General features: G+C 40.5%; 2 protein-coding genes and 2 long non-coding RNA genes across 8 annotated transcripts; 2 read left to right on the forward strand and 2 right to left on the reverse strand.

Moving 5' to 3' along the window:
* The first annotated feature begins 10,431 nt into the window (after positions 1-10,431).
* On the forward strand, positions 10,432-10,915 carry LOC111948839. The gene is made up of 2 exons (XR_002874831.1): positions 10,432-10,553; positions 10,645-10,915. It is a non-coding gene; the product is annotated as an uncharacterized LOC111948839 (long non-coding RNA).
* On the reverse strand, positions 10,812-11,513 carry LOC111948842. The gene is made up of 2 exons (XR_002874834.1): positions 11,321-11,513; positions 10,812-11,245 (listed from the first exon to the last, which is right to left on the reverse strand). It is a non-coding gene; the product is annotated as an uncharacterized LOC111948842 (long non-coding RNA).
* A 6,240-nt stretch (positions 11,514-17,753) lies between these two features.
* LOC101162581 (sorcin) lies at positions 17,754-23,349 on the forward strand. Its single transcript, XM_004066551.4, has 8 exons — positions 17,754-17,928; positions 19,840-20,061; positions 20,263-20,332; positions 21,185-21,228; positions 21,317-21,464; positions 21,720-21,833; positions 21,907-21,965; positions 22,784-23,349. Exons 1-8 carry the CDS (start codon positions 17,905-17,907, stop codon positions 22,808-22,810), a joined length of 708 nt encoding a protein of 235 aa, XP_004066599.1. The 5' UTR covers positions 17,754-17,904; the 3' UTR covers positions 22,811-23,349.
* Positions 23,063-121,304, reverse strand: LOC101169590 (potassium voltage-gated channel subfamily H member 7). 5 transcript variants are annotated; one of them, XM_020710292.2, is made up of 19 exons: positions 120,483-121,303; positions 118,319-118,549; positions 83,385-83,540; positions 62,831-63,310; positions 62,310-62,330; positions 60,096-60,119; positions 59,257-59,471; positions 51,703-52,128; positions 41,795-42,026; positions 41,555-41,722; positions 40,490-40,690; positions 37,473-37,727; positions 32,471-32,676; positions 31,900-31,966; positions 28,242-28,511; positions 27,132-27,291; positions 25,697-25,850; positions 25,345-25,622; positions 23,063-23,555 (listed from the first exon to the last, which is right to left on the reverse strand). In XM_020710292.2, exons 1-18 carry the CDS (start codon positions 120,556-120,558, stop codon positions 25,380-25,382), a joined length of 3,585 nt encoding a protein of 1,194 aa, XP_020565951.1. In that variant the 5' UTR covers positions 120,559-121,303; the 3' UTR covers positions 23,063-23,555; positions 25,345-25,379. The 5 variants fall into 5 exon arrangements, with proteins under 5 accessions (XP_020565951.1, XP_020565958.1, XP_020565953.1 ...); XM_020710299.2 differs by having other exon boundaries at positions 23,063-25,622; positions 37,473-37,716; positions 40,491-40,690; positions 120,483-121,304; XM_020710294.2 differs by having other exon boundaries at positions 23,063-25,622; positions 37,473-37,725; positions 40,491-40,690; positions 120,483-121,304.
* Between the last annotated feature and the right edge of the window lie 22,875 nt (positions 121,305-144,179).

Consider the following 144,179-nt stretch of genomic DNA (forward strand, 5'->3'; position numbering starts at 1 on the left):
CTGTGAGCGTTTCAATGCAAAACTCCGCTCAGTCCTTAATAACCGTTAAAACGATCACGTCGATTTGTGTTTCCAGTCGTGTCCCGACAAAATAAAGGCTGATATTATTGCCACATATTTACGTGCAGCCAGCCGAGTCACTATGACTCAGAGGTAAATGCACTCTTGAGCATGCGCTGTTCTCTCCGTCACGCAGCTGACCGGCTTTTCCAAACCCGTTGGTGATTTTTTCAGCTGCTTTTAACTATTGCTTTTAACTTGAAAGCTTCATCATATTGTAGCGGCGATCACGTGCACGTTGGGTCTAATGGCACCAAAGGATTCTGGGATGCGGCTGGACATGCGTGTTTCGTTTTGTTGAACCATGACTGAAGTGTCTAAGACCTGAAGTGAGATCCATGCTGTTTGGCTGCTTAGAGGTGTGTTGAAAAAGAAATGACTTGTGCTTGGTGTTAGAGAATTCAAACCATTCACTGTGTCCAAAAATACGTACACGGCGGCCGCCAATAAAATCCAATAATTAGCCGCGTCACTGAATAAGCAGCACAGCTGTAAGTGCAGGAAAAAAGTAGCGGCTTGTAGTCCGGAAATTACGGTACATTAGCTTTTTGCCAACATTCCTTTTGTTATTATAGTGTTGTTTATCAGTAGGCCAGCCACCAGTCCAGGCTTTGCTAACGGGACAATCGTGCGAAGCCAATCAGAACTTTCAACTAGTTTATGCAAACTCCTTTGTCACTCATTTTCTTTCATTTACTTGATTTAAACTCTAAAGCTGAGGGAGGAATTTTTAAAGAGAAATTATATTAAAATAAGTTTTATCAAATTTCAAGCAAAAATCCATCCATAGATTTCAGAATTTAAGATGACTTCTTTTTAAAAAGCCACTCTGATGAAAAAGGTTTTTTTAACGTGTTCTTGTGGCAGGACAAAAATTCAATTTGTGAGAATTTATTTATCCAAATTGGGAATCAGAAGAAAAAAAAAAGCTGTTTGAAATGGAGGGTATTTCTGGGTTCGTACACTTTTTCAGCAATAGCTTTCCATAACTTAACTTTCACTGAATTTCCCAAACTAAAAAGAAACACATTTCAGTGACTTTTGCAGTCAGTGCTGTCATTTGTATGCCGTAGCAGACCCAGATGCTGGAACCCAGAAGAAAACTCAAACGAAGAATGAATAAAGTTTTTCTTTCTCTGGCTGGAAGAATCAGTAGTCTTTGGAGTTTATTTCCTTTCGGCTGGTGATCAGAAAAGGCAGTGGCCTTGCCGTAGTAGGAGTTCTCTTCGTGGCTGTGGCAAGAGTTGTGGCGTGGCTGGAACAGAGCGTGGCAGAAGACGAGGTAAGGCAGCGGCAGATCTTGGAGAGGATTATTTCAGGTGGACACTCGTGGAGATGCACCTGAAAGCGAGACAACAAGGCAAGGTAAGTCATGAGCAAACATAGCAGGCATGAAAAGACTAGGTGACCAGACTAAGCACCGTGAAGGGCAACGAACTGGCGATGAATAGTAGGCTGGACCTCCTTAAGAAGGCGTGAGCAGATGAGGTGAGTGTCCACAGCTGGTTCCAATCATCAGAGCAAAGGAGAGAGGGGAGGGGGAGGAGATCCTGCCAGAGGCACCATAACAGGTGCCACTAAATCAAACGAGTTACAGCCGGAGTTTGCCTTGATGTGAAGCTGCAAAGGCAGGCAGGGACCGTCAGGGGCCTCGCTCTGAACCCACAAAGGGCAAATCCAAACCTGAGTTCAGGTCCTGAAGGGCGTCAAACGCTCTTTAGAAACCTGTTTTAATCTCTTACCTTTTCAACTAAAGTAGTACTTTAAAAGTTTTGGGTAAAAACTGTGAAAAAGAGAATCAAGCTCTTAAAGGTTTTGTAGGGGGCTCTCAAAAGAGCCGTTGTGGGTAAGTCCTTGGAGGACAGAAAACATGATTCTGGAGCTGCCATGGGTCTGCTCCCTCTGCAGGAAAGTGGATCATTAAGGAGTCTCTCAGCTGGAGAGCCTCTCTGTTGGCAACAACCTGTTTTATCCCATGCAGCGGCTGGTCTTCAGTTACCACAGCCTCATCTCTGCAGGTTCCTGTGGTGCTGAGGATCTGATGAAGCTGTGCAGAACACCAGAACTTCACACTCTGCTCTGGATCCTCAGTCAGGCACCAATACAGACCCTACTGTGCAGAGAGCATCCAGAAGGCATTTCTTTACAAGTAGGCGGGCTGGGGATAGGTCGTAGTTAAAGATGCACCTCTATCGGGAAAGGAGGCACCCAGGGAATGACTGCATGGGGTTTCTCTGCAGGGGGAATTGGCTTCTTCTGTCACCAGACAAGAACTGACTAGTCTGGCTCCAGGGTGGGGCTCTGGTAACTCTTATTGCGGGGAGTAAGTGGATCTAGTAATGAAAAGGTTTTTGTTCGAATCGCCCTCAGTCTGGCCCGTCTCCCAGGACCAGTTTGAGGTGGAAAACACCACCCGGCTACCGGCTCCTGGGATCATTCGGGCACGCAAACCCCTCCACCACGATAAGGTGGCGATTCAGGGAGGGGATATTTATCAGTCACTAGCCAATCACTGACAATTACTGTGGGGAGACCGAAGTTCTCGGAGAAAACCCACAGGACTGCCAAACTTTAATTTGGTTCATTATCTATACATTTTGTTGACTGATATTAATTAATTACTTAATTTATTTATTTATCTATCCATTTACGTATTTATTTATCTATTTATTATATTATTGATTTGTGTATTTTACTATCTATTTTTAATTGTCATTATTACCATGGCCCACAGCAGTCACTGACCATATTGTTGCCTCTAATACACTTTTAAAAAAAATCTTCTTTTTTAGAATCTAGGGAAAGCCGGAGCACCCGGAGAGAACCCACTAATTTACAAATTAACACAAAAACTATTTCTGCATGTAGAGAGATTTGTGCAGAAAAAAACACTTCCAAACAACTAACCATCCACCCATCCATCCATCCATCCATCCGTCCGTCCGTCCGTCCGTCCGTCCGTCCGTCCATCCATCCATCCATCCATCCATCCATCCATCCATCCATCCATCCATCCATCCATCCATCCATCCATCCTTCTTCTTCAGCTTGTCTGTGGGACCGGGTCAGGGGGGCAGCAGTCTAAGCAAAGATACCCAATTCACTTAAAAAAAATTCTTTTTTAGAATCTAGGGAAAGCCGGAGCACCCGGAGAGAACCCACTAATATACAAATTAACACAAAAACTATTACTGCATGTAGAGAGATTTGTGCAGAAAAAAACACTTCCAAACAACTAACCATCCATCCATCCATCCATCCATCCATCCTTCTTCTTCAGCTTGTCTGTGGGACCGGGTCAGGGCGGCAGCAGTCTAAGCAAAGATGCCCAATTCACTTAAAAAAAAATTCTTTTTTAGAATCTAGGGAAAGCAGGAGCACCCGGAGAGAACCCACTAATATACAAAGAAACACAAAAACTATTTCTGCACATAGAGTGATTTGTGCAGAAAAAAAACACTTCCAGACAACTTGTCCAGACTTCCTTCCCCCCACCCACTTCCCCCAGCTCTTCTGGGGGGTGCCCTGAGACGTTCCCAGGCCAGCTTAGAGACATCGTCTCCTCAGTGTGTCCTGGGTCTTCCCCGGGGCTTCCAGCCAGTGGGACATGCCTGGAACACCTTGGTGTCCAGGATGAATCCAGACCAGATGCTCGAGCCTCCTCCACTGGCTCCTCTTGATGAGGAGGAGCGGCTGCTGTACTCTGAGCTCTCTCCCGGTGACCGAGCTCCTCCCCCTATCTCTGAGGGAGCGCCCAGCAGCCATTGTTCATTCTTCCCCCATACATACCATACTACAGTGATGTGTACTATCTTTGTTCACCCAATATTTTTTACATTTTAAATTTTCAAACAATCTATTGTAAATACCATGAATCCTTTAACTACACAAACAAGACTAAATCAATGAAAATAAACAGAATGTTTTTAATGACAGGTTTTCTAGCTGTTTTGATCATATCTCTGTACAGATTTATGTGATCAAATTAGAATGAAAAAACAGATTGTAAGCTTAAAGGAAATGTTTACCAAAAAAAAACATATTTACAGTATTTTAATATACAAATTCAATAAAGATAAATTTAAAACTTAAAATTAAACAAAATTAAAACTAAAACTGTTGAACAATGAACAATAAAGTCAACTTGTAACATCTGTATTTTTGTATTTCCAACTTTTTTTTTTTTTTTTGGAGTCCTAAAATGTTTTTAAATTTTCTTTTAAATCTTTACCAGAAGTCATTCATTAAATCATCAAAACTGACATTTCCTGAAATACATTCTCTGAGGAGCTGAGGTGATGGTTCTTCCTGCCATGAAGAGGAAGATTCTTCTGGTTCTTCCTCAACATTTGGTTCCATCTGAAAATTTTCTTTCCTTTCTGTCAGTTCAGATCCAACATTGGTGTTAGCTGCCTCTTCAAAGCCTTGTGGGTAATAATTGTTGTCTGTGCTACTAGAAGTCCAGTTTTCTGGAATCTCTTGTGAAGGTGTGCTCATCTCTTGAGAGATTGAGGGAACTGGTTTAGGTACATGAAATATTTGGTCCTGAATGAAAGGCTGAGGATTGTTGTTTTCTGTTCTCTTTTGCTGCTCGTTTTCCTCTTTGGTTTTAGTTACCCCTTCAGAAACCCGTGGGGTAGAGGTGTGGCGTCTTTTCCTACAGTAGAACTTTTTCCTGATAGGGTTTGCAGACATCCACGTCTTGAGGGGTTCAGCCTCTTCAGATAGGCTAGGTAATTGGTAATGATTGACAAGTTTGGGATTTTTGAGCCGTTTGGGTTGATAATCTGGAACGTTTAAAGAATCATCTCTGCCTCTTTTGAGTGACTTTCCAGTCTGTGCTTGAAGATTTTTCTCAAAAGCTCCAGAAGTTTGGGAGTCCAATGATACTCCTGGATTTTCATTAAAAAAGTTATCAGTATTTATTTCGAGAATGTCAAATATGTCCTCAGGGGCAGCAGGAGTTACAGACTCCAGTAATTCATCTAAATGTATGTCTGCAGAGACATTCTGTGAAACAGATTCTTGGAAGGGGTGAGCTGGGGGTTGTGGATGAGCCTGGCATAAGACTGGAGATTTTGTGGGTACCGTTGTCAAATCTGGTCCCATCTCAGAGTGTTTTCTCCTCTTTTTCTGTTCGTTGTCCTCTTTGGTTTTAGTTGCCTCTTCAGAAACCTGTGCAGTAGAGGTATCACGTCTTCTTCTATAATTTAAGTTTTGTCTGAAAGAGTCTAGAGTCAGCCATGACCCGAGGGGGTTAGGCTCTTCAAATACGCTAGGTAACTGGTAACGACTGATAGGTGCAGGATTTTGGTTAGCTTCTTGTCTGAGTCGTTTGGGTTGACAATTTTGATCATTTAAAGAATCATCTGTGCCTCTTTTGAGCGACTTTCCAGGTTCTGCTTGAACATTTTTTTCCAAAGCTCCAAAAGTTTGGGAGTTTAATGTTGGTCCTGGATTTTTGTTAAAAAGGTTGTCAGTATTTTCAACAAGGGTGTCAGGGTTGTTGTCAGGGGCAGGAGCAGTTACAGAGTCCAGGAATTCAGTAAAATCTATATCATCAAGAACTTTGAAAAAATCTTGATCCATCTCAGTTTGGTTCATCATAATCCTTTGTTTCAAAATAATAAAACAATATAATAGTATAAACCATACAATCTTGGTTTGTGCTACAATTGCAGCAGTTACATACGATGGGTTATTTGCAGAGAATTTTACTGACAAATCATTGATCATTGTGATGTCACCCACTGCATAGATGACATCACATGACATCACATGAGGTCACATGACGTCACATGAGGTCACACGACATCACATGACATGATGTCATGTAATGTCATGTGATGTCAGCCACACATTGATGTCATCCTCACAGTGATGTCATGTCTCTAAAAATTGTCTCTCAATCTTTAAAATCTTTAGCCACACCCACAGGGAAATTAATTATGTAAATATTGAGTAACATCTAACAAATCTTGATTCTTTTTGGTAAAAATATAACTTCATGTTGCTTTGGTGATTTAGGTAGGGGGAGTGATTCTAATCTGGCATTCTATAACATACTTGCTAGGAAGTCTTATCAAAGGATGAAGAGGAGGTGGCAGGACAGCAAATTGTGACGGCCGACCACTACTGCAAGATGGATAAAAGAATGAATTGCCTTTATTCTCAATGCAACAAGGACATTGCTCTTTTGTAGGCTACGTTCACACTGCAGGCTGAAACGACCTAATTCCGATTTTTTTGCCCCTACGCGACCTGTATCTGATCTTTTCATGACAGTCTGAACGACACAGATCTGATCTTTTCAAATGCGACCTCCGTCTGAACGGCCAGGCCACATGTATCTGACCCGTACGTCATTGAGACGCTACAAACTTCAGAATTCTGCGTTGAAGTAGGCGGGAACGAAAACATAAACATCAATTAACCATAAACATGGCGGACGATGCTGCTGAGACCAGTCAGTGGAAGAGAAGCGAGGTCACCGATTTTATTAATATTTGGGGTAACAGCTCTATTCAGGCCAAATTCGAGGGCAACCGGGTGGTTTTTGAAAAAGATTTCCAGCTAAATGGCCGAGCGTGGTGTTGAACCTTCCCCGCGACTTTTTTTTTCTCCCTTTCCGACCGTGGTCAGAAGCGCAGGGGACCCAAGGCGGATCCTCTTTCGGGGTTCACTTCCCCGTTCATTTTGGGGGAAGCCTTCTTTTATTATCGTTTTCCTTCCTCCCTAACACACAACATGAATGCACCCCCCCCCCCCCTGCCCCCCTCAGTCTCTACGCTGGGTACTAAGTTCAAAATAAATCACCGGCGGAATGTTAAAAATAAGTGAGCAGAATTTATGGCGAGTTCTACGGGTCTGAAACTAAATTTATCTGTTTAATGTAGTATTTTATGATGACATTGACCTTCTTTAAACTCTGTATTTTTCAGTTTTATCATCTTTTTATATTAAAATCTTTCCAGTCACAACAAAAACAAGTATTTAGAGGATATGATGCAAAAGAGAATTTAGTTGTGAATCCTGACATAGAACAAGAGTCTCATTGGATTCAACTGTCAGGATCTGGAGGTGTGGGAGCTAAAATGCAGGAAACTGGACTTGGTGGCAGAAACATAAACATTGAATAAATACACTTAAACAGAACAAAATCCATGGAGAAATGAAACTTAGGTGACCTGACAATGTAGAACTGAAAACAAGACACTTTTACTCACTGAGGACAACTACCAGAAAAGAAGAGCTGTGAATATTCTGATCGTCACAATAGATGAAATAAAGCAAAGTTCAGACAGAAAGTTAACCTCAGCCAACGCAGTCATATAGAAGATTTGGACCACGTGAATCTGTCTGTCCATCTCTCTCTCTCTGGACCAGAGAAAATTTGATTTTGAGACTTGATGAACACACTCAGACCCCTTTTAAAAAAAGAGAAACCTTGTGTATCCATATGACGTCGGTGGAGAGGGTGGTGGAGTACATGGAGCTGGTGAGGGAAGCAGCCTGGAAAACCCAGAGGCGTCCTCCACCTGCTTTACCGAGGAGCCGAGGAATGGTGTCCTTCAACCGGGTGAACTTTTCCCACAGCCCAGACGAGCCTCTGGTCCTCAAAGACATCAGCGCCACCTTCCAAGCCAGCGAGAAGGTGAAGAACCTGCTGGAATAAAATCTTCTTATAACTAACGTTTGGGTGGAGTTCTGGACAAACTAAAATGGGGTTTGGTTTCTTTTGGAGTCAGGTGGGTGTTGTTGGGAGAACAGGAAAAGCTCCCTGATCTCAGCTCTGTTCCGCCTGGCTGAACCTAAGGGAGAGATCTACATCGACGGCGTTCTGACCTCTGAGATCGGCCTCCACGACCTGCGCCAGAAGATGTCCATCATTCCTCAAGTACGCAGACGTATCCTCACATACACACTGAAGACAAAGACATCCTGACAGGAGTACCTCAGGGCTTCACACTGAGACCCTTCAGTTTACTGCTATTTTGGGCTAAATCCCGTAAAACTTCAATGCAGATGATTCTCCACTCTAATTATGGACAAAGGAACTGAACCTTGCAACAGAAACTTGCAAAGACCAGTTCCTGAACTATTTAGGCAAACCAATCTGTCCTGATGAGTCCAGAGTTTCACTGTCAGTGATGGTGGTCTATTAAGTCACTTGTTAACATGTTGTCAAAAAAGTTTGACCAAACTGGTCAAACTGGTTGTGTTTATTTACAGACTAAATGAAACATGGTGGGGGGAGTATTCTCATAAGTCTTTAAGGCATCACATTGAACTTCAGACTTTTTTGGAAATGTTGCAGTTAAATGAAACAAAGCAAACCAGTTTGACGGCTTCATTTAAGAGCTGAAGCCTTAAATGAGTAAAGACCAAACTGTTTGTTTGAGTTCCTGATGAAGATCCAGAACGTTTCACTCCTTGAAACAGCAGAATTCAGCCTTATTCAGGTCTCCTGATTTCCTGATTGATGATGAGTCACAGACAACAGAATGGCTGATGCTTTCAAAATTTCTCGCCTCTTTCATCAGAAGACGGATCAAAATTCTTCTGTGATCTTCAGATCAGTTTATAGAAAAATATCTGCTGAACGCTGCCCCCCACCCCACCCCTTCTCTCTTTCCAGGACCCTGTTCTCTTCACTGACAGTGTGATGAACAACCTGGACCCGTCCTTGATTCAGCTGGGGTCTTGTGGGGATGGTCTGGTGGAGGGGGCCACGGTGAAACATCAGGGCTCATCTCTCACTAGTCCGTCCCCCCAATTTTAACTCTCACTTTAGACACCACACACTGCATGTTGGCACCACACAGACAGCACATGACGCCCGGCCACCTCGGGGTGGCCGGGCGTCTAGTGCTGGGGGGTCGGAGGGCTGGAGGGGGTTACTCTGTGGTGACTGGGGCAAGGGGCAACCAGAAGAATGTGTTTGTGTGTGTGTGTGTGTGTGAGAGTGCATGGGTGGGGATAGGCCTGGGGGCTACCTCGCCAGGACCTGCTGGGGCTCACCCTCCCTCTTGCAGAGTGGGGAGGGAATGGGGGGGGGGGGGGGGGGGACTGGAGGAGGGGTCAAAGAACGTGTTGTATATGGTAGTGTAGTGTGAGGAGGTAGGGGTGGAGCTGTGGTTGCATCGTGATCTTTGGATTGCTTGGGTCGGGCGCCGAGGGTAGCCTTTTGAGACAAGGCTCCGGCTGGATGGTGGGGGCTCCTGGGCCGTCTGGGACCTGGCTTCGTCCTTGGCCCGCGTCTCGGTGTCCGGCACCCGGTGTCCCAATGGCTGCTGCCCGGTATGGCAGAGCGCGCCTGTCCTGTGGCCTGGGGGTCCTGACGCCGGGATCGCCTATGCCTCCCGTTGCCGGAGGGGCCTCTGTAGGGGGGCCTTCTCTGCACCTGGCTGGGTAGGTGGGCAACCCCCCTCCGCCCGGGCTGCATGGGTCCTGTCCCTGGTCTGGGGGTCTCCCCCTCTCTCCTGGTCTGGCTGGTGAGGCTGGGGAGGATCTGGTTCCCCTTATGAACACACGGTTCACTTTAGCAGCGTGCATGTAGCTCCATCCCCTCGTGCACGTGCACACTGTCACACTGCTCCCTGTCTGCTTGATCCCGCCTCCTAACCCACAGTGTATTGATGGATAGATATCCTCCACTTATTTTAGTGTCAGAATTTCACGTTTTGATGTAGCACTTGCCTTTCTGCAGATCTAGCATAAATATTTCACAGCTTAAAATCCTAACCCACTCAAATTAGCAACTCTACACTTGTATCCCCCCCCACCCCCCATCCACACACACACCTTTTCTTTCTCCCTCCCCTTTAATAAAAAGAATATGTATGCACACTCCAGTGTGCAGCCCAGTACAGAGCCGGCCTTCTTAACCAGTTTGTTAAACCTCCTCCTGTATCTGCCTGAACTACTCCCCGCCCAGCACACAACTCCTACTGAGGTCACCACAGTGTGGTAGAAAGTCCTGAGCAGCTGTCTGCACATGCCAAAAGACCTCAGTCTCCTCAGCAAATGAAGGCGACTATGGCCCTTCCTGTACAGAGGATCAGTGTTGTTAAACCAGTCCAGTTTGTTGTTGAGGTAAACACTCAGGTATTTCAATGTGTCCACAATCTCAATGTCTGAGCCCTGGATGTTCACCGGTGAGTGTGTTGGTGAGGACCTCCTAAAGTCCAGGACCAGCTCCTTTGTCTTGCTGGTGTTTAGCAGCAGTCGGTTGTTTTCACACCAGCCCACAAAGACAGAGATGAGCCCCCTGTACTCCTGCTCATTTCTAAGTTTGTTCTTTAATATTTTTCCTGCATCGTTTGGTGCTAAAATGATGCTTTTGGTTGGTTCCAAGGTGATGGACAGTGGCTCCAATCCAGGAATCAGACCGACCCTTCCTCCTGCTGCAGAACAAAGAGGGAGCTCTGTCCAAGCTGGTGCAGCAGACGGGCCGGGCGGAGGCAGCAGCCCTGCTGGAGGCCGCCAGACAGGTGAGGGGAAAACCCCACCCCCTGAAAGAAAAGCTCCACCCCTCTCCCATTTTGGGTGAACTAAAACTATGTTTTCCTGATCTTCTTGAAGGCAGCACAGAGAGCAGAGCCGTCCTGATGGGCTGCAGACTCTGAACACAGGTGAGGCGGGAACAAGGCGGAGCCTCCAAACTGAGGGATTTCACGCTCCAGAAATGGCTTTCAGTGAAATGAACTCATGATTCAAATGTTTTTAATGAAACACAAAGATGGAAAAAATTCTTGAAAGCCTAATTTATTTTTGAGGTTTTTTATAAATATTTGTATGAAGAGTTTTTGAGTCTTCAGCTGCTTCAAAAACACATAAAGTCCAAAAACTGAAATGTTCATTTAGTGCAGCAAAGTATTTACAGAAACAAACTCTTCATCCTCTCAACAACGCTCGCCTGTGAGGAAGAGGAGAACTCTTCAGCTCTCTTTCTCTCTACAAGCTTTGTGCATGGTTGTGGTGTTTGATGCCGGCTGTGGAGCAGCGTCCCAGCAGCAGGGAAGTGCTTCCATCAGAGGCTGGACCCTCTCGGGCCGGACTCCTCCGTTCTGAGGCAGCAGCGTGTCTGAGCTCACAGAGCCGTTTCAAAGATGACCAGGTGACCGTCCGCCGTCTCTGCGTGTCCGTTAGCCGGCGCGGCGGGACGTTGGCTGCTGTTGAAAGCCTGCAGGAGGAAAGGCCCGGTTTGGTTCTGTCAGAACTTTGCTGGATCCTCTGAGGTGTCTCCTGTGGAACTGACCTTTATGGCTGCTTCATGTAAAGCTGCAGCTTCCTGTTTGCCCGTCTGCTGAACCATCTTGAAGAAGAAGCCGTCTGGATCCTGCAGCAGCACCAAGGGTTCTGCAAAGGCCCGGATCCGACCGGCATCCAGAACCTGCAACAGACACCAGCATCCAACTGACTAAGAAAGCTGTTGTTCTGAGAGCCACCGTCTTTTGTTTATCTCTTATTTCTTCTTATTTGTTTGTATAAATATTTCATTTCTGCTCAAATGAACCAATAAGAGTATGAAACAAATGTTGAAACATCTTCACTGATGAACCTTTTCCTGCTTTTCTGGATCAGAGAAGCAGGAAGAAAAAACTGATGAAGATCTACATAACGACTAAACTGATGAAGATCTTTAGAATTTCAATCCAGTTTGGTGAAGAGGATGTTGATCTATTGATTGTCTTCATCAGACCTTCATCTTCACGCTGCTTTTCATCCACAGAATGGCTCAGTGGAAACACGTCTGACCACTAAAGTGAAAGTGTTAGGGTTCAAATCCCACCAAGGAATCTTGTTGAAAAACACAGCAGTTTTTTTTAGAGTGTAGATCATCTTCATGTTAAATCAGAGATGAGCTGCTGTACAGAAACAGACAAAGCAGCTCAGTGGTAATGACTTGAACTCATAGACACAAGGTTGAGGGTTCAAATCCCTTTGTTTGTCTTTGTAGTTTTCTTCAGTGTAGAACATCTTCATCTTAAATGAGAGATGAGCTGCTGATCTGACACAAGCAGAAAAGCTCAGTGGTAATGACTTAATCTCACTAGCAGATGAGTGAGGGTTCAATTCCCACCAAATGTATTTGCAACAAACCGCTAATAGTTTTTTCAGAGTCTGGAAAGTCTTCACCTCATAAGAACGACGAGCTGCTGTTCTGTTGCAGCCATGAGGGCTCGGTGGAAAAACATCAGACCATCAAAGACAAACATTGAAGGTTCAAGTCACATAGAAGCCTGTTATATGTAACCAAGAAGTTTTTCCACAAATTAGAAACATCTTCACCTCAAAAGAACGACGAGCTGCTGTCCTAGTCTAGGTAGAGTAGCACAGTGGTAGAGAATAGGTTATTAACAAGTTTGAGGGTGCAGGTTCAATTCCCACTTTGTGACAGAGGCAGTAACTTACCTCTGTCAGATAGAAGATAAATAAGTCAGTGTAGTTAGGAAAGGTCAAATAAATGGGAGAAAGCAGCAGATGCTTGAAAAGCTTGTAGGATAGAGAAGAGTAACTCAGATGGAGGAGAGGAACAGAAGGAGAAGAGGCTGGCCACAAACAACAACAACAACAAAAAGAAAGATGTGGCCAGCCTCTCAGGGGAAGGATGAGAGGGGAGAGTGCAGAAGTTTAACAGAGTAGATAAATAATTCTGTATCTCAATTTTTTGGGGGCCTAAGGAAATTTGTTAGTCTCAATAATATTAAGAAATATAAATTAATCTATTCATTAGATTAATATCTCTCACCACTCTTTCTTTCTCTGATCCTTCACTGCCTTGCTGCCATTGGAGACTGGCCACATTCCTTTGCAACCTCCTTTTTTCCCTCCTTTTTGTGGCCAATCTCCACCCACCCACCACTGACCTTCCTCCCTGACTGCTTCACCTGACTCACTCGGTCTTCACCTAACTTCCTCCTGAATTTTCTATTAATCCTATCATACTCTCTTCAATTATCTTAAGTCTCTATCTGACAGAGGTAAGTTACTGCCTCTGTCTCAAGTTGGGAATTGAACCTGCACTCTTCTGATTATTAATAACCTGCTCTCTACCACTGTACTATTCTACCTAGACTGGACGAGCAGCTCATCGTTTTAATGAGGTGAAGACGTTCCACATTGTGGAAAAACTATTAGATTATATACTAAGACACATAGCAGGATTTGAAGCCTTAACCTTTTGCTTTGATGGTCTGATGTTTTTCCACTGAGCCCTCATGTCTGCACCAGAACAGCAGCTCGTCGTTCTTATGAGGTGAAGACGTTCCAGACTCTGAAAAAACTGTTATTTTATTAAGAAAGATGTTCAGTGGGAATTGAACCCTCAGTGTTTTGCTCCAAGGATCAAGTCATTACCACTGAGCTGTTCTGTCTGCAGCAGATCAGCTGCTCGTCTCTCTTTTGAAGTGAAGATTTTCTACACTGTGAAAAAAAACTCTGATTACCAAAGTCACTACTTGGGATTTGAACCCTGAACCTTGTGGCTATGAGAACAAGTCATAACCACTGAGCTGCTTTGTCTGATTCAGTGCTACAGCTCTTCTCTGATTTAAGATGAAGATGAAAAAAGTGTTTATTTGTACAATACTTTGTGGGATTTGAACCATCTATCTTTTATTTAAAGGTCAACCATTCCAAAACAGAGCCTTCCTGTCTGAATATGGTCAGCAGATCACCGTTCTAATGAGGTGAAGCTTTGAACCCTGACACTCCTGCTTCAGGGAGGGAGATGCTTCCACTGAGCCGCTCTGTCTGCATTGCATCACAGCAGCAGCAGATCGACTCCTATTTCAAGAAAATGACAAACAAAATCTAAACAGAAACTTTCTTTAGAAGATAGAAGTCTGTGATCCATCAGTGACATCAGCAGCTGAATGGAGGAATGGTTTTCACACGGATATCATTATTTTTAGAAAAATAATCTGTAAAAATTAATGTAATTGAAATCCTCCTTTATTTCAGTTTTGAATGAGAGAAATTCCTCCTTTTTGTTTGTGTCTCATTGAAATCTGCAGTTTTGTAGAGACTTTTGAACCAAACTGGCTAAATGAGATTAAATGGATGGAGTCATGGATGGGGATGGGTATCGTTGATAATCATATGGTGCGTGATTTGAACTATAAAAAAACGCATTCATTTTTGCTAAAAATGTACTATTCCTGCGGGTCCTGTGTTCAAACTTCAAGGGCTTCTGGGGGAATTTCCTTTGTATTCATTTCCATTACAAGCTGCGTGCGTTCTTGAGTGCACGACGCGGTTATTACTGTTCTCCTTCACTCTGTAACACCAAACATGAACGTGCACCCCCAACACACTTGTGCACGCTCGCACTCACTCTCGCGCGACATGCTCTCTTTCCTCCTTCACACGCAGCGCGCTGACACACATACACATAGTCATTCTACAACACCTATATAGTTGGTTCATTAATTAGATAGTTAGTAGTTGGTTGTAACTGTTATTTGTTTATAAAGAATACTGCGTTGTAAATAGGAATTGTATTCATTTGCAACGCGGCCGCCGGGGGATGATGTTATCGGCAGCAGCGGCGGGGGGTGGGGGGTTAACCGCGACGCCGCGTCTCCTGCTTCTTCATCACCGCGGTGATCAAAAATCCCACACTGTCACAGCTCTAGTTTAACCCTTGTGCTATCTTAGATGACCTCATCCTTACATTGACGTCTTATTCCTACCTTGACAAAGGCGGATAAAGGTGAAGAGGATTTCATGTAATTCATGGACACCAGTGAGGTTCACAAATCATTGAAGAAAAAAGGTTCAGCGCTCTGTCTAGTGGGTCTAGATGACCCAACTCCCAATGTTAAAGTGCCTGGGATAGAGCAAGGGTTATATCTTGTGGGCCACAAAAAAAATGCGACTTCTCCAGGACCGCAGAACTGTTGAGGTCAGATCTTACCAATACTGCGGTCTTGAAGAATGTTGCCCTGGGGCTCGTTCAATACGGGGGCTCGGTACAAATCGCTGGTCATGGAGCTGTGAGGAACACTACTGCTGTTCTGGGATGGTTGGTTGTGGGTTTCAATCCATGCTTTCATTGACAATGTGTGGTTGAATTCCAAAAACAGAGTCTGAGTTCACTCACTGTTTAGTGCCATAAATGGGGAGGGTGAATGGCATAGTGTGGCACTATGTAGCGCCCTGAAAACAATTTGGACACCACTACTTTTTTTTTTTTTTTTTTAAACGGCGGTTGTGACGTAATCGATTCAACGAAGTTAAAATCGGATTGACATGAGCGTTTTGCCATGATTATTTATGAGTCCAGTGTCTTCTGAAGATAAAAACGTTGATGGTTTATCAAGAAAATAACATCTAATTACATTTTTTTGGTTAAAAATGTTCCGACTCAATGCATTGTGGTCTATATCTGCCGATCTAGTGAGCATTGATGCACTATGGTTTTTTGCAGAGACTTCTGGGAAATATCTAGGGCACTCGATTTTGGAAATTGTATGTTCGGACAGCATTACAAAATGGCAAACGCACTATATAGTGCACTATACAGTACAATATAGTGCGTAGTGAAGGAATTCGGACACAACCTTTGATATTTTTTTTTTACAAATTAAAAAGTACCTCAAGAAAAGCGAGTTTGTGGAGTCGATAATGTAGTTTCTGTCATCTTTTTTATTGAAGCCCCTAACAGCGGGAACATTTGTTTTATTAAAAATAACTATCCATTGATCCTATCATTGATGAATATGTTAAAGAAAGTCTTTGTGTCAATTTTAAAGCCCATATAAGCACCTTCACCTGCAAATAAAGTCCTTTTGTCACAAAAAATCTTTGACTTTAACATAAAAAGCCCTCTTGTCTTCTTTTAGTTCTTCTTCTAGTACAGGGGTTCTCAAAGTCCGCTGGAAGATTTTTTGTGGCCCTAAATAAATCCTAATTAATGGTTATTAAACCAGCTGTAGATTGCTTGGAAAAATATTGTTTTGTGGTTTCTGGCGACATCTGTAGGAAAAAAATGTAATTACACTCAGTGTCAATGGTACAATGTATTAATTTCACCACAAGAGGACAGACAACATTTTTGTATGTCACTGCCTCTGCAAAAGGCAGGATCATGACGCAGTAGAAATTGACTCAGAGCGGGATTCGGAGAGAGAACCAGAGCAGGTTCCTTTGAGGAAAAAACGTTGTGTTGGCGAGGAGAAAAGGCGCTTTCGAGCTAAGAGGACAAATGCTTACTTTGTCGTACCTCACGGGCTGGATAAAGTCCTGTGCCTAATTTGCAAGCAGGTCAAGGCAATGTTCAAAGAATTCAATATAAATCATCACTATATGCAACAAATCATCAAAACTATGACAAATTTACCAGTAAGGTGCGCAACAAAAAGCTTCAACAACTACAACAAGGCTATATGCTGCACATCAGATACTGTTTACAAAAAATGGCTAAATCCAGTGAAGCTGTGTCAGAAGTTTCATCATGGCTTTTGAAATGCAAGCCCGTAAGTGACGGGAAGTTTGTAAAAAGAATGTATGCTGAAAGTAGCTGACATTGTCCAGAGCAAAAGAATAAGTTTGAAGAATTAAGTCTGTCAAATGATACAAATACTAAATCAGTAGAAGATCTGGGCAGCAACCTCCCACCGCATCTGGGAAAACATCTGGAGGGCCTGGTTAATTGTACAAATGACACTTTGTCATTAACCCTTGTGCTATGAACATTTAATTTGGTTGTGTCCCTTTTCCACTACTCTCTGGTCTAAAGTTTGTAATTTCATTTCCGCCCACATTGACCCAGACTTCCGCCTGTACTTAGAACACGGTATGTTTGGCCTCACCCACTGTCCATCTCATAAAAAAGAACAATTATACATCATTAACCTTTTATTGTTTTTATGCAAATGGAACATTCATAAATCCAAAGTTACAAATAATACCCCTCATTTTTTCTCTCTTTACCAATGAGTTCAAACAATACATGATCACAATAAGAAAATCTGACGATAAAAAAGCCGTTAAAAGATTTGATCCGTGCGTCAGTTTCAATGTATTTGTGTAAAATGTAATAATAACTCCCTGGCTTGTTCATTCCTTGTTGCTGTTTTGCATTGTTCTGTATTGAATTGATACATTCAATAAAGTTTAAAAAAAACAACAAACTCTTGTGCTATCTTAGATGACCCCAACTTGCATTGACGTGTTATTCCTACCTTGAAAAAGGTGGATAAAGGTGAAGAGGATTTCATGTAATCCATGGACCCCAGTGAGGTTCACAAATCATTGTAGAAAAAAGGTTCAGAGCACTGTCTAGTGGGTCTAGATGACCCAACTCCCAATGTTAAAGTGCCTAGGATAGTGCAAGGGTTAAAGCTATTAAAAAAAACTTTTCTCCTGTTTATCCATCCCCCCCCCCCCATCAAAACTGGCCCCCAGCCTAATGTCGAGTTCCTAATTTGGCCCTCTGCTACAAAAACCTTGAGAACCCCAGTTCTAGTATGTAAGTCTGTGTTTTTCAGCATTGGTCATCCATTAACTATGACGTCATGTTTGAATAAAAGTCTACCTTTGAATTATTTTTTAAATAAGATTATATTCTCCATTTTTGCTGTCAAAGAAATATGCTGGATCTTATCAAATAAACTGACTAAAAGTAAATAAAATAAAAAAGCCAAGCCCGCGAGCGTCTTTATTGGCTCGTCCAGCTGTCAATCATTGACGTTTTGCACTCGGACAGCCGGACGTGACGTAGGAGGTAGTGCAGACTTATGGGAAGCGTGACGGTAGTTCTAAAGCGATAAACCAAGTTCGTTTTTACCTTCGTCAAAACTTGTAACCCTCAGGGTTTCCCGTCTTCAAACCACTATGGCTTATCCCGGATACGGAGGGGTGAGTTGAACTAGTTATTTTTTTCGATGCGTCATTATCGCTACTTTAGCTAACAAACCTGTAGCTCGTTGACACCTTTTTCTTCATTTTTTTGCTGTAAAATACTTTAACAAAAGCGACGTTTATGGTTTGATTGTAATTTTACGTGACTGTTTTCGGGATTAAATGGTTTGTGATCTACTTTGACATTTAAATTGGTTTGGATGTGTTTTTATAACCGAAATAATGACTTCCGGGATGTATGTAGTGGGAACAGTCACCTTTAGACCCCCAGAAAGCCCCTCCCTTTGCTAAAGTTTGTTGTTTTAATGTTTTTCCAGCTTTAGACGTACTAAATATTAATGTTGCACTCACTTTTTTTTTTTTTCAATCAAAGCAAAACAGACTAAACAAAAGACAAACTTCAGGTTTTTTTTGAACACTTGGAGGAAAGTACGAAGGTGTGGCTCTTATCTGAAACGGCCGCTGTCATGGCCTGAAGTTCCTGGAACTTCTCAGTTCTTTGCAGGAAATAGAATTGACCTGCAGCTTTTTTTTTTGGTAAAAATACCCCCCCCCCCCTTCCCCCACAGTATATCATGCCTTGCAGCTCTGACATTTTCCTTTCAGCCCTAAATCCAGAATAAACGTTTTTGATCGTTTTTTTCTCATTAGTGGCAATAGTTAAGGATCCACTCCAACGAAAAAATTTGAAATACTCCCAATGGATAAAGACAAGCTGAAAAATTGCACTTCTAGGCATTTCTGTACTAGAAATCATGGTGAATCAGGAGCAGAGACGGAAAAATAAAAATAAAAAAGTCCTACAATGTAAAGGCCACAAGTTCCCTGCTTTGCTCTATTCAGATTCATCCACTACAAATAGATCCATGTCTGTCTTTTGTTTTTCCTTTAAACTGTACAGCTGGATAGCTCTTATATTGCTCTCCATTTTTGTTGCACCAGTAATGTTAGGTTGGGAATATAAACTAGTGGGAGAGAGATTGTAAACAAAAGGGATGGTGGGAAATGGGGGCAGGCTTACTCTTCCTGCGCCGACAGTCCCACCCACGACTCGGGTGAATTTCTAATGACTTCCTGTTACTGCCCCATCGGGCAGTCATGGAGAACGACCAAAAAAACATGACAAATGGACACCAGGAAGATAAACAGTTTATTGAAGAAAAAAAAAATTGAAATGGTCCTGTAAAGAAAAATGAACACAATTAGTGTGCTGGTTAATACAAAGGAGCGGCCAAACATAAAATAACCACGTCGACCAGAGGAGTCAGCAGTTTCTGCTAAGGCTGCTCATCCAAAATCTAACTATCCAAAAGAACAAATAAGGCCCACTAATCAAGACTACCAAGGTCCAACCCCAAACTAAAGTGACAACACCCAGCGGTAGAAGAAGGCTGAGGACGAAGAGAAACGAACAAACCAGCACTGCGCCAACTCAGACCCTGCTCCGGCTCTTTGCCCCCTGGTTGTCCTTCTACATTTCCGGCAGTCTTACCACTGGGAGTGTAGTGTAGAGGGACCTCCCTCTCTCCAGCAAGTGGAAGCTTCAGCCTTATAAAAAAACAAAAACAAAAAAAAAAAAAACTGCCTCCTGCCTTAAATACCTGGCAGGTGCTGATCAAGCTTATTGGCCCCACCTGCCAGGTGAGCAGAATGACAGGGCGGGGCAAAGGATGGAGCACAGCAGCAAGACGTAACACTATGTCCTAGAAAACAACACGGTTTTTGCTTTTATTTTGGCTAAAAACAGTACAGTGATATTTGAAAGACTACTACAAACACCTTTACAACAGATCAAAGGATGATTGGAATGTCAAATGTGAACATGGAGCCCCACCTCATGCATAGTTGGGTCAAATTCTTACCAATACGAGCAAAAGCTGTATTTTATACCGTACCTGTTTCTTCCAGTACGGAGGCCCCATGCAGGGAGGCCCCATGCAGGGAGGCCCCATGCCGGGGGCTCCTATGCCAGGTGGACACATGCCCGGCCAAATGTTTGGACAGATGGGGGGCGCGCCACCCCAAGGAGGATATGCACCGTATGGTGGAGGCTACCCAGGAGCATACGGCGCCCCGCCTCCAGCCGCCAACGACCCCATGTGGGGTTACTTCACAGCCATAGCGGGGCAGGTATGTGCATCATCTCCTGGATTGTTTTCACTCCGACTTGACGTGCCCGGACAAGACTTTGAACTCTACCTTCAGTTCTCTGAAGTTGCACAAACTCCCAGGAAAATGACGGATTCTGATCAGAGTACAGAGTGCTGCTCCGCCATTAGAAGACAATTCTGAGGATGTTTAGTGACGCTTTGTGTGTTTTGTTCCATGCAGGATGGAGAGGTCGACGCTGAGGAGTTGCAGAAGTGTCTGACTCAGGCCGGCTTCACCGGCAGCTACAGCCGTAAGTCGACTGAAACCTGAACGCCGATGTCTCCGTTCAGTGTTGTGTCTGCAGATGTTTAGACTCGAGCTTTAAACTGTTCAAAGAGCAGATTTTACATTCAGACCGATTTCCACACTCCTGCTTCCATTAAGCTTTAGTTTAAAAGAGGGTCATAAATGACCCACCCTACCGAAACCTCTAAATAAACTAACTTCATTGAATTTCAAATCTAAAATCTATTTGGTTTGATAAAAAACTGTGCTGCTTATCAATTCAGCTAAACTTTATTCATCATATTTGTTTTGTTACACACACGCCAAGTAGTTACTTCTGGAATAATTCAACTGATAAGGCAAAAACAGTTTATTATAAATTATAAAAGTTTTACTCATAACACAACTAAACAGCGAAATGTTGTGGAAAAATGTTTAATATCATATTGTATCTGGTGTTCAAATGCTTTTTTCTTTTAAGTCACGGGTCAACAAATGACTCTTAAGACAATCTTAGTACCTTAGTGGTGTACAGGCCAAATGTAAACTTTATCTAAAACAAAGAATCACTTTTGAGGAAGATTAAGCCAGAGAGTGTAGTTGAAAATGGACGGCTTCACTGTAGTGGGTCACCTTTTACCTGCAAGACAACATGAGGGCTAAAATGTCCTACTTGACACCAGTTTTTGGTCATTTTTGTCGATCAAAAACCTTAATTTGTTTACGTTTTGGTCAAGATAATTTATTAAATACTTGGTTTGTTTGAGTTTTGGGAGAAAGCCCAAACCTAAATGTGTGTTAAACGAGTAAAAATGAAACGGGAACAAAGAACACATTAAAATCATGTCAGCTGACCCGTCTTTCTCCTCCTCCACAGCGTTTAGCCTGGAGTCCTGCAGGATCATGATCGCGATGCTCGACGTATCCTTTGCCTCCTTCGGTTCAGCCTTGTGCCTCTTCTAACCGCTCCGTCGCCATTCAAACGCCACCTTAACTGCACCGTCTCCAGAGGGACTATACGGGGAAGATGGGCTTCAACGAGTTCAAGGAGCTATTTGTAGCTCTGAACGGCTGGAAGCAGAACTTCATGATGTTTGATCAGGACCGCAGCGGAACGGTTGAGCCCCGGGAGCTGTCGCAGGCCATCAACGCCATGGGTGAGAGTCCAACTCAAACCGGTTCTGATAAATCCCAGCAAGCAGAAACAGAGAATCACTGACATATTGAAGCAGAGCCGACTTCCTCATCTCTCCAACTGAAACCAGAGCTTGTATGCTTTTAGGAAATCCAAAAAGCCACTTTAGGAGTCTGTCTTTTCTACTGTTAATTTCTGTTTTATAACTCAGCAGCTCAAAGATTCATCTGCAGATTGGGCTTTTTGTTGTGTGAAATCTTACGGTTTCCGTCTCCAGGTTTCAGGGTCAGTCCTCAGGCCTTAAATGTCATCATCCAGCGCTACAACAAAGGAGGAAGAATCTTTTTCGACGACTACGTGGCGTGCTGCGTCAAACTCAGAACGCTAACGGGTACAAACCCCGGCTCTTTCAGTTGAGCTTTTGTTGTGAAACTTTTTTTTCTGACATGGATTTCCTGTTGCAGAGAACTTCAGGCGCAGAGACACCATGCAGCAAGGAAGCGTCACCTTCCAGTACGACGATGTGAGTTTCTCCTCCTCATTTCATGAAAAATGCTATTAGTTCTGTTTTTTTGATCAGAATAATACTTTTAGCAAAGTCTAGATTTATTAAAGAGCAGAATACTGGCCAGAAAACCAGAGAACTTTCTCAATGCAGAACTTAAAAAAAGGACATCACTGCCGGTTTCCATATTTGATTTATTGGAGATTTCTTTTCTAAAATGCAAACGTAGACTTCAAGTTGGATTTTTACTATAAATAAAGGCATTTTGCGGAGACTAGGGATGAATTTACAGGGTTTCTATAATAATTGCTTTTAAAACATCATCAAATCCCTTAGCGCAAAAATATTTTAAAGATCACAGCGCCTATTACAAAAGCCAAACAAAGTAAAAAAAAAAAAAAAAAAAAGAAATACATTTCATAAAACAAGAAATCCCAGAAACCACAAAAGTAATTTCCTAAAAATGAAACAGAGAAACCAGAAAAGGTTGGGACTATGTGACGTCACTGATTTACTGAACGTTTAACATGAAGCGATGCTGGATATCATCCAAATAGTACACACCTTTACCTTTTTTAACATTTCTCTTTTTTTTTCTGGAAATTACTTTTGTTTTCCATGTTCTGGTTAGTAAGTTTTTATTTTGTTAATCATTTGTCTCACATTTTGTTTTGCTTTTTTAAAGTGTGTCCGCGACCTTTTTAATGCTTTTGTGTGGAGTGATTTGTACCTCAGGGCCACCGTACATAACGGAACAAACCAAAGCTTTTATTTTACTTACCATTTTTCCCTCTGTGATGTTGATTTTCTTCTGTCGTCTGCTCTCGTCTTCACAGTTCATCCTGTGCAGCATGGCTGTCTAAGCGTCGCCATCACAACAGGAGGTCCAGATTTCAGCAGGTGTCGGCGCTGAAGTGTAACCTCAGTTTTAATGCCTCGGCGCCGTGTGAAGGACATAATTTAACCAGGTGCACTTAGATATTTCCTTTCACACAAGGGAACAGCTTGAAATAAGGGAGTTTGTTTAAAGCCAGATGTGTTTGCAATCCCTTATTCGGCCACAAGAGGGCAGACGGGCCATTAATCGCAATGTACTGTGCCATTTTCACCTCTGCTTTTTTTTTTTTTTACTTGTATAAAAACACTTATGTGGAACCGCTTTAGTGACTTAATGTTAAATTGCTACCAAACACAGCCAAACGAGTTTGTTACACTCAGTAAACGTCTGAATCATTGTGTAATTTGTTTATTCGTCTGTACAATTGTGCATCATCCCAATCTATTTACAGTTTTCCTTTAAATAAGAGTCAACAGAAACATTCAGGTCAGCTTTTAAGTGTTGCATTGTATAAAATACAGTGGCAAACCTTTAAAAAAATGCATAAAAACAATTGTGAACAGCACTAGATTTAAAAAGTGACATTTTTTTCTTCCGGTTTTTCTTATCTCTGTGCAAAAGTTTGCGAATCCCATAAAAGTTCTGACGAGCCTTTTCTGGACACGAAGAGTTTTGGGGGTAAGACAGAGGAAGAGCCCAGCCTCCTGCTGGGGTTACAAAACTATCTCCACACATTCCTTCTTCCACAGACCCGCAGGAAAAGTCCTTTCCTGGTGAGGATCAGAAACTCAGCTAAAATGATATGAAAATCAAGAAAATGTGCGACAAGAAATCAAAACTACGCAAAGGGCAAACAGTCAGTGCAACAGCATGCAGTGTTGGCCGCCTGCGTGCTACGTTAAGAGGCGTCGTCCTAACATAGAAAAATAACCATAAATGAAAGATTATCCTTTTAGAAAAATAGGTCTAACGCCGCGTCTGATATCGATTAATTGAGTGCAGTCTCCATGCAGCTCGTGTCAGAGGATTTGATGCAAAAACTAGGAGGACTAAGTGGTTTTCAGCATGCACTTCAGTCTACGGTTACACGCGGAACGCTTCAGAAAGGCCGGAGCAGGTGAGTAAAGCTAAGGCTGTCTCAGGTTCCTGAAACCAGAGACCAATTTGCGTAACTTTACAGTAATGGTTTATTAAAGAGATTGTTCAAGGAAGCAAATGCAGTGGAAGACCTAAAACAACCAGCAGTTCCTTCCAGCTGTGAAGATTCACTAAGGTTCTTATCAAGGTCCAAGATATTTATTTTCTTTAAAAAATAATAATGAATTAATACATTTAAAAGTGGCTTGGAGGGAGGGATTCACACATTTCAAGGTGCTCCGTGACATTTATAGGGTTTGTCCTGCAGGGGGCGCCATCAATGTGTAAAAAGAATTCCATGTGAAGCTGGAGTGTCAAACGGATGACTTTAGATGATTTAATTACCCTTTAAATGTTCAAGAAGAAGAACTAGACAGTTCTGACTCATTTTACGCATATGAAGAACCATTAGCTACAAACAAATACACTTATTTGTATTTTTATTCAGTAATGCGACGGGGAACTAAGAGAATCAGAAGATTTACTGTAGCTGCTTTAGACAAAGGCTAATTGCTGATGCTGAGTTCGGTAACGCATGAAAACAGTTTTTTTTTTTGCAGATGTAAACTGTCAGGTGAAATCCTCAAAGTAGGAGGACAGATGTTTTAAGGAAAACTCTTCGCTACACGCTTTATAACGATTAGCAAACGCATTCAGTTTCAGGAGGCGGGGCATGGAGGACATTGATTGACAAGATCTACAGCCAACTAGGATGCAGAACAGGCTAGAATGAATGTTTTAATATTTAAAGAAGAAAAAAACCCTTTGTGTAGATTATTTTTGGACTATAGACATTTTTCTACAGGAATGGCCACAGCTGGAGGACCTGCAGTGCTGCTCTGATGTTTTCAGATGATCTAAATCAAACAGCTGCTGGTTGGCGCTGCGCTCGTCTTCCAGAGTGACGCCTTCACAGGTCGTTATTGCTCTCAGACGTTTCCTCACATTACTTCGTCTGGGGGGGGGGGCTTTTATTTAGTTATCGTCGCGGCAATGAGGTGGACAGTAGGCACACAAAATGTTCGGACCCGCCTGCTGCCGCCGCCGCCTCCTCCGTCGGGAGGCAAACGCAGACGTGACGGCGTGCGGAGTGAGCGTCCCACCTGAACGCCGGCGATCTGTGTGCGAGGAACATGCAGCAGATGAGAAAAGAAAGGAGGAACTAAATCATGCATATCCTTTTGGAGAACGCAAGTCGGTGCCTGGCGTTGCTGGCAGTGTTCTCATGAGCTATGTACACAGAGATGACTATATATTGACTATATCATGTATAAATACCTCCGTATAAATGGGTTTGTACAGCTAACTCAGCTTCAGGACGGCTGAGACATTATCTCAAAAGGAATGGAAGAAAGTCTACAGTTTGAATCCTTTGCATATTCAGTCTCATTCTTAGACCCTGAGTCAAGCGTGAGAGAATACCTTCAGTGATCAGAGAAGGGTTAGAGGGGCGGGGCCTACTTCCCCGGTAGTGCCGGGTCGGACAGCGGTCTGTGGAGTTCAGCCGCTCCTCCAGAGATGTTGGGGACGATGGGCAGAGATGCTTGTCGGCCCGTCGGGAGCCTTTGCTGCTGTGCAGGGTTCACGGCGTCCACGGGGCGCTTTTGCTCGCCGTGCAGACGCGTGGCGGCGTGCCTGTCTGGATGGACCTCAGCAGGCGGGAGGACTGGGGGGGTTTCTTTGGATTTCAAAGGACAACTCTGTGGAAGAAAGCCCGATTAGGGGTCATTCTGAACTCTGGTCAAAGTTGTCGAGGAGGACGTTGGTTCAGCACCTGGATGACGGTTGTCTGGAGGAACGGCGGGACAGCGGCGCTCTGGTACTCTGGATCGGATGTGACGGTACTGTAGGCGGGGGGGACGGCTGCAGTCTGCCTCTGCAGGAGCTGCAGGATGGCCTGAATGTCCGCTGTCATCTGAGACTCCAGTCTGATGACAGAGAAACAGGAAAAAAGGATAAAACAGGTCTCGTAAGCTTTAATTTAACGGGAATGTTTCAAAAAATGAGTTTTGACATTTCTGCTTAAAAACAAACACGTTTCGAGTGATCGTTTAGAGGTTTGTACTGAGGCCCTGAAGGACAAATCGCAACAAATCACCTAACGCAGAAACATACGAAAGATCACAACAACAGTCAAAATGCAAAGAACATCACAACTCGGAAATTAAAAACAAATTTCCAGAAACCAAAACGCAATTACAGAAATTTCAGAAATCAAAACATTAAAAAAAATGAAACACAATCAGAGGCCGGCATGGACTATAGGACATCGCTGATTGGATGATGACGTTTGTCCATCATTTCAACCTCATGTAGCATGAATCTTAAGTCAGTTTGATATCAATTCTTGCAGTAAAAAATGACAATATTTACTACTCTGAATGGAGTTTTTCTGGTACAGTTTTACATTTAATTAGGAATTTTTGTGTAGTATAAAGAAAAAAAAAACTTTTTGAACTAGAAAAATAAAAAATAAGGATTTGTCAAACATTACCACAAAACAACACTTCTAAAGACACCAGAAAAACTTCCATTGCTTTTTATGCGTAATTAATTCCTTAAGAACTTTATTTTCAGACCTGCTGTATTAAACTGCAACAGTTAGGAAGAAGTTTTAAAAAATACTATTATGCATTGTCAAAAATGTCTCAAAAAGACATAATAAAACATAAGACATAATAGAAACATTTTATTTTGTTTCCAACATTGTGACACATTTGGAGACATTAGGAGGTAATTCAGTGTTATTCCAAATGAAAAATATTCCCACAAAAATTGTTCTTTTATAATCTGAAATAGAAAATAAAACTAAACATTTTAAAATGTAAAAACTTCATATTATGGCAGCAGAAATGTAAACTTAAATAAGATGCTTTATCATCACTGAACACTAGGGGGAGACTTTGAACTTAGATTGTGTTCAATGCAACCATGGGAAAAGAAAAGTGAAAAAAAAACAACAATATTTATTCTATTTAGGAAGTTATGCACAGATACCGATACGTTTACAGAAGTGGGGTTAAAAAAGAGGGTCATGCTTTCTTAACTTTTATTTTGAAGGCTTAAAGAAACTTAGATTCGTTTCTCCAAGCTGTAAAAATGCTGTTTGAAGATTTCTAAATGGGAGTCGGTGTGACGTCTTTGCAGTTTCTGTTCCAAAAATAGAAAGGGAGTCAGCAGCAGAAACGGCTCCTCTTCATCCCCCTCACCTGTTCAGGTGCTGCTGCAGCAGGTCCAGCCGATGCTCCACCTCTCCGTAGGTTAGGTCCGAGTCGCTGTCGTCCTCGGTGGCGCGCAGCCCCGTGCACTGGGGGGAGTCCTCGGCGCCCCCCTTATGATGCGGACGCCCCCAGCCCTCCTTGCGGAGCTCTGCAGGGGGACATGTGGGGGTCATCACACTTCTTAACTCCTGGTTGAGCCGCTCACTACACCCTCAGCAGAAAACATCAGAGATGAAAGGAGGAAGTTCTGTGGATTTAAGGTGGAAGTGGTCATGCTGGGGCCTGAACGCACATAAGTGTGCTTTTCAGGAACTTTAATACACTTTTGTTCACCCTTTAAGTAAATAAGGTTAAAAGGTGCAGTTTAATATCTAATGTTTTTAGATGGTTTAGATGTGACAAAAAATCTTCTGAATTTTTATTTTCTAGTTCAGCAACTTAAGATGCTAAAGAATTGGTTTGATTATACTTCTGCTGATGCAGAAGTCTGTTATGAGTGAAAGCAAGTGAACAACAGGAAATGATGCAAATCAACGTAACACAAAAACATGTAATGAATTATTTTGAGCTTGTCAGGTCAGTTTTCTTTGAAATATCCAAAAATAAAAGGCTTAAAAAATGTCGATGGGTTTCTAACCCTGATTAAACTCCATAAGGTTGTTTTTTTTTAATCCATCAGAGCTTTAAAATGATTCAATCTATTGCCTGTCAAAATAAAAGCATATCATTTTACCTAAAAATTAATTTTTGTTAGATAAAAGGCTTTTTATTTAAATTTTTCACGAGAGTCAATGTGTGTGGGTGAGACAAATCAAAACAGGTGAAATGGGCGGGGCTAAAAGGAAAAGCAGGACTTTTTTCTAATTTTTTTTTTTTTTTAAGAGAATATAAAATTAAATTATTTTCTTCAGATTTTGTTAAAATGTTTGAGTCTTCAGTCAAAGAACATCCTGTTTTTTATTTTTTAAATTCAAATTCAACAGAACGCCTCCAAGTGTTTTCCATAAAATAAATAGTAAAGATATGCAAAAAAATGTAAACATTTACAAATTTGTCAAAAAGTAACCAGGGGAAAGAAAGGAATCCAACTTTTCTCACCCTTGTAGTTTTGACTTTGTGCTGCCGCTGGAGCCTCGGCGGTGCTGCTCAGCCCAACTACCAGGCTGTGGTCCCGGACCACCGGGTAGCCCAGAACACCAGAACACAAGGGCCTCTGTTCCTCTTCCTCCTCCCTGCCCTCCTCCTCTTCCTCGTCCTCCTCATCTTCCCCCTCCTCTGCGGACTCCCTGTTCTCAGGTGATGAGGAGGCGTACGCATGCCGCCTCTGCTTTGCGCCGCAGAAGGTGGCCACGGGCTCCTTGTGGGATCCTGCGGGGAGAAACGGTTATCAGCGGGGAGAACAGAGGCTTCTGTGCTGGAGCCTCCTCTGGGGCGGCAGATCCTCCTCATTATCCCTGACAGCAGACCGTCTGTGTTTAGCCTCGGGCCTGAAGTGAGGACAAACAACGTTAACAGCAGCTGAGGCGGGAAATAAATCCCCCCCAATGTTCCACACAACTTCACAGTCCTGCATGGCTGACAGCGGCTGGACTGAAACCCTCCACGTTACATTGACAAGTGGCGACACTGTATTTGGATGGCCCGTAACCATGGCGACCGATCAGCGCTGCCTGAATTGAAGCAGAGAATGCAGCTGCGTGGAGGTCAGACCGTCGGGATGAAAACTCCTTCACTTCTAATAAAAGCTCCAAAAGCTCCAAAGACTGTTTTGGGTGTTCGGAACATGTTCTTGTGGGATTTACCTGATAACATACAGCTCAAAATTACATTTCTGAGTATTTCTTTACTCAAATTGTTTATCATTTGTTTTGACAAAACATCCTGTTTTAAAAAGATCATATTAGTGACGTAGAAACCCACTGGGCGGGCTACAAGCTTCCTGCTCCACTCCAATCTAAAACTTGGAAAGGGGGCGAGGTTTCTCCGCTCCACCAGTTCCTCCCACAATGCAGAGGTAAATTTCTAATGAACTACTGCTGCGCTGCAGAAACTATATCCTAGAAAACCACTATTTTTTTTAGATTTTGGCTAAAAACCGCATAATCATAATGAAAAGACCACTGGAAACGCTTTGAAAATAGATCAAAAGCTGATTGGAGTGGGACCTTAAATGAGATTCAACAACTTTCTCATCTATGACAAATATTTCTCCTCAGTCACTCTTCAAGATTGATTGTTTGGTGTTCCTTTATAACTATTTTAGAACAGAATATCAAAATGATACTTTTTTATAAAGTGCTTTGCATTATAATTCTGCAGAAAACTACATAGATAAGTCCCAAACATACTTCAGTACTTCAATATAAATATTGGATGTTTTACTTAAAAAAAATTAAAGTGTTTTAGCCTGATCCTTGAATCTGAGGTAACGGCAGAATGATCTGGCTGTTATGCTACTTATATATGTTTGCAGACAGTTGTTATTTTTTTTATTTACACCATCAATCCAGAATTTTCTTCTTACTGTAGCAGTGATCAAAATCCCTTTGAAACACATCGTCTGTGTCTATAAAAATGATATTAAGACAGCGACATCAGCTGGACAAAATGTAAAGATTCAATATGGCTTCTACACGTCTTCAAAGGTAAAGAGACCGTTTTTTGTTTTTCTGATTCTAGGAAACTAAAATAAAACCAAACTGAAAATTTTAAAATGATGACGTATGTTCTCATTGCTTCCATGGTTTAAGGAGCCGGTATTAATCCTGTTTGAAGAAGTACATGTGGAAGTTTGGCCAGCTGACTCAACCAACAGTGGAAACGTGCATGACTCACAACCAAAGCTCAGATGAGTCACCTAGAATGCACCTTTACAGCTGATCGTAATTTAATACTCCTGTACTGACTTTAAGACAATGAACCTCAATAGTTCAAGTGTCTGAACCATAAACTGACATCTACATGTTCTGGTGGAGCATCATGTCTCAGGAGACAAAACAAAAGAAAAGTCCAAATAGAATTCATATTTAAACACACAAAGTTATTCATCTGCAATGAATTTGAAAATGTAGAGGACTACACGGTTTCTCAAACACCAAGACAAACAAAGAGGTGAGAACATGTCACCTTCTCCTCATTACTCATGCATTTAATAAATGACAAACGGAGCCGAACCGCCTTAACCTCCCCCCTGATGAAGGCCATGGAGAGGATCATCCTCAGCCACTATCCAGGTGAGCTCAGCACTGGATCCGCTGCAGTTTGCATATCGACCAGGAATCGGGCCCCGTCTCACCTCGAGTCCCCTGGGAGCCCTGTGAGAGTCATGTTTTTTTTGTTTCTCCAGTGCTTTCAACACCATCCAGCCATCACTGCTGAGGAGGAAGCTGGAGGTTGCAGGCGTGGACCAACATCTCTGCTTGGACCAACAGCTACCTCACAGACAGACCACAGTTTGTGAGGCTGTGTGTCTGATGTGGTGGTCTGCAGCGCGGGGGCACCTCATGGCACTGTGCTCTCCCCACTCCTGTTCACCCTGTAAACTGTCACCTGCAGAGGTTCTTCTCTTGTGGGCTGTGTATCGGGGGGGGGGGGGGGGGGTCGAGCAGGAGTACAGGGGGCTCATCTCTGACTTTGTGTGCTGGTGTGAAAAAAAAACAACTTCAGCCATCAGGCTGTACAACAACATGTTAAAAAAATGTCTGCATGTTTTACCATACAGACATTAAAAGATACACTGGAAATGACCCTAAGGACTCTGAGCGGCCAAGAACAAAGCCTGAAGTGGATCGGCCATCTTGACTGGAGTTTACTCCACCCAACTCCAAATTTAGGCAAATGAAAAAACAAGACAAGTCTGTACGTAACTTTTATAAAAGGTAGGAATGCGGAGTTAATCAAAAAGATTTTCTTAATGTAATTTTTTTACACCTAGGAGTGCTTGAAGGCGCCATGGCCTAGTTATTGTATTTAGTCATTAAAAGGAGGGCTAAGAGGGTCAGGGTTAGCTAGGTTCAACTCAAATGATGCAGGAATTAATTACTGAAAGTTAATGAAGCTAAAGGTGAATCTAGAAGCTGTTCAATTCTGAGATACTCATCAGATACTTGATCAGATTGCCTCCCCTACATTAAGCCCTCCAAGTATAGAGTTATGGAAAAATAGTGTCTTCAAATCTGCATGTTACCACCACTAGATGACGTCATCAACAGTCGCCGGTCATCTACATTGGAGCGTAGCTGGCAGTGCTCAGATAATGCACAACATTGGTTATATAAAAGTCACGCTAAAACAAAAAGTCATTACTTCTGTGCTTCAGAGCGCACCCATGTGAAGAAATTATTTTCAACATCCCCCTCCTGGTGGAGAGATAGCCAGCCCTAAGCCACGATGGCTACCCTTTAATAAAACAAGTTAGGACACCACTACAGCTTCAAATGCCCCAACAATTGGAGCAATAGGGAGAAGCCAGAGGGGTAGGGGAATAATGCAAACTCGGTCTTTGTATGGACAACAGTTTTTTTTTACATTTTGGTTAAATAATGAGATGTTATTTAATAGAAAACACGTTTTTTTATATGTATGATTTTATCACAATGCTGTTGTTTTGTACAAAGTACAAGAGGATAAACTTGAAACCACAGAGGGGTCCAATGGTCTGTATCTTGGACGGTCAACAGTGTCTTGATCCTTTTATTTTGAAAATGAGGGTGCAGAACATGAATCAGCATGTCGGTGAAGGATGAGTGTGTCTGACCTGAGGAGGATTTCCTTTTGTATGAAACTCTTCGTCGACACTTGATGTCAGCCGTGTTTGGTTGTGCCTGAAAAACACACGATTTATATTAAACAATTGGTTCCTCGTACGTGTTCTGAATTTTAAATCTGCTTCCTACCGACACGCGGAGACAGATCTTTTTCTAAAATTATCCACAGAAGAACACTTATGGCTCTTTTTTTTATAGATATATCAAAAGTATTTATGGGTTTACATCATTTTTTCCCTCACGAAACTATAATTAGTTGATCTGTGACATTATTCCCACCATTTCTACCTTTGCAGCTTAAACACCTTTTTCTGACAGATCAAAACATCTTTCCCCATTTTTAAATCTGTGGATGTTATGGTCTGTAAGAGTTCATCAAAGAAGCCTTGAGAGGAAATAATCAGGAAGAGGTTTGGCAGACAAACTAAGCTAATTCAGCTTAATGGTCTCTTTCAGAGCAGAGAAAGAATTAGTGAAGCTGATTGGACATAAAAGCACTTAGTCCACTTTAGAGCCTCTTTGATCGGAGAAAGAGGGAGTGGTCCCCCTCCAGTTAATTACCTTACTGTTCTCGTCTCGCAGATCAAAGGTCAGCTCCAGGTTGTTGAAGAAATGGTCGGCAAACTCCGGATACATGTCCAGCACCTCCAGAATTTCCTCCCTCTGAATCGTGTGCAGGTCGCAGTAGCTCAGGGCGCGCACGTCCGCACAAGATTTCCCCGGTTTAGGGTAGATGTGGATCATCTCGCCGAAGATATCATTCTTACCTGGGGAAGGAGATCATGGGTGGGTTTAAAAATAAGAAAATCATTCCATTTATAAAGCTCTAGCTTAAAACTGAGGTTGTCTTAAGTTGCTACACAAGAAAACAGACTAGATTAACTACTCTACAATTGGTTTAATCCAATTCACGTCTAGTATTCTATAAAATAAAACAATTCAGCCCAGATCCATCAAGGAAGATTGTTATAATTGTCTAGACAGTGTCACCTTGTTTAGCGTAGGAGCTACGTTCTAAAAATAACCTGATAGTGGAAATCCTGAAAGTAGTCAGCTTTATTATTTTTTATTACAATTATTCTAGATGTTATAGGGCTGCACTTTTCTCAGACAGGCCTGAACATTTTTCCACTTTTTCTCTTGCTAAAATTCTCAAAGTTCAAACCTTCATAGAAAATAAGTCCAGTATTATAGAATGAAACCAACTTTCAATTGAAGGTTTTTTGTAAATTAGAAAATCAAACTAAATCCTGTACAGGAACTTGAGATTGATTGACAATTATCTACAGCCAATCAGGACGCAGAACACAATGCATTATTAAAAAAACAAACAAAAAGCACGTCTGACTGCACCAAAATAAATCCAAGAAATGTGAAATTGCCAGAGGGGTGAAACTTGATATAGCGAATGATAAAGTGATCAACGCATTACATCCAAAGGGTGTGGAGTGACCCCCATACTGAACTAAAAATAAGCGTCCAGCAGTACCAGACTTATTAGGAGCCGTGGCAGGTTGGGGTCATAGAGGACAGGACAGAAGACAAACAAGGTAGACCTATGACTGCAGCAGTGATTGAAGGAGAAGCAGGTGGAAAAAGACAAAATCCTTGGAATATCTGTCTTAGGACAGAAAAACTACGTTTTTGTTGCAGCAGTAACAAACCAGGACATAAATGAGCACTTAATAACCAATCATTTGTGAAACGCCAAAGAGATGCTAGTAACCGCGGCAACAAGAGAACCCAAAAACCAATGGAACATTTGAGACACAAGGATACTGTATTTTTTGGCAATCATGTACATCATAAATGTAGGGCACATTGAGTGAAATAAGAGTCATATTTACAACACTTTGTGTTACCAAGTATGAAAAGTGCTACATAAAGATTGTTTTGATTTAATATAATGTATGTAACTTACACTACCCAGACCAAAATAACTTTTTTTTCCAGAAAACTATGTTGTTAATTCAAGTGCCCCTTTTTATCTGGACTAAGCTAATTTTGCCTGACAGATGATTCAAACTTTATGCACTAAAACTCTCAACTTTGTTCGATAAGAATCTAAAATATTTCTTCAGAAATGTTTGAGAAAATTTTAGTGCCATGTCAGCATCTGGAACAAAGTTCAAGGGAGGAGATGAACTAAAAACATTGGAACGTCTATAAGAAGATAAGAGACAATGAATAACAACCCAGAAACATAAACTTAAAAAAAAGAAGAAGAAAAGATGAGGAAGGTAAGGAAGGCGAGAAAATAGTTTAGTCCTACAAATGAACTTTCTTCCACATGCAGTGTATATGGATTCTGGAGTCCATTTAATTCAGCTTAAAGCATTTTAGTTACTGTGGAAACTCTGCAGTTCAACAAAACCCAGGAAGTGTAAAAAAGTGAAAAGCAAGGCTGCTTCTGCCAAAGCACTAAGCTGCAAATCCGAGGAATAAAACAAAGAGGCGGTTTTAGCGGCCGATAAGATGAGCCCAACTTGATCCAAGCGCCAGAGGACAGCTCTGAGAGCATCAGTTAACAGCTGGTGTTTCAATGCATCTACACCAGCATCTCAAGTGACCACTTGTGATCAGATGTCGCCTCCTCTGCCGCCTGCATCAGTCAAGTCAGCTGTGGGCAAACAAACAGAGCATCAGGATGCCTGTTCATGTTTCTGTAAAATCCTGAATTACACTCGGATCTGCCGGATGCTGATACTCAGACATGAACACGACTAATCTGCCCAGGCTGAGCTCTTCTGTCGGACGAGTACCAGATGTTATCTGAGAAAAGGAGGAACTGATTTGTCATGTTCCTCAACTCGTTTTCACATCTTTTCAGGTGAAAATTGTAAGAACAAGTTTTAAGCGTACGCGTAAAATGGCAGAAAAAAAAAAAAAAGAGCAACACTTTCTACTGGATTGCTTTCACACTGCACTTTAGAAAGCAAAGTAAACCTTCCAAAAATATGCATTTCCAACAAGTGCTCCTTTGGGGGAAGCATTGTATGAAACGACACCAGATCGATTTTAAAATCGGATGAAGCCTAAAAAGTTTTTTTACATTTTTAAATGAACATCAACGTAGTCACAAAGCTGCTAATTAGACATTTGTAAAAAAAGTTAAGTCATTTGAGTTATATTCATAATAAAAAATTTACGTCTAAATGAAATGTTTGAAGACATTATTGTCTCTAAAGATTGTGTTTAAACTCAGACGTTAAAAACAGCAGGTCTGAAGCTATGTGACTTAATTTTCACAATATATACTGTTTTTTAATCCTGGTGCAATTAGAAGTTGTTGTTTTTTTGTTTTGTTTTTTACTTAGGACATATATCACTACATGTCATTTTTGGCCTCTTTTCCATCACATTTCCACCCATCGTCATTGTTATTCTCTCCCATGTGCGTCTTAAATAAATTACTTGTTGAAACGAGTGAGTGTTTCGGATTTATGTGACGTATCCTAACCCTAACCCTATTTTAACTGTTTTCAATAAGGAATACATTAAGAACAAGAGCTGATGAATAGAAAAAAGCTGATTTAAATATTTCATTGTCTTGCTGTATTGGTAGGCTATGACATCACCAAATTCCGTCACGGTTAATCAATGTTTTGGGGATTAAACTGCAAGTTTGTTTTATATTCTATAGTTAGACCATTTTACGCTTCTGTGTCAGCTTAAAAAGAAAACAGACTGGTGGTTCTTGGTATTTCATGTTTAAATAAGTTACAATCCGAAAGTCTGGTGCTACTTTTAGACCGGGCTCCTAATGAAAGGTCCATGTAAATGTGCGTATGTGTGAGTTTTGGGCTTCCATGTTCAAAACTGTCGCGTTCATGCGCCACTACACGAGTTTTTAGGTTATCTGGTCAGTACTTAGCATCACAGCTTTTTCATTTCTGGAAAATCAATTAATAAAAACTATCTTCCCTTTTTTTTATATATATAGCTTGGCAGGATATGACATCACAGAACCCTGGGCCTTCTGAAAATGTCCAGAAATCAACAAGACTAGTGAGTTATTTTTTAATAATTGTTATCAAAAGACTTTTTGTTAGGAATTTCTTTGGTCTATTTCTAAAAATATATGACATTTTTAGGGTCACCCGTTTGTGCAACAAACCCCAAGTGGTTACTTAGTGCACTGCATATAGTTTTTCTTCTTTTTTTTTAAATCTCTGGGTTATTTAAGTTTGAAAAGCTCAGTCAGACACATTTATAACATGCGATATAAATTCATCAAATAAGAAAAGGATCACAACAAGCAAGGATAAACATTTAACAACTTTACAAACTGCTGAAGCGTGATTTAAGTTACAAAAGGTTTATGAAAAATGCAGTTTTTTTAATGGAGCATCCCAGTTCTGTTTGGGCTAGTTTTATACAGCAATTCTTTGTTTTGGGCATATTCTTTTTTTATTTTTTATTAATTCATCATACAGAATGAAGATGAAAACAAGCATTTCATGTCGTCTGTTCCATCTTAACTTTACCTAATCAAATAAAAAAAGCTATAATAACTGGTCAGCACAGATCTGATACTTTTATGACTCGAGACTCTGGTTGTCATGAATAATCTAATCTTTGTCTAATTTAAAGCTAATTTCCCATCTTAAAGCAGTTCTTAATGTGTGAAATAGTAAAAGGGCACTGAGTGAAAGGACTGGAATAAACCGCAGCAGCTCTTGGAGAGAATTTGCAGACTTGCAGAAAGTGTGTAACTTCAGCATCCACAGTTGTTCTTCATGGTGACCCTGTTGTGTCACAAGCTTTCACTGCATCTAATGGACTACATAGAAATGGTGGGAAAAAGGAAACGGCTTGGCAGAAAACACCTGCCAGCAGAGGGGATGAGACATTTCTGAACCATGTCATGAGCAGAAATTGAGGATCCGCTTTCGTCTGTTCAGTCTCTGTTCTTTTCTCTCAGCTTTTCTTTTTTTAATTTAATGGAAACAGAACTTGTTACTTTGGTGTCCTCCTACTCCTTTCTGTCCCTTTTTTCATGTTAAGAGAGTTGGTGCACAATAGGGATCTCTGCTCGCCATCCATAATACATCACGGCACACCAGAGCCTCCTGCTTTTAGCTGGCCCACCTGCTTTTATGCTAAAGGGGGCGAGTTCCAGCAAAGGAGCAGGAGTATCATCCTCTGTGGTTTTCTTGTTGAATTATTATCAAAGACGCTCGTCAACGAGGCTAATGAGGAGATCTTAGGATAAGGAGGCTCGTGATGGATGCTTCGTCAGTTTGCACATGCTGTTTGTGGCCGCAGCAGCGCTGCAGTCTGACCTAACCTGACAGTTTGTGGACAAACAAGGAGGTGAAAACTGTTGGGGAGGAGGTTTCCTAAAAGGTCTCAGGTCTTTAATTGACCTGCCCAAAGATGGGCAAAAATGTGATCATTTTTTCTAATATTCTTTACCATAGTAATATTTTTTATGACATCTGTTTGGAATAATTTTGAAAAAAAACCTGGAAAAGGAAATCCATTATTGGGAAGTTGTTTAGTTTCTGCTTTGCAGCGATGGTGCTGAACCCAAAGGACAACCCTTGAGGTGTAAACTCACCCAGGATGGCCATGACGATGTCATCTTTGAGGATTTCAATGGACCCGCGGGACACAAAGTAGAGAGCCGTCAGCACATCTCCACAGTGGACCAGAGTATCTCCAGGAGGAGCGTGGGTGGTCTTGAACCTCATGGCAAGCGCCCGCAGACAGCCCTTGGTGGCTCCACGAAACGCCTTGCAACCCTGGAGGAGGCTCTTGTTGAGATGGAGGCAAATATCCGCCTGCAGGCACTCTGGGAAACCCTTCAGCACCTGGGAGCGAGGTACAGATTAGGACAGTGAGAGACCTCAAGAAAAATGTGATTTATTTTTATTTTTATACATTTGTATCAAATCTAGAGCATTTTAGAGAAATTTTGTGTTCATTCCGTTTTTCAAAACAGAATAATCTAGGGCCCAGACAGAGCTGCAGAATTTCACACACAGATCAGGTTTGACATTCTGTGAGCCTCTTTGCAGCTACACAGGTTAAACTTAAAGAATGCTGGAAAATGATTAACCAAACCAGAAGAACAACACACTGGTTATGACTGGTTATTACGTTAAAAAAGTCTCAAGTTAAAGTTGGTCCAGAGAGTATTCCTGTCTGAGAAACTGATGACAGCTCATCTGGGTTTTTTTATTAGCTTTAGCTTTTTCCTTTCAGCAGCAGCAGCTTTTCTTTTTCTTTTTAGTTCAGAAACATAAAAAAACCTGTATCACTGCAAAAAATCTACCCATCATCATTTATATTGGCCAAAATTTCAGTCAAATTAACTTCAAATGTATGATATAAAACAAAAATATCAGAAATGTGGCAAATGTGGGTTAAAATAAGGAAAAAAAGACAACAAATAAAGATTTTGGCAGATTAATTTGCCTATAGGTAAAACTGGGATTTAAGATTTGCTTTTCAAAAAGCAAATTATTCAGTTTTAGCAAAATAAAGATGAAAGGAAAATAACTTAAAAAATACACTTGCAGTGAAGACATGAAAATCCCTAAAAAGAGTAACTAGCAGATCAAGAAAAAATGTTTAACTCAAACTAGGTAAGAAGCTCTAGAAAATCTAAGGGGGAAAAAAAACGAAAAATGTCTAGAAAAAGATCATAAAAAAAATATCTACAGGTCTATTTTTTTTGTTCAGTGAAAACTAAAGCAAAAAGGATTTAAAGGCAATCATTTCTCAAAATAAGAGATCAAAGAAAAAAGCTGCAGAAATGGTTTTAACATCAACCTTTTTTGAGAGGTTTTTCAAAAACCAAATTTACTACAATTTTTGTTGTGCAAAAATGCAGACAGCCAAAAAATCCTGCACAGCTTGAACAGACTGTGGCAAAAGGAGCACATTTTCAGGCTCTGGAAGGAAAAGAGCTTGGAGGACACGTCAGTGACATTTGGAAACAAGAAGACACTTTTCGTATCTTCGTCATCTTCACACATCAAATGACTGGAGCCGTGCAAAAAAGAAACGGCTTCTCAGGCTCCGACAAAGCCGTCTTTGTTGCTTGTAACAAAACGTTATCAGATTTGAAAGAGAGAGAGAAAAAAAGGGAAAGTCTGAAGAACATTTGGCAGGAGCAGGTGCCGCTGTCGAGCTCGCCCGCCAAGCCTCCCACGGTGGGAGAGCGAGCTGGCAGGGCCCCGCCAGGCTCTGCCCACTCCTACGGGCGTGACTCACTCTGTCTGTGGTGCCGCAGGAATTTCACAGGCAGCTGTTTGAATACACAGATTTCATGCAAACAGCCCTGGAGGCAGGCCGCATGCAAGTGTGCCAGTGAGAGACGATTACCCGGACCTGCGGGGAAACACGGAGGGCCGGGCGTCTCCGGCTAAAGCATGCACCCTGGAGTCCATTCATGAAGTGGCTTCACAGTTGTGCTCAAAAGTTTACTAACTCTGGCTGCTTTTTGGAACTACTTGAAAGCAAGAAAAAGACTGTTGAAGAAGACAAAATCTAGAAAATTGACCTGTTGTCCACACAGACATCCTCGATGATGTTGGGATCACCAACTAAAATCGTTCCAGTTTTTAAATTATAACCACTGTCGCTGGTTTTAGGAACGAAAGATAGAAACAACACACAGATAATTCTCCCACTGGAGGGGGAGAAGGGTAATTACAGGAAGTGCTGCTAACATCACAACATTTCACGTTTCTTAAATTTCAAGAACTTGGATGCAGCTGCTCTGCACAAACGATGAAGATGGACAAACGTTTGGAAAGCAGGTGAGGCTTCAGCGGAGCGAATGAGCAAAAATACACTTCTCCGCAAATTCTTGTGAAGCTGCAGCACCAAAAAGTTTTGATAGAGAAGTTTTCAATCACAGTTTTCAAGACTTGAGTTCTACAGACTAACACCAAATCCACCAAATTTCTAATTTACAAAGCTGTAACTGTTTTTGATTTGAAGTGGTTTCTAATGCTTTTACTAGGTACCTCATAGTTTGAGAAAAGTCTAAATATTCTTCAATGATTAGCAAGTGAGTGTTAATGTGTGACAATTGTTTATAATTCCAGAATGCAAACTTATGAGCAAACCTGTATTTACACTTTAATAAAAAATAAATAAAAAAACAGCAAACAAATTAATAAATACTGGAATGACCTGAAACATGCATCCTCACAAAAAAAAAAAAAAATTAAAAGTTTCACATTTTGCATTTGATGATGTTTGTACTTGGAATGAAAAAACAACAACCATGCTAAAAGCATTCCACTATGGTGGTCTACCACAGCAGGACATTCAGAAACACAGCAGCTCAATTGGGACATGTACCTCCTGCTCTTACCAGATTGGTGGAGTCATTCCGTTTGCCATGAGGCCGACATGAAAGAGACAAACTTTGATAAGTTCCAAGAGCAGTTTCACGAAAAGCCCACTTACCCAACGCATTTACAAGAACTATGGCTTTCCCTTGGTGGCTACAACTACCACACAGCAGTGATAACGGATGGCTGGAACTCAACAGAAACCCAACAGAAATAAAAGGAAACTAACTTCAAAAGCCTCATGGGCAAAAACGGTGGTTTCGTACCATGTTCATGTCGATGCCGTTGGTGTACGTCCAGGCGTGCTGGAAATACTCCTCCAGTCTCTGTCTCAGTGGGTTGGGGATCTGGTGGAAGCGGATGAACTCTTTGACCCGAAGCATTTGAAGGTGATACCTGGCGGTGCCCGAGTACAACCTCTGGATGATGGCGGACACGTTCCCGAAGATGCTGGCATACATCAGAGCTGGTGAGAAGTACCATAAGATAGCAGTTAATAGAGTTTATTAAAACTTTGGGAGTTTTTGGAGCCACATCCAGTTTAATTTATAGTGTAGAATATCAAATTTATCAAATTAAAACCATATTTTAAGTTTTTAGTGTCCATATTATAGTTTGTACTTCTTATTTTTATTATAAGACTGAATTCTGACTTGTATCACGACTCCTCCCTCCCAATCTGTGCTCACCTGTAGTCTCAGCCTCTTGGAGACAGTGACAGTGAGGAGGAAGGAGTTTTTTTGAAATCGCAAATTGAAAATTCTGAATAAAACAGAGTTTTGATAAAGAATTTAAAGAGTATTTATTGCTGATTGGAGTTTGAACTCGCCCTCCTACCACAAAGGCTATTGTGGGCGCAACTAGTCTGGATGCCAAGTGACTTATGATATGCGTCTTTGGTTGAACTCACACTTACAAGTTAAACTATAACTACATTAGAAAGAAAAAAGCAAAAAAAGTTGTTGATGTGAACTCTGTTGCATCTGTGGTCTTGTACCCAACTGTCCTGCTGACAATCATGAGGCACCTTCACGGTTTTACGTTCTTTCTCAGCCTTTTGTTATTTGTATCTGAGGTAAGCTGCACTGAACACAGAATTATATACTTGTATTTCCAGCACTGTGCGTTTGTTGTATTATTTTAGTGCTCTATCCTGACTTTGCAATTCCATTTTCATTATGTTTGTACAACATTTTCTTACTTTATCTTTATGATCTAATTGTTCATATTTCACAAATATGCTTTTAGACTTCATCTATTCTCAAATATTACAGAGCTTTCTGCGATTCAAGGATGAAAAACCTGAGGGTGCAATAACTCAGTGACTCACAGCCAATGAGCATGACACAGATGGAAAAGATCTTCTCTGAGTTGGTATTGGGGGAGACGTTCCCAAAGCCCACGCTGGTCAAACTGCTGAAGGTGAAGTACAGCGCTGTCACGTACTTGTCCTTGATGGAGGGGCCTGAGTTGGGGTCACTGTAGTTGTACTTTTTTCCTGTTGGAAATCAAATAGAACTAAGCGTCTGTTCTAAAGGTGGAATTTCATGGAATTCCTGTCTGGAAGTACCTATGGAGACCCCCAGGTTGTCCAGCCAGCCGATCTTATGCTCCAGGTATGGCTTCTCCACATTACCGATTGCATACCAGATGCAGGCCAACCAGTGTGCGATGAGGGCGAAGATGCACATGAGCAGCATGAGGACGGCAGCCCCGTATTCTGAATACCGGTCCAGCTTACGGGCGACTCGAACCAGCCGAAGCAAACGGGCCGTCTTCAGCAAACCAATCAGAGTGGTCGTCTAAGAACAAGGAAAGGAAAAAAAGACTTGACTCTGAGTTTGTTTTTCCTAAAGGGCTGTTCTAAGGAGAAAAACCACTATGACAAAACAAGCGCAAACATTATTTTTAGGTCTCGGTTTGAGAAAGGCAAACATTAAAGATGCTTACGATCATTTTAAAATGTAAGTACAGATAAATTATTCAGGTTTAAACATATCAAGAAAGGTTTCACAAATTCTCTTGTTTAAAAGAAGGTGTGCCACTTGACTTAGGAGTTCAGTGACTTGTCCCAAAAGAAAATTTGAGGTGTGGTTAAAGAACCATGAAGGAAACAACCACCAACAGAGAGAGACTGCTCATTATCCACAAAAACCAATGTATTTTCTTTTCTTTTTACACTTTTTTGGGCCCAACCAACAAATGCATGTCGCTACGAATACGTCCTCCCCAGAAATTAGAGGTTCCTTACAAATGGAAAAATCGCTACAGGTCCTTCATAAATGCATTTTCCTTTTAAATTCATGTTTTTTTGCAAATTCATGTTCCGTACAACTGCACGTTCCTTACATATGCATGCCATTTAAAAAAAATCATGTCCCGTATACTGGTCCATGTGAACTGCATGTTCTCTGCATGCACATGGTATTTAGAAATGGATGTTCTTTACAAATAAAGATCCTAAAAAGGTAAAAAAAAAATGTTTTCCCAGAGAGATTTGATACAAAGAAACAAATCAAACATTTTCTGCAGTTAAGTTTACTTTACAACCATCCTGACAAAATTGTTTAATTGAAAAGGTTTTCTACGATGCGTTAAAAGGCACAGAAGAGAAACACACTGTTAAAACATTGCCTCATTGTACAATAATTCATGAACAACTAAAATAGCTTAAAAAGTTTGGATTCAAGGGCATCCTTTTTTTTTTTAAGTTTAGTTTTCTGTTTTGGCTATGTGATTGACAATGCAGCATAGAACAGGAGAAGATGCTAAGAGAGATAATACAGAAAATGTATAAAAAGATCAAAAGATTTGAGACGCCAATCAGTGGCGTTAAAAATGAAAGATGAATCAGTGCCAGGATAGGACCCACTTTTAAAGAAAAATCAATAAAAACCCTTAGGCAATACATTTTAAAGCAACTGCTCCAAATCTGAAGATGAAGAGAAATGTTTGTATGTGTTTTTGTCTTCTTTTTTTTATCGTCTATTGATTTCAAATGAAGGTCATGCGCTCAGACAGAGCAGTCAAACATCCTCCTCACGCCGAGCAGAAGATGAGGACGGCTCCACGCTCAAAGCAGCTGGCATGAAAACAAACGCACGAGGACGAGCTGGGTTTACTCCAGTGACTCATCTGCTGATAAAGCATTTCTCTGCAGTGGCGACGGAAGATTTAGCTTCAACATCCACGGCTCCATCAAAGCCGGGGAGCCGGGCATTAAGCAGAAAACCGAGATTTAACACAGACACGCACGCAGAAAGCTGACGGGATTAGAGCGACATGCTGAAATGTGCAGACGACACCTTCTCCTCTGGTAGAATCAAAGCCCGTTAATCCTCCTCTTCTCAGTGTCTTCACTTTAAGGCTCAAACTGAAGAGGATATTTGTTTGTCCACTAATCTGTTTATTATTTTTGAATCAGTCAAACTCATTTTAAAGCACCTGTTACACGGCCATGACACATGTCCCAACCTGTTTCAAGAAATACAAACACCTCATCCTGCGACGAACAAGACGGATGTTGCCTCTGAAAGAAGTACCACTAAACGCACTTTTTAGCAACACAACAATGACGTTTAAGTGATCCAAACACAGTAATATATATATTTTTTCAATCACTTAATGCCTCCTGCTTTGAATAATTGCATTTCGGGTTGGTTTATGTGCTTTATCCAATTTGCTTTCAGTAAAAGTCATAAGTAATGTCTTACACTATTTTCATTCCAGCAATTACTCATCCCTTTAATAATAAGTTAGTCTCAGTCATACCTGGACATGACCCAAACATCGTCATGGAAACCAGCGAAGCCACATCCAACCCACTCAAATCCTCTTTTGATCTATTTATAAGGTATTCTGCCTTTTTTATTTTTTTTGGTAAAAAACAACAACTTTTTTCTGCAGTTGAGAAATTCTCCTGAGTTGACTGTTGGCATAAAGTAACCCTATCCCCCTCTTGTTGCCGAGAGCTCTCTGTTTACACCGTCTCCTGCTAGCTTACAGCCCCTAGCACCTCCAACCTAACATTACTCCTGCAACAAAAATGGCGAGCAATAGAGATATTCAGCCTTACAGCTCAGAGCCAGATGCCAGCTCAGACGAGGAAAACAAAGATGTTCATGGATCTATTTTTATTTTCTGTCACTTATCTGATCTTGTTCAAATGGCTTTTTTTTCATCTTGCCCATAAAGAAATACTCAAATATACCGTTTTAAGCTCAACTTTCTTTATATCTGTCCTCCATCTTCAGAAAAATAGCTCTTTAAGGAAGCATTCAACCAGAGATGTGTTTTTGAAAGCAGGACAGCAACTGAAGCACCTGTGAAGGGTAATGATTCACAGCTCTATTAAAGAGCCCCCCCCCAATAACTGTAATCATTCAGCTCCATCAGACAGCTCAATGAAGACAGACTCGACCGTACGGAGGCAGATGAGCTCTGAATTATCCAGCGAACATCATCTGTGAGCGTGCAGCGCCGGAGGTGTAGCACAGCTGACTCAGTGACCTGCACAAATGACGCCGGGCTGATTTAAAAACTCAGCTTCCAGTGTCTCAGGTTTGAGCAGACGTCGTGATAACATTTGTGGAAAATGCCCCTCGGGTCATTTAGTTCCTGCTGCACAGCAAATCGGAGACTCAACTAAAATTTAAGATTGGCTTTCTATTATGAACAAAACGGATTTTTGAAGTGTTCGGCACCTTGATGACCAAACTTACTCCAGTATTGCTTCAGTTTTGGCTAAAAAGGTGCTTTTTAGCATAAGGGCGCACATCATAATCTGCACTCTTCTCTTTCAGTTTTTGATGTGCTAAGATTTGAAAAAATATATATAATTTATGACTATATCTTTTCATTTGTAATTACTGCCGAAAGGCTCTTTGTTTAGTGGAGCATTTTAAATTATGACTGTGCAGGACAAATAAACCTGTATTTGTTTTCACACTGCACTTTTGAGAGGGGACCAAAATATTCCCACAAGGGAACAGCTACTTAACAAAAGCACAAGGCAAAAAGTACTATCACTGTATCTTCACTGTATAAGCCGCACGAAAAAGCCTAAACTTTTTCCAAAATGAACATTGCATTTTATAATTTGGAGCGTTTTATTTATGGAATAATTCTGGTTGTGACATATGGAGTCACATTAACGTTTGTTTTAGCTATATAAGCCTGTTTGTTATGTGTTGCAAACAAGGTTGGGTGTAACAGGTGTCGTGCATACACTAACGTGTCTAATGTGTAGCCTGTCAAACGCAGTCTCAGAGTCTGACTGACCGACAGGCTCTTTTCTGGCTTAATGCACCTTATATATGACATAGGTTTAAAAATACACCATTGACGGAGTCCCCTATAATCTAGTGTGCGCTATAGTACAAAAAAATGCAGTAGTTTGCATTTAAACCAGGCTACATATTAAGTGCCTGCACCTCCTCACCAATTCAAATCTGCCAAATAGACATTTATTAACATTTTTATTATACACCTCATTACAGAGGCGATATGCTTTGGTAAAAATGTTTAATATCTTCCCATCACGAAATTCTAAAAGCAAAAAACAAAACAAAAAAAACAGTACTGTTACTTCTTATTAAGGTTTTGCCAAAGGAAACATCTTAAAAACTTCAAAAAAGTTGCAGAAACCACAAAACTACAATGATATTTGAAAAAGTAGAGCTGTGTTCTACACAAAGATGCTTTTAGTTTTTAGTTACAACTTGACAAAACTAATAAAAGCACTAAAACATGACAAAATAAATAAAGTATTTAATAAAGAAGATTAAAAAATGATCAGATCTTTGTGCAGCTCTTTGCCTCATAAAAACAGAAATGAGAAAAAAAACAAACTGCATGACTGTCTCCATCCAAGCATCCTTCACCAGTTAATCCTCCTTTTCAGACGTTTTACATAATAAAATTAGGTGCTTTTTAAACTATTTGCCTGTTCACATCAGCTCATTTACCAGCTCCCTCCTCATGGTGGCGCTGGACTCACAACTGAAGCAGAAGTTAGAGAGTTAATATGGGAAAAGTTGCGAGTCACAACATCAGAGGGTTAGATCTCAGCCAGCATAAAGGTTCCTGTTTGGAGATGCTCTGGCTGCTTTTACAGCTAATTTGCAGTTTCAAAACGGGAAAAGCCGCCCGCGCACGTCCCAAACCGGGCCGACAGCTCGACTTTTTCATCCCGTCTGTGAGGAGAACAAACGGAATATGCATACCTGTATTAGGGCCGGTGTAAAGAGTTGTTTGGGGACATAGAGACACGGATGTGAGCGGGATCTGGATAAGTAAGCAACAGCTTGGCAGCTACAACCAACACGCATTTTTAGACCTTTTATCAACAATCACTGCAGGTCAAGCTGCAGAATGTTGTCTGAACTTCAAATGCACTCAAACGTTTGGGATCATTCGCATTCTCATATCTGCTTTTGTATGAACTTTAAGAATCCTTCTGCATGACCAAAACGATAACATTAACACATTTCTGATTTGGAGGATTCACCCAAGGCTTCATTTAAGACCCGCTTAAGAAAATAAAAGTTTAAACTTTAGGTTTTGTCGAGTTTTCTTGGTCAAAACCTTCCATTTGCAAATCTCCTCAGTCTGAACACTACACACTTGGCAGCATGCAAATCCTGCCATCTGTTCATGACATGAAGTTGATATGAAAATCAGGGAGGGGTGCAAATGGATCCTGTAGGTAAATTAAGGACTGCACACTTTCTTTTCGCTAGCCAGCTTTCAACACCGAGGTCTCGCATTGACTGTGGATAGACGCTCTCGGGGGATTCAACTGCTGCCAACGTTCTAATGAAAGCAGAAAAAAGGAGAAAAAAAAAAGTAACATATTGTGGGATTTGGTCTCCAGGCAACAAAGAGCAACGAGATGACGTCTAAAAATAGTCCAAGCGGCTGCACAAAAAACACTCCAAAATAACTCCCCGCTTGGTGAAACGGTGGTATTTCCAGTTTCTGCCGATGATGAGGAGCTAAAAATACATCTTCCTAGCAAGCTTTGGACTCGAACATTAAAGGGAGACACATTCTGTCTCTGCACTACTCATGTGGCAACATGAGGACGAGCAACATCATGCCATCGTGTTGGCCAGCTGTCTGCTCTTTTTACTCCTGCTGCCAGTCAGCGCAGCCCCCCACCCCCTCTGAGGAGCACAGACCTCAAACAACCACTAACCTGCAGGCTGACATCAGGTGCTCACGCTTAACACACGCATACAACTGGAAGGAGGTCTGTTTGTTTAAACTCATTTCTGCACAGGTTCACCGTTGGAATCTCACACCAATTTTTTTTTTTTGATTTAACAAAGAAAAGCAAGATAACCTGTGCATTGTTGGCATTGTTTGAGTATTCTTGGTAAAAGCGCAAAACGGCTAATAATGGGAGGCGGCTGTGGTGCTGAGGTACAGCGTTTAACATCTGATCAGAAGATCGCACGTCCTGCACAAAGGTCAAAGTGTCATTGGGCAAGACTTTAAACCCCACATTGTTCTTGGTGGTTAGAGTCGCCAACACAGCATGAATGTGTGAGTGAACGGGACAGTGACTTTACAGCGACTGGGACCGAAATCAAGGTAGAAATCCGCCATATGAAAAGGCACCATTTACCATTTCCCATCACTGCAGCTGTCATATTGGAGGTGCAGTGATCCCTCCTTTATCGCAGGGTTTCCGTTCTAAAAATAACCCATGATAGATGAAGTTTGCAAAGTAGAATTCTAACTGTTTTAAGGCAGTAAAACTCCTTACTACATATTTTCTCAGACACACTTGAACATTTTCACACTTTTCTCTTGTTTAAACTCTCCAAGTTCAAATTTTCATAGGAAAATAAGTCCAGGATTATAGAATAAAACGAAAAACCTGATGGCGATGGAAGAGTTATGTAGATTTGGCTAGTTTGGCATGTATTTTGTGCACAAAACACAGCACAGAAGAGGCCGAATGACAATGGTCTATAGCCAATCAGGATGCAGAACACAATGCACAGTAAAAACAAAAAAACATCCAAAACTGCACAAAACAAATCCTTAAATCAGCGAGCCTCCAAGAGGTGACACAGCATTTTAGCAAGGGAACACAGTTCTGGCGTAGCTGATAATGGTATCGTGACAAAGAGCACCAGAAAATTTAAACCAAAGCAATCGCACGTTGTAATGATTCAAATAGGAAAAGTGTTTCTTTTTTTTTTTCTAACCAAAAGAAATCTTTAAAGTTTGCTTTAATAAATCAATAAGGCAAACATAAATGAGGACAAAAAACACAACTGTGACATCACTGCAAAAAGCTTTCTGATTTTGACGTCAACAATAAGGTAAGGATTAGCTCTGGTAAGGGAAAAGCCAAGCCGTCGTTTCTGAGTCATCACTGTTGAAGAGGGACACAATAACACAACTCTCGGCTTTACAGTGAGTTATATTGCCTGGTGAAATACACAGAGTAATTTTGCCGTCTTCCCTGCTGGGATGTGCGTACTGTAATTACGCTCTCCAAGCTGCACTCTGAGTATTAGATCACTTGCTCAGCAATCCACTGCAGACATTCACCAACAAAACAAAATCTTCCAAGCAGAGGTGCTGGGAGGGCTGAGACTAACGGATTCGCTTTGCTTGCGGGCCCTCTGTCTGGTACTGATAGAAAAAAAAAAGCGGGGTGAGAAAGCAGATGTGACAGCTCAACGGTGTGAGTGCACATCGTGGTGGTGGTGGTGGTGGTGGTGGTGGGGGGGGTTGTGTCAGAGGTGGCTGCAACAGGGATAAGGAAGAGATCTGCACAAAGATGGATGCCCACCTTTCTTATGCAAAAGTAGAATAAATAGACTTTGATGGAGGTCTAAGACTTTCATTTATGTCAGCTCAGAGAATAATTAGCAAATATGGTTCATTGGACACACGTTTTTTTATTTGTCGACAACAAAAATGCAACGTAGTTTAATTGATTTCATTTTTATTTTTATAAAGACTGTTCAGAAGACCCCCTTAGAGCCCCTCATTAACTTTGTCAAATTAGGTTAAATTTATGAGCTAGAGCCTCGTAGTGGTAACGATGTATACTACAACTAACTTAAATTAATCTCTTTACGACGCACTCTGATCATCTTTTGATCTATTGTTAAACAAGTTCCCAGTGGTCTTTTAATTATGATTATCCCATTTTTAGCCAAACTTAAAAAAAAGGCTGGTTCTAGCTTACAGCTTGTGACACCACTAACCTAATAATGTACATGGATCTATTTTTCTCAACAAGTTGGTGCATCAGAATGCAGCACAACAATGCAGCACAATTTCTAGGTGTTGGCAATCTTTTTATATCCTAGGCCATCTTTGTGTAAAGCAGCAATTCTTATTTTCAGGTCTTCTGAGAGTTGTTTGCCATGAGGTGCCATGTTGAACTTCCAGTGACCCGGTTGAGAGTGTAAGAGCTTTAATACCAAATTCAACACACCTGCTGTCTATTGACACCTGAGACCATATAGCATCAATGAGTCAAATGGCACTGGATAAGGAAAATGACTAACTGTCCTAGATGTAGACGTTTTCACTTGGGGGTGTATTGGCTGATGTCTTGCTATTAATGCCTGTATTATGATTTATTGTTGTCCCATTAAAAGATATAAATATCTACAGACATGTGAAGGATGTACTCACTTTTGTGTGACAAAGTACCTTATGAGTAGAAAGTATGGTTCATTAAAAAAAGGAGCAGAACAGATAAAACAAAACAAAAAACAGATAAACTATTAAATGCATTGACAATGGTCTACAGCCAATCAATCTCCTCTGTGCCGTACAGAATGTGTGCAGCAAAATCATAACTCTTAAATCCCAGGCAGATCTTTGTTTTCATTCTATTATACTGGACTAGGAAAGGTGGAACTTTAAGAGTTTAAACAACAGAGAAAATGTCTGAGAAAATTGTAAAGCGTCTAGTGAGGCCTTCAAAACATCTGTAATACTCCTTTGCAGATTTCAGTTGTTGCGGGTTGTGTTAAGAACATAACCGCTGTGATAAATGAGGGAACAATGTAATGAGTTTAATGTTTAAGGGGTATTTGTAAATGCCCCAACAAGGTTACAAATCAATTGGTGGGTAAAACTCTTTCTGGCTGTCCTCTCATCTAATTCGACCATCAAAAAGTTAAAGGATCTATGACTTATACCATAGTATCACATAGCAGATGGCAGGAACTGCTTTGTGCAAACCTTTTTTAGGCTCATTTGATTCTAGCAACTTGATGGTAACCACATTAGCACCGAAATCCCCAAGAGACGGTGTTTTTCCAATGTAACATTTCATTCGCCTAGGTGACCATAGCAACTTGTTTGGCTTGTGACAAACCCTGTAGTGCCAAAGGTTGCTGAATGAAAGCCCAAAGGGAGTTTGCTATAAAATTCACCATTCAGCTTTGTTGAACTGACTGTCCACTGTGTCCAACTTCGGAAACCTGCTGAAAAACTAAAGGATGACCACAGGCATCACCTATTACAACTCTACTTCCCAGGTAATTTCACAGCAGTTCACGCCTCCGATCATGTCGCCAAAACATTTCCCGTTGGCTGCATACCAATGATCTGAACAACTCATTATGGTGAGTCAGGGTTGTGGATTGCTCAAGTCAAAATCCCAACGTCTGATAAGCGTGAAACGCACCACCAGATGTTAAAACGGATCAGGGTGATTGATTCTCATGTTTAAGACCTGGATAGAATAACTTAATTGTTTCAGCCACTTAGTTCAACACTTTCACAAAATATGTTGAAGGCATTTATCTGTTATAGGAGTGATGACACTTAAAGTTGCATAATCCGTCACATTTTATGCAGAGGTATACGATTCTCCCCAACTCTGATGAAAATGGTGTATTTGATGTTTAGAACACGTTCTTGTGGCCTTTTTCTGATGATGGAAAATGTATAAAGAAAATTAAGCATCAAATTACATTTCTGTGTATTTTTCCATCCAAATTGTTGAATGAAATAAAATGTAATTGAACCTGGAGCAGATGAACAAAATGCAGTTTGTTCGGCGGGCCACAAGCTCCCTGCTCTGCTTCATTCTTATGCATCCGCTTTGAAACAACTAGATCCATGCACTTTTTTTTCTCTCGTCCGAGTTGGATATACAGCTGGGTAGCTCAAATACTTCTGTTTTTTGTTGCAGCAGTGATGTTAGGTTGGGGTTGTAAGGGTTTGTAAGCTAGCGGGAGAGAGTTTGAACAGATGGATGATGGGAAGTGTGGGTTTACTACCAATAGGCCTGCCCCACAACTAGGAGGCAAATTTCAAATGAACTTCTGCTGCTCTGCAGAAACTATGGCTTAGAAAATGGCACAGGTTGTTATTAACATCTAGCCTACAAACAGCATAACCACAATTAAAAGACCACTGCGAACACTTTTTAAATAGATCAAAAGGACAATAAAAGGAGAAAAGGCTGTATGCTAAAATCGTACTCACCTCATCCGATCCTGAGCCAAATATCAGCAGATCAAACGGGATGGCTGCCACCATGTCTATGAGGAACCAGCCTTTGAAGTAGTGGATAGCAATCTTGGCCGGGTGGCTGACCACCTCCTCGTTGGCGTTGACGTAAGTGGTCCTGAAGTTTATTAGGATGTCCACAATGAACATGATGTCCACCATCAGGTCCACCACGTTGAGGGGAGAGCAGGAGTAGCCGCACTCCCGCCTTATCCGCTCCTCAATGTCGTTAAGGAGGAAGGCCGCAGAGTAGGGGGTGAAAATGGCAGTGTAGATGACCAGAAGCAGGATGAGCCAGTCCCATACTGCTTTGAAGGGGCTGTAATGGAGGATGGTCCATTTGTCTATACGTGGTGTCTGCAGTTTGTATTCCGGCAGCACATCCGCACCGAGAGAAAGAACCTGGGAGAGACCAGAGATAACTTAAAACAATATATTAGACATTAGCTGGGAGGTGTTTGCTGAAAATTCAGCACAGGCTAACTTCAAACGGACCACTTCAAAGATGTCTTAGTGAAAGGATTGAAGGTATTTAGGAACAAAGGGACTTTGAACTTGAGGTGTCAAATGTCTTCAGAGCAGTCAGGCTGCACAAAGCATCAGGAGTATCTGGACTTCTCTGACATCAACCTTTTTTAATGATAAATTTCCTATCAGATAAGCTTATAATACTAAATCTCTTAGTATACAAATTAAAAACAAGCTTTTAGAATGACAAACAGCAAAAAAATTAGCTATACGTCCTTTGAAATTTGATTAATATAAACCTGAATCAATGGACAGCTTTAGTGTAAAGTCAAATTTATACCAAGGAAACACGGGAGCTGAAACTGTACCAGTTGATTTGGTTTGGCTACGGCAACAGCAACACGTTAAAAACTCTCACGTTCGCGTGTAGCATTTTTAAGACCATTTTCAGGCTCTATGTACAAAATGCGTGGCCACTGAACACACGCTCCAAGTTAAACCAGGTGGAACTTCAACCAATCAGTGACTCTGGTTTGGTAGTGATGTGTGGATGGCGTCTCTTTTCATTCATTTTAAAATTAACTGTAGAAGGGAAATTAATCATTGTGGTTTGTGTCTGGACGTCTGCATGACCTCAAGTCATTCATATATCGTAGTAGAGCTGTGAAAGAAAACGCCTGGACCAAAATTCACGCCATTTGTACCGCCTCTTCCAACTGTAGATGCCGGACATGCGCTAGGAAACACTAGCAGAAGAAACAGAAGAAGAATCCCGTTCCTGCTCGTCTAGTGTGAACACCATACGCAGAAAGTGCATGCAAGAATGTGTGTTTGTTCATTCTTAAAAGCGCGTCACATGCCAGGTGTGAAAGTAGCTGTATGAATATATATATATATATATATATATATATATATATATATATATATATACATACATATATATATATATATATACATACATATATATATATATATATATATATATATATATAAATATAATCAATGTCATTGGCATAAATATTCCACAAAAGCTAAATTCTACAACAGATACAGCTACAGCAAACATATCTGTGCTGCCCTGTAGTGTGTGACAGTATGATCACATAATGAAAATTGAAGAAAAACAAAACGGGAAAAGAAAACTGATTGGCAAAATTGAGAGCTGGAACTAAGTAATCAGAATAAGCAAAAAAGCAACAAATAATGTGGCAAACTATTTAAGGCCCATCTTTCTTTTTATAAATCTTTTGACTTGATTACACTACATTTCAACTTTATTTATAGATGTTTCAACACCTCAAAGTCCTTTACATTAAAACAAATAACCATCACATAGGCACATCAAACTACAACAGAAACGGTCTACAAAATCGACCAAAAAAATACATTTACCAGGAGTCAACAGATACATAAACAGGTAAATAACCTGCTTTAAAGCTAAGCTAAAAATACGAGGTTTAAGCTTTCTCTTAAAACCCCTCACAGTAGATGAAGCCCTCATGTCCTTATGTGGTTTCAGTAACTGTTTTAACATCAGTATTATTTCAATGGCATTAAAGTGTTCCAGAGCACTAACCGACTTGATGGTAATTATACTGCAGGTGCAGAGAGATGATAAATCTATCCATTCAGAGTTTAGACGATGAATTTTTAGAGCTTCTTATGGAAATCCCAAAAAGGAAAGCAAACAGACATGTTGGGTAAAGTTGAGACTGAAAGCACCGGGAGACGGTTTCTATGTATGGGGGGAGGATTCGTTTGGGGATCATCATGTTTGCTTGTCCCTTATCTCTCAGCTCTGATCGCCGTCATAATCCCTATGAGGCCTGAGAAAATGAGCGATGCTATTTAATGGAAACAGGGTTTGTCCTTTTCAGAGAAAGCAACGTAACAAGGTCTTCATGAAATGTGTTAATGACTAAAATACTGCAGAAACAATTCAAAGATCCTACATTTTTCCCTTTGCTGATCTGTGTTTGTGAGCAGCACAAACATGTTTTATCTGCACTCAAAACAGCTGGACTTTCCCTCTCAACTCAACTGGTCATGTGATGAGCAGGGTCAACACCATTACCCCCTTCATATCGAGCAACCTTTAAAAACCCATCAGGAACAAAAAGATGGAAGCATTATTTATTAACACTAAGACGCCTATTTTCCCTAATTCCTAAGGCCCTTTAAATAAATATGCTTAGATGTGGGTTTTATAAAAGTAAAAGTAAGCTTAAAAAAAAAAATCAGACTAAGTATATTACATTAATTATTTGGTGTAAAGCTATGCACCAGGCGTTTAAAACATGCACTCAAGAAAAGGCTAAACACATGTTTAAGAATGTAATAAATGCTGTGCTTGAATGCTCGTAAAGCTCATGGTGTTCACACTGGATGAGCAGGGAGGAGCTTATTCTTCTTTGTCGTTTTCTGACATTCACTGGAACATGACAGTTGGAAGAGGCTTGGAGCGAAATGTTGAATCTCATAAATCTTGTTCCAGGCTTTTTCTTTTACAGCTGTATTCTGATACGTGAAAGACTTGCTGTCGTATAATTCCGACCAGGCACAAAGTGCAATTAGTAATTTTTCCTCCACGATCAATTTTCAAATGGTTGGTACTTCTGTGAATGAAAAGCATCCATACATTACTACCAGATCTGAGTCCCCGATTGGTCAAAGTTCAACTGATTTAACTTGCACTGCATGTTTTGTACGCAAACCCCACAAACGTTAGTAAAAACTAGTTACACGTGAAGGCGCTAATTTTTAACGCAGAACCCTGAAACGCACATTTACACAAACCTTTGTTAGGGAGAGATTCGCTTGAATCTGCTTTGCCAAGGGCAGTGTGAAGGTAGCTTCAGAGATTCAGATTCAGAGACTTGACGAAAACATAGATGGGTGGATGCAGATTTTTATGATCTTAAAGGGAGCATTTGATCCATCAGCTGCTCTTAGAAACAGCATAAAATACAGATAAAACATCAAGGTCATAACAGGTTTGGGAAAGATCGCAAAAACAATTGACTATAAAAACCAAATCAAAACCTTCAAATCTCCAACAATTCACAGTTTAAACTTAAAAACTCCAGGTACCTCAATGGTAAATTGTCAATAAGATCAGAGTCGTGGTCAAACTGGAACAATCTCCCTTTGGCGTGCGTATCTTTAATGGAGGGGAAAAAAATTAAAGATGGAAACTAATTTATATTTCAGAACTCCGGATCTCATGTGCAGATACTTTATCCCTCACCCTGCTTGGAAGCCTGGGAGGAGTCGGTTGGTTGGCAGACTGAACGTCCTAGATCAGCTTGTTGTTGCCAATCTGTTTGTAAATAAAAGATTGCATTTTAATAATTTATCTTATCCACTGTATCCGTGTGTAAATCAGCTCTCATTGGATAATTGAAAGCTTTTGTGGATTGATTTTTTCTTCAGTCAGCATGGGCTCTGTAAATTGTTTTACAGCATTAGGCGGGCTTTTTTTTATACGTCTGCGTGAATTTAAATTTTGATCGAAAATTGTATCGGGAGAGAAGCTTTCTTTGCTGTCCGACTCCTCAGATCAGTCCTCCATCTGCTCCGGACAACTTTAAAGAAGCTGAGAAGGAAAACAGCATGTCTGTTCAGAGGCTCGACTGCAGCTTCTGATGAACCCTTGAGTTCAGATTTCGTTTCAAGACATCTGCTGTCATTTTGTGTTCTTCACAGCCGAGGATGGGGGGGGGGGGGGGGTTCCCCCAATCCCTCCAAGGCTTGTTTTTGTCTTTGCTGCTATTGGGATATTAATGCAGTCAATGATAAAAAAAACAGTCCATGTGTTTATTTCCATAACCTCAGTCACCCCCATGACATCCACTTGACAGGAAGTATATCTGCTAGGACAGATGCCAAATTATCAAACTATGTTCACATCGCCGTCGGTAACGTGTGTTTGAGTGGTCACATCCCATAGTCTCTAAACAGGCTTCTGTGCTCAAAACTCCCGCATTGACGCCTAGCTACGCAGATTTTTAGGACCATGTTCAAGCTCTACGTATAAATCGCGGAGCAATCGAACACGCGTCGAAAGTTAAACCAGGTTGAACTTTGACCAATCAGGGTTTCGGTTTGGGTAGTGACGAATGGATCGCATCAATCGTTTTATCATTGATCATGGACAATAAAATGATTAATTGCGTTTTATGCCTGTCTGGATCCACATGACGCCAAGTTTATATAATGGAAAAGACCTGTGGAAGTAAAAACCTGGAGCAAGGTGGTGGACATGCGCTAGTAAACGGTAGAAAAAGGGAAAAAAAAGCCCCACCCTGTTATTCTAGCGTGAACACCATGGTCTCTACATGCATTCAAGAACCCGAGTCAAATACCCGGTGTGTATGTAGCTTCATAAGGTAAATAACTAAATGTTACATTTTTCCACTAAATACTATTTTCTGTTTTTTGTTTTGTATATTTTGGTTGAAATGTGATCAAATGAAATGTAATAAATATAATAATTTCAGCAAATTGCTGTTTTTTTGCTTCCTAAAGTTCAAAGTTATCTGACTTACAATAGAAATAGCTTGAGGTCATTTTTTGTTTTTTCCTGACAACAAATATCTGCCAAAAGGAACATAAAAGTCGCAAACCACTATTGCTCCACTACCGTGTCTCACTATGGGCATGTCCTTGGATGGATTTAATCAGAGGCTATTATTCTTTCACATTTAAAGATTTTTGCCAAGCTTTCGAGTGATAAATCAACCAAAGTGATCATCATTGCTTTAATAGCTACTATAAAAGAATGCAAGAATTGGTCAGGATTCAATAAAAATGTTCAAGTTTCATGATGAGGAAAAAAAACCCAGTAACCTTGATAATTGAACCCCACTATGGCCCCAGATGAAATGGATTTACTTGCCAACAGGTTCTCTGGCCTGTCATTCACACTGAAAGACGTTTCTGCTGCCAAGCTAAACTGACCGACTCTGTTCTGGGAGGGTCAGTGTGATACGCTCCGCTCCATCTTAGCCTCAGGCTGCCGTTGAAGCCTTCAGCTGAAGTTGAGTGCAGACTGAGGTCAATTTCTTTGTCCTCTATCCATTTCACTGTGAATGAACTAAACTGAGACCTAATCTGGGGGCTCTGACCCACCTTTGGGGATACAGTGCCCGTCTCAGCTCTGACCTCTATCCACGACTGTAACTTTAGAAATCTGGCCAGAGCTCTGGATGCTGTCTGGCAGCTGTAAGAGTATCCCTGTTTATCCAGTGCAAGGGATGGAAAAGTCTACCGTTCTTACACTTTAGACCCTGCGAGGCGCAATTAATCGCCCTGAGGCTCTCAGAGGACAGATGGGCGCTTTGGATGCAATCTGCTGACCTAATCGACTCCTCAATCTGCTCAATTCTGATTTTTGATGGTGAAATATTATAGATTCAAGTTCCTTAATATTTATTTCCAGTGTTTCTTAAACACAGAGTGACATTAATATATGGATATTTTGAGCTAAAGGTCTTTATAAAACCAATTGGATTTATAATTAGACACTGAAAGCAAGGAAACATTGAGAGAAAAAAATCATTAAGTTCCCTCAAGAGTCATTTGACGCTCATTTACTGGCCAGCAATAAGCTAACAGGTCGTGTCTGTTTACATGATTGATTAAAATCATATTATTTAAACCTGAACAGTGCTGTAAGCCTCTGGGGATGGCGTGCTTTTAGTATGAAAGGTTCCAGATGCTGCAATGCCACTAAGCAAAGCAGCAAAATGAAGTGAGGAAGTGGGCAATGGGGTCATTAATCATTAAAGAAAGACACTGAAAGAGGAGAAGAAAAGCTCCTCCTGATAAAGTGTGTCTGGCGTTAAAGGGTGAGTTTCCAGAGGAAAAAACAGCTTTAGGTGATGAGACATGGATCTGTGAACAACAGCAGAAACCATCAGCCTGGAAACAGCAGGAACAGTTTATCCCTCCAAACTCAAGAGATACACAGTGACACAGGAAGTAAGAAGGTTTCAATAATCTGCTTTCTTCAGGGTGGACACATCGTCTTCCTTTTTCTCATAAAGGGGTGAAAGCGGCTGTGGGGAGAGGTAAAACGATCTACCTTTGATCGGAAGGTTCGGTTCCTGCTCTATCTGCCTGCGTGTCAAAGTCTTATTGGGCAAGGCACTGAAGTGCATATTGCTCTGGCCAACTCCTTCCAGGCCAACCCAGCACCCCTCTTCCCCTTCCTATTGCTGAGAGCTCTCTGTTTACACTCTTTCCTGCTAGCTTACAGCCCCTCACAACCCAAAGCGAACATTACTGGTGCAACAAAAATGGTGAGCAATATTAAAGCAATCCAGTTAATTTTGAGAATCTAGGATAATTTTTATTGGAGGTGACCAAAGAAAGATCTAACTTCTTTCTGAGACTTATATTCAGTGCAAAAACAGGCCTCTCAGAAATAAGTCAAAAGTTTTTACCCCCTTGGTAGATTTTCGTTAAATAGGCAAAAATTGGGGTGAAAAAAAATTGTCATGCAACGATAAATAAAATCTAGTCACAGACACATTTTCTGAAACTGAGATTAGTTTGCTTTTAAAAAACTTTCTTGATAAGATTTTTCTTGTAATACCAGACAGAATAGATATTTTTTTCTTAAAATAATGGTCTTTCTATGTAAGATTTAGTTTTTGCATTGTTGTTTTCATGTTTCATTTTATTTTTTACATGTGAGAGTTGGAGACTCAACCCCTCCCACATGTTGGACATATGTACAATAGGGAAGTCCATTCCTTAGATAATCAAGATTTTTATTTGTACAAAACTTAAACTAATAACATTTCAATTAACTTCAATGGGATACTATCAATTTTTTTTTGTTAACATTCAGTTTAAGTTTAGACTGCTCTTTGAGGAATGACACAGAGGGGTTTGTTTTTCATTATGTGGTCACAGAATCTGTGTTTTCCTGGACTTTTATCTAGAAGAAGTTTTGTTGCTCATCCCTGTAGCTACACAGTTCTGGAAGATACTATAAAGAGAAAACAATTTGCTGTGAACAACATAATTCTTGTGATAACATGACGCATATCTCACCTGCGTGACTTTGTCTGTGACGTTGTGCGTCCTGTCTTTGACTTTCGGTGCAATGATGGTCTTCTCTGACGAAGGAGGGGACGGGCACTTCTTTTCGTTGTTGACCTCAGAGAAGTTGAGGGTGATCAGTGGGATTTTGTTGATGGTGCTGTACTTGTTGAGGTTGGAGTCGGACGTGGAACCGAGCAGGCTGGACTTGATGTGGCTGAGCGGCCCTGAGAAAGAGAGCGACAGAGCGAGAACGGCGCCCGTGAGCAACCTTGGCCTTCAGCTGCCTGAACACGGTGACCATGGAGCGATAATAACTTCTGGAGTGAACCACAGCACTGATGACACAAACTACATCATCTGAGTGAACAGACTGGAAGTTTCTCCTCACAGAAGAAACTGTCAGGTGTATGGTCAAAGAATGCAGCAGAGTCGGTCATCATCTCTGAGTCTGATGAAGATTAGACATCACTGGTGTGCCGAATTTATAAAACACTCCTCACAGTTGAATACAAACTGCTTTGGAGATTCGAGTTCCCTGAACTGTAGTGAAAGCATTCAACGCTGCAACAATACGTGACAGTGACACACCCACGGTGACATGTGGTCCTATGAGAGTGATAAAAAGTGAAGGAGAATTGCTGATTCAGTTGAGGGAAGCAGCGCAGGAAGGCTGCGCTGTTTTTTTCCTGCCTTTTTCTCCAGGAACAGGCGCAGTGATTGAGAGTCAAGGACAGAAAAACGGACAGCTGAGGATGAGCGATTGCATGCGTAGCTTCAATACATGCCACAGTCAGGAAACATCACAGCAGTCATAAAGAATAACTTAAAGGAAAAAGCTGAAGCCATACCCCCAGCCATCCAGGAACGCGATACTAGCAAACCAGAGGAGAGAAGAAACAGGAAGTAAAGGGGAAAGCGGGATTATGGAAGGTTGGCAGGACTGTGCATTCATGGGTTTAAACAAAAATCAACATTATGGCATCAACAGTTGATTTACAGCAGCAGCTAATAGGAAATTATTGCAGAATTGAAAAGGACATTCAGTGATGTAAGATTCCAGAGCTAGCGACCCAGTCAGGCTAGAATCCTGTCATTCACTATAAATAAAAGTATGAAAATAAAGAGAGAATGTAGGTTTGCAATGAAGGTTTTTGTCAAAATGCACCTTCTTAAAGTTTAAAAATACATAAATGCAACCTCAGATTAGAAACACCATAGGACACTTGGTGTTTTCTAATACATTTAATTAAGAATGCGACTATTCTGCTTCATTTCTTTTTTTTACTAACTATTAACATTGTGCCTGGTAACTTAAGTACATATTTACACAAATTCCTTTCATGAATGTCACACCGATTGACAGTTTCTTACAGACCAGAACCCAACAAGAGCCACATAGTCTCACTTTATTGTTTAGAAAATTAACAATATTAATATTTTTGTGGCCATCACACATATTTATTTTATAAATGTAGCTTTTAAATATTACATTAATTGAATTACAACAGTGTCTGTATGATTTTAGTTTAAACCGTTTTCCTTTCTTTTACTTTTGATAGCAGCACACACAAGTTCCTTTCAAAATAAAACCCACCCTGCGTCAAACAAGATCTTCCTGCTGCTGCAGCAGATCTATTTGAATTTAAAAAATGCCAGACAGTCAAACATGATATTTTTCCTTCTTTAACTTTTAAATTATTTAAACAACACGGAAGTAGAATCCAATCATTCAAAGGAAACTCAAAACATTTAGGATAAACTGTTTTTTTGTCGTATTCTTTAAGATGTGAGGCACAAAACACACAACACTGTCATTTTTAATAGTTTTAAACAGCATTTGCTCAAAACTAACCACTCTAGTGTTAGTAAAAGACACTAGACTTTTGGAGGTTTATATTTGATTGATTACAATAAAAACACAAAGTTTTTATTGACAGAATTTCTATGACAGTTAATTAAATTTTTTAAGATCACTTTGCTCAGTTGTTTGACATGTTAAAAAAACCCAACTTAAATCTGAAAAATGGTGGGAATCAAATTCTTTCTTCTCACATGACTGAATGTCCATCCATGCAGCAGCAACACTGCGAATGTTAAGCTGCGTAACGTCAAAGAAGAAAAGTGCTGGTCACAAAAACCGGTTACATAGAGAAAGTCAGGTTTCAGTTGATGGTTTTAAGTCGCATGACATGAGCGCCATTCTGGAGGACAAAACAAGTCCCAAATGGGGGTTTAACCAACTGTTTATCCTAATGAATCATACAGATATATTTAGGAACCATGCAATCAGAGACAATAATGATTTACAGTCCATTGCAATACATCTTATTTTCAGCGACTTTTTATTGAGGCTTCACAGACGATTTGTTTATGTCGCAGTTTGAGATTTTAGGACATAAAACTTTAAACCTAAACATTGTCCTCTTGGACAAAATTGGCTTTTGGCAATCCATAAGTGTTTGATGCCAGCATCAAGCCCTCCTGTTTCATGCATTTAGATAAATTGCTTTAAAAAAAAAAATCTTGATTATTTAATCTGATGGCGCAGAAACGATCAAGAATTTTTGAAAAAGCAATGTGATCTCGACTTTTGTAAGTTGCCAGTACAACTCCAGGTGGCGCTCCACTTGAAACATAATATATCATGTGAAAGCTATGAAGTTTTATTTAGAATTGCGGCCCCAGGAGTTGCACGAAAGCAGAGTTTGAAGCCGTCATGGGAAACATTGATTTCCTGCAATGACGTCAGCAGCAGTGAGAGAAAGTGTGGCTGCATGCAGGCGCGTGCACAGCTCAGCGTCTTCTTAGCAGATTCTTCCCACAGCGGCTGGCGCGGGCCGTGGCCGCTCATGCACACCGAGATCCAGCCCCCCAGAGCTGTGACGATCATTTGGGTATTTGCCCTAAAACCTTACAATCAGCCGCCAAAGCCGTTGCTTCTAACATGAACCTTGTGTGGGTAAAACTCATGCAACAAGCAGGGTTTGTGTATTCTACGTTTCATCTATTAGGCTTGGGGAAAAGCCACAAACTTCAAAATGCAGCAAGCTGCCATTGGTTACCTTTGATATTGCGACCATTGTCTGGGATGGCAGCCACCCGGCAGAAGAGAAGAAAAGAAAAGAGGATGTAGGTAAGAGAAAAACTCTGGCTTTCTTTGATAAATTGGTGCTGGCATCGGAGTCGCCACCACTTCACTATGAACAATTCATTACAGAGAAGGAGACGTATGACCATGTCAGCATCTCAGAGCTATCTGAATGGAAATGAGAGTTTAGGGGTGGGGCAAAGCCGACTGGGAAGAATACTTCTACCCTCAGCCTAACGAGACAGAAATGCTAATGAGGGATTTAGGACTCCAGGGAAGATCCATTACACAGAGTCCACAGTCGGACTAGTTTAAAAATAACCTATAGCATTAAAAAAAGTCCTTTCCAAAGAAAACTACTAACTGTTAATGAGCAAATGTTCACACGGAGGATTAGTGTACAGGCATGACAATAATATCCTGGTCGGAGTTTAACTGGTAAAGTTAGAGAAAATATCTAACCAGAGTTACCTAAACCAGTGAGGGAACTCCTACCTTCACTGGCGTGTCTGTCCCTGAACACCGCCTTGGATTTGGACCCGAACCCTTCAATGTCATGTGCGGAGGAGGCTCTACGAATGCTGCACATGCTTTCTCTAGAGGCGGTCGGGGTGAGGCCTGGGATTGAAGGAGCCCTTATAAGTGTGGCCTCCTGGCTCTTATGATGGGTCTCGGCGGTGGGCCTGTCCGGGTACAACCGATCCCAGGCTCCTTTGGGCGAAGAGTGATCTAGAGGTCCGGACACAGGCGTGGAGCAGTGGCTGGGGCCGATGAGCGCGCGCGTGTCGTTGCCGTAGGTGGGGCTGCAGCTCTCACGGGTGGCGGGCAGTTGGTAGTCGTTGGTGGCCGCAGAGCCGTCGCTGTGGTGCGGTGAATCCACCATGACTGCGTCGGGGTCCTCCTGAGGTAAGGACTGTTTGCTGATTCCCAGGAGAGGTAAGGCCGAGAAGCGAAAGCGGAAGAATTTCTTTTTTCCTGAAAAAGAAAAGAATATTTATCGTCATTGTTCACAACCAACATCCCAAACACAAGTAGAGTGTTAATTATTTTTCATAATAATCAGCCTGTGAGCCACATCCCACCCAGAAGTAACTACTAACTCCCAGAGAACAATCACCCATTGCCCTAACGCTAATGTAAGTTTTAATGCCCTTTTTTTTTTTTACTTGTCCTGTCCTACAGCTGGGCAAACAGATGAGAGCTGAAGGCCTCTTGTGTTGGACATATTTTACTTTAACAACAGGGGTTATGAATTTTCTGACAAACCACAGGTGTGTCTGAATAAACCCCTTTTGTAATCAAGGTAAAACTTTATTCATTTGAATCGTATTTGAAGATTTTTTGTGTTGGACCGGACGGAAAAGGAAAGGTGGTAAGAAGAGAGAGGGATGTTAGAGAGACGGGGTAGAAGGGGGATTATAGGGGGGGGGGGTAAAACCATGAAGCAGCATAAAGCAACCAGTTGCTGGATGTTTATCAATACGGTCAGGTTCAGATGTAATACAAATCTAGAAGGGGCGGGGCCTGTCCACACAGACACTCAAATGTTATAAACACACCTGATGGCTGCAAAAATGTCCACATGTCAACATGTACACAATACAGAAAATGTTCACACACGCATACCTATGCCTTCAGACCAACTAGCGTGAAATATTTCATTCAATCACGCAAAGTGTTTGTGCAAAGGTGAGCTAACTGTGCTCAGGTGAGTGTTTATGTTCTTCTAAAATGGATGGCGGAATGTGAAAAGAAGGAGGGCGAGTTCCCAGCCTTCCCCACACCAAGACCCCCGCCGCAGCAGCCACAACCCCCCCCCCAACGCCACTCGGCAGTAGGCAGAGAACAACCGCCCCCCGGGTGACCACATCCGCCACCCAGGCCAGGGCCAGCAGGACTGCCCCTAGGCCCCCAGAGCCAGAGAGCAGGGAGGCACGGAGAGACAGAAAGCGCAGCCCCGGCCCAACCAGGAGAGCAGCCCCCCCACCGCGCCAGGAGGGCCCAGCGCCGGGCCCCACCCGAGAAGAGTGCCTGCAGCCCAAGGCAAGCGCCTCATCACCACCCAGGAGTTCTTTTTTTTTTTGCTCCGCGCTCCAGGCAGCCACCCACTCGGCCCACGGTGGGTCCAGGAAGGAGTAAGGCAGGGGCCAGCCGTCCCCGCCCAGGAGGAGGGCACACAGGAGAAGAGGGGGTCCACAAGAGATGTTGTAAACATGGCCCGACCAGGCTCACCCACAGTTGGAAATTTGGCGAGGCTCAGCACTCAGGGGCAAGGACCAGAACCCACACCACAGGGACACGGACACCCCCGGCTCAGGTGTGATGCGATCCCCGGCTCTTGGCCTTGCCAGAGAGCTCAGGGATCCCTCTCCCTGCATGGAGAGAGCACTGCCGGCCCAGAAAACCAGCACCCAGGGGACGCGGCCATCGTTGCCAAGGGCCCAGTTCCTCCTACCAGGGAAGGGGTAGGGGACAGATGGTCCAAGGTCCCACCTTCCTTGCAAAATGCGTGTGTGTTTGTGAGGGTATGTGTGTGCATGTGTGTGTGTTTATGTTGGAATGTATATTTGGAGGAGTAAAGGGTGTGTGTACTAAGGGGTGCAGTTAAAATTGAGGGGACATCTCCTGATTACTCACAGTGATGTCCCAGCACCCTCCCAACCAAGGGGCCCTAAATGTCTAAGGTACGGTTAAAATTGGCGGGTAAGACGCTAAGAGGACATCTGCTACTTGCTAGCAGTGATGTCCAAGCACCCCCCCCCTACCAAGAGTCTTACATGTCTAAGGTGCAAATAAAACCGAAAGATGGGGGGCCCATTCCATACGACAACCATGGGAGGGGGACCACTCCCAAGTAGCTCCTCCCCCCAAGGTGCATCGCAAGCTAAACCCCCTACCCCCTCACCCTAATATGAGATTATATGAGGAAGTGGGTAAATCGGGGACAGCCGATGGACTGTCCCCCGGTGGTCAAACAGCCGTCCCCCAGCCCCCCCCAGCATAGGGCCCAGGTCCCCCCAGCCCAGGGGTCCCATCCCCCGAGGCGCTGATACCCCAGCAGGCCCCACACCACCCACCCCACACAGAGAGAGAGGAGCCAGAAAGCGCTGCCAAAAAACTGTCGATTTTATGCAAGCATCATTTCAATCTAACTAAGGGGAGCCGGTTTAGCTCGTGCTGGTTTGCGGCGCCTTCCGTCCGTGAAACCAGGATTCGAATCCGGGCTGCTTCCTGTTCCCTTCTCTACTTCTGTGCCGGTCCGAAGCCCGGTTGCTTCGAGAAGGTTGCGTCAGGAAGGGCATCCGCGTAAAACATTGCTAAGTTTACTATGCGACTTGTTCACTGTGGCGACCCCTGATGGGTAAAGCCGAAAGAGGAAGAAGAATTTCAATCTAAGATCTGCATCTGCATCCCCAAACAAAACCTTTCAGAAAACAAATAAGTGAGCCTTTAAATAACAACAAAAAGGTTTAGTTGTTACCATGTTTCAAGAGCACTTCTTAGCCTGTTTTTGACCCCGACTTATACTATTTTAAAATCTGGTACAACCTAACTGTGTCAATGAATTTCTTTTCAGCCGAGCGTCACCAAATTGCATCCTCTGTATGAGGCACATAAAAGAAAATGTAAAAGTAAAGCCCCACTCAGATTATCAAGAAAAAGATGTATTAAATGAGTCAAACAACCCCAACTCTATGTCATATTAATGTGTAGTCAAAAGTACACTTAAAGTCACACTCCGATCCTATTTTGATTTATTTTAAAAGCGTTCCAAATAATCTTTCAATTATTATAGTAATTTTTAGACAAAACTTAAAAAAAGCTGTCATCTTTTAGGACATAGTTTCTGCAGAGCAGCAGGAGGTTTTGGGAAATTTGCCTCGGAATTCCCCTCCCTGTTGCTGAGAGCTCCCCGTTTATACGCTTTTCTCCAAGCTTCACAACCCCTCATAACCCCAACCTAACATTACTGGTGCAACAAAAATGGCGAGTGATATCAGCGTTATCCAGCCATACATTTTTGATCCAGATTCCAACTCAGATGAGGAAAACAAAGACGTACATGGATCTATTTGTCTACAAGTGGATGCATCAGAATGCAGTGCATTTTCTACATCACGAATACAATCTTTTTTCCCATAATTCACAACTATTTGAATAAATAAATACTCAGAAATGTAATTTTGAGCTCAATTTTGTTTACATATGCCCTCTATCATCAGAAAAATGTCCCAACATCATGTTAAAAACAGCATTATCTTTGTAGTGGGTACACAAAGCCTTCATCTAAAGTGAAACTGCACCCTACCTCGACTTTAGGTAAAAATAAGTTTTCCTGGGAACACAGAGCCTCAGAGGATATTTAAATGCGGCCCAAAACGGTTTACAGCTTTCTTGATTAAAACTCAGAACGACCTGACTGCATAAAACTGAGCCAATGCTGATTTTTAATGAGACAGAGATATCCAATCACCTTTGTTGACCTTCAGCCTTCTTTATATACCACATAGTGACAAAACGTTCTCAAAAACTTTAGCATCACTTTTAATATCTATCAAATGTGCTGATGGCAGTAGAAAGTCTGCCAATAAAGTGATCCTAACGGGGGAAAAAAAAATCTGTCAGATCAAAACAAATGTCTTTGGAGCCTTAGGCACCATTTCACTTTCCTTCAATTATTCCTACAGGATGACTTCTACTAAAATATAATGATGGGGGCGGCGGCGCATGGAGGATCCTCAGACAGGGTTGAGTTTTTTTATTTTAATGAGTGACACTCAAGGAGAAAGACGTCTAACAGAGATAGACTGTAATTCTAAGGGAAATTACACGACATTACATTAAATATTTTTATAAAATCTTTGCAATAAATAAGCCAAAAAAAACATTGTATAATGTCTGTAAATCCTTGCCTAAAGGGTTTATCACACGTACCACCACTAGCCTTAAGAGTTGGTCATTATTAAGTGAATTAGCGTCAAATTTAACAACTTTTCAGGCATAAAACACTCCTCAGCTAAAACGCTCTTTTTTCAAACAGAGAGGACACACAGAGGCAAACTACTTTCACCCTCTACAATTATAACTGAACTGTGTCGATAACAGTATCTGCAAAAGCTGGATTTGTTCAGACGCAGTAGGTGGTAAATTTGAAAATTTCAAATTTGACGCCCAGCGGGGTCCCATCCCTGATCGTTACTGAGGCGACTTAAAGAGAAAAAAAAAGAAACTTGTCTTAATATTAAGGCCTGCTAACTGCTGATGAAATTGAAACTAATTAACATATTTATTGTTAATTTTACAAACTACATGGAAGCAAGAAGAGATCAGTTCTTTTATCTTCTTTTGTCATTAGGTTGTTTCCTCCTTTTTGTATATTTTTTCTTCAATTTAGCCTGAAGTGGGTGTGGTCTGTCACCAGTCTTGCCACGCCCACAACAAACACCTAAAAGTAACTATTGGTCAGAGTTGAGACGGCTGAAGTTATTTAATCTAGAGTTAACTGAAAAATAGATATATTTGAACTCAAGAAAGGAAGTTCAATGTACTTTTATATATACTTTATATTTAAAGTCAAGCAAAATTGTGTTAATTTGCAATCGCAGGCAAATTTCAGTGTGCTCTTGTACTTCTGAGAGTAAAGAATTTACAGATTTGATGTCAAAAAAGTCAAATATGCCTTCAATTGTAAGATAAGAAGATGAAATAAATTTGTGGCAGTGACACACGGGTTTTGTATAATGAAGTTTCTGTGGTAAAAGCTATTTTTGCTGCAGTTTTAATTTTTTGTTGGCTTATATTCAAACAATAATGCAGTGTTTTTCAACCAGTGTGCCGTGGGAGATGGTCATGTGTGCCATGGGAAGTTACCCATTTTCAATGATCTAAAATCATTTCCCATCTCCAGGAAATCAGCTCTTTGTTCATCCAAACAGGCCGTAATAAAACACTGAGTAGTTTGGAATATGAAAGATCATAAAATACGTTTTCCGTTGTGTTTATTTGATTCTATTAAAGACACTTTGATAAGAATGACGGGACCATGATTTAGATGCAGCTTCGGCTCTGTTTTCGGAAAAGTCCTGCCCCTTTAACTGTCTCCACCAATCATTCTTGGAGGCTTAATCACACGTCATTAGTCGGACCAATCAGAATGTGGTTAGAATATTCACTTCCTTGTTCCGATTCTGCTCATAAAGTCTCTCAGTTCCAACAAAAATAACAACTAAAGCTCGTCTTTAGCGGTGTAGCTTTCCACAGAATCCGGTGTCAGACCGTGGAACAAGTGAACAAAACAATGAAGCTCAGAGAAGCGAGTCTGTCTTATCGGCGGCAGTTTTTGCACTACATCTCCCATGATGCATCGGGTTAAAGTGACAGCGTCTCAGCATAAAAAGACTCTTCCCTGTTAAACGTCTTGAAACCACAATGAACACACATCAAACAGTTGTTAAATTTTCTTGATGATATCAGAGGTCAACAGTTTAGTTCTCCTTCAAGGTTTGTGTTTATCAACAGCCAAAACTCCCAGAGTTTGGTCCAAGTCATTTTTCTAACTGAAACACTTTTCTAATAACGAGTGGATTATTTTATATGTTGAATTTAAGAATAAGTAATAACAACATTTAAAAACAGGATTAACGTGAAGTGGCCAAAAGACACAATTCAACTAAATTGAAAAAATTTAATCATCTAAAAAGAAATAAAACATTTTTGTTAAAGTTTTCAAAGACTTCATCTTTGATTAAGACAAGAGAAAAACTAATAAAACTTCAACATGTTCACTTTTTGAAACAGAAAGCATACAGAAAGCATAAATATGTTCATTTTTTTGTGTAAATTTTGTCAAATATATTGTGATACTATAATTGTTGAAAAAAATTACAGTTGCCTTTGCACTAACAAAGAAAACAAAAAAACAAAACAAAAAAAAAAAAATCACAATTTAGAAAGAATATATATATATTTTTTTTGTGAAGTTACATAAGATTGCTACGGAGCCCGTGTCCTGACATTAAGATATAAAAATATATCTTGTTCCCACAGATTAATATCTTGTTCCCACAGATTATTATCTCGTTCGCACGAAATACTATTCCGTTCCCACAAGATACTATTGCGTTCCCTCAAAATACTATTCCGTTCCCTCGAAATGATTAAGTCGTGCGAACGCAATAATTATGTCGTTCGAACGCAATAATTAATCCATTCGTACGCAATAATTATTCACGTCATAAGTCATTCACGCGGATATGCTCTCTGTACGCCGGCAAAAGCCGCTTTCAGCGGTAACTTACGTGTCTCTGTGACCCGTATTCGTTCAAAAAAGGAACATGAAAAACAAAAATGATCACTTTATTACTATCTCAATGAATATAAGAAAAATATCAAAAGATTTATGATAACTAGGCTGCTTTGTCATACGATAGCTCCTGCTAGGCTGCTACTACTAGCGCCGCCGCAGAGCTCTTTGATGTATGCCGGCATTTGGGCAACTGGCTGGTCGGTTGACAGACAGACAGCTGATATTGTAGTTTAGGGTCAAATAGGAATAATAATGTTCAGGACTTGTCCTTTATTAACTTTAGCAGTCGGTTGCTTTACATTCGAAGGCTATTAGGCTACATGGTAACTGACTAGCCGATCATATCCTGTTATTAATTTACGTCATAGATTTACAGCAGATACCTTCACATTTCTGTCTGTGTGTGTCTCATCACATTGCATTGAAGACACGGAGGATGTTTAGAGAACAGATTTATTTATTTTAAAAAGCACAGAAGCAATAACAGATCGACCATTCTTGCTTTTATTTTTACCCCTATTGAATGCTCACAGAGACACGGAAGTAGCGGCAGGAAGCGGCTTTTGCAGCAAGATGACTGGAGGGCATACCACAGATCATCATGTGAATGAACGTGAATACGATGGATGCTTCTGTGCTTTTTAAAATAAATAAATCTGTTCTCTAAGCATCCTCCGTGTCTTCAATGCAATGTGATGAGACACACACAGACAGAAATGTGAAGGTATCTGCTGTAAATCTATGACGTAAATTAATAACAGGATATGATCGGCTAGTCAGTTACCATGTAGCCTAATAGCCTTCGAATGTAAAGCAACCGACTGCTAAAGTTAATAAAGGACAAGTCCTGAACATTATTATTCCTATTCGACCCTAAACTACAATATCAGCTGTCTGTCTGTCAACCGACCAGCCAGTTGCCCAAATGCCGGCATACATCAAAGAGCTCTGCGCTAGTAGTAGCAGCCTAGCAGGAGCTGTCGTATGACAAAGCAGCCTGGTTATCATAAATCTTTTGATATTTTTCTTATATTCATTGAGATGTAATAAAGTGATCATTTTTGTTTTTCATGTTCCTTTTTTGAACGAATATGGGTCACAGAGACACGTAAGTTACCGCTGAAAGCGGCTTTTGCCGGCGTACAGAGAGCATATCCGCGTGAATGACTTATGACGTGAATAATTATTGCGTTCGAACGGATTAATTATTGCGTTCGAACGACATAATTATTGCGTTCGCACGACTTAATCATTTCGAGGGAACGGAATAGTATTTTGACGGAACGCAATAGTATCTTGTGGGAACGGAATAGTATTTTGTGCGAACGAGATAATAATCTGTGGGAACAAGATATATTTTTATATCTTAATGTCAGGACACGGGCTCCGTAGATTGCATGTTAACTGAAGGGAAAAACAACTACCAGGGTAAAATGTCAAGATTTTAGTTGAAGATTGTTACAGAAAACAAACTTAACTTTTATTACAACTTTTAGAAAAAAACATTGAGGAGAGACTGTACATCAATACAGACTATAGAGTTTCACCTTTTTAAATTTTTGGATGCTGGTGTGCTGCGGGATTTTTTTAAAGATAAAGTGTGCCTTGGCTCAAAAAAGATTAAAAAACACTGCAATAATGCACAAGAGGCCATGTCCTGTTTCCTATATGGCACTGAACCTGCACATGCAAATAATGCCGATTTGGACCGTTTAAAGACCAACTCCAAGGGAAAAAATCACATTTTATGAGCTTTTAACATGATGGCGGACATATATAAATAAAGTTAAACTGAAAATTGCATTAATTATGCCCGAGAATATGACATTTTTTTGGTTAATAACAACAATCATGATTACAAGACCGCTGATAAAGCTTTACGTATAGATCCAAAGAAGATTGGGGTGGGACTTGAAATCGTTTCATTATTGTAGATAATTTATCAACTTATATAAATGTTTTTTTAATAAAAATGTGTAAAGACTCCTTTAACTTTCAAACTCTTACTGCTTTTATGCATTTCTTATCATTTTATGCCTTCGGTGCTTGTTTTTGGAAAACGTACACCTTGCCCAAGGAGAACAGTTGAAACCAGCCAACACAGGCACATTTGCAGAAATGTTCATTAAAGTGCATTGTCCCTCTTTACATAAATATTGAAATAAAAAAAATTCAAGAGACGAGCAAATTGTACGTTAGTCTTGTCTTTTTTCCATTGGTCAATTAAAACATGAGAATTCTGTTAAATTACAATAAAACACGATAAACAAAGATTAAGAAGTGCCTTGTTTGTTAAAGCTGTTATATTACTTTTACAGACCTTTATTTTCTGCAGTGCTGGCTTCGGTTTAATCATGAAGAATAATATGAGAATTTAAATTAGTGGCTGTTAACTCAGGCCCATCATTTCCTGCTGAATAAATCAACAAGAGACAGAGTCTGGGAACAGCAGCGTTATTAGTTTTCCTTGAGAGCTGGTGAGTAATAGTTGGACTGGGAGCACAGGTAAACACTCCTAAATGTAAACTGCTGCTGGACGAAGCACATCAACTACCAAAGTGCTTTAATCTTCATTTAGCATCAGCAAAAAAAAAAAAAAAAAAAGCTTTGCTCCTTCTACAAAATGAAGATTTATACTCCTTCCCTCCAACCTGATTCATGTTCACATTACAGAAGGACGCTGCGGTCCCAAACAGGGGAAAGGAGAGCCCGATTATTATTCAATGCAAATATTGGTGGTAGCATAGCAACAAGGGCCACTGTGTGTCCACGACGACCGTGGCTGCTGAAGAGTTTCTGCAGGGGGATACAGAAAAAAAGAAAATCCTGAAGGGTGGAAGACAGACGTAAAACCCAAAGAGAGACCAGTTCAGGACTGAAACTAGGCGAGCATGAAACAGGAAATAAAATAAAAGTGACGGCTCCATTCACATTTCTGCGCACACACCGCAGACGTGGGCCTCCTGAATCATGAGCTAATTAACAGATGTGTGATGTAGGGAGGACGATTATCCTCCAGGCACCTTCATTAAAGCCAGAGCCCAGAGTTTGTGAATTCGTTCATTATTTTGCTCCGGTGTCGTTTTTCAACTGTCGGCGGGATTAAGCGGGGAAACGGTGTGAAGCTGCAGTTTTTACCAAAGAAAGATGTGCCTCCTCTGCAACCGTGCTTTTATTTCCCCCAATGGTCCAGCGCACAATGCTGTTTAAAGTCAAAATACAAACTTCCGTATACTTTAATAAAATTAAAAAAAGGCTCTCTGTCAAAATGTCAGTCTGTTTTTGTTTTTTTCTACAGATGAGATGAGGGGGACACAGCTGCAGACAAGCTGGCGTCCAGACATCCTCAGCTGGAAGAGGAAAATCCACAACTTTAGTCGGAAGCAGAAGTTGCTCAATTACACTAGAAGACTTATCCAGCTCGCCGCAGCTTTAGCTCCAGCGTTCACGTTCCTACTGTAGCCTTTGAACCCTTAATGTGATCAACATGGATCAACTCACGGAGAAAAGCGCACCATGCAACACTTTATAATAGTAATGTGTTCTCGAGCTCCAGAGTTACTGTGAATGCAGTTAATAAAGTCTAACCGACTTTTCTCTGACTCTCGTCTTGCGTATAGCTCCATGCGCCATATATATCCAGTGGTGGACAAACTTGTTGGTACACCTTGGTTAAAGAAAGAAAGCCCACAATACTAACTGAAAAGACTTGAAACGTTCAAAAGTAACAATAAATTAAAATTGATTGAAAATTAATCAAAATCAGCCATTACTTTGAGTTGTTGATTAGCAGAATTATTTAAAAAAGACCAACTAATGAAATAGGGCTGGACAAAAATGATGGTACCCATAACTTAATATTTTGTTGCACAACCTTTTGAGGCAATCACTGTAATGAAACGGTTTCTGTGTTTGTCAATGAGCCTTCTGCACCTGTCCACAGTTATTTTGGCCCACTCCTCATGAGCAAACTGCTCCCGTTGTCTCAGGTTTGACGGTTGTCTTCTCCAAATGGATGTTTCAGCTCGTTCCACAGATGTTCAATGGGATTCAGATCTGGGCTCATTGAAGGCCACTTCAGAATAGTCCAACGCTTTTCTCTTAGCCATTCTTGGGGGTTTTTGGCTGTGTGTTTGGAATCTTTGTCCTGTTGGAAGACCCATGACCTGCGACAGAGACCAAGCTTTCTGACACTATGCAGCACATTTCTATCCAGAATGCCTTGATAATCTTGAGATTTCATTTTACCTTGCACAACTTCAAGACACCCTGTGGCAGATGCAGCAAAGCATCCCCAAAACAGAACTGAGCCTCCTCCATGTTTCACAGTAGGGACAGTGTTCTTTTCGTTGTATGCTTCATTTTTGCGTCTACCAACATAGAGCTGATGTGTCTAACCAAAAAGCTCCAGTTTTGTCTCATCTGTCCAAAGGACATTTTCCCAGAAGCTTTGTGGCTTGTCGACATGCATTTTAGCAAATTCCAGTCTGGCTTTTTTATGATTTCCTTTCAACAGTGGTGTCCTCCTTGGTCGTCTCCCATGAAGTCCACTCTGGCTCAAACAACGACGAATAGTGCGATCTGACACTGATGTACCTTGATCTAGAAGTTCACCTTTAATGTCTTTGGAGGTTGTTCTGGGCTCTTTGGATGCAGTTCCAACTATCCGTCTCCTCAATTTGTCATCAATTTTCCTCTTCCGGCTGCGTCCAGGGAGGTTGGCTACTGTCCCGTGGGTCTTAAACTTCTGAATTATATGTGCCACTGTCATCACAGGAACTTCAAGCTGCTTAGAGATGGTTTTATAGCCTTTACCTTTACGATGTTTGTCTATAATTTTGTTTCTAATGTCCTGGGACAATTCAATCCTTCGCTTTCTGTTGTCCATGTTCAGTGTGGTCCACACCTTTTCACCAAACAGCAACGTGACTATTTGTCTCCCTTTAAATAAGCAGACTGACTGATTATGGGTCTGAAAATAGCTGTGATGTCAATTAAAGGACATACCTGAGTTCATCATGACCCACTGGGCAATTAGTTCTCAGTCTTTTATGGAGGTCCCATCATTTTTGCCCAGCCCTATTTCATTAGTTTGTATTTTTAAATAATTCTGTCAATCAAAAACTCAAAAGTAATGGCCGATTCAAATTTCAATACATTTTAATTTATTGTTGCTTTTGAACGTTTCAAGTCATTTCAGTGAGCATTGTGGACTTTCTTTAACTGAGGGGTTACAACAATTTTGTCCACCACTCTATATATATGGCGCCAAAAAGTCGGTTAGACTATCTATCTATCTTATATATATATATATATATATATATATATATATATATGCGGCTGGGTAGCTCAGTTGGTAAGGTACAGGACTGTCACGCAGGAAACCTTGGTTCGATTCCCAGGGGCGGAATGAACAATATAATGGCAATGGTAAATGGGGGCAATTACCATAACAATGGAAATGGGGCAATTACCATAACAATGGCGAGCAATTAACATCACCCAGTGAGGGTCCTTGGGCAAGACCATTTACGCTACAGCCTACCTCACAAACATGAGAGACAATGAACCACATGTCATGCCGGCTCAGACGTCGCCCGGCCAAACAAGGTCTGCGTCAGGTGCTGGGGGACCAGAGCACTCTGATGGAAAGTGGGCTACTGGAACAAGACGGAAATGGACTAGATGCGAGAACAAGGTTCTGTTAGAATGCTACTACTCAAGTAATCCCAACCAGCGTGGTTACATGCAGAGAATGTGGAATGAATGGATGCTTCAAAACCCACAATCAAGGCTAACTGCCAAACAACTGGTAGCCCAATGCTCTAACATCCACAAACGGCAACTCCTATCACAACTTGAGATTGAAGCGATACAATACAATGGCAATACCCCGGGAGAGCCAGAACAACAGGTCAGAGAGGAGGCTATACTACACTCCCACCCTGAGATTGGGTACACAGCCCCAACAACCACAGTTACGCTGAGCGAGGCAGCAACTGACCTGAAAGACAAGATCATGTCTAGAATGAACACTTGGCAACCCCGACACCAGCTACAACGGTTAAGTGATGTACCGCCTGAAAGTCTACTGGAAACTGTGAATGAAGCATTGAGGGCAATTCCTACCACAACCATCACAGAAACCAATGAACTGGTTTACACTTCAGCAGCAGTGATCCTTGAGATGCTTGGCTATAAGAGTAACCATGGGAGAAAACAATACCCACCATGGAAGCAACGGTTAGAGGCCAAAATCAAGGCAACTCGGAAGGATGTGAGTAAGCTGACAGAGGCTCAAAGAGGTACAATGAGAAAGCAAGTACCTAAGAGATACAGCCAGATGCCCATACCTGAAGCACTGGAAACTGCCAAACAAAGGCTCCTAGCATTGAGCAGCCGCCTAAAGAGGTACACAAGAGACAATGAAGCCAGACGGATAAACAGGCTGTTCGCAACTCAACCTGCGAAAGTGTACGCTCAGTGGCAGGGTCAAAACAGCCGAGCAGACCCACCAAGGCTAGAAACTGAACAGTACTGGAAAAGTATATGGGAGAAAGAGACAGCACATAACAGCAATGCCCAGTGGCTGGTCTCTCTGAGAGAAGAACATAGCAACCTCCCTGAACAGAATCCAGTAACCATCACAGTGGCAGACATCCAAGAAAGAGTCTCAGGTATGACGAACTGGACAGCACCGGGCCCTGACATGATACATGCCTACTGGCTAAAGAAGCTCACTGCACTCCACGAGCGCCTGGCAGCACAAATAAACCAGCTGCTAAGAGATGGAACTCACCCCGAATGGCTAACAGAAGGGCGAACGATCCTGATCCAGAAGGATCCATCAAAGGGTGCAGTCCCATCAAACTACCGGCCAATAACCTGTCTCTCCACAACATGGAAGCTCATGTCAGGCATCATTGCAACCAAGATAAATAGGCACATGGATCAATTCATGAGTGACACACAGAAGGGCATTGGTAGAGACTCCAGAGGAGCCAAACACCAACTCCTGGTTGACAGAACAGTCGCTCAAGACTGCAAGTCACGACACACCAACCTGTGCACAGCCTGGATTGATTACAAGAAAGCCTATGACTCAATGCCACACACATGGATCACTGAATGCTTGGAGCTGTACAACATCAACAGGACTCTAAGAGCCTTCATAGGAAACTCAATGAAGCTGTGGAAAACCACCCTTGAAGCCAATGGGAAGCCACTTGCACAAGTGTCCATCAAATGTGGGATATACCAAGGTGATGCTCTGTCCCCACTGCTGTTCTGCATAGGTCTGAACCCCCTCAGCCAAATAATCAACAAGACTGGCTATGGATACCGACTCAGAAATGGGGCAAACATCAGTCACCTCCTCTACATGGATGACATCAAGCTATATGCTAAGAGCGAACGTGACATTGACTCCCTGATCCACACCACCAGGATCTACAGTACTGACATTGGGATGTCATTCGGGCTCGAGAAATGCAGTCGGATGGTGACAAAGAGAGGCAAGGTAGTCCACACAGAAGGGGTCTCACTCCCAGAAGGAACAATAGCAGACATTGAGGACAGTTACAAGTACCTCGGAATTCCACAGGCAAATGGCAACCTGGAGCAGGCAACAAGGAAAGCTGCAACAGCTAAATACCTCCAACGGGTAAGGCAAGTCCTGAGAAGCCAGCTCAATGGCAAAAATAAGACCCGGGCAATAAACAGCTACGCACTGCCAGTTATCAGATACCCTGCAGGAATAATAAGATGGCCAAAGGAAGAGGTACAGACCACGGATGTTAAGACACGAAAGCTCCTCACCATGCATGGAGGGTTCCATCCCAAATCCAGCACCCTGAGACTGTATGCTAGCCGCAAGGAAGGAGGCCGAGGACTAGTGAGCGTAGAAGCCACTATCCAGGATGAAACATCCAAGATGCATAAGTACATCAAGCTCAAGGCCCCAAATGACAGTGTGCTCAGTGAATGTCTCAGGCAATGGAGAGCAGAGGATACAGTGCTGGAGGACAGATCCTCATGGGAGGACAAACCCCTGCATGGGATGTACCACCGGACCATAACGGAAGTGGCTGATATCAAGAAATCCTACCAATGGCTAGAAAGGGCTGGCCTACAGGACAGCACTGAGGCACTCATCCTTGCAGCTCAGGAACAAGCCCTGAGCACCAGAGCAATAGAGGCTCAGATCTACCACACCAGACAAGACCCAAGGTGTAGGCTGTGCAAAGAGGCGCCTGAAACAATCCAGCACATAACTGCAGGGTGTAAGATGCTGGCAGGTAAAGCATACATGGAGCGCCACAATCAAGTGGCTGGAATAATATACAGGAACATGTGTGCAGAATATGAACTGGAAACCCCAAGGTCAAAATGGGAAACACCTCCGAAGGTTGTAGAGAATGGGAGGGCAAAGATCCTGTGGGACTTCCAGATCCAGACTGATAGGATGGTAATGGCGAACCAACCAGACATTGTAGTGGTGGATAAAGAACAGAGGAAAGCCGTTGTGGTGGATGTGGCAGTGCCAAGCGATGGGAACATCAGGAAGAAGGAACATGAGAAACTGGAGAAATACCAGGGACTCAGAGAAGAACTGGAGAAAGCCTGGAAAGTGAAGGTGACAGTGGTGCCTGTGGTAATTGGAGCACTCGGGGCAGTAACCCCCAAGCTGGAGGAGTGGCTGCAACAGATACCTGGAAAGATCTCAGACATCTCAATCCAGAAAAGCGCAGTGCTAGGAACAGCTAAGATACTGCGCAGAACCCTCAAGCTCCCAGGCCTCTGGTAGAGGACCCGAGCTTGAGTGAGAAACCACCCACGAAAGGGTGATAGGGGCAAGTTTTTTTATATATATATATATATATATATATATATATATATATATATATATGACAAAAGTTCAAAAACAGACCATTTGTTGATGCTACGCCTTATAATCTGTTGCGCACTATAGTTTGGAAAATACGGTCTTCAAATGATCAATAATGGAACAAGCAAAGTTTGGTTTTACCAGTTTGAGTTGGTTCTGCGAAAAAAACAACAAAACACAGTTCTGTCTTCTTTAAAGGACCTTTCGTTTTTTTTTTTTTTTATCGTGCTAGTAATAACTCAAAAACAGAAACAGCTGAACTGCTTCCTCTGCTCTCTGCTTTGATAGAGCAGAGAACACCAGAGGTGGATTATCTCTTCGCTGGCGTCACATGAAGCCGTTACTAAGAATAACCACAAGTTTCAGTGAACTGAAGCACATCTGCAGCCGTTTGCTCATCTGCGGTGCCCTGATAAAATATATGGCATCTTTCATAATTAGCGCCTTCTGTCCATCTGCGAGGATCATGGTGCAGTACTCTCAAGAATCACTGGAGGGAGGCTCGGGGAAAAGGCAGAAACGTTCACCGGCTGTGCTTAAACCATGTCATGACAGAAGTTGGCCGTAGGCTGAGGAAGACGTAAAGACTACATTGGGACCTAGCCTTTTAAACATATGAAGACACAGATTCACTGGAATCGTGATGAACACTTGAACGCACTTGAACTTGAACGCAGGGGAATGCTGGTGCTCGGTTATCTTCCTTAAAATAGAAAAATAGGAGCTTTTGTCCTTGACCAACTCAGAGTTTAGACTTTCCTTCGTCAGATCGTACACACAAACAGTTCCTTGTACAGTATATTCGACACCCACCACTGGTCTTCACAACACATCCCATGAGACAGTGCTGTTGATAGAGCTCTCATCCAATTACAGGCATCTAAAGGTGACCTCTTGTCCTCCATGCCTCTGCTCTATATGTCACAGACGGCAAATGGAGAGAGCTGGTGTCTCCAGAGAGGGAGGGGGGCACCAAGATTGTGTTCAAGTGCACCTCTGAGGAACGACATTGTGCACTTTCCCACTGTCAGGCTCTATTCTGGTAGTTCATCAGGCAGTCCTGGCAGGCATTAAGCTATAATTGGGTCAGACCTTTACAATAAGACCAGAAAACACAACGGTGTCTGCTGGTGTTAGCATGCTTGCAGAGCAGGATGTTCCTGCAGCTGCAGTCACAAGTTCAGACACACGTGAGGACCGCAGGACGCTCAGGGTTGAGCAAAACTCAGATGGACAGAGCTTCAATAAAAAACTAAGGCGGGTGTAGATGAAGATCCACCACCAGAAGCTGCTTCGAAATACACCTGTTCACACCCTTAACCCTTGTGCTATCCTAGGCACTTTACCATTGGGAGTGGGGTCATCTAGACCCACTAGACAGTGCGCTGAACCTTTTTTCTTCAATGATTTATGATCTTCACTGGTGTCCATTGGATTACATGAAATCTTTCCACCTTTCTCCGCCTTTGTCATGGTAGGAATAACACGTCAATTTCAGGGCGGGGTCATCTAAGATAACACAAAGGTTAAACAGTGACACTGCAACCTCTCTACCACAACCAAGGCCAAAGAGCGAAGGACACCCGAGACAAGATGGTAGACCTGAACAAGACTGGGGGGAACCAAGGCAAGCGGTTTAGTGAGAAAAGATCAACTGTTATTAGAAAATGGGAAAAATACTAAATCACAGACAATCTCCCTTCACCTGGAGCTCCTCAAGATTTCACCTGGTGGAAAAAATGATCTTGAGAACGATGAAGGGAACAGCACAGAACTACACAGAGGAACTGGTCAATGACTCGAGAGCTGGAATCACAGCATCAAAGGGTACTAAAGTAACAACCACGGCATCATGGATAAAGATCCTGCAGTGCTACAAAGGTCCCCCTGTTTAAACCAGCACATGTTCACGCCCGTCTAAAACTCTCGAGAGAGTTAATCAAGTCTGACCGACTGACTCTTGTCTCGCTTACTGTGGCTTATATTTTGGTGCACCTTCTACATAACTTCAAAAATAGGCCGTTGGTTTGACGTTCCGCCCTATAGGGCATAAAATACGGTAGACGAGAATTGGACTGATTTCCATAAAAAAAAAAAAAAAAAAAAAAAAGTTCCTTTGCCTGTGTAAAAAGTCACTCAGTGATTAACCTGCGAAATGATTCAAGTCAAGCCAGCCCTAAGAAGTAAGTACATTGCTTTGAACTACACAGGCTGTTGATCAGAACCACAGAATTTTACTCCTGTAGAGTTTTACATGCAATTTAAAGAGCTGTTTTGGGTTAGACAAACAATAAAATGAGGTGGTTCAGATTCCTGCCGCCGTCTTTCCTAATTGCCTAATGGTGTTATGATTGTTTTCTCGGTTTGCGGATGACTTTGTGCCAGCAGGTGTGTCTGAAAGAAAATGTGGCATATTCATGGGTTTGTAGATAGTAAAACACACACTCACACACACACAAAGTGACTGCAGCAGGTAAGAACAAGTCTATAATGAGACAAACTGAAATTAGCTGCTTTTTTGACGTGATTCTAGTCTGGCAAAATTCAAGAAAAATACTTTTACCCTGAAATAAAAAAAACAAACTTAAGATACATTTTCGATAAATACATAGTAACATAGGAAGCATAGTTTTTTTCAGAAGATAAAAGCAGCTTTTGTGCACATTTTTACATAGAATCCATAAGACCTGCATTCCCATTCAAAAACTGACTAAGACTTTGGTTAAAGTTTCAACTTTGGGAATTTATGTTTCATTTCATGAACCACAAGAAAGGGAAAAAAAAGATTCAGTAATCAGAAAAGGGCCTAATTAGCAGAGATAATTGGTCATCTGGGCTTTTCAAACATTTTTCTTATATTTCTACAGTTTGTAACTCAACTAAGCAAAGATAGTTAAAACCAAAAGTGGATTCGTGTAAACTTTTGCAGAAAATGTTGGCACATTTCTACGCCTTTGAACTTCTTTTTTTCTTTTCACTCAAAAGCTGCAAAGTTAAAAAAAAAGTTCCAAGGGATATTTCTCAACTCTATACCCTGATGTTTACTATAATTAATACTATCTTTGAAGAAATGAAAAAATATTCTTTTAGTCCAGCAGCTATAATTGCCATTAACCCTTTCAAGACGCACTCAGGTGAAAATTGTGCTTTTGGTGTTTTAATGTATTCTTGTGATTTAAGACATGTACTCTATATTACCAAAGGTATTTGCTCACCTTCCTTGATCACATATGAACTGAAGTGCATCCCATTCCTAACCCATAGAGTGTAACCCTTGTGCTATTCTGGGCACTTTAACGTTGGGAGTTGGGTCATGTAGACCCACTAGACAGTGCGCTGAACCTTTTTTCTTCAATGATTCACCTTTTGCTACTATTACAGCATCAACTCTTCTGGGAAGGCTGTCCACATGGTTGAGGTTGAGGTCACACTAATGTTGGTGGAGAAGGCCTGGCTCTCAGTCTCCGCTCTAATTCATCCCAAAGGTGTTTGTATCGGGTTCAGGACAGGACTCTATCCAGGCCAGTCAAGTTCATCCCCACCAGACTCTGTCATCCATGTCTTTATAGACTGGTGGACAGTCATGTTGGAATAGGAAGGGGTCGGCTCCAAACATGGAATTGTCCAAAATGTTTTGGTATCCTGAAGCATTCAGAGTTCCTTTCACTGGAACTTAGGGGCCAAGCCATAGTCCTGAAGAACAACCCCACACTATAATACCTCCACCACCAAATTTCACACTCAGCAAAATGCAGTACGAAATGTAAAGTTCTCCTAGCAAACCTCCAATCTCAGACTCGTCCATCAGATTGCCGGATGGAAAAGCGGGATTCATCACTACAGAGAAGACGTCTCCACTGCTCTAGAGTCCAGTGGCGCCGTGCTTTACACCACTGCATTTGTGTTTGCATTGAACTTGGTTAAATGTGACTTTGATGCATCTGCTCGGCCATGGAAACCCATTCTATGAAGCTTTCTACGTTCTGTACTTGGGCAAATCTGAAGGTCACATGAAGTTTTGAGCTCTGAAACAATTGAGTGCAGAAAGTCAGCGACCTCTTTGCACTCTGCGCTTTAGCATCCCCTGACCCCTCTCCATTAGTTTACATGGCCTACCACTTCACGGCTGAGTTGCTGTCGTTCCTTAACTCTTCCATTTGGTTCTGACAGAGTTGACAGTTGACTGTGGAATATTTAGGAGCAAGGAAATTTCATGACTGGATTTGTTTCACATTTTGCATCCTATGGCAGTTTCCACACTGGATTCACTGAGCTCCTGAGAGAAGCCCACTCTTTCACAATTGCTTGAAAAAAACAGTCTGGATGCCTGAATGCTTGATTTTATACAGCTGTGGCCAGGCCAAGTGATTAGGATACCTGTTTCTGCTCTCCCTTTTTGTTTCACTGGTAATTGGGATTGGGAGGGTCTGTAAACTAGTGGCGAGCATGTTCCGCGCCAATGTCTCGCCCCCGACCCATAGGTAAACTTTTAATAAACTACTGTTGCTCTCAGAAACTATGTCCAAGAAAATGACAGTTTTTTATTTCTTTTCGCCCAAAAAAAATCAGCACAATACGGCGTTAAAAGGGTTAAATACGGGAGACAAAAGCAATATTTGCATGGCCATGCTTTCCAGAAACAAGCATTAGCTACTTGCATTATCATTTTTATCTGTGGTCGTTTATAAAATATACATTAAGCAAAAACCAATGCATCCCTCACACCAATAAATCTTGATCAGGCATGATTGATTGTCCATTAGAGCCTATTGTTTTCCTACTAGCGTTTCGTGGTGGATCCTGACTGCTGTATGTCATTCACTGAAAAGCATCTCTGAGGAACAGAAATGACTCACGCTGGTCAGCTTTGGAGGGCGAGGCGTGGTTGAGTTTCTCCAGAGAGTCGCTGCTGCCCTCCTCCAGGATGTAGTCAAAGTTTAGGATGAACATCATGACCACCCCCTCCTCATTCTTCACAGGGATGATGTGAGTATTGCACAGAAAGTTTGAACCTGTCAAAGGGAAGACAGCCAGTTAGAAATGTTTGCTTTTTCCATTTGGAGAGCTTCTAATATAAGCCACATCAGCCCAGGTCCTCCTTAATATTCACATTCCTGTGATTTCAGATACAGAATTACCAACAACACCTGAATTTAGAGCAGGTAGGCCAATAATAATGGTTTAAAGAGCAACTGAAGGATTTCTTGGTGCAGAAAGTGGAAGTCTGGGTGAAAGAATCAAAGGGTCCACAGAGCCAAAAGCCTCTGAAGCTTAAAGATCCCACATCTAAAGTCATTGTTGTACATTCGACCAGTGGTCCCCAATCTATTTAGTCCACGGATCCGGATTTAATATAAGAAAATATTTTCATGGAATTGCCTGTACATGGCTGAAAGCCTCCAGCTTTCCATGTCTGTTGAGGGTAAAGTTTATGTTCATCCTCTGTGAAAAATATCTGCACCTGCTGTAAAATTTGTTTGTACACTAGATTTCATGTAGGAAACATTAAAATGTTATATAGATTATTCTTTAACCCATAACTGTCGAAGGGGAAGTTAAAAATCACGCCAACTTTAGCCCCGTCTGACTTTTAAGGTTTGACGGATAAATCAGAGGAAAAAAAAAAGGCAGAAAGCATATTTATTATGGTGTGTGGGAACAACTATCCCAATAAATCCATAGTTGGTGTAAAGACTTCTTGTTTTTGTGTGTTAAATTAAGATTTCTTTTATTTTAAAGTTGAAGGCGCGTCTGTTTCCTTTCTGGATTTTTTTTTTTTAAAACAAACTTTCCAATTATGTTTGTTTTTTGTTAACTCTACTTGCTTGGGGGTTTCAATTTAGTGGATAGCGCAGCCGCTTTAAGAAAGTAGTGGGTGTATTTCTGACACGTGACAGAGCGAGAATAGGCTTTATAGTAATGCACATTCAAGAAACTATTTCCAATAAAAAGGCTGTGTAAATGTGCAGAAATGCGGGTTTTATGCTTCCCCACTCAACTTTTCCACTATTACGCGTCGCTACGCAGGTTTTTAAGTCCATTTTCGGGCTTAAGAGCTGCACCTCCTGGATACCAAATCATCAATAAATATGACCCCAACCATGCTCTGGGAGGAACTGGTGATCCATATAAGCAAAATTTCAACTCGTTCTTCTTGGTTCAAGTCATTGGTAAGTCAATGAAGCACAATGTGACAATGTTTGCAGTAGGACAACATGACACCAAAACACGCCTCATAAAGTAAAGGTTAAAGCCCAAATAAAAATCACAACAGACTTATCAAATGCCAATAAGACAAAAAATTGTTGAAAAGTTTGAAAATCCAACATAAAAGTGCAATTAATGTATAATTTTTAACTTAAGGAAACAATACTAAATTGTAATAAGGCCCCAAAGGACCAAACGACTGCTGCCGGGCCATAAAGCATTGACTTAACCAGATCTGGGGTTGCAATTATTCATAGTGGTAATTAGTTCCTGGTAGAGTTTGTAGTTGAACTAAAAGGTTTTGGGTTGACTATTGCATCTGCTTTGCCTGATTAAAAAAAGGAGCCTTCAGATGTGGCGGAGCTGCCGTTACAGGAAAATGTGTGTGAAGTTTAAAATAATAAACATGGATATCTCTGGAAGATTCTTCCTCTCATATTAGACTAAGTCCTGCTGTCACCACGCTGCTATTTATAGCTCACCCAGCAGGCTGGCAGCCAACAGCGCTTCTTTTCTGGGGGGGGGGGGGGGGGGGGGGGGGGGGGGGGTCATACTGCTGCACAAACACGGCACTCAGTGACAGTGACAATAGTGCTATGTAAGCATCCAAAAACAGCCACATGTGCAGGTCCAATTAATAAGGCGGAGGGTTTCATATTCTGCTGGACCAGGCCGCTCGCTGCTGCTAACAGTACATCAGTGTCATCATAAGTGGATCGAGCCATTATTTCCAGTGGAAGGTGGGCGGGACGTAGGTCCTGTTATAGCTCTTCTAATTTTAATGACAACAGGAGGAAAAGAAACTCAAAAGTTGAGTTTTCTGCTCGGATTGATTTTCGAGAACATTCTGGAGTTTTGCGAGAAGAATAAAACTTAACAGCATTCTGGGATAAAAATGAAAGATGACAGAATAAAATGAATTCAACAGCAACAGGAGTTTGAAAATGATAGCTTTTAGACAATCTGTTGTGTGTGATCTTTGTTTTGTTTTTTTTGGGTTTTGAATCCTTTTGTCACTGCTTAAAAAAAGCGGCCAAAAAAAACCCCAAGAAGTTGCAGCACTGTTAATCCTCAATTCATTTGCAAATCGAAATGAAAACGTGCGTTTCCATGGAAACGTGAGACTTTTAGAAGAAGCAAATCAGTGACATCTTTCACAAGGGAGCAAGAATCTTAAAAATCAGAAAGCAGTTTTTAAGTATTAACTCCTAAATTACCCGTTTTAATCAAAAACAAGCAAGTGTCACAACTCCACACCTCAAGAAGGTCTACTCTGTCCATGAAGGGTGCGAGGACCCTTAAACCATAATTCACTGTCTGCCCTGCTGCCAAATCTCATGGTTTTCCAAGCCCACACATTTGCATCGACATGCTGATCCACAGATGCAAATCAGATCCGCCCCAAGGTTGTTTTTACACTCAAATACTCTCAGAAGACGGAGCATAGCAAAAACAGAGAGAAGATGGTTTTGTTGTGTTTTATTTTACACTTCTTTGGTTAAAACCCAGGACCACAACTTTTACAAAGTGGGTAAAGGTTTTACTACAATTGAAGGTCTCAAGACGTTGTACAAACAAAACATAAAGTCAAGTGTAAAACGTTTAAAAGTCAAAGTCACCTTCTATGTAACCCACTTGAATGTGTGCATTCAGTTGTCCATAGACATGCATATACTGGACTAGCAAATTAAGCGCAAGTCGGGTTCACTGCCTGGTTAATGAATCTGCTGGTATATTTAAAAAATAAACTCTAAACGGTCGAATTGGAGCGCATTCATCTAAAAAAAACAAATTTACCTTCCCCTGTTGTGATAAATAAACCTATAAAATCCCAGAGACTTTAAATCTTAATAGCTTGCTTAAAGTCTAAAGTTGGACTTTTTTAACAACTTTGACAATTCTGCAACCAGCCCCCAGCGGTATTATGAGGAACTACAACATATTGGTACTTCCTGGTTTGCTTCAATTTTAATAAATGAGATGCAGTCAATCCTAAGAAACCACTTGGTAGTTCAATCCTCCATTGGAACTCTGCTTTAATTCTTTGATTTGAGCTTCCAGTTTCAGGGCAAAGACTCTACTGCTAGACAACAGAGCTGGTCAAAAGCAGTCACTCATCATCCTTTACTTTCTAATGAACCCAACTGACATCCTGGGATGTTCCGATCTTTCAGCTATGACAGCTGAACCCAGACTCATCCATCAGATCTCCGGATAAAGAAGCATAATTCGTCATTCCAGAGGACGTGTCTCCAATGCTCTACAGTCTAGTGGCAGCCAGCTTACATCACACCATCTCCTGTCAGCTAAGAACAGGACACTGAGGCTACCATTCATACAGGCTAACTAAAACTGGACCATAGAAGATTGACAAAGCGTTGGGTATTTCTGTCTATTTCTGCTGTGAAATCCAGATGGTTGGGTTAGAGTTTGGCATCAACAACTTGAAAGGATAGATCCATCTTGACTTGTATCAACGGTTCAGGCTGGTGGCGGTGGTGTAATGGTGTGGGGGACACTTTAGGCCCCTTAAGATCAACTGAGCATGGTTACAACACCACAGCCTACCTGAGTATTGTTGCTGACCATGTCCATTAGAGCTGTAACGGTGTGGAATTTTTGATCACCACGCTGATGAACCAGCAGGGGGGGCAGTTTCACAGTTAACCCCCCAACACAAAATCCCCCGGGAGGCCACGTTGCAAATGACTATAATTACAATGCAGTATTCTTTGATAACAAATAACTGTAACAACTAACTACTATCTATCTAATGAACTCACTATATAGGTGTTGCAGAATGACTATGTGTGTCAGCGCTGCGTGTGTAGGAGGAAGGAGGGCACACGTGTGTTGGGGGTCCGTGTTGATTCTAGCAGTGGACCGCCCTCGAGCTGCACATGAGTTTCACCCTGAGCTCTCTGGTACATACATCTTCTCAGAATATTATATATTGCCCAGTAATAAATGAGACTCCAGACACTGTCACCTCTCTGGTAGCCATGAAGTCTTACACCCATGAAGAATGCGGGGCAGGAGGCTCCGCCTTTATTTAAACAGACTTGTAACTTTGCGCTGCACAAAGTAGTTCCCAAACAAAACATGTAGTGATATTCATTGAAATCTAACTGCGCGTTCATGTTTGGTGTTACAGAGTGAAGGAGAACAGTAATAAACCTCCCCAACACAAAATCATCTGGTGGGCGGCCGTGTCGCGCACTCAAAAACTCACGCAGCTTGTAATGGAATTGAATACAATGGAAATTGATGATTAGAACGCATTTGTCGGTTTTCCTCGTGAGATGGAAACTTCTGTTGTAGAATGAGGATGTGCTTCTGAAACCGCGCGTGTGTATAAGAGGGAGCGTGCTGCGTGCAGCGTAGAGGTAGTGAAAGCCGCGCACAGCGCAAGAGGGTGTGAGAGGCGCGGCGCAGGGAGTGAAGGAGAACAGAAAAAGGTTTCCCCCAGAAACCCTTGAAGTCCGAACACAGGACTAGCAGAAAAAGTAAATTATCAGCAAAGATGAATGTGTTTAATGTGTTTATTATAGTTCCAATCATGCACCATATGCAGAACGGTGATGCGGTTATCGTCACACCCCTTATGTCCATTCCTTTATGACCACAGTTTACCCATCTTTTGATGGCTACTTCAGCTGGATAAGGCGCCATGTCATAAAGCTGGAATCATCTCAGACTGGTTTCTTCAACATGACAATGACTTCACTGTTCACAAATAGCCTCCACAGTAATCAGATCTCAATCCAATAGAGCATCTTTGGGATGTGGTGAAACGGGAGATTGGTATCATGGATGTTCAGCCGAGAAATTGGCAGCAACTGCGTGATGCTATCATATCTATATGGATCAAACTAACTGAGGAATGTTTCCAGTACCTTATTGAATTGATGCCACCAAGAACTAAGGCAGTTCTGAAGGGAAAAGGGGTCCGACTTGGTACTAGCAAGGTGGACCTAATAAAAAGTTGGTGGAAGTCCGTTTCCCTCAAGTAACTGCATTGCTGCACATTCAGCATACAAGTGTTGTTCGTAAACAAATTAAGGCTATTAGCTAAAGCTGGACTCCTTTGTACACTGGATGTGAAACCATGAACTAAGTTGAGTTTTATCACCTGGTTGGGTATGAATGAAAGTTCTAGTTACCGTACCTTTTTTATTACAGTTTTTATTTGAGCTAATTCAGATCCAAAAGAGGCAAAGTCTTGCTCGTCCCAGTATCGCTTATCACACACCTGTGCTGCCACAGCAATGATAAAAATAAACCAGGCAGGAAAACAGCAGTGAAAAGTAGTTCATGAATGAAAAATGTCTATTTTACTCACAAAGAGCCTAAAACAGACAGAGTGCAGTTTCCAGACAAATTAACATGTACATTTTTATAGAATACAAATGAACATTTTATCGTTTTGACCAGTTTAAATTTAAATACCAAACGTGAACACATTTAAAACTTGTTCTACTGAGAGATTAATTGGTCTATTAATTGGTCTATTACAACTTGCGATATGTTCTATTCCTTCGGCATGTTTCTTTTACTTGTTAGAGTAAATCTTTCTGACAGATGACTTGTTTGTTCTTCAATGTCAGTACTCAGGTGAATGGCTGGTGTGCAACAACTAGAAATTTAAGTTTTAATTTAAATACCTAAAAAAAAAAAAGGATATGAGGGTGGTAGTAAGAATTTTAAAGCCAAGTCTCGAGGGCTGACACACCCTGCTGGTTTTTCAGCTATTCCTGCCCTCAATAAAAAAATTAAAGCAGAAAACACAGGACAATCACACACAATTGGCACCCCTCCCTCACCAGGGGCCTCATTTATAAAACTTTGCGTAGGATTTGCGTCAGTAGTGGAGTACGGATGAAACATAGGACGTGCGTACGCACAGAAATATTCGGATTTATTAAACCGTGCGCACGCACATCCTACGCATCTTTCCCTTTATAAATCACAACCGATTCTAAATGCAGCGCAGCTTTTTGCGGCTACATGACACGCCCATAGTTGCCCATAAATAGTCCGTGAAACGCCCACAAATTAATATTCATGGCTTGCTAAATCATGGCAAACACAGAGAGGAAATCAAAAAAACGTAACTTCACTCAATGTGAAGTAGAAGTTATCGTTGGCGAGGTGGAAAAGAGGAGAAAAGTGTTGTTTGTGTTTCCCTATTAAGTCCCCCTTATCGGCGTCCTCCTCCGCCTCAGTCACCTGACTGAGACGGAGGGGCCCCCGACGCGCCAGGGTCAGGGTGACACAGGTAAGAGAAATAATTAAAATGAATGCAGTCAAGTCACATGTATGCAGGCTACACAATTACAGATTATTAATATAGAACAATTTTATTTTAGCTGCTGGGTGTTCCAGCGGGGCCAGTGGTTACGATGCTGCAGCTGAGCAGCCGTCTGGACCCAGCGTCTCCACGGCACGCGGCTCTTAACCCTCCAGCAGTGGACGTGTCCTCACCGATGCAGTCCTTGAAATGCAGAGGGAAGTCAGTAGTTCAATCAGAGAGGTGGCCAAGGAGTTGGGCGAAATCAAGATCGCCCTGACTGAAATAAACTGCACGATGAGGGAATACTTAAATAAATAATATTTTCCACACCTCTTTTTCTTTATAAGCGACGCATCACTTCTAAACGCTGGTGCACAGCAGCAGCAAATGGCTCAAATGCGTGGGGATGGGGTTCAGGGTCGGGGCCAACACAGCAATCAGCGCCAGGGGGTAGAGGCACGTTTTTAAGCTGTGCCACATTGTGTAGCACAGCACATGCCAGCACGATTTGGCACACACTGTCACTTTCACGTGTTTCTTCCATCTGCCGACGGTGTCGCCGTTTCTCATTTCACCCGTTTTTGTGCGTACGCCTGGGTCAGAGCTTGCGTGGAGGACCGCACATTTTCCCGTCAAGTTTGCTTTTTATAAATCTCAACTATTGCGTAGAGAGTGGCGTACGCCTTCTTTTGTGCGTACGCAACGTTTATAAATGAGGCCCCAGATTCCTCCCTCCACCCACCCAGTTCCCCCCAATATAAAAGCCATCTTACAACAACATTTGTGCTCCATTTACACTGACCAAAAAAATGCAAAAGTTCTGTGCAGGAAGACCACCGGACGAGTCGTAAGTGAACACATCAAGCAGATCTGAGCTGCTGCTGCTGATGCAAATTTCCTCCTGCCTGTCTGCATATCCTGCCTTAGAGAAGTCAATGTCAAACGCGTGCATGGAGACACTCGGCAAACAGAAGTACATTTCCATTCCACAGCCCCACACTGGCATAGAAACAGACAGCCGTCCACACAAACACTAATGAGGCCCGTGCATCCAGACACGGACTCACAAACACAGCCACTCACACACAGGGTGCCAGCAGCATTAATTAGCACAATGTTCTCTGTCCGGCTAAATCTAATAAGCACGCGGTAGAGCTGGTTTACATGCTGCAATGTAATGAGAGAACACACCTTTGAAAGGCATTAAAACAACTTTAGTCAGAGCATCTATGCCCTGAATCCTTATCAGCGGAACAGTCCAGCATTCTAATGGGGTATGGCACAACCAACGCCAACTGCTTTGATAAAAAAGTTCTCAGGGTAAAAAGTTGTCAAAGAGAAAAGGCATGACTCTGCAGTCTGCAAACATGCAGTCATGGACAGATGATCGTGAGCAGAACCAGTATGTTCTCGTCTGCTCCTCAGGGGATGCTGGACGCAGGAAAGGGCCGACTTACATCGGAGGGATAGAAAACTTTTGCAAAACACGACAGTGGATGTCAATCATCCCCACAAACAAGATTCGGGAGCCAAACAGGTGGAAATCCTATAAATAACAACCCGATAAGCCCTCTGTGCAGCCTGTGCATTTCTGTAGCGGAGTCAAGGTCAAGCCTTAAGCTCCAGAGGAAACTTCGAGCTTATTGATTAAAGCATTTTCCGCACGACTTCCTTTCCTTGCTGATGGAGGGCAGCCTACCTGGATTACCAGGCTACCTGGTCAACACAGATGGTTGGGCCGGATGACGGCGCAGTGTGGTACTGAGTGCACACGCAGAAAATGCCAGAACGCAATATGACGGCGGCTCTTGGATGTTCTCACACATGCAAGCCTCTCTCTGTGTCATCAACTCAGATCCAGAGGAGAGACTGCAGGGAAATCACGAGATCCACAAACAGAAACAATTTGAAGACCCACTCCAACGAAAATGGAGTGTTTTTAACATCCTCTTGTAGTATTTTTCTGATGATAGAGGGTATATGTATGAGAAAATTAAGATTAAATCTGCATTTTTGAGTATTTCTTTATTCAAATGGTTGTGAATCAGGAGCAGACAAAAAAATGCTGTTCTAGTGCTCCCTGCTTTGCTCCATTCTGATGCATCCACTTGTGTACGACTGTGTCGGTAGGTCTTCGTTTTCCTTAACCGAGCCGACTGTGCCATTTTTGTTGCGCAGGTAGGTTAGGTTGGGGATGTGAGGGACTGTAAACTGGGGCGGGAGAAAGTGTCCAAAGTCTGGCCTGTGGGGCAAAGGCGGCCGGCAGGGTCATAAAATCAATAATACGTTGCCCCCACCACTTTCTAAGAACTGAGCGTAAGATTTCTTAATTGTGGTTGGCTAAATTATGTTACAAGCCGTTGCCTATGGCAACAACCTCTGGCTACTTGACCTTCAGAGCTTTATGGGCCGAATAAGAGGAACAGATTTGTTTCTGTGATCAAAACCTCTTCTGGATAAGAATATTACTTAAGTTATTATCCTTTTCACATTATTTACATTTAGAAGTTTACAGTGAGAATTTAATAATGATTAGTAGCATTTCATATGAACCCAGATTTAATATTGACAGAATTTTTCTTTATTCTATTTCTGGTCTTCAAAATGTCAAATTCAAAGTCAAAATGACAAATGTATTTAAAGGCATTTCTTTTCAATGTAAGGAAATGAAAACTAATGAACTAAAATGGTTATGAAATAATTCATTTGCATTTGATGTTATTGTAAAGCTTTAAAGAATGCAGGTCAATTGGTTGGCCCTCACATTTTCACCTCACAAAATCTGGCTCTCTAACACTTCGTGTAAACAGACGGATCTTGGGAAGTGGGGGCAGGTTCACTCCACACCAACGTTCTCATGAACTACCGCCGCTGTGCAGAAGCCTGAAGCTTTAAGAAATAGATCAAAAGATGATCAGAGTGGGACACTTTTAAACCGATCAGGGCACAGTGTCATAATTTCAGTTATTTCATATCATTTCAAAAATAATGTCATTATAATATCCTTTTTTGTTTTCAATTTTATGCTAAATATACATGTGGAACTCTTTAAAATTCTGAATTCTGATGGTAAAAACTAACAAAAACATCAATCTATGCACTTTGAAGAAAATTAATAATTTCTTTAATAGTTCTGCTTATTTATTTTTTGTTTATTTGTTACTTTTTCGTGAAGAATACCAAAATGCATTACCATTCAATACACAGCATACATCCACACATCTACATGACTGGAAAGGAGCAGTGAAAAGACTGAAAGTCTTATTTTATGTCTGACCTTCCATCATATCCTAAAGGAAAACAAAATGAAAAAGGACACGATCCTAGATGGCATTTACCACCTGCCACCACACACAACACTTACATCACATCACACAGTCCTCAACTTTCTTTTTTTTCAAAGATTTTCTCAAATAAAATAAAAGTTTGCTTGAACAATTTTCTCTAAAGGCCTATCTGTAGGGAATTCTAAACTTTTACCTCGACAAAAGAAAAACATGTGTGCTTTACAATCAAGTGTTCAAACCAGCTTTAAATATAAACACAAGTTAAGCAATGTCTAAAGTATATAATGGAAATCTCTGAGATAAATGAGCATAAACCTGACATTTCATTCCAGCCAGTGGCTTGAAAGACAGATCCGTTGAAACCAAGGTTGCGGTTAAACCCCAGATCATTATAACTTCCAATCTGCTGACCAAAATAATGTTTAAGACTATTTCACATGAGTGAAGTTGCATAAATGCAGCCAAAATGGTACACAGCTTGAATATGTATCACACATATTAGATTTTCAGGTAAAAAGAAAATTATAAAGCCAAAAACAATTGATAATGTTGGGTGAATTTTATTAAACAGGAAAATTCCTTTTTTTGTTTAGTTCATTTGGACAAAAGAAAAAACGGCTGCTAGATTACAAAGAAACTCAACTGTGACCATAGTTTTGCTTCATCCTTGATCCTCACAACAGTCCGGCTCTGACACGTGACTATCGGACCTCCTCCCCGCCACCTTTAGCTCCTTCAGCCACAGCCTCCTTTCATCCTAAGGTTATTTTAATTACATTCTCTCACGGTCTGGCACATTCACCTTTCAGCTCCAGGAATCACTCCTCTGTGGTGCATAGGTGATCCCTCTCAGTTTCTTCACAGCCTCAGTTCATTCACACGGAATCAATGATTAAGCATTGAGGTGTTTCATTTCCATGAATCCATTATGACAATATTCGTTCTGTCTGACTTGAAAAGTTGCTCGAAAATAGAAAAATCTAGATCAGCGTTACATATATCTTCAACGCTGGTAAAGAGTAATTGACGGAGCGGAAAAAAGTACCCACATTTATTTTTCTCTGATCTCTACAGGAATTCCAGTCAAAATAAACTCACAAGAGACTAAAGTGGAATGTTTTGGGGTTAAAAGGCATCTCTGCTCATAATATCCAGCAAAACCCTAATTAAATCTGAGATAAAGAACCACTACTACAGGGGTTCCAACCCTCAGGTCGCGCAGAAATACATAAATAACGGACATTTTTTCTGTTTTATTCGCGATCTGATTCCCGTTTTAATTTGGAAAACTGACTCACTCGTGATGCTTGCTAAGATGCTCCTCTCGGTCACGTGACCTATGTACTTCCACGACCTTCTTAGAGAGGCTGTTCCGGCCAGAAACACTTAATATACTATCGCTGAATTGAAACTTACGAGTTGGCAAAGCCGGAAATAAATAAAAAACAACACAAAAGGCTTTGGAAAGGTTTTTTTTGTAAAAGAGCCAGAGAGATGACAGAAGAACCTTCAACTTTAAAGAAAATAACTGCTGCATTTAACTAAAAAACAAAGAAAAGAAAAAAAAAGTTCTAAAGTAAATGTGGATTCATAGCAACAGTTATCACAGCACACCAAACCCGGTTCTCTAATATAACAAAGATGCTGGAATAAAAACTTTTAACACAATGAACTCATGTTTATTATTATCAGGGCCACCATTATAAAAAAAAAAAAAACAGACTAAAGTCAAACCTTTGAGAATAAACTTGTATAATTATGAGAAAATTATTTTCAATCTTTAACAATAACGTTATAATTTCATAAATTATAAATAATTTACAAGATTAACTTCACGTTTGCTTAAAGCAGAAAAAATAGAAACAAAACAAAAAATATTTTGCTTCAGTAGAACAGTTATTTTGACATTAGTTTCACTAATAAGGAAATTCTAAGTCTCCTAGTAAACATTGCCTTTAGTAGGAATAGGGTCACTGAAAAGAATTTGCAGGAAACTCCAAAGAATAAAACAATTTGGGAGAAATTGTCTGTCTTGGAGGAAGAAATGGTTGGAGTTGCAGGAATACCACTGGTTACAGCAACAAACAATTCTTGTGGTTTCCTAAAACAAAACCGAAAATGGTGATGAAGGTTCTTGACCCATAATGGATTGGTTTCCGGCGGGCGTGCCGTTGAAGTCCAAATGCATTATGGCATATATATTCAGATGATACACCAAGGCCTTGTGGCATCATCATAAATGGCTGCATAGATGGATTTCATCCGCACGTAATGTAGATGGAGGATTAGACAACCAACGTTTAAAAGAGAAGTTTAAAAAGTTTAAAACCAAGTTTTAAAAGAGACATAAGGATACTTCAGAAATTTCCAAAAGTAAAACTAATTTAGGCAGGCTCTTTGGCACATAAATACACCACAACGTTAGGATAAATATTCAATGGATAAAGTTTCTTTAAAAAAAAAAAACATGATTAATTAAACTATGACTAATCCTTTTGCAGCATACGCAGGTTAGGCTGGTGAGCCTGGTTCCTGCAGGGGGCCTGGGGAGGCCTCCTTGCCCAGGAAGAGGAGCGTCCGCTCTGGGTCTGGAGGTGGAGCTAGCAGTGTTGGCTGCTGCTTCCAGGCTGTAGCCCAGGCTTCCTTCCCAGGGAAGAGGAGCGTTTTTTCGGCGTGAGCTTCTGCCTCTGGTTCCAGCATGCCTGCTTACAGCAAACCAGGAAGCTGGAGACTGGGACGCTGGAACCAGGCATCGTGGAACAGCCTGGAACCAGACAGCTGTAAGCAGGCACACTGGAACCAGGCGACGTGGAAAAGCCTGGATCCATGCAAATGGCGTATACTTATATAGCGCCTTTCTTCCTACAAGGACAAAGCGCTTTACAGTCACGGACCCATTCACCCAGTCACACACACATTCACACACTGGTGGTCGCTCCGCTGCCAAACACAGGCGCCCGCCTACCACCAGAGGCAAGGTGGGGTTCAGTGTCTTGCCCAAGGACGCTTCGACTCATGGGCGTGCAAGGCGGGAATCGAACCTGCAACCTTACGATCATGGGACGACAGCCCTACCGCTGCACCACGGCCGCCCCAAGCGGAGACTGGGATGCTGGAACCAGGCAGCGTGGAACAGCCTGGGTTCCATGTTGCTATAAGCAACAATGGATAAAGTTTCTTTAAAAAAGAACATGATTAATTAAACTATGACTAATCCTTTTGCTCCAAATAATAAATTAAGCTTGAATGACGTCTCAGTGTGAAGGTGCATGCACACCAGTTGCATTGACTCACATTTTCAGTTAAAAAGTCTAGGCTGACACATGCACACCAGAATTTCGGGGTGCTGCGTCTGGAACGCAGGTAATCGAGCTTAGCTAGTCAAATTTTTAGGCCGGGTCGCAGGCTCCACGTACAAATCAGGCGTTCATTGATCGTGTGCTGAAAGTTCAACCGGTTGAACATTTTCAGAATGAATAGAGGGAACGCGGCAATGTGACAAATTAGGGACTCATATTTGATAGTGACGTGTATATACCGTCCTTTTCAAAAACATGGCAGTGTCAACCGTTAACATAATCACGAAGGAAGAGAAGAATCCCCCTCCCTGCCACTACCCGAGTGTCCGGCGCTGGTCCGGTGTGAACACCACCTTCCTGTTTAGCCGTGTATATAACTGAAGGGTCCTTATCAACCCCTCTTTTCATTTTTTTAAAATCTTTTCTTTCTTTTAAAATAAATTTTATAATGATTATGTATGTTTTTAATCTTTGCACTGTTATGTATTGTGATTTTAATGCATTTTCCTGTTTCGTGAAGGACTTTGAATTACTTTCTGTGCTATACAGATAAACTTGTCTTGCCTTAATGAACGCTCCTGAAACGGCGTATAGCCCAGTCTTAAACGCACCACTTGTGTATGTAACTTGAGTTTTCTCACCAGACCCGGAGTTAGAGGACATTCTTGAATAAATTATCTTTAACTTTTCCTTCAATGAGTTCTCACAAATCAAGAACTTTGGTTTATTGAATCTTCATATCCAAATATCTTCATATCTTCCATCACTAAAATATTTACAGACAGTTTCAAACTGTCTATTTCCACTACATTTTACCTATTACTAAATTAATGGAATAGATTGTCCCTCAAAAGGTTAAGGGGCTTGTAAGCTAAATTAGATTCCAACTTCTGCCTGATAAAGGCTGGTCCATGAAACTAATGACCGACATTAAACAGGTCTGTAACTCAAAAAAACAATTTACAATATTTAAGAATTTGGTTCATTTTCCTAAACAGACCCAAACTCAAACGGGTCCAAATTCTCTTTTTTTGACCTTTAATCTTAAGTCCCGCTCCAATCATCTTTTAATCTATTATAAAAGCCTTCCCAGTGGTCTTTTATCATTCAGCTGTTTTTAGCCAAAGTCAAAAAACCTGTGTCGCTTTCAAGGACAGTTTCAGCAGAGCAGCAGTAAATGATTTGAAATAGTGGAAATTTGAAGTTGTGGAGCAGGGAGCTGGTGTCCAGCCCAGCGTATTTTCTACTTCACAAAAAAGCTATTTTTCAAACAGCATTTCTGGTCTAATCCTGATTCACAACAATTTGAATAAAGAAATACTAAGAAATTAAATTTAATGTTCTCCATCATGAGAAAATACAATAAGAACATAGTAAAAACACCAAAAACAATTCTCACCGAAGTAGGTCTTTAAAGGTTTAAATATATTTCAGAAAGATTAAAGCTCAACTTTTTCCTCCACAACCCTACATTTTAAGATACAAACTCTACACGGTTACTTTTTAAAATTTTAATAGAGCTAAAGTGAAGCTCTACACAGGTTTGTTTTTGGTTGAGCTGCAAGGATGAGTGAAGCTAAAGTTCCTCTATGGACCATGTGACACCTGACAGTTGCCTCTGCAGAGAACACAGGGGTTAAAATGGTGCTCAATAACAGCCGGTGCTTCGCAGCCCGGCCTCATAGACAAAGGACGGGGTGGGAGTGTGTGCGGTTAGGTTGGAGTAAGTCTCCACAAACGAGTGACACTAATGCGAGCCATGCCTCCTGCAGCAGAGAGCCGTTTGTCGGTGAAGAAACCGCTCCGGGCGTTAAACTGACATCTCCTTCGATGTGCGCTGCGCTCCTCCGTTTAAAAACAGTCAGCAGGGAGCTTCCTCTGCTTGCTGCGGCTAATTGTCATCAAATCAACTTATTCGGGTCGCTCCCTGACCCTGTGTCAGCATGTGTCACAGTCAATCAGAGCTGTGCTGGAAGTGTCTCCGCTGTAACTTCAGCTGACAGAGGGTGAGAAAAGCAACATTAGCTTATGATGAGGATGCCTTGTAGCCTTCTAGAGGCGTGCAGAGCCAAAATGCTCATCTACAATGACTAACAGGCCACCGACGCTGCTGGGGAACCTGGTAACTCTCATCTCTCAGCAGTAGAAGTCAAACAGCAAAAAGAAAACGTCAAATAGTAGTTAATTTTTATACAACCATAATGCTAAAGTGTTTGTAAATCTGTCTGTACATAATAATTTTTTTCACTGCTGGGGGGGGGGGGGGCTGTGTACTAGCGGGAGAGCATGTAAACTGAAGGATGTTTGGAAGCAGGGGTGGACTTACTGCATGCCAAAAACCCCACTCACAACTCAGAGAAAAATTCCTAATGAACTACTGTCGCTCTGCAGAAACTATGTCCTACAAAACGACTTATTTTTTTTTTTTAATTGTCTAAAAAAAACAGTCTAATCACAAAAGATTACTGGGAACGCTTTTACAAATGAATAAAAAGACGATCAGAGTGGGACTTTAAAGAAAATCTCATCTTCCCTAGGATGTTGTTGGCCCTGCTATAACAGCTTCTTGTTACAGGTTCAGGATGCCATCAAGTTTTCAGACGAATTCATCCCCTAGGTCTTCTGTGAAGCTACGTTCACAGCGCCCTCAGAAAGTGCGTTTAAGTGGCCACTTTCAATGAAAGTCTATGTAAATGCGCATTTCGGCAAACCCTTGAATTCAAGTGCGGCTTTGCAAGATTTTATGACCTTTAGATGTGTGGCCATTGAAAGCGTGCTGGCAGCTAAACCAGGTCAGATTTTGACCAATCAGGGAGTCAAACTTGGTAGTGACTCAGAGCGTAGCTGGTTTATCTGGTAAATATAGACAAAGCAATGAGCCTGATGATGTCTGTGTTTGTTTTTCAAATAAAGATAAACCAATACATCACTCTTGACATGATGGTAATCCATGTCCTTCAACGCAAGGATGCTAACAATGTACTGAACCGTTTTGTGCCCAAATCGTGCTTTAACATTTCGCATCAAGCCTCTTCCAAGTGTAAGTGGCAGAGATGGGCTAGTTAACAGTAGAAGAAGAAGAAGTCCCTCCTTGCTTGTCCAGTGTGAACACCATGGGCTATATGCACGTTCTTGAATGCGCGTCAAACGCCAGGTGTGTAGGTAGCTTTAGCTCCTCCCCACCAAACTCCAACCATGTGGACCCTCTGTGTCCACTAGAGAGCAACCATGCTGAAACAGGAAGCGGTTCTCTAGAGTCCAGTGCTAATGCAAGGTTGGATGAATCTGCTCAGCCGTGGAAAGCTATTCCACAAAGCTTTCTTGGTGCGCTATTAAAAGCCCACAGTGGGAACTAAAACAACACATTCTCTACTGTAGCTTGTTGAATTGTAGTCTTAGCCTGAATTTGCCATTTCTCTTGAGCTAAGCAGTCAAAGGAGCTTCAATGCTGGATATGACTCGTCAAACTGTCCAAAAAAACCATTGTTTTTGCCAAACAATGCTGACAACTCATCCTTTGTTGAGTTTCTCTTTTCACTGATCTGAATAAACATTTCTCATGCGAACTGAAGCACACACAGTCTTGCTTTTGTTTAAAAAGCAAAATAACTATTGATTCATTCCTATCTTGACTTAAAAGATCTGCAGGGATTCATAAAGTTGTGGATCAATTTTAGTTGTTTTTTCTTGTTTTTAAAGGTAGTAAAACACTGTTTTCAGTGTGGTAATAAAAGTAACAAGTTTTACTTTAGGTTAACAACAGAAACTTTTTTTTTTGTGTTCGAAAAATAAGTAGATTTTAAATGGAACTGAATCGTATACATCCAAGAAGAATATTTAGGTAACAATATTCATTCCATTTGGGACTTTTGCAGCTTCTTTGAGCTTCATCTGTCCTTCCAATTAAAACTGCAGGATAAATATTATATTTACTCAAAAACAGTAATAAAAATACCTTAAAGCATGCAGTTGATGGCATTGCAACTATGCTTTTCTTTTTTCTATTTAAACAATACACAGTTCAAGTATTTTTTTAAGTCCATGGATTAAGTGTTTGGTTTGGGGTATTGTGCCCTGAAATAAATAAATCCTCCAAAAACCATTTTCATTGAGATCTCATGATCATCTATCAAAGTAAATGAACCTTATTAGTAGCAGATCCACTTATTCTCTTCAGCTCTTGAAAAGCTGTTTTGGTGTCTTATCTTTGCACAGCTTTTATCTTGTAAATTATGACAAAGCAAAAAGGTTGTGTTATTTGTTTATTTGTGGATGAACACTTTACAAATTAGTAAAGGTCATGTCAGAAGTGTGTTTGCATATATGTAAATATGTGGAAAGCTGTGGCTGAACTACCTGAGGGGATGTACCAGATGTAATTCAGTACAGTAGATCCAGTAACCACAAGTAAGTTTGAATTTGAATAAAACATGAAAATATGACAAAAGAGAAACTAAAACAGGCTAAACAGCGGATTCTGTTGTTTAATAGGATGTAACAGGGTTTGGAGTTTATAATTGTATGTATGCACGTTTATACTGAAGCACTCAAATATAAAAAAGACAAAATGTGAAACTACAGTGTTCTGATGCCTGATTTCATTCCTTTCAAGAATAAACAGAAGTTTTTTACGTTTTATAAAGATCCAACTTCTCAGCAGTAGATATGCCAAGGATAACTGGAAAACAATCAGGGAGGCATAATCTTGAAAGACCAAATTTAACTCCACTTAACAGAAAACGTATGGATGGTTATCTTGGAATAGCAAAGCAGAAAGAGTCAAAATATTTGAATCTGTTGTACAGGTGTCTTAACTTTCTAATAAAACAGGCCAGAAAGAGAAAGAAAAACTCATTTTCCCCTAAACTGGTACAGTTGGGTATTGGGGATGTTTGGGTATTGTACATTTTTATGAATTTTGTCAAAGCTGTTATGGTTTTTTGTTAATATTTTTTTGTTTTTTGTCAAGGTCTATATAGTCTGTTAACATTTTTACAAATGTCAACATTTTTATGGTTATTGTTAACATTTTGTAGGTTTAAATTAAGGTCGTTTTGGTTTTGTTGACATCTTTGTTAATTTTGTCAATGTTAGTATAGTTTTTGTTAAGGTCTTTACGGGTTTGGTAATGGTTTTATGATTTTTGTCAACATTTTAAAGATTGTTGTTGGTGTGTCTTCAGTCCAAGGATCAGCAGATCGCCAACGCCTTTCATTGAGTAGCAGATTCGAAGTCATCAAGTGAATGGAAGACATTTACCGAAAGGAAAAAAATGAATGGCTTCCTTTTCAGGTTCACTGCTATTCACTGAGTGGAGCTGTAATGGTTGTGTGAAGTCTCATGACAGATATGGGTGAATGACTGGAGGGCAAGGACACCGATAGTGGGAGCATTGAGCCTTTTATCTCCTCGCTATCAACTGAATGAATGGTTTCTCCCTGTATGGAGCCGCTTCTGTACAGTAGACAAGGGGGTGGGGGTGTGAGTTCCTCAATGAAAGAAGACGGTGATGGGGAGACGAGGGGGATGGGGATTGGCGAGGTGGCAGGGCTGGTGCGTGCTGGGGGAGGGGACTGTCGGCCTGTTCACAATCCATTTGGTATAATAGCTTCACGTTCAAGCAGGAGGTGTGAGCTTAATCCTCAGATTCGATCACGGCATGTCCTAAATTTACTCACTTCTGCGACCAGACGGCGGTTTTAGAGACGTGATTGCTTTAAGACAGGGAGAAACATTGAGCCTGAGGGTGGAAAGGTGTCAACATGAAAAAAAAAATCTATGTAGATGTTACTAAGTGGCTCAGTGCTGGTATGAGAGCACGGATGTACACCGCAGCTTTTACAGTCTGAATGTAGTCAAATCGGTTTGAATCCATTTCTTTATGAAATCTCAGTAATCTCTTTTTGCTTTATTGTTTTATTTAAACCAATAAATTCCAATAAAATAAAGCAAAGTATCAACAGAAGTTAATATCGTTTCAAAGATGTTGGAAGTTGGGTTAAAATGCAGTTAAATTACAACAACATGCACATGCACATGAACTTTTTTCCGAGTTGTCGGGCTGTGAAGAATAGTGTTGACATTTTTCTACTGTTAATGGATGACCTAGCCGATGCGGATGTGGGGGGGGGGGGGGTGGGGGGGTCATTCAAGAAATAGAATATTGATCTGAATAACCTAATTTCATGTTTAATTCTGGGATTCAGGTTTATTTTCTGAAAATAAGATGATGAAATTAAAAGCAAATGGTCCATTTGTCATCCAGGTCACAGCTTAACATTATCGCCAACAAACAGCCAATTCTTCAGAACATGAGGTGAGCCTGTGATTGGACCTGAAACTTCCTGGTAATTGGGGCAGGCCCAATGCCAAGACTGTCTACAGAATCAAGACAATACTATAAATTTGGGCTGAATTGTTACGCTTTTAAGAGAAGCCAATTGTTTAACCCTTGTGCTATCCTAGGCACTTTAACATTGGGAGTTGGGTCATCTAGACCCACTAGACAGTGCGCTGAACCTTTTTTCTTCAATGATTTGTGATCTTCACTGGTGTCCATGGATTACATGAAATCTTTCCACCTTTATCCACCTTTGTCATGGTAGGAATAACACGTCAATGCAAGGGTGGGGTCATCTAAGATAGCACAAGGGTTAATTAAAATGTACCAATTAAGAGGAGAGGGATGTTCTCTGTGCTGCCCAGTATAAGAGTCTCTAAAGAGGCAAGGGTAGTGTAAAATTCATGATTGTATTAGGTGTAATGAATCCTAAACACACATTTTCAGAGACATTTTTCTAAATAGAATAAAACTTTGGTTAAACTATTTTAAGATATAAAAACAGTAATGCTAAATATAAGAAGTCTGTAATGTTCACTTCAACTGTGTGACACAAATTAATAAAAAGATCCAGGAAAGAATGTTGTGGGATTTTTACAGTATTTAGGTGTAGAATGGTGAGGAAAAAAATACTTCGGTTCGACAACCAGCAAGGATTCAGTGTTAAAGAGTTAAACAGTCAGACTGGAACATCTCCACCATGACCAAGACAAAAGAGCAGTCGAAGGACACCAGGGACTAGATTGTAGACCTGAACAAGACAGATAAACCAGTCTACAATAACATAGCAGCTTGGGGAGAAGACATCACCTGTTGGGAGCAATTATTAGAAACTGGAAGAAATCACCGACAATCTTTCTCCACCTGGAGCATCACGCAAGATCTCAGCTGGTGGGGTGAACTTCTGTTATTGATAGAATATTTATATTCTGCACCAATATACAAATGCAATATGTAAAAATCATAGAATGTGATTTCCTGGATTATCTTTATATCCATTGTCTTACACAGATAAAGTGAAAATGTCATCTTTTCGAGTGGTACTACTTGCAGAATCAGTGACTGACAAATACAAAAAGTCTAAAATAGAAGAAAAAAATATATTAGACTCAAACAATGAATACTGGTTAACTAGTCCAATCTCATATCTGCAGAGCTCCCGGGTTCTTCAGTTATGAAGTCAGAGCAGATCAGCATCACCGCTCCCTTTCATCCCTAGCAGACCGCCTTTCACAGACACTGCTCCTGATGGCAGGTTCGGGATTAGATTCTGGACTCGGCTGGTTCTGTCCTCCAGCAGACATGCCAGGCAGTGATCCACCAGAGCTCCTGTAACTGTTGCCAGGACAACACTATGCAGGACCGAGGAAGAAGCTCTGCGACAGTCGAGTAGAAGAAAAAAAAAAAAGGTTAATATCTTCTCTTTTACATTGCTGGTCTGTAATTTGTGTGATTTAAAATGCTCAGTCTTACATTTCCAATCTACTTATCTTGAAAAGCATCTGTAATTGTGGAAATCTTCCACTTTGCTGCAGTAAAAGTGAAGCCATTGAAGAAATAAATACGATTCACAGAAGGAGAAAATCGAAGCCTCCTCCTACAATATAAATCTCTTCATGTCACTGGAGATGAAGAGTGGACCTCGTTAGTTACCCCGCCTTCGCTGTGGCTCGTGGGAACGGATGAGACTCCATTAGACAGCAACAGCACTCTGTGAGCAGGTCCTCTCTTTGTTGTTACACTTGGACGGGCATTATTTTTAGGATATCCAGCGTGATCATTTTACATATCTGCAGACAGGAAAAGGGAGCACCTGCACAGAAGAACTGCTGTTGGATCCAGAATCAGGGTCACAGATGACTGAAGCGGCACTTGGAGAACTCCAAAAACCAGAAGGCTTCTCCTACTCAGGAATCCCTCATTTACTCACTGTAACCACACACCAGAGCAGATGAGGGTTTTTGCCTGAAGCTCGCTAATGTGTCCAGTTTCCCCTCATTACCACCACCACCCCCACCACCTCTGCTTTTCTTTTTCATTCCCTCTCTTATCCATTGTGCTCGTAATTGTAAGCAGAAATCAAAATAATAGGAACAAAGACCGTAAAATTGTGGAAACTGGGAGACGATCCAGCTCCGACTGAAGAGTTCAGCACAAGTTATGATGTAAGACATTGTTTGTCTTACAACAAACATAACAGGGATGTCCCGATCAGAATTTTTTGGCCCCGATTTGGTTCAAAGTCATTTGATTTTGAACATCCGCCTATACCGAGACCTGATCCGATACGGTTTGTAAAACAATTAAAAAAAAAATGAAGAAAATGTAGAAACAGTATGCAGGTTATTATCCATTTAACCCTAAACAGAGCACTTCTGTGAAGTAGCTTCAACAATCAAGTATAATTAGTGCAACTATCAACTAGAATACTTGTTAATTATAAACTAGTAGAAATAGGTGATAATTCGTCATAAGAAAGTTTAGAAATAGTGTTAGTTCCTTTAGATAAATCCTTCAAATAGGATAGTTACATAGTTACACAAAGAAATCTTTAAAAGTAGTGATTTTCTCCTAAAATCTTTGTTACAGTACGACTTTATTCATGTAAGAATTAGTCATTAATAGTTAGTCATGTAAGAACGTTTGGTGATTGTAGATTTAATATCTTCAAATCTATTGAACATTAATGATTATATGGGATTCATTAAAACAATGACTTTCTTTAGAAATCGTTGCTGTAGCATGACTATGGTGAGTTTTCAAGACTCGATTACATGTTATTTTTGAGAAAATATAGATTTCGGTAACTTTTTTTTCAATCCCCTTTGCCTGGGCCCTGCACTCTGCAGTTCTCTGTCGGCTGCAGGAGGGTGCTATTCTCAATAAAAAGAAACAAAAATCCAAATCATTTTTTAAAATTTCTTTGTAGGTCTACGTTTGCATTAAGAAAAATAGCAAGAGACATTTGCTGTCAGTTTACAATGTTTATTAAAAGAGTTTTTGAGCCTAGAAATTCAAATCTGTGAATATCTCGCTAACCTTACAGAACTGTTTTTTTGAGCTCTAGCTCAGACCGGCAGTAAAATGTCGTGATCCGTTCATGACATGCAGACTTCTACTAAGGCATTTATTTGAAATATTGAGGTTGAAATATACAGCACTGATCAAAAAAAGTAATTAAAAAAATATGTATATATATTTTTTAACTATCCATTACTGATCACAACATTTGATACCCATCAAGCCTAAAATACATGATCGAGCCCCATTTCAGATTACGTGATCAGATTGGAACGTCCCTAACACACAACACTGTACATTAGAAGTAAACTATGATATCCGATTAACTAACTTTAAAACTTGAAAGTTTATCCTAAAGTGGGGGCACTAAAAGCAAAGCAAAAGGGTTTTATAAGAAAAAAGGAAAAACAAATAAATGCAGTCAGGGGGGTGGTCCTACTCACAGGCTGTCAGTCCTCTGTGCTATAACATGGTTTTTCTTCAAGCCTAACTCCTCCCTGTTTGGCACACAGTGTACCAAACGATCTGGATCCAAGTGCAAATGTTGCAGTTTCCTCCCTATCCATTAGGTGGCAGAATGCACTTTTCATTGGGCTAAAATCCAACTAACATTGACTGCAGTGTGCAGACAGAGGCATGCCTCAATGTTGGCGGGGTTAGACGTGTTGCCCTGTGCCCACTGTATGAGATTCTTTTTCGTCACCGCTACTGCCGTATTTTATACGTGTCCACGTGCCATAAAGCCACCAACTGGATCCAGGAGTGTATCCTGAGATGGCTAAATTAAGGCTCGCCATGTAATTTCTTTTTAAATTCAGGAAAAGATTAGTTATTTTGATTTTAAAGGATGTGTACACTCCTGCTTTAAGAGTTTTTTTGACACGTGTATCGATTGACTGTTATGTCAGCCCCATCTCCATTTAAGGGAGACTCATGTTTCAGAGGTGTGTTCAACAAATGACAGTAGGAGAACTGGGTGACGTCTACACTCAGTCCAGTTCTCTTATACAGTCAATATGTTCAACAGACAGATCGATGCAGAGAGGAGTGATGTGAAAATTGGTGTTTGTTTTGTCTCTGAACTTACAGAATTGACTTGTATTTGTTGGGGTGAATAAAATCAGGATGTCTTTAGTCATTTTTGTCTCTGTCATGAGGTTATTTTTCCCAAAAGGCCCTGCAAATTAGACGAAGGCATCCTTAAATGACTTAGGTCCACCAGTAGCTAATTTTCATATCGAGGAGTTGGTAACACAAGAGTATTTAACATCTTCTACTATGATCTGTCTCAACTTTAGCAGTTTAATTTACAATGTGCATATGACAGAGTCGTTTTGAGCCATCAACAAAGGGGACAAGGTGTTAATTAACTGATAAGTTCAGCAATAACAGCACAATTGTACCATGCCAAAGTCCACAGTGCCATCCAAGGGACCGACTCTGCAAGCCAGCCTAAGGGAGAATCCATTAAGAATGCCAGGGCACTACTAAACGGAGCAGTCATAGAAGCCAAACAATTTCCTGCCCAATGTCCAGATGGAAAAACTGCCGTAAACAAAAAGTGGCGGAAACATAACTAATGGATTAACCTCAGAATAGATCTTTAGCTGGAGAAAACCAGAGAACACACCCGTTTGTCAAAAAGTCAAAATTCCTTGGAGCGCTTCTGAAGTTTAATGCGATCAATGACTTCAAAGCCAGCAGAACTATTGGTTAAATAATATTTTCAAACAGGATATCTGCATCCCTGGGAGAAAAATGTTACTACATTACTGTCAGTGCGCTCTGTACATTATGGAGTATCTTGTTTCAAAAACCACAGAGATGAATTAACTCCACTGAGTGTTTTTTACGATCAGTTTAAACAGAGTAAACGTCTCTGATATAAAAACAGTTTCTGATGGAACACAAAGTGCTTGGATTGTGGTGTATATGTACCGTCATGTTGATGTTTGGCATCATCATTCTACTGGTAATAATTTCAGGCGTCACGTGGGGTGATCGCACTCCATAAAATACAAGCCGTTGCCTTTTTTGGGTTGAAAAACTTTTTACAGCTGTACGCCGTTTTTAAATTCGCTTCATTAAACCTTCAATACCAAATTTTTAAGATTACTTTTTTTTAATCCATTTTGTTGTACCATTTCAACCACAGTTCACTTCACCCACATGAATTAATAGTCTAAAACAATGGGAGGGGCTAAGTCAGCATTTTGTGTATGCATGGGCCCACCTACCTGCCAATCAAAGAAACAGTGATATAACTAATATTTAATAATAAAAAAAAAATCATTGTTTTGTGTGCCAAAGGTAATATATTGTCATATTCAAGGATATTGTTTAAAGGCTGTATAAAAGGCTTAAGAATAGAATGGTATAGGCCCTTTAATTGTGGCACACCGTTAATTTTGAGAGCTGAAGCTCTCTAAAGCTACAGACAACCATGCATGTGACGCGCTTTCAAGAACATGCATTCTTCACCGTGCATTTAGCCCATGGTGTTCACACTGGACAAGATGGGAGGGGCTTCATTTTCTTTTTCTACATGTCCGCCACCAACATTTGTGAGAGACTGAGCGAAATGTTGAAGTGGAGCAAATCTTGTGAATCTTGCTCCAGGATTTTTCTTTTTCGACTTATGAAAGATTTGGTTAGACGTTCATATGTCACTACCAAATCCAAGTCCCTGATTGGTCAAAGTTCCACCTGATTTAAATCGTAATGCCTTTTGAGCGGATGCATGTTTTGTACATAGACCTTCAAAATGGTTTTTAAAATGTGCGTAGCTGTGCGTGAGCAGGAGGGTTTTAAAGCGGCAGCCCTAAACGCGGTTGTACATCAGTCTACATCGACTTTTCATTGGAAGTGGTCGCTTGAACGCACGTTGGCGAGTGCGGTGTGAACATGGTGTAAGAAAACATGTCCAGGTTTAAGCAGGGCTTTAACCTCACAGAACACCCACAATGCATTTTTTCCACCTGGGGACCTCTCCATTATCCATTTCATGATTGGCTGAACAAAGCTGACTATAAATGTTTATGTATATATTAGGTTGGTATTTTAAAAAGGGACACCTGCATAAAAGCTCACTTATAAAAATATGAAATGTTTCTTGCAATCCCAAATTTTTTGGAGTTAGACTAGTACTCCATGTTTTACATCTAACGTCCTTCCAGTTTTATTAATAAGCCCCCCCCCCCGTCCAGCCACTGCAGTCGCTCCACCCTGCAAACAGCAGAAGACAGACATAACTGTTGATCCAGGTAACCAGCTGCAAGGCAGAGAATGCTGGCGTACCTCTGGAGAACCAGGGCCGGGCCGCCCTGATCTATTCTGCCCCCTCTACTCAGTCTTATACATTATTCACAGGCAGTGCACTTCGCGGAGAACATTTGGGAAACCTGCACACACTCACAGTCAATGCCGCGGCCTTGCATCTGCCCTTCAACAACAGTGTACCAACGATCAACACAAGAACTGCATCCATAGGCCGAATGCCTCCGCCACGGATGAATAAAACATCCCCAAAACAGACCAGATTCAGGTCGACATCAAAACTTAATCAGGTCTTAGCTGAGCTCCTGAAATCTTAATTTCTTTTGGAGAAATTCTCAAACAATCCCTAGCAGCTCCAAGGAGGGAGCAAACTCCTTGAAAAACCAAATAAATGGTATGATCTCTTTTTGGCGTCATGTTTGTGATGAACTTCTGAAATAAGGTCAAACTATATTTAAACAAGACTTACTTCCAACTCTAGAGAGTACTGTACTGCTGTAAGGGGCGGGCTTCGGTGAGGCTCAGACTGCGTCGATTCCCAAACACTAAAACTGACTGAAAGGCAGATTCACTGACCCAAGCAGTGGAAAAAAAGGACAGAAAAGATGAGTCACATCAGGGTTAACAAATGTCAGCGCATGACGACAACAAAACCTACTTCTACATGTTTGCACAACACTTTTATAGTTAGAAGACATCTGTTTGTAGTATATTCCTTATTAGCTTTGATTTAGTCAATTACCAGGTAGTAACAAAAGTGCTGCAACAATTACATTTATGGTCAATAAAAGGAGAATTTTATTCATCTGTGCGTCTATAAATTATTTTATGGTATGATCTTTTTATGTTCACCAGTTGTAGTAGTAGTAGTAGTAAAATACGGAGGCAGAACAAAAAGACTGGAGCGGAACTCAATTTTTTATTTAGTGTCCCTGCCAGTTTTCTTTGTTGCACACTCATCTGCCACATGTCCCTTTAGACGTTTTTAAAGTGCCGAGCTAACTGCTTGTTTGTACAACACATTTTTTAACTCGGATCATCAGTTTTAACAGCTGGAGGCTTTTTAGTCAAATGGTCATTCTGGCATTAAAATGCCGTTTGTAACATATTAGTATCAATTCTAGGAAGTACCATCTGTATTCAAAGGCAGACATGAACAAAAATGAAGGTCAACTGTTAAAAAAAAGAGGACATTTTAGGTAATTAAAAAAGCAAAGAAGCTTTGCTCCTGAATTTTCTGTCTTTACGTCTTTTTTTAAAATAATTTTGCCATATTTCTTTAATGTTTAGAAGGCAGACAAAATGCTACAAATACAAATCTAAAATAGGAAGTTCTTAAGAACAACCTTTTTTAGGCCACAGACCAATTTAGCGTCAGACAATATTTTATAGACAAGTCTGTATGTGGCTGAAGAAGGCATTTTTTAAGCTTCTTATCCAATTATTTTAAGCTTTCAATTTACAGATAATCAAATATATAAGCTGGAAGCCACAAATAAAGCAAATCAGAGCTAAACTTGCTAAAAGCACAGCAGTGTTGGGAAAAACGTGCCATACACTCACTCACAAAGCACGTCTACTAATATATTCATCGATAATACCACCACATTTACAATACAGTGTAGAAGTTTGGCGAAATACTTATAAAACAAATCTACAGTGTTTGTATATCTTCCAAAAAAGCCATTTAAATAGTTCATGGTGTGGAGTGACTATTTTTAAAGATGGGTTTATTGAAATTATTGGAACTAGTGAAACTTGAAAAAGCTCTCATCATGTGTAAAGCCAGAAATAAATTACTTCCAGTAAACATACAACAAATGTTCAAGGAAAGAGACAAGGGGTGACAATTGAAGAAATCAGCTGAACTTCAGAAATGTGCTTCTCAATTTGTGGTGTGGATTTATGGAATGGACTGGATGAAGGGTTTAAACAAAGCAAACGCTTACATTTATTCAAGAAACCTGCAAGATGGAACCTTATGAGGCCAAAAATGATCGATAAAAACACAACACGTCACTTCTGCATAGGTGCTATGCAGAATGTAATATGAACGTATAACATGTACAAAACTGTCAATAGAAATGCGCAGCTGTTGTAATAAAGGGGTGGGATCATACAAGATTTCTCTTCAACCCACTCCTTTTCCAGCACACTGTCTTGATTTATCTGCCTATTTAAAATATTGTGTTTATTTTCATTTGTGTTTGAAATAAAGAAAATTGAATCGAATATTTTATTGAAAGCTGATGTTATTCGTGCGAATTTACTTGTGGCTAAGCACAAAAACTGGTGGAAATCCATGTAATACATGTAGCCAAGATGCACATTTCTACCTTCCATGGAAGCATCTAAGGTGCGTAATCCTTTCTCCAGGTCTGTGCGGCCAAGAAAAAAGCTCAGCACTCGTCGTATATATTTTGAAAAGTTGCATGGAAATAGCGTTTTTGAATCTTTTCCAAATAAAACTTTAGTCAGAATCAAAATTTAAACAAAACAAATAATGTAAGTTACCGTACTTATGTTTTAATTTGTGGACTGGACCCAAGTGACCTGGCATGGAGGTTGGGGACCACTGCTTTAGAGGTCTCCAACTCTGTTGGCTTGTAAGATATAGAGCTTGCACAGGAAATAAATATGTTTTTGTTGGCAAATATAATTTTTTTCTTTCCATTAGCTCAAACAGGAAGATATTTCTTTTGTTTTTAATGAATTTGGTCAAAGGTCACTCATTCCGCTGACGTTCTTGGAAAGTTTTAGTGAGATGATAACTCCTCGCGTGACATAACCTCATGTTTCTGTAGGGATGACGTTTTCTTTTTTTTTTAAATGCCCATCAAAATCCTGAACTCAAACTTTGCAATTCATTTCCGATGAGGGGGAAAAAGAAAAAAAGCCCTCTAATCCCAGTGAGAATCTGAGTCACAACTAAAACTTTAATCTATTTATAGTGCGACATTCGCAGCATCAGTTGCCATTTGCAAGTAAGAGCTTTTACCACATGCTCAACTTATGGATTTGTGGAAATGCTGAGAAGCCCGGAGAGACTGATCCTCAGTATAGAAAGCAGAGAAAACAATGGATTTACTTTTGTGAGCAGACAAGTACAGACAGGGCAGCTCGGGGTGTTACTTTACCTTTTGAAGCCGTTTTGAGTTATTTTTTCAGGCTTTTATCCATCTAATATTTAATGCCTGAATTATAGTTACAGAGTAAAGAGTGTAAGCACAGATACCCAATCTGGAACAACATCATTTGGCTCACAAGTAACATGCAGTGAAGTGTCTCCAATAAGTCTCTCTGCAAAACTCAGGAAATTCAAAAGAATATACCCAAAGTAGATCATCTGTGGCCTTTTATTTTTAGATTTCTAATCAGTCCTTTTATTTTTACGTTTCTCTCCTGTTTCTCTCTCTATTTATGTATATTCATGTCCATGTATGCGATTTAGTCAGTGGCAGAGCAAGAACATTTCATATGGGGAGGGAGTGGGGCAGAAGACTAGAAGAGTGTCTGATGAGAACAGCAAAGTGGAAGGCCATTGTGAATGAAAGAACCAGAAATAAATATTTAGATTATTAATACAAAAACAACAATTATTTAAGCCTAGGTGATATTACTGTAAAGCAGTACCAACAAAAAGAAATGCGTGGAGTAGGCTTGCATACACAGTACAGGGGCGTAGCAGATAATTTGAGGGGCTCGTGATTTTATTTAAACATGTTGCTTTTATTGTTGTTGTAATAGTTAAAGAAGCTTGTATTGATGATTTCTTAATCTTTGTTAATGATGACACTAATTTTGACTGCAAAGTTGGGAGGGGGGGTATGGGTGGGGAAGATTTTTTTCTAAGCGGGGCAGCTGCCCCCTTGCCCCCCTTGATAGCCCCGCCCCTGTATTTTGTCAAGGCTGTACAGCATTTTATCCAAAGTGTTTTTGCAAATAGCATTTCCACATACACAGAACTATTGTAATCAGACTCAAACTGTATAAACATGATTTTTTTTTATAATAACACGGTTTATAGGATATTACCTTTGTTTTAAAAGTCTCAATAATTCACATACACAAAAAACATTAGCACAATATCAATATATTAACCCTATATTAACCCTAAATTCTTTTGACTCCTCTTTAACCGCGTATGCATTTAATTCTAGTGGATTCTAAAGCGGAGAAAAGCAGTTTTATGCTTACATCCAACACTTTACAGTAGTGAAGTGTTTGCACACTCAATGTAAGTCAGTTGACTTTGTCGCAAAGAAAAGCGCTTTTCACCGTCGCGCAACACTTTACTTTGTGTTGCATTTCAGTGCAAAGCCGATATAAAAAGAGCGTGCATTATTTAGTTAGGAGTCGCAACTTACATCTCTGGTGTGAAAAGTGTTAAAAGTTATAGGGATGAGTCAATATGAACATTTCTGGAGGTAGATCCTGTAATGAAAATGTTGCTTTGACCACGTGTGATCAGAGTGAACGCATCATTCTCCTACATATCAGCGGTGTGGAAACATATGAAATCATAATTTGCCTTTTTTTTTTATCAATCGTTTCTCTCTCAACAACAGAAGAAGAGCATAACCCGAAAAGCTCCTGAAGTGGTTGATGTTTAAAATGAATTTAAACTGCAATATTTCTAATTCTTTTCAGGCCTCAAGATTTCTGAGTGGAAAGATCAACAAGAATCTAACAAACAGTGAGGTTGGACAGGGAGCTTGGAATCAGGCTTAGGTGGTGGCAGTCTGTCATATTACGAGACAGCACATCCATCATGCATCATGTCAGAGGCCAGCCTATTACAGGCAGGACCTGAGATACACAGGAAAACTGCCTTTTTTCTGGGTCTAGTTTATATCCAGTTCTTGGACTTTCTATCGCTAAACTCCTCCAGGCCCTTCAACAGTTAACAGGCTACAAGTCTTTTCTGAGCTGCAGTGAAGATCCACTTCATGGAGGTTACATAAAACAGGAAAGGGATTATCAGGCACATAGAAGAGCGCTGAAACACAAACTTGTACTTGTCCATCTGGAAAAGTGCTCTACTGATAACGTTTGTCCAAAGATGAGCCCAGATGTTCACTGTTGTCCAATGCAACTCGGAGCAAATTGAAGGGAGCCAATGAGATGAAGCCTACATCCTCTATGACCCATCCTAAAATGTAGAGGAACAACCATAAACCAACAGCTGTCCACCAGTGGAATGAGAACAAACGTCATAGCTCCAAGAAACGTGCTTATGTTCAGAAAAACATGTTGGATGATGCAGCGCTGAAGTGGTTGGAAGCAACTCATTTTGCCCAGAAAAGGGGATAAAATTAAACCTTTTTTATTGATGACAGGAGAGGTCCTCCTCATGGTTTGACTTATTACAGCATGTTGGGCATTGGAAGATTTTTTTTTTTTGAAAGATTCAGACATGAATGTTAAGTTGTTGTTTTGTTTTGGGTTTTTCTGTTCAGAAAATGTTGTGTAAACTGTTTTGCATTAAACTCGTACTGGATCAACAGCCCCCCCCCCAAAAAAAATAAAAATCAGAACAACTGTGTTACAATCAGTTGTATAGGTGTGTGGTAAATAGGTGGAAAAGAATTAGACTACCATCAGATGAAAATGGTGTTTTTAAGATGTTTTTATGGCACTTTTCTGATGATATAAAGAAATTTAAGCTCAAAATTACATTTCTGAGTATTACTTTATTCAATTTATTGTGAATCAGTAGCAGACAAAAAAAGTCTGTTTGGATATGGGCTTATTTGTGATGTAGAAACTATGCTGAGCGGGCTACAAGCTCCCTGTTCCGCTCCATTCTGAGTGATTCACTTGTAGACGACTAGATCCATGTGTCTTCTTTTTACTTTTGGGTTGGGGAAGTGGGGGCGGGGTTGCTTCTTGCCCTCAACTCAACAGTTGAATTTCTAATAAACTCCTGCCGCTTTTCAAAAACTATGTCAGAGAAACGGACAATTTTACCTCATTTTAAAAAGGCATACTCACAATTAAAATACCACTGGGAACGTTTTTAAAATAGAACAAAAGAGGATTGGAGTTGGACTTTAAAAATTTCCCATCTATCGATGTTCAATAACAAATTATTTGAGAATAAAATTCTTCAGATTTCTATCTTCTGCTCAGATGTTTTTGAGTGTTTTAACAGGAATGTCCAGGCTGAGCACAGCACTTTAGGTGCCTGTTATAGAGCAGAGACTGCAGGAACAGCGTGCACGCTGAAACAGGTGCGCGACCTTCCCTGGGGAGGCTTTGAATCAGGTGAGAGGACAGCAGAGAGGTCATGACAGGCTCAGGAAGCAGAAGAGCAAAAGGCAGGCCTCCTCCCTGCTGCAGGCTCAGACAAAGCGTTTTCTTTTTTAGCCGGCGTCCCCTGAAGACGAGCCAGGGAGCAAAGTCGGCAGCCATTGATTTCTATCGTCCGATGCGATGGTCTCAGGGATCAATGCAACATGGAGGTATTTGTGTCCTCATTACTGCTGTTTGCTCAGCGGATCGATTCAGACTCGACTGTTTTGGCTCAGAACAAACTGACCAGGAAGGCAGTGGGATCGCTCTCAATGCCTTCATTTAAACATAATTCTTAGAATTACACTTTTCAATAAATGCGATTTTAACAGCAGGGAGGGCAAATATTTCGAAGATTTAATCCGATAATGATGTGACTATTATTGACTTTTCGATCTAGTCTTTAATCTAGATTTTATTTATATTTAATAAGTTTATAGTAAGTTGGAGCCGGATGTCTCACTACTTCCTTTACAGATTCATTTATTCAGTCTAAGTTCTTGTTCTCATTGTGAACCACAGCACTGGTTCCTGTTGTCTGTAATGCTTGCAGGAGAGAACACAACCCTCACACATATTGGCTCTCCCCGTCTCCTTTGTTGCAGCTACGACAGCTTGCTGTGAAGAAGAAAAAAAAGGCTAAAGCATCATGGGAAAATATAACCATGAGCCCTTTTACATCAAGACTGTCAACATTTGGTTTGATTAGCGAGGAAATCTGAGACACTTCGCAACATCCCTTGTTTAGACTACAGTCAAGAAATATCATGCAGTTGCACCAAATGCTCTTTTGGGGGCAGTGTTGTACAAATCAGGCAGAAAGCTCCAGGTCCTAAAGCTGCGTTGACACCAAACACGATTCATCAGTTTTAATGTTAAGTGAAGTACAAACGCAATCGGAGGTCCTGCGGTGTGATTTAATCGTCTGGAAGCAGCATGTAATGCAGCGAAAAATTCTGACGTGTGGCAAAAAATGTGGCCGCGCAAATTTAAATATCTGAACTTTGGCGAAGAATTTGCATTGCATGAACCAATCAGGGACTCAGAGCGTGTTGATGATCAGCAGGTGGAGTCCAAAACAAACCTGGAGAATTGATTGCTTTCTGATCGTTTCCCTCCTGAAACTTTTTATATTTTTTCATTTACATCAAAATTCTTGTTTTTATTTTTTTTCTCTTCTAGGACTAATGCAGGACGACAAGTCGTCAAACTGGGTCACAGAGACGCAAGTACGGCTGAAAGCGCCCGTCGTTCAAACGCAGCTCCTGAGGTAGATGGTGAAGCTCGCAGTACTGTGAGAATTTCTGATTGATCTCATGAACCCAAATATGGAGACGTGCATTTTAAATATTCAGATTTACAGTCAATGCTTCCATGTAGAGATTAGGTTGAAAACTTTGGACAGAAACTACTCCCACAGGAGCGTCGGGCTCATCAACACAAGCGTCCAGCAGCGAATTTGTCATTTGCTGCGCGTCTAAAGGCGGAGAAGGCAAATCCGCCATGCAAATTGTGTGAACGGTCTTCTGCATCTGAATAAAGTAGCCTAATGCTAGATGTTATTGAGTTTATTCTTCATTTTTATTTAAGCAGAAAGTGACACAAGTTGAACTGTATTTTTGTAAAATGAAAATGACTCCCACGAAAAAAAGAGAGCTTCATTCAACAATATGCAAGACTTTTAGGAATCCAGAGAAAACCGCAGGTTTTCTGCAACATAACAGCCAACCAAGTAACGCAGATGATAAAAAGAGACGACAACATAAGAGCAAGGCAGCTGGAAGGAGGTGACAGATGCAGCAAGTGAGCACAAAATGAAGCATTTATTCACCTTATGAACCCACAGCTGTAAACACCTTCAAAAAGACGCCATCTTTTTATTTTGACACGACTGAATTTTCCCTGTTTCTTCAATAATTTTAGGCTAAAAAGGAAAAAACTAAATTTGACTTCCTTTTAAGTGTAAGTTTAGCAACATATGAATAATCTGCCCATATAAACGCTACAAATATTTAATATAAAATGTAGGTCTGTAATGTTTGCATTACAATGCTTTTTAGACAGAAACTACTTTATTTTATGCACAAAAGAAAAAAAAGAAGGCTCTTCTTGCTGTAATTTTCCCCCAAAACCTTTGGATTTCAACCAACAACCGCTGTAATGACAAACTTTAAAATGAAAAGATTTGGGAAATTCACAGAAATATGTACTTTTTTTCAAGCTGAAAACAGAATAACCAAACATTGCGAGTGTTTCAAGCACTTTCAGGTGCTGCTGGTGTTGTTGGAGCTACAGCATCCCGACATATTTTCCAGAGCTAGAGGTCACAAGCCATCGGCTCAGCTGACGCGCCTGGTATCAACTTTCACTACAGAGCCTTTACATTTGAAAAACCGTCAGCAGCACCATAGGGGGATTATCTGCAGAATGTGGGGATAAGGGTTGGCGTCCACCCTGACAGCCTCACAGTGTTGACTCGTGAGAATCAGGAGGAGATGCAGCGTCTGTGCTGAACGTCATGCAGGAAGACACACAGGAGGAGAGATGAACTTGTGGTTTTCAGAACTACATCCTCCCGGTGGGGTTTCAAGCTAATGAAGATCTTTCATCCTTTGATGGCAACACTGGACTTCCACAGAAAGAGTCTCAACTCCTGAACCCTCGTCTAGAAATCTCATTTACAACAATTATTTGTAATCGTCCCTATTGCAGCCGTTCAAGCAGCAAAAGTGACAAAAGCTAGTGTCAGAGCAGCCACCATTAAAACACTCACCGTCCTTGCGGTGGTAGGTGATCTCCACCTTGCGCTCCTCGGAGCCCAGGAGCGCCTGGGCCACCTGGGCCACGGCGTGCCGGCTGGTGCTCTGGCCGTGCAGGAAGTCGCAGGTGCACGGCTTCTGCATGACGTCCGGCCTGGAGAAGCCCGTCATCTCGCAGAAGCCGTCGTTGCAGTAGATGATGGCACAGTTCTGCACGCGGGCATTAGCGATGATGAACTTCTTATCTGTAGGTGAAGGAATAGAAAAGCCTCAATTACCCTCAAAATTCAGAAAAGAGAGCACACTGTATTTGATTGTGTTTTTTTGTGTGCCTTTTATTCTTAAACACTTGAACTTTCAAAATAAAACACTAATGTAATTTTACTTCTAAGGTAAAACCGCACCTTAATCTCATTTCTTGTCTCTGTTGGTTAAATTGTTTAGTTTTGTCATTTCAAAATAAAATGTTTTTTTTTCTAGCTTTGAATTTACCAGACACAACTAGTTTTGTTTAATTTGTAAGGAGTTTGGAAAGGTAAATGAAGTTCATGGGTCGCTGTCAGACTGTAGAATGCTATGGACGTCGCTCAACTCTTTCCTGCTCCCAGTTAGAAATTCAGATCTCAACTGTGATTAGTCCAAATTCTGGCGTCGGTTTTATTGCAACTCTGCTTGTTTTCAGTTGTCGTGGGAACCTGTGCTGCAATAAACTGATGGTAAAACCTGAACAACTTTAGTGGTTTCTCTTTAGTCAAAAACTGCGATAGGAAAAACACTTAGAAAGGTGTTGGGGAAAAAATAATAAAGATGTGTTGAAAAAGTTGGATAAAAAAAAGAAAAAAAAAATCACAACAGATCTCTCAAAAAACACCAAACAGACTCACGTAACATCTAAATGAGACCATTAAAAATGCCACAAAATTTGTTTTAACAACTGTAAAGACAAAAATCTTGTAAACCATACATGTAGTTTGTTGCAACTCTTTGACAGAATTTGACCCATTTTTAAAAAGTTTGATAATTTTCAGTGTAATTCCAAGAAATGTATTTCTATTACTGTCATTTTCCCACCATGGTGTGTCTCTGAATAACAGCAACTCATCAATGATATGCAATGAAATTGATTTGGGCAGAAGAGTCAACTCCCATAAGATTACTTACACATAGAATCACAACAGGAGGCAAACATTAGCAGGATACAACAGCTCCAGCTCTAGCAAAAGAACTAGTGCTGCCATCTAGCATTTTGGTAGAGTCACTGCAGAACAATTCTAAAATGTGACAAATGTGTGCAAATTAGTCTCGACTGGGGCTCAACAGTCGCACAGTGGTTAGCACTCTTGCCTTACAGCTGGAATACGGAGGTTCAGAGCCCGGCTGGGATCTGTGTGCAGTTTACTTGTTCTCGTGCATGCATAGGTTTATTCCTCCCACAGTCCAAATACATGCTTCATAGGTTAATTGGTGACTAGGTGTGTGTGTGAGTGCATGTGTGTGTGATTGTTTGGCCCTGCAACAGACTGGCGACCTGTCCAGGACATACCCCGTCTTCGCCCAGGGGCAGGCTCCGCAACCCCAAAAGGGATACAGCAGGTTGAGGAAATGGATGATTGGATTATTGAAAGAGGCAGAATCAGGTTTTGCACGTTTCCCAATTTCTTCAAGCAAGGATTTAGCTTTTTGCAGATTTTTTCCCAAACATGTGTCTCTCCAAAGTAAAAAGATTCTGTAAATCTGATAATTACAGCCTTTCATGACTATGTGTCCTCATATTAGATGCGCGACTTAAGAGACTACCGACTCCAAATGTGGACAATTCTTTACAGATGCAGATGTTCTGCCATAGATTTAAGATTAGAAAGAAGGGAAAAAGGTTCAAGATGGAAAAAAAAAAAACCTGAAAGTTTCTGCTAGATGAAAGTCTTAAAGTGAGACATGTGTCAGAAGTGGTCCAGATTCTAGAGGTGTCTAAAATCCATGCTTCTGAACGCATGTGAGACTTTAAAAAAGCAGAGTTTTAGGTGCGCAGATCTTTTCAAAAAAAAAAAAAAAAAAAAGGAAGATGAGAATTATGAAAGCAGGTTGGAAAAACAATGGATTTCCATTTGATTGACAGAATCTGTCATGCTGTAGAGAGAGTGATGAACAGTAAAGACACACCAGGGGAAAGCTACTCACTTTGTCCCTCGAATTTCCGAATAATGACTCCTAAGAAGGTGTTTTGCGGCGCCACATGACCCCTCCGGACGGGCATGGTTCCCCTCCAAAGATGATGCTCTCTGGCTGTCCGAATACGAGCGAGCTGGTCCCCTTACGCAGCGCTGAAACCGGATCCAGAGGGGCTCCCCCCTTTGTCAGCACTCTGTCATCCTCCTCTTCTCTTTTGTGGTTGGTGTCCGCGGATCGCTCCACTTCAGCTGCCCGGCTGCGCGCCCCGCAGAGGTTTCCCCGCGCCGCCCGCAGACGCGCAGCTCGACAGAAACGCAGAGACGTTCAGGCGCAGATTCAGCAACATTTCACCGTTTGCCCGCGGCGCGTGAGAGGCTGGTGCGCGCGGGGGCCTGCTGCTGCTGCTGCTGCTGCTGTGACGGGGACACGGACGGAGTAAGCGCCGCGCGCGTAGGGGCGCAGCTCCGAGTCCGTGGAGGGAGAACCCACATGGAGGCTCAGACAAAGAGAGAGAGAGAGAGACGAGGCAAAGCTGGCGAGTAACGGATTACTGTAACGCGTTACAGCAGCTGTAACTAACAAATGATGAAAAGGCAGAATCGGTTTTTACCGGAACTTTACCAGAAAAACTTCACGAAAAATCGCATTTTTAAAGAGGAAACTTCTTAATTCCAAATAAAATTAAAAAAACAACGCGGCATAAAAAAAACAACCCAATCGCTTCTGACAAAAACTGACATTTGTCGCGCCGCAGCTTCACTCCTCGTTCACCTGAGACTGTTGTCTCGCGAGTGCTGACGTCAGACAACAGGTGCACCTCATTAGGGGAAACCCTGAACCGTTCTACGGGGTTTCCGCAGCAAGGCCCAAGCAGCCCCGTGGGGCGCTGTCCATGGTGCTGAAACAAACGCGCCTCGTCACAGCTGCGGTGACACATCAGGAGGGCGGGTTCTGGGGGTTTTAAGCGACCTGCCCCCTTTAAGACCGAGTTTATACAGAGATCTTCTATTTTTTTTCTGATTTTGCTTAGTAATCAATTTCAACATAAATTTACATATGAAAATAAATAAAAAGTAAACATTGTTAAACGACAGGAGCTTGAAAACCCAATTTAGAGGATAGAAAACGTATTTTCATATAAATGGTTTATTATTTATCCAATTTCAGCATTTCTCACACAATTTTGAGATTCTTAAAGGGTGAAGACTTTTTAATAACGGTTGCATAAATACCTAGAATCAAAATTTATTGAAGAAATGTATACTTCAAATTTAAATGAATGTAAAATGTCTAAAGTGTATTTCCATAAAAATATGACTGATCATCATCTGAGTGTCTCCATATGAACGGCTGGTTAAGTTTAAGCAATAGAAATGTTAGCATGGTTTAAATAAATGCTGAGAAAACTGCATAACGCATTTTGATTTAAGCTGCAACATTCAGCACTAAAGATCAGCAGCACGTTCTTGTGATGGAGGACACTAAAATGCTGCATTTCAAATTCTAAAGGTTACAGTTTCCTTCTCTACGTTAGCAATCCTGACTCAGAAAGTCGGTCCTGGGGCTCAACAATGAAGAGAATTGTGACTTACTTCTGCAAAATGTGCAAAGTAGAGGTTTTTGTTTTGTTTTGTAAAACACAAATCAGATGGGACCGAAACAAAACTGTGACCCAAAAATCGAGTCTTGAACAAGACCCTTGCATTCCAAATTTATACATTTACCATGACCGCATGTCAAACAAGGCGCTGTGCTGTGAAATCTCAAAACAATAAAAACAACAGTTAAAAAGTAGAAACAATAGAAAAGTTCAATAGTAAAATATAAAATAAGTACAATAGTAAAACAAGAACTATACTAAAAAGCAAGAGCATTTCTTCTGCTTCAAGAAGAGAAGATGTAGTGGCCGAAACACAGAGACCAGGAGAAGAGAAACATCAGACGAACTGTATTTCAAGGGACATTTCATACAAAAATGGGTGATGCTGGAACTTCTGGTGATAAATTAGGTTCCATTGACGCAGTGACTGAATGAAGTTTGGAGATTCTGTTTGAATTTTAAGCTTCTTTAAAGAGCTTTGTTTATCACTATGAATTCTAAAACAGAATAAAAAAGTGTCCTCAGTTAAAATCAGAAACAAATAAACTTACTACGGATTTTTGTGTCATATTTTCTTTCTGACTAACAGACAGTCACTTTGGGCAGGTGATGCCAGTTGAGGTTTCTTCATCTTTAATACATACAATTCTGTAAAGGGCATGCTTTGTTGGGGGATAAAAGTTTGCTTATAATCATCCATTTTTTCATGTTTATGGAATTTCATTTTTACTTCAATTTGTGTTCAAATAAATTACAAGTTTGTTGTTGCAGGAGAGTACGTAAACATTCCTAAAAATACGGCAAGCAAAGACGCAAAACTCCTGGACAAAAGCAAAATTCAAAAGTTGGATGAGGTTTTTTTGAATGCAAACTTTTAGCCTACAAACCTTTTATAAGCTTTATATTTTAACTGAAAGAAAAGTTTTGTTAGGAAAGTGAAGCACCTCTGCCAGGGATAAGCTAAAAAGCTGAATTTCTCCGAGCACTGAGCGAAACACCCCCAAAAAAAGACTTTTTCAGTTTTTAAAAGAGATTGTTTACAACAGGAAAATCTCTCAGTTTGAGTTCTTATAATATAGATGGAAAAATCTTTTTAATTCAGTTAAAAATTAAAAATAACGACAGAGAAAAAAGTGTACTTTGCAAAAACGAAGTTCTCAAAATTCCTGTGGAGATTTTCTGCTCCGTGCTTGGAAGTAGACAGCTTACTTGTAAATGTGAGTTTCTACAAAACTCATCAAGTACTGAAAAGGAAAAAGAAGCAAATTTTAGGACAAAAGTGTCTTAAAAAATAAAATAAAATAAAAAATGTCTCTCAGACTTTTTATCACCAAGCATTTATGTGAAAACAGGCAATCTAACTTTTTTAGTTAAAGGGGCACCAGTAGTAAACTGTCAGCTTTAATTTAAGTATTTTATAAGGGGGATTTTATAGAAGAGCAGCTAATAGATCAGCTGGTAGATGTTGAGTGAAAGGTGTCAGGAGTGTTGAAGGGATTCTGTGTGTTTTATAATTATGGTCCGCAGCAGTTACTGACTGCAAGGACCATATAGTTTTGGCAGTTGGAAAGATTTCTGCCCCTTTCAGTGAAAATGTGACCCCCGCCACATTTATTTTTTAATTGTGTGGAAAGTGCTAAACTTTATTATAAATAAAGATTGAATTTGAATTTAAACGCATAAAAAGTTGGTTGCACCTCTATCTGACTTAAACTACTATAATAAAAGACAACCTGAAATCCTGCCTAACAACAGCAAGGACTCTGAACTGGACGCTGATCTTTACAATTTATTTACTCGAGTCCTCCATTTGATCCAGTTTCATTTGGCCACCGTCACGCCTCTAGAGGCGTGTGCTGGAGGATAAACATCCCGGGTTTATGAAACATCTGTCTTGTCCTCCATCTGCTCCAGAGAAAAGGCTTCGGCTGTGCAAAGACATGGACGGGCAGATTTAGCAAATTGAGCTTTTACAACCTCTTGTTTGAAGAGCGGATTCCCCAAAGAGCCCCATTTCTGGCTTCCTCACACTTTCCCCAGCTCCAGTCTCAGGGTTCTCATCAGTGAACGCACAACACCAACCCCCCCCCCCCCCCTTTCATTCATCCCACTCCCTCCTTCATTCTATGCAGCATGGCGAGCTCCACTCACCCACTCACAGCACTGGAACAGTAAAGGGTAGCTCTACCCTTGAGTCATGTTCACAGTAAAGGGAGTGACAGCGCAAATTAATCGGTTCCAGCGGCGCTCGCCCAATGGACAACTGCTGGTGACATCCCACTTTTTTCCAGTTCTGGTCTTCATTATTTGGTGACAGCTCGCAAATAAGAGGAGAACTGCTGAGAAAATTGAAGAAACGTGAGCATTTACAATTTAAAGACCCACTCCAATCATCTTTTGTTCTATTGTAAAAGCGTTCCTAGTGGTCTTTTAGTTATGATTATGCTGTTTTTAGGCAAAATCAAAAAGCGGGTCACTTCTTGGGACCTAGTTTCTGCAGAGCGGCAGTATTTCATTGGAAATTCCCTTCTGATTTGTGCTTCCTTTCATCCATCTGTTTTCACATGCTCTCCAACTAGCTTACAGCCCCTCACCCACCCCCCCATTCTATTGTGGGGGGGGTGCATTGGGGGTCTCATTGGAGCTATCTAGCCGTGTGGTTTAGAGTCACATTCAAGCTCAGACGAGAAAAACAAAGTCAAACTTGTGGATTCATCAGAATGGAGCGGAGCGTAGTATCTACAAAGCTTATTCCAACAGTATTTTTTCGTCTGCTCCTGATGCACCACAATTTGAATAAAGAGATACTCAGGGATGCAATTTTAAGCCTTATTTTCTTCATTAAATGTCCTCCACCATGAGAAAAATGCTTCAAAAACGTGTTGAAAACACCAAGAAAACAAGTTTCATCGGAGTGGGTCTTTAAAGAGACTCCAATGGAGAAGTAAAAAGACATTTTGAAACCATCTTGGAGACAGATCTTTTCCTCCAAACACCCATTCTACCCAGACCTCCACTCTCTGCTTTATTGTTTCATTACTTACTTCACTGAGGTTATAGGGACCAGGGGAAAGAGACGCATTGTTGCTTTGGAGCTGCAACATTAGAGCTACATCAAGAGGAACCTAAAGTTTAGCGATGGTGTAAATATGATATTTATTTGAGTAACTTCTGTTTAAATCATCATCATCTGCTGCTTGCATAATAAAAAATGTTGTTTTTTGAGTTACCTGTAATATTCAAAAATCCCAAATGCACGCACTTTTGCAAGTTTACTGCACATCATCTAGGTAGAGACAAGAAATGCTCATTCAAGTTAGTTTCATTCTTGCTCTCAAAGCAGAATTTTTTTTTTTTATGAGCACTGATGTTATAAATATTTGTGTTTACCGTCTGTGTAACCGTTTTTTTTTTTTTTTTGATGAGAAGTCGATTTATGAAACCCAGAGTGAGAAGGAAATTATGTTTTTCTCCCGAGATGCTGATAAAATGCGATATTAATAATTAAGTGGAAATGAAACAATGCAGCGAGGCTGGAGAGCTTAGCTGTAGTTCAGGAGTGCAGTTTGTACTTTTATTTCAGCAAATTTCCTGTTCTGACGTATCAGGAGATTCTTTCACTCAGGGGATAGTTATGCCCTTTTGCTGCCGTCTACGGAGATCTGAAATTTTGTTAAGCTACAGTCAATATTTGGAGCGGACAAGATATGATGAACGCGCTAATCACATTTCTAGTGCTAAAGAAATGAAGCAGGAGTCAAATATTAACACAGAGAGAGATTTCCAGTATTAGAGGAACAATTGTAAATGCGATGGCAATTATTGTGAAGTCATACAGTTTGAGGGGGCTCTTCTCACAATGAGCTTTTTCTCCCTATGGCGTCATTCATGCAGAGCTGTTACTGTGACCACGCCCACCTGTAGAAATACTGTCACTTCTTTTCAATAAAACTTTATTGTTTCAATATTTTTCGCTTCAGCCTTCATGAACGATCGATTTGAATTAATAGGAAAAAAAGCAACGTTTGCCACAGTGAAATGAAAATGCTGTAATAATTCCTGTGTTTTAAAACGGTTGCAGCAGATGATCTAAATAGGACTGTTCTTCTCATATAATTGGATCTTGAAAAAGGAACAATCAAATCACCAGAGCTGACCTGATGAGTTTAATATTGAAGACAATACCCACTGTTTAATACTTTATTTACCCAAAACAACATGTGCACACTCATTTCTGTTATCTTACATGGAATAAACTTCCTCAGAGGACAAGGCTTATTAGTAACAAATATAATTTCTAAATGATTTTAAAACTAAGTTTCATGGACTACTCATAATAACTAACGATGTGCTGTTATGAAATGTATGTGTTGTTGAAATGCTGGTCTGTGTTTTTGGTATGATGGTAGAAAAATGAATTTGTTTTTAACCTATTTTAACATGTGAAGCCTTTAAGGTAAATACAATGAATTAGTTTGTGAATTTTGTGAAATCATTTTAGGTTTTTTGGGAAATTTGTCAAATCTATGTATTTTAATGGTGACGGACCCCAGGAAGACTGTAGCGACCACTCTGTGGAAATTAATGGGGTTCAAAATAAATTAATGAATGTTCATGTGTTTCATGTTGCAGCAGGCGAAATTTGTGATGTTATGTTTCCATATGGGGATCTTTAGTACCAGGGCTTGCCGGTTTGGTCTGGGGTTGTTGCTGCAGTGCTCGCCCTTGCTGGGGCGGGTGGAGTGGACGCTGTTGCTCTCCGGTGTGGGTGGGAGCTATGGCGATGTTCTGTGGCTGGGCTCCTGGTAACAAGAGATTCACAATATAAAGAAGAAATGTTTTTGTATTTCTTTGTGTTCCAGTTCGCATTATAGGCAGTGATGGCACAGTTCTTATGGAGAACATTTTGAATTGGCACTTTATGTCACAAACGTTGCTGGTCTATAGCTAACTTTCTTTAAGTTAGCGTCAACTCAACGTGGCTCAATCAGATGTGAACAAATTCAAGCGTTTCTACCATGACTTAGATTTGAAGCGCAACCTCATTGGGAGTTTCAACCAAACTAAGTTGAGGCGAACACGATTTTTGAACACCAACAACAGCAGAAGGTGTTTCCCATAAAACACGAGGGCTATGTCCAAATTGCCTCCCTACTCAATAACGGCTAAAAAAAAAGTAAAGCAAAAAAAAAAACATGATGTGGAACTATCTAGTGACCTGGATTTTGAAATGCAATTCAGACACCATCATTACTTTTTTTTCTTGCCGAAGTAAAAACCTAATAAATATGAACATTTTACAACTACCATCTATGAATCAACTGAGTTCTTATGAAAAATTGGATGGTGTATAAAAACTAAACACTTTTTTCCCCCACATGAAAAATCATTCAAATGCAATGCATTGTGGTCTATTATTTGCCAATCTAGTTAGCATTGATGCACGCTGCTTTTGTTGCAAAGACTTCTGGGAAATTTCTAGGGTAGATTCGGACTACAAAAACGTTACTCTTATCTGAGCGTTTTTTCAGACAAACAAAAGAGCAAAGAATTCGCAAATCGAGTCTGCCGGAAGACAGGATGCTGGGGGCGGGACTTGAGAATAAGAGGTAGAACTCAACAGCTGATGATGAATGTTCAACTATAGAAGTTTCCCAGATTTTAACGTTCCTCCATAAATGATTTTTAATGGCCTTTGACGGCAGAACTCGTGTTCTGCTGTATGCGACACAGGATTTAAAGGTCAAGCCAAGCAGTGAGTTTATTCTCAGACAGAGGCGTGTGATGCACAGCGATGCACAACCACAAATAAGGAAACAGACCGGTGTCATCCAAAAAAAATGTGTAGAAAATGTGAATAAAAACGAAGCAACACAGTTACCATGGCGACAAAATGAGGGGATGACAGCACTTCTGATGTGAACTGAAAACTTGCCAGAATGATTACAGCGGTAATGATGTCTAATGACGCTGTCGTCAAGCTTCACAGTGACTTATCTTGTCACAGATAATGGCCGTCATAATGACAGGGCTAAAAGAGTAGCATCAATGCGGGTGTAATCAAGTTGGCCCCATCCGTTTGTTCCTGTCAGAGAAGCATTCCTGTCTTTGGCCCGTGTATCTGCTGGAAAGAAGAAGTCCCCCTCCTCTATCTGCTGCTCTGTGTGCTCCATTCCTTTTTAGATTCATCCGTTCCCGTCCGCGGAGCAATTTAGAGCGGGCATTCAGGCCTCGGCCCTTAATTCCTGGATCACTCTGGAATGACTCAATCTGTCTTGCGTCGTCTTCTTGGGTTTTTCTTTGTCGGACCTTAATTTCAGGAAAATCTGAAGGTTGTCACAAAAGTCTGTTTCTCTTCTACCATTGACTTTTTCCCCAGTTGGCGGCCTCATCTGCTGAGTGCTGCAGCTCTGTGGGCCATGGGAAAAGCACACCGATGATGAGGAGCTGGTGTGACATTGATAACCCTCAAGACACCGCCAGATACCGCTGGCGGCCCTCCATAAAAGAAAAAAAAAACCCAGCTTTGTTTTCCGTCAGCGCCACCATCGCAGTTAAACGGCTGGGACTGCACAGCTCATCACCACACAGAGGTGTCATCCCACATTTACGACCCCCCCACATGTCCCCGTCTCAGAGGTCGTGCACTCCAGGCGCCGCCGTGGAAACTCTCAGCCTCACACTGGTGTTGGATCTGCTCCTCGACAGAGCCGATTTGAGTTTTAGCCACTTGGAATGAGTCCACAAAAGAAGTCACTTTCCCTGTTGATGCAGTTCTGAAGACAGAACCTGATCTAGAACCACAGAGCAGAACCTGAGAAGACGCCCAACACGACTCAGACATCAAGACTGCACTTATATCCTTACTAGTTCAGATCATTTTAGGAAACACAGGAAAAACATGAAAATAGAACAGAACCTTTTTTTTTTCATTTAATAAAAAGCTATTTTTTAAGGGAAACTCTTCTTAACTATGAAACTGATTGAATCCTTCATCATGCAGGTGTTCTAAGAGAAATGTAAACATCTAAAATTTTTGGGGTTGAAGGAATTTACCATCAGTTTTTACTTGTATAACACAGTTAATTTAGTTATTTAGCTAAAAGTCAGCATGAAAATGAGGATTCTGATATGATAATGCACAGTTATTACACTGTAAAAAGTTTCATCGAAATGTGTCATTTAGATGTTGAAGAAATCTCTGTATGCAAGGAGAAAAAGATTAAAACCAAAGCTTTTTACATTCACATAGTTTTCTATTATTTATCTGGAACAAAAGGGGTACATAAGGCTGACAGAATCGGTTTCATCGAACAGCCTTGAAGTCAGTAGCGGCTAAAAAAAACTTTTTTTTGTTTCAACGGACTAAATATTTTACTAAGCAAGTCGTCAGGGGTTACGGTCCCCATGAAATGATCCAACTGCTTGACGGTTTCTCCCTGTGGTCAAAACAAGAAACTCCTGAGAAACGTCAATCTAACCAATTTGGCAGAGACTACATTTACTTTACTTAAGTAAATCCCAGTTTGTTTGATATTTTGGAGTCACAGGTTGGAAATGATCAACTCTAATATGTTAAACACCGCCTGCTTGCTTTAAGGTTTTCATTCAAAGCATGACATTCTTTAATTAGGTTTGTGTAGTTGTTTGTAATATGATGACAAGAGGATAAAGAAGTTTGCATATGGTGTAATTATTTTAAAAAAAGTAAGTGTGTGGCAGCAAAAAGCGGTAAAACCGAGCTGTACAGGGTCCCTGCTGAACAGATCAGTATAAAGGGACTGTGGTCTTAGGTTTATATTTTTCATTAGCATGTTATTTTGAACTTTTTGTGTTCTTTTTAGATCTTATAGCCTAGCTCAACTTAACTTAACTAAACCTAGATTTGGATTCATGCAAACCTGAGAGAAAAAAATGCGTGTAATAATTAATGTTTTAAATGGAACGTTCCCAGCGCGTGATGGTGTTCTCTCTGAAATAAAAGCGTTCTGGTTGAAATCCTGAAAAGAACTTTGTGCCAATTTAAATATTTTATTCAAAAATCTATTAAAAAATTAGAATTGACATCGGTTTTTTTAAACTGTTGAGATATTTATGCAAAAAGGGGTTTAAAAAAAATTGAGTGTTACACTTCTTAAAAATATTTATGAAAAATAATTAATTAACAGTGAAAAAAAAATGTCAAAACACTCAAATTTTACCTAGATTTTTGAAAATGATCTTGGGAAATATAGTCATATTTTTGTTTATAATTTAGACACAAACAATTTAAAATCACTTGTTGTAATAAAAAGGTAAAATTAAATTAATTACATTTTAATTAAAAATATATATTTGAATAATTCCTATAAAAAATTAAACTACTTGAAAGTGTTCATAGGAAATGTAAGCAAAATTAGTTTACAGCCAAAATAAAATAAAAAAAAAGATTTAAAATATATTTTAAGAGTAATGTATACTTTTAATCACAAAAGAGTTCCAACTGTTCCTCACAAACAAAAACTCCAACCTGCCGTTTAGAAGAAAAGCATAATCAAACCACAAACCAGTGACAGTAAACTTACTGGATTCAGTTTTGTAGCGACTGAGTCTTACCAGTTCATTTCTGAACCTGTGGGGACCAATTCTCACTATGGAAACATGTCAGCCTGATAAAAATAAAAAAATAAACAAGCCTGTTTTTCCCTAAATAAGATGCCTAAAATAGAAAACACCTTAAAGATTTTCCAACATGAAGATAAAAAGTTCCTATTTCCACCAGAAACTGATTTTTTTTTTACCATTTGGTAAAAGCTTGAATCTTTTCTGACAGTAATTGAGTAAAATCTTCAGTCTCAGCTTTTTTCCGCCTTTTTGTGTGATTAAGATGACAGTTTTTTCCCAGAAATCATGAAAGCAGGAGAAGCTGAGGCTATAAATAGATTGAAAGAACTTAGTAAAAGGGAAGAATCAGAGCCTAAAACACATAAAGGCCGACACAAAAAGACATTCCACACATTAATAAACGAAAGCCTGTGCCAGTTCTTTCAGTTCTTTAGACATGCAGGTGTGGAGCTAAATGAAGCCGTTGGCCGCCTGCATTCATTTCCTAAGTAACTAAATTAATAGCGTTGCCGCTGCATATTGTTACCATATTACCGCTATTAGGCAGAGCAGCTGGATGCAGCCCAGCCTCAGAATCACAAACTGTCCTTCTGGCAGCAATGATGAGTTGGCATTTGAATATTAAGAAGGATATAAAGTAAGTGAAAATCTCCCTGACTTGGCAGCTGAACTACTTTGGGCCGCATTCAGATTTAATTATAGCCTGATTTCAGCAGAGCCGAACCAAAATAGAGTCATAAATATGAAGCAGTCACGTGGGGAAGCTGCACGAGGAGCCAAAAGAGGAAATCAGGGAGACGCTTCAATGGAACCTGCAAATACAAACGGAGAGCTGCGGCGAAAGGAAAAAAACCTAATAGGAAATTAAGTGAGAATGAAAAAGCATCTACAGGAGCTAAAATGCTGGGCTTCCATTTTTTCCTGACAAACAGAACATCTTTTTAAACATTTTTCCATAGAATATCCATCAATTTTTGGTCCTTTTTCTTTCAAAGTGGGTTCTACAGCTTAAAAAAAAACATGGGTTAAACTAAACCAAATCTGCAGTTCCAACACCAGTTCACTGGAGGGGGGTGCTTGTTTTCTCATGCTGGCGGACAAAAAGCACTAAGAAGCAAATGGGCGTGTCTAACAAGGTTCAATTACATGAATAAAATCCTCCTCCTTAGACCTGTAGCTGTTCTACAAACTTTTTCAGGATTCTATGGAGTGATTTTTGTGCCATTATTCCAAGCGCAACACTCACTGCTTTGAGTGAAAACCTGAAAAATGTTGTGTTCTCAAAAAGTTATTTTGTGCTGGAAACAGAAAAATGCACTTGAAACATAAAAATATGTGCAAGCAAAACAATTTTCATGCGATTTCCATCACTTGAAATCACCACAAAAGCCAACCAATCACAGACACGGACAGGAAGGCTGATGCTGATTGTGTGAAATTCTTCCAATCAGCTCGTAGACTGGATCAGGTTGGTGCTCGATTGGAAAAATTTATGACCAAATCGAGCTTACATTGAGTTTTTATGAGCATTTTTTCCAGTGCAAACAGCAAAACATTTTTTAAGTTTTATGCTCAGAACGCTTAGTGTTGTTCATGTAATAATGGCACCAAAAAAAAACACTCCTGCTGTTGAGATTTCCACAGCAACCCTTTTAAAACATTTTTAATGATAGATTTTGTTTTTGGAAGCTAGCATAAAGAGAAGGAGGAGGTATCGTTCTTCCAAAAGTTAAAGATATTTAAACAAATACATGCTAAATTACAATTACGTTTGCTTTTTATAACTAAAATGTGTGTAACCTAAAGTTCTGCTGCAATTTCCTCCAAATCCTCTCATCTTATATTACCAACTTGTACTTACTTTCAAGTAAAAAACAGGTAGCGGAGATGTAAAAGTAACATCTGGCTACATCTGTCACAATTGCTTTTGAAGCCAAACTGTCTAAATATAAAGCTGTGTTCACACCGTGTCCGAGCGGCCACTTCGAATAAAATGTTAATGTAAACACGTGTCAAAGCGCGTTTCGGGCTTCAGCGTTAAAATTTCTCATGCTGTACACAAGTTTTAGGACCGTTTTATGTACAATACACGTGACCATTGGACATGCGTAGTCAGTTGTATCATGTCAAACTTTGACCAATCAGGGACTCAGATTTGACAGTGACGTGTGGATTTGGTTTATCTGGACGCGTTGGTAATCTCGCAATTACAAGGATGCTAAAAATGAACCGCCCAAATCATGAGATTTTTACCGTTTTGACATTTTGTACCAAACCTCTCTCAACTGTAGATGGCAGACATTTGATAGTAAACAGTAGAAAAAGAAGAAGAGGGAAGAGGAAGCCCCTCCCTGCTTGTCCAATGAGAAGACTATTGGTTAAACATACATTTAGTACCTTGAAAGTGTGTCAAACATATGTAGCTTATGACTTTAAACTGTTACCAGGCACTGACTTGACTGTATGACAAACCTAAAGTGGTCACTTGCTGAACTGCACCCGACAACCATTCATTTCCGTTTTTGAATGAGCTTCAACCCGGAAGTCCAGCGCCCTGCCTCTAGAATCTAACCTCAGTTTGCTACATAAACAATGTTCGACATTCATGTCCGCTGCCTCCACTCCACCTCTCAACTCCAAATCAAAGTTGCATCATTTCCTCCCATAAATCAGTGTGTCAACATTGTTATGCAACGTTTCCTGCTGCTTTGGGAGTACCTGAAAATTATTTACAGTTTGAAATTAAGACGCTGTCGCTGCTCAAACATGCGATCAGAACAGCAGTGAGACTCACTGTAATTAATGTTGACAGAGCACACAGGAGCCCAGGTATTTTTAGGTTTTGTTTACCTGTCTTGTTTTATCCATCCACGGTTTAATTTCTGTGCTGTTCTACTTTTGTCAGACTGAAACAGTCACACGTGAAGCAGACCGTTTAACTTCCCAGATCCACCTTCTGTTTTTACCCAAGATTTCTCAAGAAAACCTTTAAGTAGAGAAAAATACATTGTTTTGTTGCACTAACTTTTCTTTTCTTACGTATTTTATAGCTGCTAGCATGTTCTGTGTTGTTTTGAATCGTGTGTGGATGGAAGTTTTAAGCTGCCTATTTGTGTAGCAGATACATTTTGATTAGAAGCAAAAAAAACAACAACTGTGTCCTGTATGGATATTTTGCCACAATATTTATGTAGAGGATAAAAGTAAGAACAAAACAAAAAAAAGGTCTACTGGAAGGAAGGGGACTTTAAAATAACTGATTTTTAAACATTCTTCTTCTGTTTTTACATTTAAAACCGTTTAAAATCACAGTTATTTACATGTAAGACTCAGCTGTGAGAAACTTTGTCTTAGTATTCCTAAATCCGACCCACTTGTGTTATCATCTGCTAAATTTAATGGCAGTAAAGTGACTAAACTATTGTCTCTAAAATGGCATTTTTTATGCGTTTATAATAGTGAATCAAACAACATTTTTTAAAGCAGAAATGCTTATCACTGTGCTGAGAGTTTATTCTAAGACCAAAAGGAGGTTACTGATTTATTTTTTTCACCATTTTTTTTTTATTTGACCACTACTTGTGTACTTAACACTGTTGACTTGTACTCTACTGTTATTAACTTTTTTTAAAATAAAAAAAATATTGGCTTAGGACACAATAGATAATTACATTTATTTTTTTAAGGCAAAACAGAACAAAAAACTGGGCTTAATAATTTCAAACAGGAAAGAAGACCCCCCCCCCATCAACCACCCCTGCAGGTTCTGATTGGCTGTACACACCTGATCCAGGTGATTCACTGTGGGGGAAAAAACGATTCCTGTGGCGATGGACAGGCGGGGAAAAAGGAGAAAAGCAGGATGACTGCATACGCTGGGGGGGGGGGGGTCATTAACAATCTGGTAGCAACAGTGGGAAACTGGGAACAGGTGTGATTCTGGACAGGAGATAAATCTAAAAACCCAAAGATCGGCACTTTACAAAATAAAACAAAGAGATGGATTACTTGGATCTGGAAGGAAAAACCTGAAGGAAAGGACTTGCTCCCTCTTCACGAGCAAACTCAAACACTCACTAACACAAACTGAGTAATAATTATAAAAATAAATATGTCCAACGGTTGGATGTGAAAAAACCCCACAGAATCCTGGGACACTATGTACAACATTTAAAAATTCATTCGGAACAAGTTTTTTCTAATTAATCTTTTGTATTTATACACAAACCTTGTTCAGACAAACCCATTTTGGTCTTCAAAGGTTTAAGAAATTAAAATTTAGACATCAGAGATTTAAGAGCTTAACAGCTTCAAGACCCACTCCAGTCAAAATCTTGATCCATTTTCAAAGTGACCTCAGTGTTATTTCTTTAATGAATATACAGCTTTTAGCCTAAATCAAATAACTTGTGTCGATTTCAGGGACATAGTTTCGAGCGGCAGTAGTTCTTTAAAAAAAATACCCGTGAGTTGGTGGCTCAGATCAAGCCCGCCCACACTCCCTGTCGCCTGTTTGACACATTCTTTCTGCTCCTTCATTCAGATTTAGAGGGTTCCAGCCTCCATTTTCAGTTTTGAGCAAGAGACCAGCTCAGACGGGGAAAACAAAGACGTTTTTCCTGCAGGTGGATCCATCAGAAAAGAGCACAGCCTGTCTGTTTTCTGTATCACAAATACAAACTTTTGTTTTGATCATGTTGGCCCCACAGCTCTGTTCTTTGCTTGTTTAGGAAAACTATGAAATAGATGGAATTCACCCAAAAAATGAAGTCCTTTTCGTCTGATGCACCAAGTTAGAGTTGGTCACTTTTCCTCAGATTTGAAGAAGTTTTGGCTTCAAATTTTAAAATTTTGATGTATTTTTTTCTCGTCTCATCTCCACTGACTGCAGTTTTTTTATGAATGCATTGAATTTCGTTCATGAACTTGAAGAGGAGCCTTGTAAGTTTCTCCTGCAGTGACACCCCCTCCCACTCCCTACCCTTATTTGGCGGTTCTCCAGCCGATGTGAGCGCTCACACCTTCCCCGCCGTCCATCTCCGGTCTGTCTCTTGCCTGCTCTTATTCTCTGCCAGCTCCAGCCGGTCTGAGGGATCAAGAGCCAGGGTTGCCGTGGCAACTTGTCCTACCCCTATCACTGGATAGATCACCCTTATATTGTTGTTCACCTCACCTCTGCACAGGAAGCCTGATTCTTCATCCAACCCCCTTCAAATGAGATTTTTTTTAAGTTTCCTTTTTAAAGAGGTTTAAGTTTTTTAGCACAACTGTTTTCTTTTCATCCCTCCAGTATCAGCATCCTTCATTCAGATTTGAAGGGTTGCAGCCTCCATCTTCTGGCATTAAGAGGATGTGACGGTGGAGGGGAGACAACTCCATTATTCCATAAATTGCACAGGCGAGCGTGAAGTGTTAGCCGATAAAATGATGGCAACCTCAAACTGCAGAGGTGGGACGAAACGGCTGAGAGTTTTTTTTGGTCTTATTGGATTTTAATTAAAAAAAAGTGATGATTTTGATTCTGATTGAAAATTAAAACCACTGCAGTGTTTTCAAAGTTTAATAGTAATTTTTTTTTAAACCCTTTGGCGCTGGCAACAGCAAAATATCACACACTCTGAACTTCTTGACCATTTACGCAATTGATGATTTCCAGCTGATTCTGACGCAGAGAAAAGTTACGTTAATTGCGGAAGCAGCCAAAAAGATAGGGTCACTCAAAGAGCATCAACACTATAGTTTATAATATATATATATAATAGTATCAGATATCAAGCCTATTATGACAAAGTAATACTGGTTTGTTTTGAGGCGAAAACTGCCCTCTAGTGGCAAAATAATAAAACCCGGAAGTCAAAAAGGAAAAAAAATAAATGTTAACGTTTCTGTGCAGTGTACTGCTGCTTCCTTAGCCTCTGTTTGATCATGATGTATTGCGTATAAGTTTATGGGGGAGTTGTTTTAAACAGTAAAAGACTATTTTCTCCCCACATGATAGCAAAACTAACAACTTTTATCAACGACTATATTTTTTTATGTTGCAGTTTTACAAAGCAGAAATGATGTCCGTTGAGAATGTTCTGAAGACGGTTGACCTCCATTAGCACGTTCTAGCATGTGTGTTTAGCATGTGGTGTTCACAATGGACAAGCAGGGAGGGGCTTCTTCTTTCTATACTTTTTGCAATGTCGCCAACTGCAGTTGGACAAGGCTTTGTGCGAAAATGTCGTAAATCTGGCTCCAGGCTTTTTCGTATACAGCTCTATCCTGATATATAAAAGATGGGAGGGAAAAAAAAATCACAAATTCACTTCTGTGAATTATGTCTCTACCAAATCCAGGTCTCTGACTGGTCAATGTTCAACTTGTTTAATTTTGCACATTTTGTATATAGAACCCCAAAGCGGCCATAGAAAGTTGCATAGCCACGCATAAACACAGGAGTTTTACATGTGGAAGCAGGAAACGCATGTATATGTGCGTTTTCATAGACTTTTCATTGGATGTGGTCACTTTAACGTGTGTTGCCGAGGGCGATGTGAACGTAGCTTTAGCCGAGGGAAGGGAAGCTCCTCTCTTTGGTCACTGGTCATTACCAAAAAGAATTGGAAAATAGGTGGAACAAACCGACCTGGCTGTAGAGCTAAGCCGTGGATGCGCTGATCCTCTGTCAATCAAAAAAATGCTTTATACTTTTTTACATTTACATTTTTATTTTTTTCCTAAGAATCAGTCTCATATCAAATTCATCCTTTCGGGAGTCAAAAGAACTTTTTTTTTCCCAGTAAAAAGCCTCTTGTAGACGTTTGATGAACTGCTTTTTGATGACTTGCTTTACTTAATCCAATCGGAGAAGGGTTGCTTCTTGGTGTATACATAAGCAAAATCATCTCCAAAGGCTGGAAAAATGGCAAGATGGTTTTCAAAAGGTTAAAAAACTTTCTGAAGCCTTGTGGGATTCAGAAAAGTTGGTGATCGATTTTAAAATCCTACATAAAAACTTTTTTTTTTTTCTCTAGACACAAATCCAAAGAAAATCAAAAGATTTCCAGCAAAAACTTTTTTTGGTCAAAAAGTTGTTTGATGAACTACAAACATCAATTATTTGTTTTCTTATAACTTTAAAATTAAAGTCACAGGGTTGCCTGTTGGTCTAAAATCATGCAAACAAAAGCATTTTTAAAGGACTGGGGGGAAAAAAACATGCAAACTGGTTTTCCAAAGGTTAGACATATCCTGAGGGTTTGAGGGCGTGGTGAGGATGGACGTCTGTTTTTGGAAGAAAAAAAAACAGAAAAATGTTAAAACTAAAGTTAGTTTCAGAAAAATCAGTGATTGATTTAAAAATCCTAAATCACAAAGATTTTTTTTTTTTAAGACACAAGTTGTAAGAAAATCCAAAACTTCATAGCAATGTTGATTTGTAACTACAATAAATTACTAAATCACATTTTGAATGCATTAAATGTGGGATAAAAGTCTGTTCCACATGAACACTTTAGCCTTAAGTGCTGTCAGGAAAAGTCTGATCTTAAGGCGTCGCATACGGACAGAAAAGCAAGGACCTAATTTAATCCCAGCAGCATTAAGAGTAAGAGTGAAAATGATCTTGAACTTGATCTGAATCAGAGCAGCGGCTGCTGTCCACGTTCTGTATGTGGCTCCTGTGAAACTGGAGCCTGTGCTGCTCTAACGCTCCTATTGGGGTCAAAGAGAAACTATAGAAGTGTGCCATAAACTTGGACAATGACTGTACAGAACCAGCAGGATTTGGTTTCCTTACATGCATCTGACCCCATTAGAACTGGCACGTGTTCTGATGTATGGGTGTGTGTGTGTGTGTGTGTGTGTGTTACAGTCCTTTGTGAGCTTTATGCAAGTGTCTAGTGGGCTGTCACTGCTAAATCACTGAAATAATCCAATTAGGATTAACAAATTCAAAATTTGACTCAATACAACAGGATTTAATTAACTGTATTAGTCATAATTCAAATTTAAACTTTATTTATAAAGCCCCATTAAAATAGAAATATTGCAAAGTTATTTATAGGCCTAAAACAAATCAGAAATGATGAAAAAAACAAAATGGAACATATAATTAATAGAAATAGAAAATGTAAATAGAAGCAGAAGTGAATACCTGGCTAAATGCTGATGTATTAAGGATTTGTCCATGAACAGAGTTAGTCCTCGTGTGCAGGAAGACACTGGAGTTCAAATTTAATCTAAAAAGTGTAAAATGCATAAAAGCAAAAGCAAATGTAAATAATTTAAGAAATTATTAGGTACCCATAATGTAAAAGGTAAAAATATGTAGTGACTAAATCAACATTCATTCATATTTTTCAGTCATTTTTCCCTTTTGGGGTCACGGGGCTGCTGGAGCCTATCCCAGTGAAGGAAGAGGACACCCTGGACAGGTCGCCGGTCTGTCGCAGGGCCACAATCACGCACCCAGACGTGGCCGGTGGGAGGAAGCCGGAGTCCCCGGAGAAAACCCACGCATGCCCGGGGAGACCATGCAGACTCCACACAGAAAGGTCCCCCATTGATGTTCTGGTTCAGGTCCCCCAGCCGGGACTTGAACCAAAGTAAACATGTTTAAAAAAAATAGGTATGAAGAAAACAAATTATTTAAATATCAAACAAATATGTTACTAATTTTCAAATTAAAAGTCTGGGTTACTAAGGTCAATTTTGAGCCTTCCTTTAAAAACATGAACAGCGAGGCTCTGTTCATTCTATGAAACCTTTTTGTTTTACTGTAAATAAAAAAATAACAAATTTTTTCTCTAAGTAAGATTCTGCCCAAATATTTAAAGGAAATTGCTTAAAAAGATTTAAATTACGGGTCTAAAGTGTATTTTTTTATGTTAAGTCCACAAAGTGCACACTATTTTTATGCACTTTGAATTTGAAATATTGTTTTTTAAACAACTTTTTTCCTCTTTATTTGTTTACAAGCTGAACTTCTACAAATGTCGTAAACGATCAAGGTATCGGATCAGATTGTTCAAAACATTCATAAATGAAATCATTTGATGCTCTTCAATGTTCACAGATGTTATGATAGAAAGTTTTAGGTCCATATCGCCCCCTGTTGGCGACAGTGAATAAACTCCTTTATGCACTCATGATTTAAAAATAAAGTCAATAAAAGGTTGTTTTGCTCATCCTATATATGTATATTATTGAAGTTCAAGATACAAGTAAACATTTTTTGTTGTTCATATCAGAGGCAAAACCTGTAAATACTATAAAGGACAAAGAAAGACGAGTAATATTGCTTTTTCTGGCTTTTACATTTACTTTACAGATTTTTTAATTTGGACATAAAGCAGGCAGTTAGCATTTTCATAACATAAACTGTCAAATGTATAATTAGATGCACTAAGCCCCAAAAATGTCAAACTTAAAATAGAACAATTTTAATAATACTTGGAAAAAATATGCAACAAATCCAAAGTCCCACAGGAAACACTGAAGTAAATTCAGACACTTTATATCAGGGCTGCACAATATGAAGAAAACTCTCAATGTGGGATATTGGTGATCAATATTGCGATGACAATATAGCTTGCAATACATAAATAGCAAAACAACCAACATCATAATTTTCTATTCACTGCAACAGTTTCATTTAAAGAGGAGTCAACATAACTTATAATATTCTCCAAATGACCCTCGTCTACATAGAAGGTGAGCATCAAACATAAAAGGCTTCTGATTGGTCAATGATGTAAAGGAGTCCATCCGATTGGTCTAACGAATAAAGGCATTTATTTGATTTGTTAAAAATGTCAAGCATTATGGTTACCATTTATTGCAATTCTCACCAACTTTTGCGATATGCGTGTTGCACACCTTGATATCACGAAAACGCTAAGTTTGCGATTTATTGTGCAGGCCCATTTTAAATCTTTTACAGCAAACCTCCGCTCTGATTAGGATAAATTTGGCTGAGTGCAGCCGCGCTGAAACACAAACACAGGAGTCACGACTTTCACATGGAGAGGTAAACCCAATCACAGGTGTTGGGTGATCACAGGTGCAGGGTCGACCTTGTTGAATTAGAGCCGGCGTTGGTTGGGGCCGCCTGCCAGCGGAGCAGATTATCACCTGGTGTCATCGAGAGCAGCGGCACAAAGGAGGCCTGTAAGGGAATATCCCCGGGTGCGATTCCCTTTCTTCATTAAGCCCGGGTCACATGCATGTCTGAACGACCCGAGCCGTCGCCAGTTTCAGACGCCATTTTGTCATGTCTGGACTAAACCTGGGAGGCTGAGCAGTGGATGTGCCGGGCATCAGATACCAGCGTGAGACCACCAACACCAGCTAAATGTGGGACCTCGCCGCCGCCGCCGAGATCTCAGTTACGTCCCAACAGACTGGGTTCATTTTTGAGCTTCAATGCCAAACTTGACATCTTCTATCTAGACTTTTCTAGTAATAAAGAATCAAAAAGTTATGGTTGTGGTTGAGCCTCTTGTTTATATTGTTTTATATTGAAATGAAAATCCAAAAAATGTCTGCAGATTCTCAGAAACTGACATGAAAAACTACCAAAAAACTACCAGCTACAAAGCTAAAGCTAGCAAAGCAAAAAAGGGTCGTCATGGTTGAGGACGCATCCCAACAGAAACCTGGGCTTCTATACTTTGAGTACAGATGGAGAAAAAACTGCAAAAATGATTCACATATTACACACAATACAACACAAATGTTTCTGGCTCCAATTACTTTTAAAGAAGCTTCCAACCCGGAAGTCAAAGGTCGCATCTTAGTGACAACAGGTTTTAAAATTTAGCCAAATTATATAAAAATAAAAATATAAACCACATTGGAAGCTCCACCCACTACATTCTGCTGCAACACACTTTTTCTTTGTCGTTTATTACATACAATGTTATGTGTAAATAGATCAATGGAAAGGTTATTACAATTATAATCAAAACTTGAGTTTGTATTTGTTTCTGAGTTCAAATTTAATGCCAATTTAAACAGCAAACATGCTAGTTATTTAAATTTAAATGAAACGACTCAAAAAGGTTTTATTTGTTCTATGAAATATGAATCAAATGTAATTATTAACTTGTAATTCAAGCTGCAGAGGCTCACCTGCCTGTGACTCACCTGCTTCCCGCTCAGGTAAAATGGGAGGAGTCATCTTTCAACTCTGTTTTCCTCCACCAACTCCTCTTTTACCTTATTGTTTTTAGGAGTGGGGATTGTCTTTATCCCATTGAAACTTTTTTTTTTAAACACACATATAAAACTTGAAACAATTTTTACCATTTGCTACTTTGAACAACCTCCCTATTTTTTATATTATATTTGATCTTTCTTTTTGGAAAAGATATGCAATTTAGAAATCATAAAAGAAAATGTTGGATTATAATAGAAAAGCGTTAGTTTGAAATAAGGATGTAAATAAGCTCATTACAAAAAAGGTTTTTTAAAAGCCTGTTTTCACAAAAGAAAAAAATAACATTTTGTTCAGTTTTATCTCAACTTTAGGAGTGAAACCATCTAAAAATTGTCGTCCAGCAAAAAAAATAAAAGTTTATCAAGTTAAATAAGTACATTTTGTTTTTGTAAAATGTTAGACATTTATTTATAATAAATTCAACCAGGATAAAATGATCTCGCGGGTGGATGGACAGCAGGTGGCAGTCTTCTTCCATATTTAATAAACCCACAAACCCTGATGTTTTTTTAAAGCTTAAGTTTGAAAAGGTTCAGCAAATAACTCTAATCTTATAGAAAAACAAACATTTCATTTAAGACACACTTCTTAAATGATCAAGTTCATGAATATTAAAATGTCCATATTCGATTTTTTAAAAGGATTACAAATTAAATCTAGGAAGGCAAAAAGTTTGAGTTAAATATAATTTTTACTTTTTGGACCTTTAATGTGAAATGATTAAATAATTCGATTTCACATTAAAAGAAACCGAGAACTTCACATTTTAGACAACAGAATTAATATTTTTGAATTTCAAATATGTATCAATCTTAATGATTTATTAGAATTAATAACATTGATACATATTCATATATTTTGGTTCGTTTTTTTAAATCATATTTTGAAAGTCAGCATAACTACAACTCAGTTTGTTCTTTAACTGCTTTAAAATAAGTTTTGCTAAATAACCAAAAACTAAAACAAATGTATATTTAATCTGATGAAAAATGGTTATATTTATCTTTTTGTAAAAAATAAATTTTTAAACAGATTTTGACAATAAGAATAATTACACCTTATACTTTATAAACCTTAACAGTGACAAAAACGATATTTTATAATTATCTTCACATATTCTAAGCCACATTCTGAACCCACATGCGTCTGGTCTCCTTTATTAAAAATGTCATCATGTTTAAGGTCTAGCTATTATTTGATGTAAAGCAGCTAAAACCATCTGATCTTATTAGATTTTTTTTTTATTAGTTATGAAGCGAGGATCAAGATTTCTAGTCTTTTAGCAAGTCGTAATGATCATTCAACAGTGGTGACGATAAGAAAAGACAACATTTTTGTCATTGTATTGAAAAATTAAAAACAATTTAAGCAATAATGAACTAACGAATACGATTGATATATAAATTGAAATAACAAAACTGAATTTTCAATAATTTAATTTTTGTAAAGCCTAATATATGTCATTCATCATAAAACATAAATGTAGACTTATAACATATACTGAAATGGTTTGCCTCGAGTTAAGGTTGCACAGTTTCTTGCTTGGAATTCGTCGTTTTTATTTGTTACCTAAATCATAAAAGCCAACAACTATTTTCTTCTCGTTTATTTATTTTATTGGAATTGAACAATGAAACATTTACATATTTTTTGCAGATTTGTATACCTCAAATCTGAGGCCATGAACTGCAGTAACCAGTGACGTCCACAAGGGGGAGCTAGAGGTCAGGGTGGAACCTCAGATGGACCACAAAGTGCAAGAAAACTAGTGGGAAATTTAGAAAAAAATATAAAATGAATAACTATGCAGGGGGGACAAACAGATTAAACGTGAAATGACAATATTCGATAACTCTAATGACAGCTTCTTGAACAGATGCAGTCAAAATGCTCCCCATAATTCTCCACTTTCCCTCCACTTTTCATCGTCTGGGGAAACCTACAGGTGTCCTGTTGGGCTGTGGGAGTCAGGCAGCAAGTATGGTAACTAAATCAATACCAAGTGAATTATTAAGAGCTTCCTTCACAGCCCCCCCCCCCCCCTTCCACTCTATTGTTTTCCTTTTCCCTTCCTTCATTTCCCCTTGTAAGTTTCCTCTTTTACCAGCGGCGTGCACTCCCTCACACTGGTCTTTAAGCTCACCCTTGTTGGAGTGCTCATTAGTCAGAGCACTGATGCAGAGTAGCCCTGTCATTAGCTGAGAGCTCTCTGTCCTCCACTCCCTTCCCTCTGTTTTTATTCCCCTTTCTCCGCCAAGGATTCGTCTTCATTTTATCTCGGGACGCCGGGGGCCTT

Source organism: Oryzias latipes, chromosome 2 (genome assembly GCF_002234675.1).
Source record: "Oryzias latipes chromosome 2, ASM223467v1".
NCBI lineage: Eukaryota > Metazoa > Chordata > Actinopteri > Beloniformes > Adrianichthyidae > Oryzias > Oryzias latipes.

Excerpts from the sequence above, each read along its gene's own strand:
- LOC101162581 (XM_004066551.4), top strand. The coding sequence starts at position 17,905 with ATGGCTTATCCCGGATACGGAGGG. Across the intron at positions 20,062-20,262 it reads TCACAGCCATAGCGGGGCAG|GATGGAGAGGTCGACGCTGA; the intron begins GTATGTGCATCA and ends TGTTCCATGCAG. Across the intron at positions 21,465-21,719 it reads GCAGGCCATCAACGCCATGG|GTTTCAGGGTCAGTCCTCAG; the intron begins GTGAGAGTCCAA and ends TTCCGTCTCCAG.
- LOC101169590 (XM_020710292.2), bottom strand. The coding sequence starts at position 120,558 with ATGCCCGTCCGGAGGGGTCATGTGGCGCCGCAAAACACCTTCTTAGGA. Across the intron at positions 60,120-62,309 it reads CAATGGTCGCAATATCAAAG|TATCGCGTTCCTGGATGGCT; the intron begins GTAACCAATGGC and ends CTGGTTTGCTAG. Across the intron at positions 25,623-25,696 it reads TCCAGACAACCGTCATCCAG|AGTTGTCCTTTGAAATCCAA; the intron begins GTGCTGAACCAA and ends TTTCTTCCACAG.